Below are 121,896 nucleotides of genomic sequence, written 5' to 3' on the forward strand. Positions count from 1 at the left end.
AGGCTTGGATAGCCTCAAACTCATGGCCCTCTTACTTTAACCTCCCAAATGCCAAGATTACAGGTGTGTACCCCCTACACCTGGCCTTTACACCTGCTCTTGTCTTCCATCTTTTCTGTGTCAACATGCTGTCATGGGACCTGATTCATGTGAAGTTGTCATGTCATGACACTTTGCTATCCTATGAACCTCAGTTTTTAATTTTGGCTCGGTCTCTCCCAAACTCGATGACCTTGGCCCAGGCATCTAAAGTAAGTAAGGGAGACACCTGGGGCTAGCCCGGCAGCCACCAGCCACCAGCCAGCCAGACATGGAGTAGAACATACAGAAGGAAAGATGGGTTAAAAGCCAGGAGGCGAAACATAGATGAAGAGAAACAGGTTGAGTTATGAGAGTTAGCAACAAAAGAGCCTAAGCTGAGGCTGAGCACTCTGTGCCATGATTGGGGAGCTGGTTGGTGGCCCAAAGAAAGCCAGCTAGAGCAAGTAGCTACTGAAACTTCTGCCAACACCAGAGTGAACTAGCATCCCTTTTATCAGAGCTGCATATCCGGTTACCAGGAGGAAACTGAGCTTCCAGTTCTCTACCTCTTCCGGTACCAGGGTGGAAAGAGACCCTACATACACCCTACATTGCATCTGCCATTCCAGAAATATCCTTTCTCAGACTGCACCCTCATTACCTCATTACTTCATGATAACATAGGCTCAGCTGGAAACTAAGGATAGGGCAACCGACTGAGATAAATGCATTCCATCTGTCTCCAAGGCACAAGGAGCCCCAGAGAATTCACATAGCTGACCCAGTACATACACTTAGAGATGACAGAGCTGTGGCCAGGCTTCTGTGTCTGTGACTGGCAAGGACATACAACCACAGTGTACATTTTATTGCCAACAGATTACCATTCGGGTTTCTTGCTACGTATTTTCTAAAGTAGAGCAGCCAGGACATTTGTTTGTTTTTCTTGGAAAATAACCACAGTAAGAACCATCAAGGGCAGAGCTCTTACTTTGAGTGTGGCCCTTGCTTTATGTTCTGGATGTCCACAGGCATCCCTCCAAGAGCCACCCAAGAAACCTGCTGTGTGTGGCCTGGAATAGAGCCAAGCAGAAATGTGTTCTTCTCGCCCTGAGTTCCTTGGCAGGTGGCCAGTCCACATCTCATGCTTACTGTAGTTTCTGCTGGCTTGGTCATGTGAAGGGATGGGTGACTAAAGAACACGAAGCCATGATTCATAGGAGGGAGAGGAAATAAAACAGCTCACACACCAGCAGAGTGATACACTGTAGCCACCCTCAGCACTGACCTCTGTTATGGAGAGGTAGTGTGCCTGCCAGCCTTTTCCTCTCTGGAGGGAGAAGTCCTCTGTCTGCCTTTGACCAGGCATGTCTCTGAGAATATAGGGCTTACCAGCAGAAGGCTCTCTGGGGCAAAGAGAGAAAGGTGCTTCTGGGTAAGTCATATGCCAGGGCACAAAGCTTGCTATGAAGACCTTGAGTTGCCCTTTGACCCCTGACTGCTCTGGTAGTTTTGTACCTTGGCTGAGAGCTTTGGGTAGGTTTGAACCGTACATCGATCACCACGCACATCGCTGTGTGACCTTAACCAGTGACTACACTTACTCCAAAGGTTCCTGTGAGGAAGGATGCAGAGATTTAACACATGTCCTAATCATCACAGGCCCAATTATATTAGACCCGGCGCCATTGTAAGCTAGTGGTATTCTTACGAGAACCGCAGCTACAGTTACCTGGAAACTGGGGTCGCCATCTCTCCATATACCAATTCAAGGACTGCATCACTGCCATTCTTGAAATATGCTTGCACCCCTACTGACCTCCGTCACGGGAACAGCAAGCTCATCTAGTGCTAGGCTGGCGGGCACATGGGCTGGGACACATACTTCATGGCAGCGCGATGAATCTTAGGGAGCGTACTTGCTCAGACCAAAGCTGAGCCGTTGGGACAAAGAAATCTGAAACTGTCGCGGTCTACAACAGATGGAAGTTTGCAGTTCAGGATTACTACCAGCAGGAGGTATGGAGCGGCCTCAGGAGGGGACTCTCAGGCTTCAGACAATTTCTCCAGCAATTGGTTCTTCCCAGTTAAAAGTACCACTCGTGAGGCCAGGAGAGATGGCTCAGCGGTTAAAAGCACTGGCTGCTCTTCCAGAGGACCCAGGTTCAATTCCCAGCACCCACATGGCAGCTCAAGACTATCTGTAACTCTAGTTCCAGGGCTTCTGACACCCTCACACAGACATACACACAGTCAAAATAGCAATGTTAAATAAATAGAAACAAGCAAATTATTAAAAATGTGCCTGACTATAGGGGAAAAGGAAAAAAAGTGTCATGTGCCAGATGCTTTGTCATGCCTGGAAAATGTGGCTCACTTGCATGATCCCTGAACTTTAGGTAATGTTTCCTTTTTATTCATTCATTTTTTATTACACTTATTTATCTACTCTGTGTAGGGATGTGGGAGTGTGCCCAACACAGCATGCCTGTGGAGGGTCAGAGGAAAACTTGTGAGGATCAGTTCTCACCTTCCATCTTACAGGTCCTGGGGATCGAACTCAGGTTGATCAGTGTAGGCAGCAAACATGTTTACCCACTGTGCTGTCGCACTGGCCCCAAGAAAACGTTTTTTCAACATAACCTGAGCTCTGATCCATATAGAGGCTGCTGCAGTAGTCCAAGTCTCATTGCTAACATGAGCTATGTGAGGCAACTAAATTCTAAGAGGTGAGCTTAACTCTGGGTGTGCAGGTCCGAAGGCTGGAAGCTCAGGCCTCACAGAGGAAGCTGGTGGTGCTGAGCCTGTCCTGTGAGGGCTGGGATAGTAGGAAACACTCTGGGTATCAGTGCAGGGTTTAGGTAGATGGGACTCCCACAGTCCCCTTCAATAGAGTTTCCCATGAGTTTCCAGTAGGCCTGATTTCCTAAAGGTACACACACAGCACCTTTCCTAACTACTGTCTGGTAATGAAGACATCACACATTCAGCATGTCCCCCTTAAGCCCTAACAAAATAAGTAAATGCATTCAAGAAATCAAAGTGTCTGTTTTTGTTTGTTTGTTTTTGCTTTTGTTTTGTGGTGACTAGATCAATATTTTTTGAGTGAAGAGGAGGCTGTTTCTACCCTGAAGTGTAATTAGACATCTATCTGCAGCAGTCTTCTGTGTTGATTAGCATGGATAATAAATATTCATGAGGTAGAAGGTGGTAACGAAGAAAACGTCAATAATTGTTGATTGTTATCAGCCATAAGCAGGGCTGGCAGAATGGATTTATTATTCCCGAGAAATGGCATAAATGTTGATCACACACACACACACACACACACACACACACACACACACACACACACAGTGATGTGCACAGGAGACAAAGCATAGACTACACACATAGAATGAGTCTTTATTTCGCCATCTGTTCTTGAATATTTTTTTTTTATTTAAAAAATCTCTGACACATTTGTGATGGAGGAAGTTGGCAACCACGTTGCATTCATTCTGCAGGAGGCGTGGAGGCCACAGCGTTCTACCAGCAGCTGCATGGTGCAGAGGTGGGACCTCCCTCTCTGCCCCTGGTGCTCCTGTCACCGCACAATGTGACTCATTATCACCCTGTTCAGGTTGGAGGTATCTTTGGAGACCCATTGTCCCAGGAACAAATAGAACAATACAATATCTCCATTGTGTTAGACAAATGAGGGAATATGTACCACTTAGCACCTAACACTTCTTAGTGCATTTGTTGGGATAAAGGCTATGTGGCCACAAAACATGTTTTTTCCAAAGGTCGGTGGCTTAAGACTGATACCTTTGCTCTTTCCAAACAAGCCAGGCCTTCCATGCTGGCAGGGTGGTTCTCATATGCATGCTCCCTCAAGGATCTGGTTTCCTCTCCCTTTTGGAATTGGTGTGTTAACGATGGAGGTGGTGTGTTAGTGATAGAGTTGGTGTGTTATCGATGTGTGTGCGGTTTATGGAAGTATTTAAAGGATGCTGTATTCCCCTCCACAGAGGACCTCGTGTGGTCAATGTACTAGGACAACATTCTTACTCTTCTTTGCCAAATCATAAACTTGTCAAACTTAAGAAGCATCCTAAAAATGTTTGCATGAAATTCATTATTGGATGTCTATTAGAAAGGACAACACACTTTGCAAGGGATGCCAGCTTGTTCATGTCCCTGAACGTGGAGCATTTGTCTCCTAGAAATTTTCTAAGAATATCAACCTGGGTTTCATAGACTGACACAGTTTCATCAAGAGCTTCCAACTCCTCCTTTGGACAAAAAAGTCTTGCTGGCTGAGGTTCTCCACACATTGCCCGGGAGTCAGAGGAAGTAGAAAAGAACAATAGACGATCACCGTGTCACGTGACTCTGTCTTTCTACTTCCTCTACCTCTTGTATAGGCCTTCTTGGATGAGCAAGCAAATGTCTTTCCATTGACGCCGTGAACTTTACCTTTGAGAAGGTAGCTTTTTCTTGGTTCATAGAGTGAAATAGCCCCTTTCTACATAATCAAAGCTGAGCCAAGAGCTTGCAGGAAGAGGAAGAGCAATTTCCTTTGGAAAAAAAAGAGGAAGATGTGGTGTGCTGGTGATTGGTAAGAACATAGTCACCCAGCAATGCCAAACTGCAAGGAATGCTGTGGAATGTAGTTTCTGGCTGCCGGTCTTATTCCTAAGCAATATTTTATTCTAGGAGAGAAAGCAAGAAAAGAATTTAGTTCTTCACTGTGGTATGGATCTTAAGTGTTCCAATGAAATCCCTTTTTTGTTTTCTGCCGCTTTTTTTTTTTTTTTTTTTTTTTTTTTACCAGAGATGCTATTTGTATTTTAAAAGTTTTCCTAAGCACACCTAAGCACAGTGGGACATTTCATACAGACCAACATCCTCCCCCTCCTCCCAGTCACTCCCTGGCACTTCCCCTCTCCCCTAGACCCACCCCTCAGAAAAGAGTAGCCCTCCTAGTGACATCAACCAAGCACAGCATGATCTGCTGCAATAAGACCAGGCATATACCCTTACATCAAGGCTGGATGAGGCCACCCAGCAGGAAGAAAGGGACCTCACCAGCAGGCAGACGGGTCAGAGAGCATCCCACTGCCACTGTTGGGAATCTCACAAGAACACCAAGCTACTCAGCCATAACGTATATGCAGACCCTTGCAGGCCTCCTGATCTCTGCAAGCCCCTATGAGTCCCAGCCAGTTGATTCTGTGGATCATGTTCCTGTGGTATCCCTGACCCCTCTGGTTCCTCTCATCCTTCCTCCCGCTCCTCCCCAGGTTCCACCTAATGTTTGGCTGTGGAACTCTGCATCTGCTCCCATCAGTTGCTGGGTGAAGTCTCACAGAACAACATTTTTGTTTTCCTTATCTTACATATCGATCCCAGTTCCCTCTCCCTCCTTCCCTCCCTCCCTCCCATGCCCCCACCACCACCCTCCCATCACCCCCCTCCAGGATGCTTTCCAGAAGGAGCCATCAAAATCTGTCAAGTCATTTGGAGTAGGGACTAGGCCCTCCTTCCTGTCTCTAGGTTAAGGCAGTTATCCCTCCATGGGGAATGGGCTCCCAAAGTCCTTTTGTGCACCAGGGATACATCCTGATTCCACTGTCAGAGGTCCCTTAGACTGCCAAGGCCTTCTAACTGAGACCCATGTTCAGGGGTTCTGAGTCAGTCCCATGCTGGTTTCCCAGCTATCAGTCTGGGGGCCGTTAGCTCCTCCTTGTTCAGATCAGCTGTCTCTATGTGTTTCTGTAGCTTGGTCTTTTCCTTCCTCTCTGCATCTGGATTCCAGTGTTTAGTTGTGGGTGTCTGTTTCCAACAGGTACTAGATGAGGGCTCCATGATGGTGGATAAGTTAGCCATCAATCTCATTATCAGGGGAGGGCATTTATGGTAGCCTTTCCACTGTTGCTCAAATTGTTGGAGTTATGATTTATGCATAGCACTTATGCTGGATTTTCACCCTTAGCCTCCACAATGTGCCATGCTTCCATGCAGTCTCCAACCTGCATACAAGTGGTCAGAAGATAGAGATCAAGGCTCTGTGATCAGATTACCATGGGTTCAAATCCTGGCTCTGTCATTTGCTAAGAGGTTCAGCTTTGAGCCAGTTTCTAAGTCCTCTGAGCCTCAGGTTCCTCATCTTGGAGAGCAATGCTTACTCCCCAGTAGGAAGGACATTAAGGAAGGTGACATGCCTGAAATGTGCAACCCCAGAACCTGGCATAGGTCTTCATTTCTATCACAGTCAGCTCTTGAGTGTGTTTTATTTTCATGTAGAGCCCTAATCTAATTCTTGACACAGTGTGAGATTAAAAAAAAAAAAATGACAACTCCTTGTGGATAGATAAAGGGATACACAGAATGGGTTGAAGCAGGGTGTTCAGTTCTGAGAGAGCAGATGTCTCTTTGTCCACATGGTCTCTGGGGACATGCACCCACTTCACAAGGCCAGGAAGAATTCTCACGCCTTTGCCTGGGCCGTCCTTGGGACCGACATTAGCCGTCCAGTTCTCTCCACGCGATTTGCTCAGAATTGAGCTAGGACCATCTGACTGCTTGGAATGCACCTCCACCGTTTTATGATGCACCTGCCAGAAGCAGTTGAGTGTTTCCCAGCCATCATGAGCAACACTGTTTAAGGCTTAGGGTATCATCCAGCCCCTAATGGACATCTTGACTATCTTCTGAGAGAGGCTTTCAAAGCTCCACTAAGGAAGAGAAAGAGCCCTGGTACCATGGCTGGAATCCTATATCCAGGCATAACTGAAGTTACCTCCGAACCTGCACTTCCTGCCTATGTGATCCTATTTCTTTTTTCTTTCTGAATGAAGCAACTTGAGCTAAACTTCTCTCACCTGCAATAAAAAGGAACATTTCATTGTTCCATACACAAATATAACTGTAAAGCAATATGACTGAATGTCTGATGAATAGTAGTGGTACTTTGCACAGTGGACAAATCTTATAGAGACTGTGGTAGTTGGAATGTGATTAGCCTCCCTAATCTCATTGGGAGTTGAACTATTACAAGATGTAGCCTTGTTGGAGGAGTGGGTGTGGCCTTGTAGGAGGAAATGTGTCACTCTGGGGACAGGCTTTGAGCTTTCCTATGCTCAGGATACTTCACCGTGGCAGTCAACTTCCTGTGGCCTGCACAATGTAGGACTCTCAGCTACTTCTCCAGCAACATCTCTGCCGGCAGGCCACCATGCTCCCTGCCATGATGATAACGGACTGAACTCTGAAACTGTAAGCAAGCCCCCTCAAGTAAATGTTTTCCTTATAAGAGTTGCGGTGGTCATGGTGCCTCTTCAAACAATAGAAACCCTAAGACAGAGACCTAGCCCTGTATTAAGTGACTTGTCTGGACCGGTGCATTTATGCCTTAGAGTTGATGAGGTAGCTGTGCTGCCGTTCCTTGCAAAATGACAAACTTCAGAATCAAGGTTCAGTTGCTCATTCCCAAGGGGGCCATGGACCACGCAAATAGCTTACCTGAAGGGTTTCGAGCCACACTAACATTGTCTACTGAAGTCTGGACTCTATTCTAAATGAATGACAATCAAAGGCAGTTAATCTAAGAAAATAAATATCAGCCTATATAATCCTTCTAGTGTCTGGCTAGAAGGGCTTTCCTGTTCCTGATGGCTTACTTACCTTTTATGACCCTCTGTGACATTTGGCTGCTCACAGATCAAATATCCAATTCAAGGACAAAGGCACGGGAGCTCCGAGAAAGAATGTGAGGCAGCGTCTGAAGGTGATCCTAAAAGGCAAATTTCGAGGCTGGCTTGTGCAGTCGTGCTCTAGGGCGTGGCATTTTGGAACACACAGTACAGCATGCTATCTTTGAAAACGTCAATTAGATTGTGTCTGTACAAAACTAATATTTGTTCTCTTAAGTGTGTGTATGTAACAACGGGGACACTTGCATTAAGGAATCTGGTAACTTCATCAGGTGCTTGGAAGGAGTCCCAGCTCCTCAGATGAGCCTTGTGAAAACCATCTTAATAACGTCAGAAGCATAAGGTCAAGGCTGAGAAGGAAGCCGTCCATGAAGGTGGCCTGCGTGTGGGTGGACACTTTGAGGAAGTGACAGTTTCAGAAGAAACTGTTGCGGGGATGATGCCAACCCCAAACACTCCCAAAGACCAAATTTGGAGGAGCCATCTCTGGCTCAGGAGTTTGTGATGACACTGCTTTCCTGGATTTTATGGGAACCATTTAAAAGCAATGTGTACCCACTACTTTCCCAACAATTTGACAGCACTTTGGCAATATTTCACTTTGCTTTGTATGGGTATGTGTGTGTATGCGTTTTTATTTTGCTGAAGCATTTGGAGACAAGTTTTCAGATGCTGAGACATTTTGTCCCTAGCTAGTTTTGCTAAAAAGAGGAAATTCTCCAACACAACACGAGAATATCAGTATCATGCTCAAGACACATGACAGTTCTCTAACACCATCTAATACCCAGTTGGTGTTAGTTACCTTCCTCATTACTAGGGCAAAACACTTGACAAGAGCAACTTAAGGAAGGTTGGGTTTATTTTGGCACATGGTTCCAGTGTATAGTCCTTCTCAGTGGGCGCATCAAGGTGGCAAGAGCCTGGAGCAGCCCACAGGCAAGAAGGAAAGCAGGAATGAATGTCTGTGCTCTGATAGTTGTCTCTTTCCATTCAGTCTAGAACTTCAGCCATGTAACAGTTGTGGCCATGTTTAAGGTACTTATTTCCGCCTCAATCGAGAGACTGGTGTGTTTCCATGGTGATTTTAAATCCCATCAAGTCAACAGTTAAGATCCACTACCGTGGCAGCCCATACTCAAATTTCCTTAGAAAGTTTCCTAAAATAATTTCATAGGCATTTATTTATTTTTTTCTTTCCTTATATATTAAAGATAAAATAAACTAGGATCCAACTAAGCTACCATATTTGGTTATGCATCGTTATTTATTTATTTATTTTTCTTTTTTTCTCTGTAGCTTTGGAGACTGCCCTGGAACTCTCTTTGTAGATCAGGCTGGCCTCGAACTCACAGAGATCAACCTGCCTTTCCTCCCAAGTTCTGGGATTAAAGGCATGTGCCACCACCACTGGCATGCATCGGTATTTTTAAAAGCCATATAATCTGTTTGAAGAGACCATGCCAGCTTTGACTTACCTGCTTGCTCTCCCAGTCAATTTCTCTTCTCCTGCAAGTTAATTCTGGAGATTTGAAACAAAACAAAACAAAAACAAAAGCAAAAAAAGGATAAGTTTCTTTGGTAAGAACATTTCACTGGTGACTCTGTCTCCTTTATATTGTGTCTTATCAGGAGTCACATAAGATCAGTGTGTCCCACTGTGACTAACTCTGAATGTGATCAGTAGATTAAGGTAGTAACTACCAGAACTTTCCGTCAAAATTGTATTTATAGGTCTGCTGGGATGGCTCAGGCCTAAAGGCACTTGCCTGGCATGCCTGGTGACTTCAGTTTGATTCCCAGAACCCAAGCAAGAGTGAACAGAGGGAATGGATTCTACATACTTGTCCTCTGACCACACACATGACCCGACATGAGTGCCCTATGCTATCATTCACACCGGGACACTCAATAATAATAATAATGATGATAATAAAGTAAATGTGATAAAAAGAAATGCTACCCCCCCCCCTTGCAATGAGAAAGCTCTGGAGAATATCCCACCAAACACATGTTGCTGTCTTTGGTGATCTCTCTGGTTAGCCCTTAAGGACACTGCCCTCATGTAGCTCCTTTGCTCAGAAATAAGTCAAGACGCTTTGCTGGGCTCTCCTAAAGTGCTGTCAACTCTTTCTTAGAGTCTACGCTTACAGTGTTCATGGGTGAGTCTTTCAAAAGAACAGCTGGCTCTTACTCAGTGCTGATAGAGAAGTTCTGCAAACATGTGTAAACATTTCCTGTCGGGCACAGCTGGCCGGGTTAGGCCATGCTCTGCAAACCGCCTTTGCACTGCCTTAGCGCCAGTGCCCGAGTTTTCAGAACGACACAGGCCTTCGCTGTTTACCTGATACAGGGGCTTTCACCCAGATTGAACATTAGAACCGTACAGGAAGCTTTCAAATTCGTCCCAGTCCCCCCTGCCCCATACCATGAGGATCAGTAGTTAGGAGGGTGAGTTCTAGCAGCATTCTTGGTGAGTTCTAGAAGCATTCTTGGTGATTCAGCTGGGCAAGTAGCTATTCCAGAAAAGAAAAGCCACAAAGCACCAGGGGACTTAGCTAAGTGCCCTGCATGGTGGCTGCAGGATTTCTCCTCACGTGAGAATAGCCACACCCTCCAGCCTTGGAAAGCCATTATTTTGTCTATCATGATGTGATGGTTAATACTGATTGTTAGCTTGACAGTATCTAGGATCACCTAGGAGGAGGCTTCAGTGAGGAAGTTTCTAGGCTGACTTAACTGATGTGGGATAAGCCACCTTAAAAGTGGGCGATATTGTTCCATGGCCTGGGATTCTAGGTCGAGCAGAAAGGAGGAGGTAAGCTGAGAACCAGCATCCATCTCTGCTTCCTGGCTGAAATGTGACCAGCTACCCGATTCATTCCTTCCTTGCCACGAGGAACTACACCTTTAGAGGTCCTCCCTCCCTTACATTCTTCTTGTTGGGTGTTCGGTCACAGTGAGAAAAAGTAATTAATCACTAAACACATTTTCCTTCTGCTGCAATATACACACAATAGTAAGTTTATGCCAATTGTTCTTATAACCGATAGATTTACTGGTTTTTGCAAGAATGAGCTCCAGCTCTCTATGCTTGTCAGAGGCTCTCACCCAGGCTACTGGAGCCAGCTATCCTGTGCTAAGAAAAAGTCCACCAGATGCAGGTTGAGGGCCTGGCTCAACACTCACTATCTATTCTGATATCAGTGGTATATTGGTCTTTCTTCCCGAGCATATGTGGAAGGTTACTTAGAGGGGTGTAGGAACCATCTGGAAAGCCTTTACCCAGCATGGATAAGGGCTTTCCAGTATCCACACACATGCAGCCCCTTTTCTGGCCTACAGACTCTGGTCCCTTCCCAGCCCATAAGTAGTTAAGGCAGATTTGTGTACAACAACAGGTGTAGTGAGCAGCTCTATACTCAGGTGAGGGTCTCCTGACCATCCTCATCCCTCCATGAGGGGTGTAAATAGTCAATAAGCCCAGTTAGGATGGTCCTTTTGTAAGAGAACACAGCTGAATTACCCCCCCACCCCCAGACGGTGGAGTCCTCTGCTTTTCCCAGAGGACTGTCACTCATAACACTCTGCAGATGACAATGGGTGGGTGGGGCAACTGAGCACCCCAGAATTGCCAAATGGCAGGTGTGGATGACTGTTTTCTACCTTCCACTTGGCCACAAGTAATTCACAGAAAACTAAAGTCTAGCTCATGACTACCAAGATCATGACTGCCACACCAGCTCAATGGCTTTTCCCTCCATAAATGTCTTAGTGGGTGTTCTATTGCTGAGGCACCATGACAACAGCAACTCATAAAATAAAGCGTTTAATTGGGGCTTGTTTACACTCAGAGGTTTAGTCCATTATCGCCGTGAAGCATGGTGGTACCCAAGCAGACGTGATGTTGGAGAGGTAGCTGTGAGTTCTACATCCAGACGGGCAGACAGAAGAGAGAGACAGACACTGGGGCTGGTTTGAGCATGTGAAACCCCAAAGTCCACCCGTAGTGACACACTTCCTCCACTGAGGCCACACCTATTCCAACAAGGCCACGAATCTCCTAATCCCCATCAAGTAATGTCAGTCCCTAATGACCAAGTGTTCAAATCTATGAGCCTATGGGGGCCATTCCTATTAAAAACACCACATTCCACTTCCTGGCCCCCAATCTGAATGCAAAAATGAATTCAGTCCAGCTTCAAAGATCTTTATAGTCTATCTCAGTCTCAACAAGTTTAAAAGTCCAAAGTGTCTTCTGAGACTCGTGACGGTTTCTTCGCTGTAATCCCCTGTAAAATCCAAATCAAAGAGCAGATTACATACTTCCAACATACAGTAGCATGGGGTATACATCACTATTCCAAAAGGGAACATAGTGAGGAAATACTGAACCAAAGCAAGATCTAAAATCAGCAAGACAAACTCCAAACTCTGCATCTCCCTGTCTGAGGTCAAAGCATTTCTCAGATCTCTAACTTCTTTGAGCTTTGTTGACTGCAACACACTTCTCTTTCTTGGGTTGGTTCCACACTCTGTTAGCAGCTCTCCTTGGCAAGTGTTCTGTTGTGGAGTATTACTTTAATTAGACAAAGATGTATTACATTTGTTTATGTTGCAGACTATTACTTTAACTATGTAAAGGTGTGTTACATTTGTTTCTGCTGCATTTGTTTAATGATCTAAAGGTGTGTTACATTTGTTTATGTTGCAGAACATTACTATGTAAAGGTGTGTTACATTTGTTTCTGCTGCATTTTTTTAATGATGTAAAGATGTGTTACATTTGTTTCATTCTGCAAAGACGTGTGGCTGTTTCACTTCCTCTGCCGAAGGACCCGATTGGTCCAATAAAAAGCTAAATTGACCAATAGCTAGGCAACAGAGGGATAGGCAGGGCTGGCAAGCAGAGAAAACAAGTAGAAAGGGGAATCTAGGCTCGGAGAATGAGGGAAACCAAGAGGGAGACAGCTGGGTCCAGCCAGCCAGGCAGCTAGCTACCAGCCAACCAGATATGAAATAATACATACAGAGCAAAGATGGGTAAAAAGCCCCAAGGCTAAACATAGATGAAGGGAAACAGGTTAAGTTATGAAAGTTAGCAAGAAATGAGCCTAAGCTAAGGCCAACTATACATAATTAATAATAAGTCTCTGCGTCATGATTTGGGAACTGGTTGGTGCCCCAAAAGAAAGCCTGTTATGGAATTCTGCGAGTTTGGCATCACCAACATCTTGGGGTCTTCAATGAAATCCAAGTTTCACTTTCATAGCACTACGTAATGGCTCTTTGAGACTCTATGCAGGGACATCCCTGACACATGCCTGGAAATCACTCTGGAGATCAGGCTGGCCTCAAAGTCAGAGATCTGCCTGCCTCCGTCTCCCAGACCCATGGCTGGGGTTAAAGGTGTGCCCCACCACACCCAATCCTAAACTTTTCTTTCACAAGTTGGAAGCTTAACTGGTGGGATCTGGCCCTGAGGTCGCCATTCCCTTTATTCCATTTATTTTCAGTCTTTTCTTTAACCTTTTTTTTATCTCCTTGAGCACTGGACTTGGCTCCATTATATGTCTCAGTGCCCTTTTCCTTTTTTAAACTGTACATTTTGTATTTTTCCTTGCTTACCTTGTTCTTTTTTATTATAGATCTGCATGAGTCTGGCCACAAATAACCACACAGCACCATCGATATTAGGCTGTTTTGTAATCTCTGCCAACACCATTAATCCAAACTCTTCAATTTAGCCCCAGGTAGGCTTTTGTGGACAAGTTCACAAAGCAGCCACATTCTTTGCCAAAACAACAAAAGAATGGTCCCTAGGTCACATACTAATATTCTTCTCTGAAACTTCTTGAGCTGGGTCCCCAAAGTCCAAATCACGCTCGCAACACTGTGATGTGCAATGTCCTTCTGTATGCTGTAAATATGAGTTGCTTTTATTGGATGATAAATAAAGCTAACTTGGCCAGTGGCCATGCAGAATAGAGCCAGGCAGGAAACCAAAACAAAGATATGGAGAGAAAGAAGGGGGAGTCGGAGAGACACCATGTAGAGGATGCCAGGACATTCCTGGTAAGCCACGTTACTGGAGGCACACCGATTAGTAAAAATGGGTTAATTTAATTCTAAGAGCTAGTCTTAGTAATATGCCTGAGCCATTGGTCAAACAATTATAATTAATGTTAAGCCTTTGAGTAGTTATTTGGTAAGCAGCTGTGGGACTGGCAGGTGGAATGAGAAACCTCTGGCTATACCACTGTCTTCCATACTCCCACTAGGATGGCCCATTATGTCCTGCTTAAACTCACCAACCACTTTTCTAGCACAAAGTCCCAAAGTGTTCCCTATTTCTCCAAACAAAAGCATGGTCAGGCCTGTCACAGCAATACCCCAGGCCCTGCTACCCATTTCTATCTGAGTCAATGTTCTATTGCTGTGAAGAGACACAAGGACCACAGCAACTCTTATAAAAGAAAAGCGTCTGATTGAGGGTGCTTACGTTCAGAGGGTTAGCCCATTATCATCACACCATGGTGGCGTGCAGGCAGACACAGGGCTGGAGAGGTAGCTGAGAGTTCTACATCTGGATCAGCAAGCAGCAGGGAGAGAGAGAGACAGAGAGAGAGAGAGAGACTGGGCCTGGCTTGAACATTTGAAACCTCAAAGCCCTCCTGCAGTGACACACTTCCTCCAACAAGGCCACCCCTCTTAATCCCTGCCAACTAGTACCAGTCCCTAATGACCAGGCATTCAGATCTATTAACCTGTGGGGGCTGTTCTTATTCAAACCACCACCACCACAAACAACATTTCTTCCCAAGTCCCTTTCCTTCATGCAGGCAGCAACTGTAGCTTTCTTGATGACATAAAGCATATGTTTATCCTGTATTTTGGGTATGATGTCACTGCTCATGCAGGGTGGCCACATAAGCCTTTTATGTCATCCCTGGAAGATAAGATAGTATAGGTAACAAACTAGAAATCGGTTGTCTTCTCAATGGTTCGAAAATTAATTCAGGCCATCAAAAGACAAAAGCTCTGAAGGCAAACCTCTAATCCATTTCAAAAACTCCCAACATTCGTAAAGCATGTGCGATATGTCTGGCATATGTAGGAAGGGTTGGATGTTGTTATTGTAGGTCTCTAAACACTTGGAATTAAAATCAACTGCACAATTTATACAAACCTGTGCTGCTAGGGACAGCTGTGGAGAAAGGGGGAAGAGTGGGAACTATACTGTTTGAGATGTCTCCATGATCTAGCAGCAGGAAAGACAATACACACTCATTCATTTCCACAATTAATCTTCACAGACAGCCTCATGACGGCAGTGTTCTCATAGCCACTGGGCCAAGGGGTTCAGAAAGTCATGCAAGACAATGGATTAGTGAGCAACAGGGGGCTCATCTCACTCCTGCAATTCACCCTTCTCTTGAGGATTCATGCTCTCTTCTGAGATTTATAAGGTAAAATATTTTCTGGTACATAAAATCCTTAGCCATTCACAAAAGGGTATTGGATGCAGTTAAGCTGGGTGACTGCTGGTATCCCTAAACAGTGTGTTGCAACCACTTTGGAATCTCATATCAGTTATTATGACTCATAACAGTAGCAAAATTACAGTTATGAAGTAGCGGTGAGAGTAATTTTATGGTTGGGGGTGGGGGTCATTACAACATGAGGTACTGTATTGAAGGGTCACAACATTAGGAAGGTTGAGAACCACTGCCCTAAAGACAACTATACTGTTGATTTTTTTTTAGGTGATTGTTAATCACCTGGGAGTGGAGTAAAATATGCTATTATTGTAAAATATAATAGATTGCGTGGGGAGTAGAAGTACAAGGAAATGATCAATATAGTGTGTGGCAACTACTGCAGTGGCCATATGGTCAGAGCAGAGGTAACTCACAGAGAAAGAGGCCCTGCTTGCAAGAGGATTGGAGCAGAGTGGTAGAATATAGGTAGACACTGACTAGAAGGTGAACGGGAGTTGCTAGGCAGACAGTGCTGGTGGAAGTCGCAGTGTGTGCAAAGGCAGCAAGGTTTTAGTTCGGAATTGTCAGCTCATGAGCTTTGAAAATGAGTGGCAGAAAATGAATCTACAAAGGAAGACCAAATGCCAGAAATCTAAAAGATGCTTACCTCTTAGTTTTTTAGGATAAAAATAATAATTCTGCAGCAATGTGATACCACCAGATAAGGGATGACATGTAAGGGCAACCCAAACTCATTAATATTTTAAATATTCATGCCTGGCAAAACAAGAGATGACCTTCATGTCCAGCAGCAGAGGACTGACTAGGTGTGTTTTGTGGCAATACGGGGGAGAAACTAGGCAACCATTGATCAGTCTACGTAGTTAGTAAACCTGCTCAGAGGTACAAGCCCAGGCTCACGATGATGAGGCAAAAGGGAGTCAAGAAGAAGAGAGAAATGTGGTGTGCTGTGGTGCTAAGCAGGTCTGCAGGCTGCAGAGAGGCCAAGTGAGAACTCAGAAGGGTGAGTAGCCCTGTGTCAACTCCAAGGCGTTTATGGGAGAGGGAGAAGGGCAAAACTTACCTGCTGTGGAATAATCCTCCTGTCCACATGAATAAGTATTACTCTCATTGGTTAATAAAGAACCTGACTGGCCAATAGCAGGACAGAATAAGTTTAAGTGGGAGAGCCAAACTGAGAATTCTGGGAAGGGGAAGGGCGGTGACGAGTCATAAGCAGATGTAGAGAGAAGCAAGATGGGCATGCTGTACCGAGAAAAGGTATGAAGCCATGTAGCAAAGTCTAGATAAGAAATATGGGTTAATTTAAATGTAAGACTTAGCTAGTAACAAGCCTGAGCTATTGGCCGAGAATTTGTTAAGTTTCCATGTGATTATTTGGGAGCAGCTGCCGGCACAGGAAAACTCTGCCTACACTTACCCACTCCACTCACCTGCCTCTTGTCTCTCATTGGTAGAGAGTCAGACCCCTTCACAGGAAGCTGGGAACCTATGACTTGTCCTGTGTTGTTCAAATCCAGGCTCTGATGTGGAGTGGGTGGATCAGTGCCGAGAAGCACTGGATAAGAGACAAAGATGGAGTAAGGCGGATGTTGACAACCATAAACACGACCACAGCAAGCTCAGTCTTTGTCCTGGCAAAAGTTCCAATCCAATGGAGAAGACTGACAATCACACAAACGCCATGGCAGCCATACAGGCTAAGGAACGTTGTGAGATAATTTGTTACACTGTGTAAAGATACGTCATCGTGATTGGTTTAATGAAAAGGTAAATGGCCAATAGCTAGGCAGGAGGCATAGGAGGGACTTCCGGACAGAGAGCTCTGGGGAAGAAGAAAGGGGGAGTCGCCAGCCAGAAACAGAGGAGGCAGGACATGAAGGAGGAGAGGGAAAAGCCATGTAGCAGCATGTAGACTAATAGAAATGGGTTACTTTAAGTTATAAGAGCTAGTGGGACAGGCCCAAGCTATAGGCCGAGCTTTCATAATTAATAATATGCCTCTGTGTCATCACAGTCTGGGGCTGATAAAAGGAACTCTAACCAAGTCAGATCAAGACCACAGTTAGTGCTAAGGAAGTTTTTTTTTTTTTTTTTTTTTTTTTTTTTTTCCAGTAAAACCCCTTGTACTGGTCAAGCTTTTCATCAACTTGACACAAGCTAGGGCCATCCAGGAACAGTGAACCTCAATTGAGAAAATGCTTCCATCAGATTTGGCCTGTAGGAAAGTCTATGAGGTGTTTTCTTGATTACTGATCGATGTGGGTGGGTTTAGATCCCACCTTGGCATCTCTTAATGGCAGGCTGTGATCATGACATGTGATCATGCAAGCCAAATAAACCTTTTCTCCCCCAGGTTGACTTTAGTCATGATCTCTGTCTAACACAGCCATAGAAACAGCCCCGGGTGGCAGGCCTCTGCTTCTCATTATTCAAACACTGAGGCTGAGTGTGAACAAGGCCCACAAAGCTTTACTACAAGCTACAGACAGTCAGTTCTTTAAGGGCACATACCAGGCTGTCTTTGTCACAATTATTCAACTCTGCTGTTGACAAACAATGGCCTCCAAAGACAAACAGAAACAAATAAGCATAGTGGTGTTCCCAGGAAACACTATTGGCCATTTTGGGATTCTCTCTCTCTCTTTCTCTCTCTATCTCTCTCTTTCTCTCAGAAGTCCTAGTAGAACCTTGCATTTTTAACACATTTATGTGTTGCAAAATCTTCTTTCTTCTTTCCTTCCTTCTTTTCTTCCTTCCTTCCTTCCTTTCTTTCTTTCATTTTTTGTTGATACTTTTCCATCCATTGGAAATGTAAAACCTATTCTTGGGCACTCTGGCAGTGGACCTTATCTGCCCTGAAGCTACAGACCCTCTCATCCATAGTTAAGTGTGACTCTCATGTTAAACGTCCGTCTGTCTTTGTGTAGAAGCCACACACCCCTCCAACCAGTAGCTGACTCCAGGATGAAGCTGCCATGGCTGCAGGCTCTGCAGCTGGTTGCTTGGTTTTTAGTTTATTTGCCTTTGAGGTTTTCTGCCCATTTCTATTGTACTTATTCTGCTGCATTGGGTGTGGTGTGGAATGGGCTCCTGGCTTGCAGGGGAGGTCACCAAAGGAGGCTTCGTTTCTCTGCGACTGCGGGCTAATCCGTTTCTGGATGGCAGAAGCCCTTTCGAAAGCTTTGCAATTTGCACGCATGGTGTGCCATATGGAATATTCTGTGATCCCCAGAGCTTCTGTCATTACCATCTGGCTGCGACTTCCTGTGTAGTTTCTTTGGCAGTGGGGGAGCCGACTATCAGAAAGGCTCCTACAAAAAAAGCAAGTTTTGTAAAGCCTAATTCAAAACGTTAGCCTCCCAAGTTGGATGTAAACATGTTTAAAACAAATTAATAATGACCTGTACTTAAGTTGAAAACTGCAAGAGTGTAATGCAGTTCAGCTTTGGAGTAACCCAGGTGCTTCCAATGCTATGAAGCACTGATCAGAAAAGTCTTTACCATCTTCCGCTTTAAGGACTGTCATGTTCCAGGATCATGCCCTTCTGCCGATGCTAGGCTTGTATTCTCAAATACTGCCAAATGCTCCCAACACCCAAGGTGGCCCCTACGTTTGCTCATTTTGTATGTGTGTCCTGTCCTGTTATGCGATGCATCTGTCATTAGATGAATTTCTATGGCATTGGCCCGAAAGGCTGGCAAGTCTATGTCACATTTCCATGCAGTTGCGATGAAAAGATTTTGACTCCAAGACATGAGCTTTGTTATGTTCTCTCTGTGGTCAACTTCAGATGGCTACGAGACAGGCATTTATATTACAACAATGAATGAGACACTCAGAAGAAGGCGTTTTTAGATCTTCAGACAAATGCATATTATAATAGCCCAGGATCCCCAGGTAAGAATAAAGGGCCTTGGTCTCTGAGTAAGAAGGGCTCCATTTAAATCTTAGCTCTTCGTAAACAATAAAGGAGAAAAACACATTGGTTGCCATCTCAGGCCTACTTCATCTCCGCAAGTCAGGGACAACAACCCTGCCTGATCCTTCAAGAAAAGTGTTGGGACCAAGCAAGATGACAGAAATACAACAATTCATGGGTGAAAATTTACATACAGATCTAGCGTTTGCTCATCCATACATACATTTGTGTCTCCCCTCCCCCCCAACACCCCAGTTAAAACAGTGGGGGGAAAATAGGTCTACAAAACAAAGAGATTATTGCAACAGACAAACGAATGAGCTGCTCATAAAGGGAGGTTGCATCTGGTGGGTGTAAGAACCTGGCTGAAGTCAAGTTAAACATGTAGATTCTTGTGTCTCTCCCGGACATTTTGTTGTTCTGTTGGAACAGGTGTGGGATGGATATTTAGCAAACATCAGGAGATTCTGATGTGGGTAGCCGCTGGGATAGACTTTGAGAACACCATCTTCTGGTTTAGTGGGAGAAGACAGAAAAGAAACAAATAACTTCTCACTAATTTTAGTTTCCCAGTTTGTTACAGTGGGGCTCTTTGTTACAGTGGGCACATTGTAAGGGTGTGGGAAACCGGGGAAGAGATGAAGTCAAGGTGGTATAATGTGGCACCAGGGTGGGTGATCCTTCCCAGATGTCCTGTTCTTGTCATTAGTGTAGCTCGTTTTGGATCTCTGTGGGAGCGGACGTCTTTGTTATTCGGAAGCAAGTAATGTCTTATTCAAGGCATACACTTGTTTCTTTCTCTTGGAAACAAGATGTGGAGATAGATGCCAGAGAGTTGGAAAGTTGGTTCCTCGAGCTTGCCGGGTTTCCAATTCACGGTTGACCATCCCTGAGTTGTCCAAGGTGGCAACTCAGTACTACCTATGTTAGCATTTTCCCAAGAAGACAGAGATAAGAAAAGGCTAATGGAGAACCAGGTGTCTTTGAAGGTGGCTTCCTAAAAGTTGCCCAGCCTGGGGCTAGAGAGATGGCTCAGCAGTTAAGAACTTTGGCTGCTTTTTCAGAGGCCTAGGGTATGGCTCTTAGTACCCTTATCAAACTGTCTAGTTCCAGGGGACGTGACCCCTCTTCTGCGGGCACTTGTACACATGAAGTCCATAAACAAAGACATACATACACACAGGCCCACACACATCCATACAAAATTAAAATAATGAAATCTTTTTTACAAAGTTGCCTTGCCTCCATTGGCTACAAAGAGATGCAGAAATAGCTTTGCTATTCTTTCAATCATCACATGCCAAGATCAAAATCAGTATTTCAATTAGTAAGGAATACAGAAGAATGGATGGATACAGAGGCAGGCAGCCATCAGTTCTGCTGCAGCTGGGATCTGGGGTTGGATGCCTGTTGCACTGGGCCTGGGTTGCCAGTCACAATGATAACAGATACTGCCTACAGGTAAGACACAGCATGAACTAACACAACAGAGAAAAACCTTCATGGGGCTGAAGACAGAAGATCACAGCTCAGGAACTGCCAAGTCAGATCTCTTAAGTTTGTAGTGTCTAAGTTATCTCCTAAGGTCCTTTCCCATCACACAGTGTGTCTCTAAGAGGCAGAGGGTTGGCTTTTTTTTTTTTTTTTTTTTTAATGTGGTCCAAGTTACAGATTTGAGAGCATCCCTGGGACCTGTGGCTGAGAGCTCAATTGCCAAAGGCTTTTGTTTACACTTCCTTGAGATGGAGCTGGTTTCTGGCAGCTGCCTGCCTCTGGGGCTTTTGACTCATCCACTGATGCCCAAGAATTGATAGCAAACTTCTGTATGAGTTTCTCATGTAAATTGTTTTAGGGAGAGAAAAAAAAAAAAAACCCTACCCAGGGTGTGTTAAGGATTAATGAAAGGGTTTGAATTATTTAAACCAGGTTCATGTACGTACAACTTTAATTTAAAATTTCCTATTAGCAGGCTATATGAATAATTTAAATTTCCCGTTTCATGTGAGTTAAGTCACTCCCACCCAGTTTTTAATAAAACATTCAAGCTGTGAATACCTCAGCTTCTGCCTTCAAGTCTTCTTGATTAATATAGCTCATTAACCCTAGACGTCCTGTCTCCCAAGACATATCATTTCTCTTGGGAGTGTTGTCTTCTCTTCCTTCTTCTCCCGCCCAGTTCTTCTTCCTTTGTGTGTGCATTCATAGTGTGTGTGTTGTATGTGCATGTGTAGGCAGGAGGCCAGCCACCCGTGTCTTCCTTAGTCACGTTCCTCTTTATTTTTTATTTCTTTTATTTTTTTATTTTTTTGAGACAGGACCTCTCAGTTAATTGTGAACCTACTAGTTTGATCACACTGGCCGGCCGGTGCATTTTCAGGAACCCTTATGTCTCTAATTCTGCAATGCTTGGATTATAGGCACATGGTGCCATGCAAAGTTTTTTTGTTTTGTTTTTTAATACAACACTGGGAGACTGAACTCCGGCCCTCATACTTGCATGGTAAGCATCTTACTGACTAAGTTGTCTCCCTAGCTCTCATTTCTTCTTTACATTAAATTCAAACATCTCCTTCCCCAGTGCCAGGCGTTTGTATACAAGAGGTGTGGCCGCAGGAGGGTGAGGAACTAGATGATCCACTGGTTGGCCACAGTTACTCTTTTCTGTGACTGTCATCCTTAGCTATGGATCAGCTCCCATAGCTCCTCACTCCAGGGCCATTAATAACACATCCCTCCCCAAACTGCTCAGAGAACAGAGGTCATCAGAAGCAAAGCCCTGGGCTGGGGAGATGCTTGGCCATTAAGAGAGTGTGTGTGTGTGTGTGTGTGTGTGTGTGTGTGTGTGTGTGTGTGTGTGTATGTGTACTCACCTGAGATCCCAGCACCAGGGAGGAAGAGTCAGAGTCCTGGGCTCATAGGCCAGCCAACCTGTCCTATTTGGTGAGTCCCAAGTCAGTGAGAATCGTACACATGTGAATACACATATACACAAGCACACACACACACACACACACACACACACACAGAGTGGATAACCCTGAGAAACAACACTCAAGGTTACTCTGTAGCATCTGCATAGGCAGTCAAATGTGCACACACACTCACCCTCATAGCACCCTTACACACACACACACACACACACACACACATGTTCCTGTGTCCACACCTCTTCTACGCCGCGTGTTCTCGCTTCTCTCCTGTTACAAGGAACGATTGTGTATTGGATTGGGAGGGGTCCCCTCAATGACAGTCTGTTAAAGGTCGACTCTCCATCGTGGTACCCTGAGGAAATTGTGCCACCCTTGAGAGGTGGACTCTGTGGGGTGGGGCCTTTGGGAGGTAGGCTTTCAGAGAGGATTGTGGGACTCCGGTTTCCTGCTCTCTGCCTCTTTTCCTGTTCCCAATTGAAGAGCTTTGCTCTGCCATGTCCATCCATCTGCCTCTCCACCCCCAAATCCCCAGGCATGTGCTCACTCCTCTCAGGACCAACAGAAACAGAACCAACCCAGCACAGGAAAACCTCTAAGACCTTTTCTTTACTTCTTTCCTTCCTTCCTTTCTTTTTTGATTTAATAAACTGTGGCTCATTTATGAAGTCACCATATCTTGTCATGATAGATTCAGGCTTATCTATTTGGATGCTATTCACTTTCTTTTTTTTTTTTTAATTTATTATTTTACATGTGGATCCCAGTTCCCTCTCCCTCCCTCCCTCCCTTTTACCCTCTCTGCCCCCTCACATGCACCCTGACCACCCTCCCCTCCCATCCCCCCACCCCAATTCCGTATGTAGGGCAATGTCATCCAGGTGGGGTCATGTAGGTTTGTCAAAGACCTTTTCTCTTCATTAGTTGATGATCACAAATATGTGTTGTAAGTCCTGGGAAACTGACTGACGCGGCTGCCCATGCCAGCCCGAGCCCCCGTGTAGTCCTCCCCACCCTTTCTGGCTTACTGAAGGACTTGGTTCTAGAAATTCTTTCTTTCTCCTCAACTGCCAAGCTTTCCTCCCAAACCATGAACCCTGTCCGAGTGTAGGCAGGTTGCCTAGCTAACATCCCAAACGCTTTCTTAATCAACTCCGCTTCCCCTCCAAGCCCGACCATCCCCTTCCATCTCTTCAAAGCCACTCCTCAGAAGAGTTCTAATATTTAAAGTGTCTGACTCCCAAGCCTTAGCCCCACCATTTCACTACATCTGCCTTCTTGGCCTCTGGGGGTAGCAAGACTATTTTCTCATAGCATCCCACAGCTTTCCAAAGCTAAGCTACCCCACCTGACCTCCTGTAGGGCCTGGGGCAAGCTGGCAAAGAGTTTATCTAGCTATGTCTTTCCTCTGCATTCTCTTCCCTGCAGATTCATTCACACACCCAACCCTACTGCTTTATTTTTAGTTTTAGTCTGGTTGTTTGCTGCTGTTGTGTTTGTCTTTCATGGTGCTAGGGATGAAACTGGGAGCTTTGCATATGTTGGATGAGTGCTCTGTCATTGAGCTGAACACTACACATGAGAGATCAAAGAGAAGAGGCCCCTGGCCTTGTGGGCTGGGGGTTCAGCCCACTGGCGCTCAGCCCTGTTGCCTTTGGGACTGTGGTGGGGCATAATGTCAGAGCAGGGAGCAAGGAGGTGGGGGAGGGTAGAGAGACAGAAAGAGAAAGTGGGGGAGAGAGACACACAGAGAAAGCACCCGATACCTCCTTCAAGAGTAAATGACAATGACTTGACTTATTTCCTCCTACTGGGGTCACCTCTGAAAGATTTGGCCATCTCCCAGGAGTGTCACAGACTACCGGCCAGCCCTTCAATACCCGACCCTTCAAGCACACTCAAGAGACAACTACAGGAACCCTGTCATTATCCCTGCGACTGTGCTTCCCAGATTCACATTCTGTGTTTGCCTTGCTTGCCCACTGAGCTGCTCTACAGACAGGCATGTGTAGCTTTTTCTATTCTCAACTCTATCTTCTGTGCTTAGAGTAATGCCTGGAACATACTAGATGCCTACTAAGCGTATGTTAAACCCTTCACCAGTTAAAAGCTTCTGGAAATGTCCATGTGTATAGCTTACCCTTTAATCTAGATTTAATAAGTTAAAGTGCATTTGGTTACCACCAGACTTTAAAGGATTGGGAGTGTTTGCCATGTCCATGTGGAGGGCAAATCTGTGCATTATTTTAATTGCGAGCTTAGTTTCTACTAGGTAGTTAACACGATTGTCTCTTTTAATCCTCCCCAAACGCATTACAGAGGATAGTATTCATCTTTTACAGGAGAGGACAGAAGCTTGAGGAAAATCATGTAAATTGCCCAAGGTGTTTATCTGGAAGGTGATAATCTGGTAGGCTGTCTTTTTGGACAGGCGGCTTCACTGGGTGGAAACTCCGGCATTCCACATGCTATTTGTGTTAATCATTGCCGAGTAGATCTGCTCAGAAACCAGCCAGGCAGCCACATTCTCACTAGTTCCCATGTATATATATGATCCTAAGAGTCTCGGGGAACTAGAAATTGGGTGTTTGGGGTGTTATATGATCCTAAGAGTCTCGGGGGACTAGAAATAGAGTTGCTCTATTCCGCTGATGACTAAGCCTCATTTGCTTTCTGTTGCCATGATAAACACCACAACCAAAAACAACTTGGAGGAGAAATGGTTTGTTTGTCTTACCTGTCCATCACTGAGGGAACTCAGGGCAGGAGCTCGAAACAGGAGACAGGAGCAACAGAGAAAGGCTGCTTAATGGCTTATACTCTATGGCTGGCTCGGTTTTCTTTCTTATGCAACCCAGGACCACCTACCTGTTCAGGCACAGCACTGCCCACACTAGGCTGGATGCTCTCATATCAAGCATCGTTGAGAAAATGCTCTGCCATTGTGCCCAGGACACAATCTGATTGGAACAATGCTCAACTGAGTTTCTCAAGTGATTCCAGTTGCTATCGGGTTGACAAAAACTTACCAGCACAGCTGCTATGCATACAACCCTCCCCCCCCCCCCCCCCGCCTGGGCTTCATGTGGAATGCTCATGGGTGAGAGATGCATCAGGGTGCTTTGCCTTTAAAATGTCTTCTTGTTTAAATTACACTCACTAATGAGAACACAGCTGAAATACAACCCTGGATGTTAAGTCGAAGGAAAACTCTTTTCCCTCTGCACCATGCCACTAACACTGAGAAAAATCTCTGCTGCTACTGTGTTCCACTGATTTGCTTCGCCTTGGGTGTGTGTCTCCTTCTCAAAGGGAGACTAGAAAATGGTGAGCAGGGACTGTAGCACCCAACTCTGTCTCCCACAGCACTGACAGCCAAGCGGACTGGTGTTTAAACAGTGGGTTGTGGGTTCTCCTGTGGCCTTCATGCACCTATCGTTCACTCAGAACATGACTGCCAAGGACTGATCATAAGCCAGGCCCTGACCTAGATATAGGCAGGAAAGACCGGGCTACTTTCCAAAGAGAGCCTGGAGGCAGACACTGAGAATCAAACAAGCCAGCAGTGCTCTGCAGGGACTTCAAAGGCAGACAGCAAGCACAATCAAGCACCTCCTTCGCGTTGGGCATTCAAGGCCAGTCAACTTGGAAGAGCACTACTTGGGTGCCTGAGGATGAGGAGGGAGCAAGTTCTTCAAGGATGCACCTCAGAGGTCCAGATGGAGGAGGCAGAAAGTGCAGAAATGGAGGAGAGGCAGCCTCAACAGCTCAATAAATAAGAAGGGACTGATAGAATTAAAACTGGAAAGCCAGCCCGAGGCAGGTTCAGTGCTAGTGTTTGGCCACCTTCTGTAAGGACTTAGGTTTCGTTCCAGTAAGTGCTCATGAGTACACGAAAGCACGTGTGTGTGCTCACACGCACGGACTCATGCACACACACATGCACGCACACATGCGCGTGTGCACACACATGCACATATTTTTTTAAAGATAGCTATGGTACTCAGGCTGTTCTAGATCTCACAGCCCTCCTGTTTTAGCTACCCCAGCACTGAGATTACAGGCATGTTTAACCATGCCTGGCATTTTAAAAAGAGGTTCTTTCCAGCTGCATGATATTGTAGAACTTGATACTAAGCTGCTTATACAATGGCTAGTGTATCTATTGACAAGCCAAGATCCTATCTGTAACCACAGTACACAGGACCCAGCAGATCCTTGATGTGGCCCCTTGCCCCAAATGTCATTCCATACAATCCCTCCAGATTTCACTGAAGGGGGTGGTGAGAACTGTTGAAGTTAATATGAATTTCCTTTACTGTACCAGAAAATTCACCAGATAATTAGTGTGAGATTCATTGAACTTTTTTAAAGTCTTTTCATCATAGTTTAAAAGGCATTGAAATATAAAATGGGAAGCAGCCCAGCTACACAGTCACTTAAAGGCCAAGACGCTAATGGAAAATACAAACACGTGTTAAAACAAACAAACAAACAAACAAACAAAAACTGGCCTGTAGGGAGGGGAGGATGGCTTGGGTAAGTGTTACAGGGCCCTCTCTGCTGTGTTCTATTCTGGGATCAGCAAGCAGGCCCAGGCAAATCCAGACTGTATCAGACTGTACTGTTCGATACTGATCCTGGGGATGCCTTTTTCCCACGGCTGGGCTGCTGGAGCAAAGTATTAAATCTGCTGGGTGAATAGTAAGAGTTCATCTCTCCTTTCTTAGGGGCTGGGAAGTTCAAGGCCACCATGGTAGCAAGTGTGGTATTAGAGACTTGGTCCTAGCTGTGTCCTCACTTGTAGGAAGAGGTGAACAAGATCCCCAGACCTCTCCATAAGGACACTTACCTCACCCTCATGACCTGCTCATTTCCCTCAAAATGACATTACATTAGAATTAGGATTTCAGCATAAGAAACGTTGAGGAGATGGAAACCTGTGGTCTATGGCACAGTGGCTAGTAGAAGCTGAGTTGTGTTTCAAATTAGACTTTGCTTTTTTGAGTTGAAGAGAACCTTAGAGCCCAGAGCAAATAAATGATGCAGTTGGTCAACATAGAATTCTATTCAAAATTTTGTTTGCCGTATTATAGATTCTTAGCTCAGCGAGAGAATGCTAGCTCAACATGCTCGAGGCCCTGGATCACATGCACTTTTTGTCATCCGTAAGTTATGGATATAAATGCTAGAACTGGAGGGAAAGGAAATAATCCCCACCATTGTCTCAAGTTAATGTCTGGAATATTCTAGGAAGACATTATGGTAAGAAAGCAAAATTTCAGTGGAAGGGGCATACTCATAATAACTGCAGGGTACTACCTAGCGACTGATAAGTTAAACCTTTCTTTAAGTTCTTATTTATTTGTTGATACAGAGGCTCACTCTGCAGCTCTGGCTGGCTTAGAACTACTTATATAAATCAGGCTGGTTCTGCCTCCTAATTGCTAGGATTAAATGTGTCGCCACCCTGGCCAAATTCTCTCTATTTTTTTAAGTGCAGTACTTTAGGAATCAATAATTTATGATTCATGTCTTACAGATTTATAATGGTATAGAAAATGAAAGGGAATCTCCGAATTAGAAGATATTGGATGATTGTTTGTTTGTTTGTTTGTTTCTCGTGTCACCTAAGAGAGTGGCTTCCCATCTGGGACTTAATCTCTAAGGTGAACGAAATCTTGATACTTAATTGAATGACGTCATTGGCAAAGCTATGAGAGTGCCAGAATCCAACTGAGGGCTATTTTAATGTCTATGAGTCACCTGGACGTAGATGGGAATAAATAAATTAGAGCCATAGAATAAGGGCTTTTTATCTTTTCAGAAGATGTTATGATATTTAAAGCTAGAAAGATAAAAATATTTAAAAGAGATCAATGCGAGGGGGTTTGCTTTTTCAGAAAAAGAAAATGTTTTAATTGTGTGTGTGTGTGTGTGTATGTGTGTGTGCGTGTGCTCGCTCATGCGTGTATGCACTTATGTGTTAATTCTCTCCTACCATCTGGATCCCACAGGTCAAACTCAGGTGAGCAGGCTTAAGGAGTCTTTACTCTCTGAGTCATCTGACCAGTCCATGGTTTTCTTTTGGACATAGGTATGAGAATTGGGTGATATATTAAACCCAGTCCAACCACATAACATGTGACAATTCCCCTGGCCTCTGTGCCCTGCAACCTCCCCCAACTTGAAGCAGCAGAGTCACTGGTTCAGAAACTTCAAACAGCATCAGAATGAGTGAAAAGAAATAAAGGAAAAAAAGAAAGAAAGAAAGAAAGAAAGAAAGAAAGGATAATGTCTGTCGTATCTGGGTCACCACCAACCGAGTCTACAGATCAGTCAAGCAAATACAGGGCAACTTCAAATCGTACCTAAAAAGGGAACCACTCTGTCTGTCCCTCCAAGCTATAAACAGCAGAAACATCTCTTAGTGATCAGTATCTCCCATCTCCGGGAAGACTTTGAATGAAGGAGAGGATGCCCAGAAGAATAGAGTGCTTTGCCCGTGGCTAATAACACACTGTATATAACACACTACCACAGACAAGGGGAGTTGGAAAGGGAGAGGTTTCCTTGGGACTACAGTGCTGGTCTAGAGGTCACATCTGATGACACCCATTGTCCTGGAAGATACCCGAAGCAGCACAGGACATTGTAACTGTGTCCCAGTCTGTCTTTGGTGTCTTATAAAGCTGCCTGTATGCAGTTTTGAAGCCCTCACCCTAGTGACCCTATGCCATCTACATCACCCACTGAAGGTCTCAATTCTAAAGATCACAGATAGCATTTCCATCCTCTCAATGCATCATGGGGGGTGGTTCAATTCGCATTATTATTTCAATATGGAAGAGTCAATGTGTATTTGGGAGGCAGACACATAACCCTGGCTCTTGATCTGCCATAGAGTCCTACAAACAATCTAAGGCCCAGTTTCCCCATCTCTGCGATGCTGTCTACCTGACGGTCCCGTTAGAGATGGAACAACACCATTCTGGAACAAACGCTTTAAAAACACATTGTCGTACTGCTTGTACCTCCCTCACACGTGAGGCTGAGGCGGCTAAGCAGTGTAATCAGCTAGGGCTGCTGACTGGAGTGCCAGCCTCTCACTGCCCCTTGGGCTCCCTCAGTGCGAGGCAAGCCCGAGGGAGTGAAATTTTTTTACTGGAAGAGAGCTCATGGCTATTAGCTAATGTCAAAAGCTACCCTGACACTTTAAAATACAGCCCAAATTCTTGGCATGCCTTCTATCAAATAAGAAGCTTCACACAGTCTTCCTGGAAGACTCCAAAAGTTTGTAATTGCACATGAATGAAAAGCTTGGGGGAGGAGTGATAGAATGAAAGGTCAGAATTACTGGAGATGGCCTGTCTACGCACAGAAGACTTCAAGGTTTGGGTTCTGAGTCCCTAATAGTGCTTGACTCATAATGACTCTAGGGTAGCTCTGTTCTAAATCTCCCTGCCCCTCCCATCCTGTAGCTTCTGCCTCTTAGGCAGTCTCGGGCCAGGAATGCCATTGGCGAGCTCCATTCCTATCCTGTCTGGTTTTCAGGCTTCCTGATCCACACAAGAGCTCTCTTGGCCACCTCTCTAATTCCCTTTTGTCTTCAGCCCAGACTTGTCTGTTTTCTTCTGAGTCAATGATGATAGGAAGGTAGGGAACACAGGAAACTACAGAGATGTGTGTGAAAATGTAGGGTGTTGATGGGGGGAAGGGTAGCATTCTCAATAAAGTTAGCACTAAGTAAAACTGTGTTATTTGTCCCTTAAAGCATAAAATTTCCTAAAGACACTGAAAAAATTTTAAAAGTACTATCGTGTGCATATTCAAATGTGTTTATGTAGTGAGAATTCCCCAAGATCCCTGCAGCTGGTTTGATTCCGAAGTATTAACACCTGGGTTTGATCTGCCTTTTGTGTCCTGTACCTTCTGTTTTAAGTATGCAAATCTTACCTGAGATTTTCCTGAAGGTTCAAATGCTATGCAAAACTTGGTTGTGGGAGGACTCAGGAAGCTGAGATGTCCTGTGACTGGGAACTGCTTTGGCATTTGTTTTTTTGGGGAGCTTCAGATAAGAGGTTTTTTTGTTTGTTTGTTTGTTTGTTTGTTTTTTGTTTTTGTTTTTGTTTTTGTTTTTTTTGCTAAAGATGTAAATTGTAGAAGCAAAAAAGCCTATTGCAAAGCTACAGTCAGTTTGCCAGAGGCCGACTCCCCTGTGACTGCCAAAGGCTAAAATTCATCCTTGAGTGAACCAGTTTCTTCTATGGACGAGTAAAGCCAACACTGGACACAACAAAGAAAATGTGTGTGGGGTCTTGTTGGCCTTGAGCACACGATCCTGCAGCCTCAGCCTCCCAAGTGCATCATTTACTTTTCTTCTTTCTGGAAGGCGTAGCTAGTTTGCAGCACTAACCCTTTACTCCTTAAATGGCTTCCGTTTTTGTAGATTATTAAAAGAAACAATAGCTTCCAGCGATGTACATCTTTCCCTCTCTGACTACTGAACTACCCCACCTTCTGACTCGGGTAGAGGATAGTGAGAATGTCTCCAAAAACATCCATGGGCATTTGGCACCTACCACTGCCTCCCCATCCTGACTTCCTTCAGCATTCACGGTTCCTTTAAAAGGGGGATGGAGAGATAGTTCAGCTCTCACAGAGGACCTGGGTTTGATTCCCAGCACACACGTGGCCCTTCACATCAATCATTGACTCCAGTTCCAGAGGATCCGATGCCCTCTCCTGGGCTCCAAGGGCACCAGACCTGCACGTGGTACAAACATACATGCAGGCAAAATGCTCGTCACGTAAAATAAAACAGAAACACTCGTTTTTAAAAGATGATTATTTTTAGGAAGATGGGAGAGGAGGGCTGTTGCAGATTTCAGATCAGTCAGGGCTACACGGTGAGACCCATGTCTGAATTTAATTTCCTCTGAGAGGTGAGGGTTGCTTGTCTGAAACAATTGGAGGACAGAGGGTGAATATGCAAACCAGTGATGTTGTATCCCAGGGCCTTTCATGTCACTCACTGAGTGACAGGGAGCCTAGAATCAGTAGAAACATTTACCCTATATAGGGATTTGTTTTATTTTTATTTATTTATTTTCTTTTTCTTTTTTTTTTTTTTTGCATTCTCTTAGCATGCATCTGTTTTACCTCCCAGCTTGCTAAGCACCTGACTTTTGAGTTCTCGTTTTTTTTTTTTTTTTCTTTAATTTTTGTGGGAGTTACAATGGAACTCTCCCCAATCCTATAGTCTCCTGTAGTCTTTAGGGCTCTCTCCACCCCCATTTCTGGAAGCCACACAGTAAATCACAATGGTGCGGTTTGAGCACATCTCCCTGAAACGGAGAGTTACCGAATGGGAAGGGTGTCCTCGAGGGCCGCAGCTGTTCAGCTAAGTGATGGAGTTTGTTCTGCTAGGGGACTGCTCAGGCTGAAGGCAAGCCCTTGCATCGCTGGGAGACTTGGGGGGAAATTGTGTTTGTTGTGGTTCAAAACAGAGAGCAGAGAGAGGGAGCATGCGGAGCTAACAGAGTTACTAGAAGAGTGTGCCAAGCTTGCCTGGCAAGTTGCGTGAAACGGTATAGAAAGTCCCCATATACTCTAGCCTGCACCCATTTTCCCATTACTAACCCTGAACATGTGTACATCTGCCACAAGTAACGAGTTGTTTTCCTAATCCCATTTAATGTCTTTTTTTTTTTTTTTTTTCTGTTCGGGGAGGGCACCACAGTAGGTTTAGCTGTCTCTCTCCTTAGGGTCCTTGCTTGTGACTGCTTCTCTGTATTTCTGTGTATTTATTGTTGCTGTTGTGTCTATGTGTAATTGGGTTGGGATGGGCATGTGGAGTTGAGAGGTGAACTTTGCAGAGCCTGTTCCCCAAACCTGTAAACACCAGTGTGAGTTCTTGAGTGTTTGTTTCACGCCGTGAATTATAGGTCATTCCTTATTCCTTTCCTTGTTTTGTTACCCCAGTTCGCTCCATCGTCGACTCTTAGAAGAACGTTTGTTTGGTTGGTTCTCGTGTCTGCCTGACATCTCAACTGTGAGTGCGTGAGTGACAGCTTTCTTAATCTCTGGTGCTACTAAATATCCGACTCAGTCCTGGAGTTAGTCAGTGCTTCCCAATTCTGTTACTGGGAAGCGTATCAAAAGCCCAGCTCTGGTGTGATGTACTTCATGCTGTCTGGATGCCTGCGTTTCTATGTTCCCTTAGCCGACAGAGCACAGCCATGCAGCTATGTCTACTAACCTACCCGGCAGTAATCTGTATCTCACTGTGCTATGAAAAGTCCGCTTTAGTTCGTGCTGGAACTGAATTGCTGTTTGGGCAGCGTTGAGAGGTAACTAGGCCCTCGTGGGAGGAATTGTTACTCTTATGAAATGGCAATTTGGGCCCCCTCTCCCTACTCACTCTGCCCCTCCACTACGTAATGGTACAGCTAGGAGTCCTCTGCTGGATGGAAAACCTCCGCATTGGACTTCAAAGCCTCTGCAACTGTGAGCCAGTCCTCTGCCGGTTATAAAGCAGCAGCCACGGATGCTCTGTTATGGGAGCACAGAACAAACAAGACACTACCTGCGCAAAATGGAACAGAAATAAAAACCTGTTCTCTTGAACTCTAATCCACTCCCACGTGGACATTCCTATTCTCTTCTGCTGGATTATCTACACCTCCTGTCTATCAGTGAGGAGCCAGGCATTGTCAGACTGTTCGTCCTCAGTATGTACTAGAATTTCAGGCCAGGTGGGAAATGTCCTGTGCCATGTATAATACTGTGTTTGTGTGCAGTTTCCTCTGTGGTTAGTCTCAAGACTCTCCTCATAGAGTGCTTGGCTCAGCAAACCATCCTTATCCTGAAGGAAAATGGTTTTATTATTTACAACATAGATACCAGCACTTACTTTACTTCATACCAAGGACTCTTACCAAAATGATGTTTTTAGGCGTTGGTGAGATGGCCCAGTGGATAAAGACCCTTACTCCATGAGCTTGGGGACCTGAGTTCAATCCCACGGATAGACAGAAAAAACGAAAGGAGAGAGTTGACGCTGCAAGTTGTCATCTGATCTCTACATACAAGTCGTGGCACGTGGCACGTGGACCCCTACGCACGCAGGCTAATAATAATGACGATAACATTATATGTTTCAGGACCACATATATCCAGGTTGGCTCTCTGTGCTTTCCACTGCGTTGAGTCTTGACAAATGCACAGTGCCCTGTGTCCACCGTGATGGTATGAACTGGATAGCTGCACTGACCTAACAACGACACCTTCCCCTTCACAAGTTCAGTTCTCCACTCCCAACCCGTGGTGCATGCTGCTCTTCTGTTTTATGTTTGATCAGGCCTTTTCTTCTTAGACATATAGGCCTAGCTCTGCTGGCCCAAAGCGTACTAATATACCACCGTTAGTCTTGAACTGGGGCTATTCTCTTACCTTATTCCCAAAACGCCTCGATGCCAGGCTCCCAACTGCTGTTCATGGCAGGCTTCTTTCTCCCTTTTCTAGAAGATACAGGAAGCATGTTGAAATGTGAATATGGCTGAGAAAAGGAACAGTGACACTTTTGGGGAACAGAGATTATATCACCCATGATCCCATTTAGGTTATGAAACCAGAATGGAACTCACCTCCTATTCTTGGAGCATCATTTTATGCCACATTGATTTAAAAAAAAAAACACAAACTTTTTTTTTTTTTTAACATTTTCTTTGTGCTAGATACAAAGTGGACAATGAAGAAGGTGTCCTTTAAAAAAGATGTGTTTATTTGTTCGTTTATTATTTTGTGTGTATGTGTGCACCCCTGTGTGAGTTTATGTGCGGTGCATGAATGCAGGAGCCCCCAAGCGCCAGAAGAATGTGTTGGATCCCCTGAAGTTACAGGTGGTTGTGAGCCACTGTGTGAGTGCTGGATGCCAAACCCGAGTCTTCTGCAAGGGCAGTAAGCACTGTTCTAAACTACTGAGACACTACTCCAACCCCAAGACAGCCCTTTTAGAGCACATCTTTTATTAGAACATACATTTTATTCTGTAAGCAGAGAAAAATGAAAAAAAAAATTAAAAAAAGTCTGTCTCAGCTCAGCTGAAGGTTTGCGACTTATTTTCTGCTTAAAACCATGAAGCTATCTTAGAATGATAATTATAAATGAAGAATTCATAGGGGTCTAAATGTTTGCTGCGGTGAGGCCTATCTTCCTAAGAAGCACCTTTGACCTCAGATGTAGCCTGATACCCCATCCTTTCTAGCCCTTTCCCTCTAGACAAATCAATTGCCCTGAGGTCAAGTCATTATGGGCTAGAATACTTGTGTTTTCCACAGGGTTCTTGTTCCCAGCCCAGCATGGGCATGCACTCTCTGAGATCTCAGATTCGGGATTGCTTACAGATCCGTCTACACTGCGCTCTCTTTCCTGTGTTGCCTGAAGGGCTGTGGATAAAGTGTAAGAGCAAAACCTAACTAACCCAGTCTCCTTTAGGGTTAACAAAGGCCTTTGCCCGGAGTCAGCAGAAGGCCATTCCCCAGAAGGGTTTCCCTGTTCTTTCTCTTCAAGTTTCCATACCCAACCTGGCCTCTGGGACCCCTGGGGCAAGTACAGTTCATTCACTGCTCTAATTAAGGAAGCTGGAGTTTCACCACAAAAAGGAAACTTGTAACATTTCTTAACAACCGGCTTCCCACTGCCGGAAGCTAGAAGTTAGAGAATGTCTTTAGTGTTTTCTGTTGATGGATAGAGACCCAAGGGTGAGGCCTTGTTTACAGACCCCTTCTTACTCAACTCGGCAGTTTCTGGTCCTTATTAAGAATTGCCTGAGCTCCTCAGAGATCAGCACAGTGGGACTGGGTCATGGGGACTTTATCCATTTCCTCATTGGCTGACCCTGCCCTTAGGGTAAGAGGCAACGCTCTTACTCCTACAAATTAGGCAGACACACGGGGGTGGGGGGTGACCCTTCTTGAGGATTCAGATTGCATGCATGTGGTTCTATTTCCAGTTGTCCCCTCATTTGCAGGCTTTAATGTCAAAACACGACCACCCTCTCCCCTCCTCTGTCTCAGATTCCTTGTTGCTAAGCAGGGATAATTCCACCACCCTTTCAAAACCCTTAGAACATAAATACAGTAAGTGCTGAAAATATTTATAATTAAAGGCTTGGGGGGTGTGGCTCAGTGGTAGAGACTTGCTTAGCTTGCACATAGCCTTGAGTTCAACTCCTACCAACACACACACACACACACACACACACACACACACACACACACTCACATGGCGGGGGAGAAATCTTAGTAAGTTGTTATAATTATTAGTTGTTAAGTAGTATTTAGTGTGTCCTCGTTACAGCCCCTTTCTATTCACTATATAATTCAGTGTTGACACAACTCTACAAGGTAGAAAGAAGCCACTATTACTAGCAATGTAAGTATGGGGCGGTAAGTTGGAGCAGTTTAGCAGCTTGCCTAAAGATTCCAGAATTAACAGAATCGGGAGGGGATTTTATTTTATTTTGGTTGGTTGGTCGGGGTTTGAAACAGGGTCTGCGGGCGACTTTAAATCCTTGTCCTCAGCTATTATTCTCTGAGTAGACGTTGTGCAAAAGTGACTGCTCTTTGGTACCGGCACTCTGTCCGAAAGTGTCCTTGGGAGGCTGGCAAGGGACACTCGCATAACTGTCACCTAAGTTAAGAGTAGTCTTTTGGGACCCACCACTGGTTTTTATGAAGCACTCTGAACTGAAAGAACACCAAATATGAAAAATGAATGTGTATTCGGAGTCGTAGAAGCACAGACTTTCCCCACTATGTTCTATGAGTCAGGGACAGAAGCGATTTTTTTTTTTTTTTTTAAACTTAAGTGTGAATGATATGTGTGTGTCACATATGTGCATACCAGGCTTTTCCTTTAGGGACACTAACCAGCTCCCAAGTCACGACAAGGAGACCTATTATTAGTTTTGAATGCTTGGCCTAGCTTAGGCACCTTTCTGGCTAGCTCTCTTAACTTAAATTTGTTTCCTGTTTCTCTTTATCTTCCTTTTGCCTCAGGGTTCATTACCTTTCTTCTGTGTGTCTAACTTTCACTGCTAATCTAAGTCTGTCCGCCTGGTGTTTGCCTGGCTTCTTGCCCCAGGCAATGTCCTTTGCTCTCTCTCTCTCTCTCTCTCTCTCTCTCTCTCTCTCTCTCTCTCTCTCTCTCTCTCTCCTCCTCCTCCTCCTCCTGCTCTAGTCTTTCCTTCCCTTTTCCCAGCCTAGATTTCTCTTTCTATCCTCTCTGCCTGCCAGCTCCACCCATCCCTTCTCCAGCCTTGCTATTGGCTGTTCAGCTCTTTATTAGACCGATCAGGTAGGTGCCTTAGGCAGGCGAGGGGGGACAGATGCAACACATCTTTACATAGTTAAACACACATGCTTTCATTGTGAAAGGAATGCAACACAAACAAACACAACACGCCTTGACATAGTTAAAATAATAGCTCCTGTTTTTGGTTTTTGTTTATCTTTCTTTTTATTTATCTTTGTGTCTTTCACATCATGCATCTCATCCCCATTCATTTCCCCATCCCTTCATATCTGCCCTCTGTCCTTGCAACCTTGTTCTCCAATAAAATAAAATGTGTGTGTGTGAGAGAGAGAGAGACAGAGACAGAGAGACAGAGAGAGAGAATCTTCATGGAAGCTGTAGAGTGACATAATGAGTAAACCTTTTATTCATGTATCCTTATGCACCAATGTTCGTTTCAAAGAATCGTTGGGTTATTTCTGCTACACTTTTGATGCTGGGCCCCCACTGGACTCCTCTTAGATATCCTGTTGTTGCACAGTATTGAGGAGACCCTGCAGCTTCGGGTCTGCAGGAACGGACCCTTCACCTGCTCCAGCAGATCACAGATGGAATGGATGCTGGGGTGGGCCAGCTCATAACCCTGGTTCTGGGCCTGGGTAGTTTCAGGGTTGGTTGGTCCGTTCCCCCCCACCCCCCACCCCTGCTTACATACCCTCAGGGTCAACTCTCCTACACCTTCAGCTCTACTGTGTTGCCCAGGTGAGGAGCAGGACCCACTTTCCTGAGTGCCGCAGCTGGTGAGGGGAAGATTCAGCCCCCTGTCAGTCAAAGGCAGTGAGAAGTAAGGGGTAAGGGCAGGCAGCATGTCTCCACCACCCACAGTGGTGCATGACAGATGAGTAGTAGGGGCAGCTCTTCCATGCTCGCATCTGTGTTGGTCCTGTAGTAGAAGGTTCAGAGTCAGCGTCTAGCAGTGTTGCCCCAAAGCCCACATTCTTAAGCTACTACAGCTCTTTGGTACCATAGGAATCACACATGTAGATATGGAAAGCTTTGGAGATGAAAACTGTGTCCAAAACACATCCCAGAGGCCAGTCTGTACAGAATGGAGTGTGTGTGTGTGTGTGTGTGTGTGTGTGTGTGTGTTCAGCCTGACTAGGGGATAAAGAAGAAAATAGAAGTTGATTAGGAACTCAAATCGTGTGTTTCCACCAGTGTGAAACACTTCAGAAGTTTTCTTATTGGGGTTTGGTATATTTCTCATAGATAAGAACATCCACTATGAATATTTATATTAATTCAATTAATTAAATGACTATAATGTTGGAGACAACCAATAGGTAATTTTTGATTTTTTTTTCATTTAAACTTGAAACAAGCTTGTTTTACACATCAATCCCAGTTCCCTCACCCTCCCCTCCTCCCCTGTCCTCCTCCCATCCCCCATCACATCCCCTTTCTGCTCCTTATGGAGGGTGAGGCCTTCCATGGGGGATCTTCAAAGTCTGACCTATCATTTGGAGCAGGGCCCAGGCCCTCCCCCATCCAATGGGTAATTTAAAGTATTCTTACAGAAGGAAAGGGATAAACAATCAATCAAAAAAAAAATGTACTGTGGGTGTTTCTGTGTGGAGATGTTATAGTATGAGTTTTTACTGTCTCATCCTCATTTTAATTATTTTATGTTTTTCTAACCCCCCCCCAAAAAAGCATTACTTTTACAGTCACAAAAATCATGGTTATCCAGGACATTTGACCTTACTTAAGCATTTCCACGTTTTGTTTTCTTTGCAACCTATTGTAAGGATCTCTAGTTACATCAAAATAAATATTTTGCCTCACTGACACAGCAATTTTCCCTGGGAGAACTTGGACATCATCTATTTAGACCTCTTTAGAACCCTTGGGGATATTCTTGTCCTCCACTAGGAGCTGTCCCATTTGGAAAACTGGGAAGTGCCTCCAGGGATTGGCAACCTTTCATTCAGGAGTAAGCAGAGTCTAAGTTCTGAGAGGAGTCCTCAAGTTCGAGGTGAATAAGCAGATATCTAGACACTGAAACGCAAACGCAAAGAGTTGTTTAAAAATATTTTTCTGGAATCTAGTCCATGACTATCTATTGGAAAAGTTTCGGTTTTATTGTGGTTAGCACAGTACAATCAAAGGTCCCCATTGTACCTAGATTGAGTATATTAATAAATCAATATTTGTAGCAGAGATGTATCATAATTTGAAAAGTTTCCTAATGATTTTAGCATTTGAAAAATAGATACAAATGTTGTTTCCATTTCTTTTGTAACAAGAAAGCTGAAGAATATTCATCTGACTCCCCAGCCATAATACTTTTGGCTTTGTGGCAATTACATTATTTGCTACTTCCCAAGTCCCCGGGAAGCTGTTTTTAAGCTGAACGAAATGAGTTATGTCAGAATTTACAATGGAAAATGAGTATGTAAATGAGTAATATTCTTTTCCACTTACTATTTGAAAACGAACATCCAAACAGATCCATCTGATTCTGAATAGGATTCTAGCAGATATTAAATGACCGAAGCTGTTATTCGTTTATTTAGAAGGAATTCTTTGCCTGTCCAGACAATGGGGGTGGGGTATATACACTGAAGCTGACGGGACTTAGTTTTGTGCACAGCCTCAAACAATGCACGTATTTTTTTCTGGGCGCACAGTTTATTCTTATGAGTAACATTGAGGAGCCTCAACCAGGCACCAAATTGTAGGAAACAGCTGAGGGCAACTGTGACTCAGGGACTCGTGTATTTTGAGCAGAGAACATCCAGTAGCTCAGCATTTTCCCCCCATTATTGATTACATTCTCAGTGCTCCCAAGGGTCTCTCATCAATAATTGATGATGGAGAGGAATGTATTGGCTTAAAGATAATCTCATCAACCAATTTACAATATAGCTATAAATATAAGACCCAGAAACTCCTATAGCAGTAGAGGTGGTACCAAAGCTACTAAGATACTATGAAAGAGTATCTTAGAATGGGGGTTCAAAGGTAAAATGAATTCTCCACACCTGGCAGGTATTGAGACACACCACAGTACCTTACTCAAATCATGAACAGAGTGACACAGCTCCTCCTCAGGCAGGGTGAAGCCAACCCAGGGTTTGGCACCTCCTCTTTCTATTCCCGAGTCGTGTTTGGGATGTCAGCGTTGGGTGGGTGCTGGGATGAATGCATTCTGCCCCATTTTAGAACCCCCCGATACTCAAGTACGCAGTCCACATACTGAGGCTGGCATCCAAATGTGTTTCTGAGATTCTAGCTGCAAGGCGCAGACTCGGAAAGAGTCCATCATCTCAAATGAGGATGTCTCATTTGAGCTCAAGTCTATCTAGCCAGGGACTAGAGCCTTTAATATGAGGCTTTCTTTGAGACATTATGCTCGAGAAATGGAATGCCGTCCAACTTTTCTGTGCTGGAGGGGACAAATGACAAGAACAGTTTGTCTTGGAAATAGACCATCACTCTAAGAGGTTATTCAAACAACCGTTGCCAGTACGTTGCTTTGGTTTCAGACAGATCTGATGGGAAGGTTTTCTCTACACAGGCATCATCTTTGAGAAAGGCTCAACCAAGGGCACATTACTCCCAAGGGACCTGGCCAGTTGGTCCACTGAGCTGAGTGGCAGATACCTAGGTTTGTTCCTCTTTATGTAAGGAGTAAGGTTTTTTTCGCCCGCCGCCTGGTCTTGTCCCGCCGGCACACCAGCCCCTATTAACACACTGAGACTCTGTATTTGATATAATGTTGTTGGCCAGGTACTTGCTTCTTATCGGCTAGCTCTGTCGTAAGTATTAACCCATATTTGCTAATCTATGTATTTCCACGTGGTCTCCTCTTACCCTTGGAGAGCCGGCTGACGTCCAGCTCTCTCCAGACTCTCCATCTTGACCCCTCCTTATCACTTCCTCCAACCCTCCTTGTCTCCTAGTCCCTCCTACCTTCCTTTCCTATTGGCCAACAGTGCTTTATTCATTAACCAGTATGAGAAACATACTTACAGAATGGCGTCTCCCATCATCTTTACCCTAGTTTTTGTGTGTTTTTCCTTCCTTTCTTCTCTCCTTCCTAATTCTTTGATTGGTGGATGGTGGCGGTGGTGCTGCTGGTGTGTGTGTGTGTGTGTGTGTGTGTGTGTGTGTGTGTGAGGAGCATGTATGCATGTGCACAAGAGGTCCAATGATAACATTGCCTGTTGCCTCATAGCAGGTACCCAGTCTCTGTCCCTCTTGCTTCCTTTTTTGAGACAGGGTCTTTCATTGGCCTAGAGCTCTCCAAGAGGACTAGGCTGGCCGGCCGGTGGGCTCCAGGGATATGTCTGATTCTATTTCAGTACTAGATTTGAAAGATCCATTTATTTATTTTGTATACAGTGTTCTGCGTGCATGTACACCTGCAGGCCAGAAGAGGCACCAAATCTCATTAGGGATGGCTGTGAGCTACCATGTGGTTCCTGGGAATTGAATTCAGGACCTCTGGAAGAGCAGCCAGTGCTCTTAACCACCAGGCCATCTCTCCATCCCCCAGTGCTGTTTGTTTACTTGTTGTTTTACATGGGCTATGGGCATCAAACTCAGGCCCTTGTGCTTGCAAGGCAAACACTTTACTAATATGTAACCTCTTTAGCCCTTGCCTATACCATTTTTTACAGTGTGGTGTTTGAGTTCCAAGGCAAGTGTATCATTTTTGGCGTGTAGCCCCGGGACTTACATAGTATTGCTTCTACCCTATTGCCTTAGTCAAAATAGTCACAAAGACTCTCCCAGTGAGTCCTCCCGGTGAAGGGCATGAACTGTGCCTTTGGAAGGAGCAGTGGCAACATGCTGAATGAACTCACCAGTGGGAAGTGTCATCATAGGCATTGCTGGAAAAGACAAGGTGTTGGGCTTCCCTTCCACACAAGTAACGACATCTTATAGTTAGGAAACTTAAAAAAAAAAAAAAAAAAAAAACTTTAATTAAGTCACTTTACCAATCTTTTCCTTCATGGTTAATTCTGTCTGAGATCGTATTAGATTTATATTGTGATCCTAGCGCAGACCATTATCCTATAAGGCAGCTGCTATTTGCATATGAACCTCAGCTTTTGTAGAGAGACTAGAAACAGAGAAGTAATACACTTGGTCCAGGCCTAATTGTCAAGGCCAGCGTCTTGACCAGGATTCTCATGGCATCCTAGCACTTGGCATGTCTTTCCATGGCCACCAAACTGTCATCTGTGGGCCCCCTGAAGGCTCATTACCCCTCCGGAAGCTACTTTGCCTGTTAGTAAGTTCTGTCTACTCCTCCAGAACCAATATTGATGGAAACAGACTCGGGTTATATGTGGATCGTCTTCTGGGAAGGCGTAAGGAAGAGGCAGCTTTTAGTTGGCAACGACTGCCCTTAAGTCTGAACTCACAGGGATCGTGCTGTGTTTTATACTTTTGTTGTCTCATTTGGTTTTTGTTTTGTTTTGTTTTTCATCTCAGCACAGAAACACAGGTTTTAGAGGGAGTAAATACATATTTACAACTTAAGTGGTCCTCAAAGTGGGTTCTTCTGGCTTGGTTGTCAAATATAAGTAGCTATGTTTTAAGCATAACAATTAACAAGACTCTAAGGAAAGAGTAGAAAACCACCCGTTCCCGACTTGACCAGGTTGATGTGAGGATAAAATGAGCTAATGGACAGGAGTCAGTGCCAAGAGCAGTGGATGAATGGTCTCTCTCTCTCTCTCTCTCTCTCTCTCTCTCTCTCTCTCTCTCTCTCTCTCTCTCTCTCTCTCTTTCCCTCAATAAAAACAGCAAGGCCTGGCCAACAGACCACATGGGGAGACATTCACTCACCAGAGCATAGTTCACGAAACTTCTGTGGCACAAATAATGTCGTTATACAACACACCTACATTTTAAACTAAATTGCCTTCCCGGGCACTAGGAAGCCTGCCAGCCTTCTGGAGTCACCCTCCCCTCACAGGAACTACCAGGTAATTGGCATCATGTGATTAGTTAGTGGGTAGACGAGGCAGCTTAGCTTCTGCTACTTCTTCTTGCAGAGTTTCTGTTGAAATGACAAAGGGGAAGGCAGTATGATGGGGTTGTCATTTTTTTTTTAATCGTTATTTGGGCTTTTATTATATTATTTATTTATATAATTAAAAAAACTTTTATTGATTCCAATCTCCACTTTTCCCCTGCCCTGAGCCCTTGCAACCTCCCCGCCCACCCCACCCCCCTCAGGCAACTCAGGACAAAATTTAAAAGGAAAACCAGAAATTAAAGTACACACAATAAAAACCAAAAACAAAAAGGAGGAGAATCTTGCGGAAGCTGTAGTGTGTCCTGATGAATCACACAGTTTACCCTTTAGCCCATTCATCTTAACTTGCAAGTGTTCATTGCCGTGAGTCATTGGTTTCTACTACACCAACCCATAATGGGCTCTCACTGGGGGCCTCTTGCGTATCCTGATGTTGTCCTGTGTCATGGGGATCCTGCTGTTTTGAATCCTTAGTTTTGTCCCCTTCACACGCTCCAGTAGTTCATAGATGAGTTGGGGTGGGCCAGCCCAGAGCCCTGGTTCTGGACAGGTCAACCTGCCGGCTGTCCCTCACCTCCCTTACCTCACTACCCAGGAGACTCTCCTGCACTGCCCCAGCTAGCTCACCCAATGAGCCTACAAGGAGTGGGACCGGTTCTGCCGCCCTCAGGTCCTCAGATGGAGGTGAGGTCACCCACCAGGGCCAGCTCTACTGTTTTGCCTGGGTGAGGTACAGAGCCCTTCCTCCCTATAGCTGTAGGGCAGTATCTGGGAGAGTTCTCCTGCTCTCCTGCCCTCGGGGCTTGGCTCACCTATGTCCCCAACAACTGGGTCTGCTGCCCAGGTGACCTGTGATGGTGGGAGGTGGGAGCTTCTTTTCCAAGTTGGGGAGGGGAGGAACTATCCCCTGAGGGGTGAGGCCAGCTCTCCAGCTGCGGTATCCAGTCAGAGGCAGGACCAGCCTCAAGGTGCATTGCACAGTTGTTGCTTTTCTTCTCTTCCTGTGTCCAGGTCTAGAAACGCTGTGTGTATGTGTGTGTGTGTGTGTGTGTGTGTGTGTGTGTGTGTGTGTGTGTGTGTGTTTGGAGGGGGAGCCATGTGTGTCCTCAGCTGGCTCAGGCCTGGAAAATGCTATGCGCCCCCCCCCCCCGTAGGGGCATTTACTTAATTTTTGAGATACGGTCTTTCTACATAGCCCCCAGACATCTTGGAACTTACTATTGGTTTTTGAAAAAGGGTTTCCCTGCATAGGTCAGCCTGACTCCAATCTTGAGGGAGCTTCCCAGTGCTGGGGTTCTAAGCATGCTCTACAATGCCCATTGTAAACTTAGGTGACTGCCTTTTCAACTACAGAACAGTTGTCCACAATACTTACAGCATACTGCAAGGCAGAATGTTTGGTTTTTATTATCTATTTAATCATTTTTAATTACGTCTATGTGTGTGGGTTAGATGCATGTTAGTTCTGGTGCCCAGAGAGGCCAGAGGCATCAGATAATCTTTTGCTGCTGTTACAGGTAGGTGTGAAGTTGTGAGCTGGCCCTATATGGGTGCTGGGATTTGAACTTGCAGGAATAGTATGGGCTCTTCAGTCCCAAATAGTTAATTTTGGACTTCTTGCTTTATTTTAAGTGACAATATAGTAGCATTTTGTACAAGTTCAGTAATTGCTGAATGGCAAAAATAAAAAAGATCCCAACATTAGAGGAAATTGCAAACTCTAGTCATGGGAAAACTGAAAAGCAGCTATTTTTTTTTTTTTTTTTTTTCTGAGCCATCTCTCTAGCCCCTAAAAAGTGGCAAATATTTATCAAGGGCTCTTCGGTAACTATCTGAGTATTGAACGGGACTTTGTGGGGCTCATTGGTAAAGCACTTGTCTAACAGGTGAAAGCCCTGGGTTCCATCTCTATTCAGTTCCCATAGCAGCTCAGTGTGGTAACCGCTTTCCCTACTCCGTTCATTCTTTTTAAAATATTAAAAAATAAAAACTGAGGAGGAGGGAGAGGAGGGGGGGCATACTGTTCAGCTTCTCCTAATCATTGCTGCCATATTCACAGAGCAGATAGAGCAGATCCCTGGGGATTTTGCTTGCACTGTTTTTCTTTGATGTCCTCCCCAGGGAGCCATGATGAGTACTGCTTTGTTTCTCGATAAGCCCACCCTGCCACTGTCACTAAAGCTAGCAGTTTCCAAAAGATTCCATTTTGCCATTTTAAGCAGGTAGTCTACTGTAACTTTATATGATGCCATTTGAAAACAAAAGCAAACTCTTGCTTCTGCAATAACATTGACGTGGAAAGCAATTAATCACTTACCAGTTGGAAGGATGCACAGAAAATGATTATGCACATCAAAACCAAGAAAGCCACTTTGGACTCCCAAGAGTCCAAGTTACTTGCTGACATAGGAGTTTTGGTTTCCTCCTCCTCCTTTTTTTTTTTTTTTTTTTTTTTTTTTAAAGATCTATTTATTTTCATTTTATGTGTATGAGTGTTTTGCCTGAATGCATGTCTGTGCATTATGTACACTCCTGATGCTTGCAGAGGCTGGAAGAGGATGTCAGATCCCCTGGAATTTGAGTGACAGGCAGTTGTGAGCTGCCACACGGGTGCTGGGAATCAAACCAAGTCCTCTGCCAGAGCAGCAAGTGCTCTGAGTCATCTAGTCTCTGAAGGTCAGATGACTTTTAACTTAAAATCAGCGAACTGACATCTACACTAAGTCTTGAACTGTATTTTATGGTTAGGCTACAAGAGAATACAAACATACAGCAGAAAGAATGAAAACATACGCCTGTACAATTAACTTCTATACAAATGTGCATGGTAACGTTATCTATAGTAACTAGAAAACTAACCAACGCAGATATCCATCAACTGAAGGATAGATATAACAGGACACACCTGTACATAGTGGTATTATTCAGTAATAAGAAACGAGGTACTGATGAATTATTGAACGTTAAAAGTGAAGGAAGACACAGAAGCATAAGGCTGTATCCTTATTTATATCCAGATGTGTGATATAAATGGCCAGAGTTGGCAAATGGGTAGCAACAGAAAGCAGATCAGTGATTGGCAGGAATTGGGTGGTGAATGAAGGGAAGGATGATAATGGGAGGCACAGTTTCTTTCTGGATGATTAAAATGTTCTGGAATTAGATTATAGTGATACACAGATTTATGGCTGTACTAAAAACTACTGAATTGTGTTCCTCAAAAGCATGAATGTTCTGGGTGGAAAATATAACTAAAAGAAAAACTGGTCTGTGTAGAAATAGAGCTACTCAGACTAAGCCAGTCACAGAGAAGCAGTTATTGGCGATGGCCAGTGGCAGTAATTAGAAGAAGATATGAGGATGCTTTGGGGTGTTGTTCATGTTCTGAGTGTCTTGATCTAAGTGTTGGCTACATGAGCTTTTGAGTCTATCTATCTATCTATCTATCTATCTATCTATCTATCTATCTACTATCATCTATCATCTGTGTCTGTCTATCCAGTTACAGGTTGAATTGTGTCCCCACTAAGTTATGTTGAAGACCTAACTTCAAGTACCTCAGAATGTGATCTTATTTGGACATAGATTCATTACAGACTTAGCTAGCTAACATGAGGTCATGTTGGAGTAGTGTAGTCATTTAGCACCGTATGATCTGCTGTCCTTATAAGGAGAAAAGAAACTGACCAAGTCAAAGGATGCCTGGGGATACCAGAGGCTAGAAGAGACGAGGACCTCTCCTAAAGACTTCAGAGTGAGGATCACTCTCTAGCTCTGTGAGATAATGGATGCCTGGTGTAAAGCTAAAAAATGGTGCCATTTTGTTACAGACGCTCTAAGACATTGATTCAGACTTTTAACATTGGGAAATGGGGGACTCTAATAACACTGGGTGTTTTAAAAATGGAAGTTACTTTGGGAATTCAGTAGACACACCAAGAATTTTGAAGTTTGCCACGGAAAAGGCCTGAATTTGTTTGGGGAGATGGTAGTCAGAAAGGTGGGCACTGAAGTTTCTTGGTGAAGCCTTAGAAGGAAATGATGCACAGTGTTTTGGGGTACTGGAGGAAAATCAATTCTTGCAAAGTGGCAGGAAACTGGGAAGTTGGTTACTGCACTGGGTGGAAAGCATACTGTATGAAAGAGGAAATCTCCAGGTAAAGAATGGAAAGTGCCTTCGGTCTGGTCTTCTTTGCTCTTGATAGGAAAGTGAGTAACAAAAGTGACAAATTAAGGAATGAAATGTTAAGGGGGAAAAAAAAAAAAAACCAAAAACCAACTTTATGTTCAGGAAAATTTTCAGACTGTCTGGATATTGTGTTGTGAGAGCAGAAAGCTATGTGGTTTGTAAACTGTTTGCTGAAAAGATTAAGGTATGACTCAGAGCCAATCAACCTTCTCAGCAGAAGCCAGACCAGAAATGTGGTCATTCAGGAAAGCCATGTGGGAGGCTCTGGTGGCTCGGATTCCACAGAGTGACAAGGATTCCAAGAATACATTTCCAGCAGAATGCTCCTGGCATGGACTGCAAAGGACAGACAGAAGGGTATGAAGGAAGGACTCCTGGGCAGGAACCATGGCTGCACGAGCCTGGCTGACAGCTCTGCCACAGGGTAAAAGGGAAGGATCATTTGCCCCAGGGGTCAGTGAGGGTGGGGCATGGATTGACAGGAGTCTGTTCTCAGGCCTTGGAGGGTGAGGATGTGAGGATGGGGTGGGGTATTCAGATTTGCCCCTGATTCATTCCATCTCAAACTGCTTTAAGAAATGGGCATAACCACATATACTTTCTTAAAAGTCTTCAAGTTCCCTCATTGTACTGTCCAAAAAGGCAGCCACAAACCAACCTTACTTAGCTTTACCTACGTATAAGCTAAACGAAATTTGACATTACATTTCTCATTCTCACTGGCCTTATTTCAGATGTCCAGTGGCTGTGTGTGTGTGAGTGTGTGTGTGTATGTGTGTGTGTGTGTGTGTGTGTGTGTGTCTAGTGGCTATGTATCAGTGTCAACCAGATGTTTCTATACTCACCCAAGGATGGTCAGTAAGAACACTAAGCTATAACCCCAGCACTATCCCATTTTGTTTTTTAAGGTTTCCTATTGAGACAGAGCCTTGAATCCACTCCTCTTGCCTCAGGCACTACTGGAACCAGTAAGGTGAACACTTCTTGAGGGTTAGGTAGGGGAAGGATCTAAAGAGGATGAATTAAACAATGAGGCAGTTGAAAATTTTATTGGTTTGGTGGTATTGCCCATCTCATGACAGAGGCAACCCCTGCCGGTTGGAGCATCCACATTAAACTGCTTGAATGTGTTACAGACCAGAATAGGGACTTTTGTTACTGATCTGTGGCCTGCCAATGTACCCTAGGATCATTTGATGAAATGTAAAATTGTTACTTTAAGTCTCTTTTATTGAGACAACGTTTGAGGCAGTTCACGTTTGGCATCTGAAACAACTGCCTGTTTGAACCGTGGCTTAGTTGGTAGAGTACTCGCTTAGCACGCACAAGGCATGGTTGACACATGGCTATAATTCCAGCACCCAGGAGGTAACCGCCTAGAGAGTTCAGAGTGATACAGATACAGCTTTGGATACATGTCTCCAAAGTATTTTTTAATTAAAAAAAAAAAAAAGTCAAACAGTCACCCAATATTTTCTGCCACTTAGCTGCCAACTGCTTTGGAAAGGTCTAGAACAGATTTTCCCCAATGGCACTTCAGTCTGTCCCCTCTTGGCCATGACAAAACTGCTTTTGATTTTCGACAGCCCTCGGGACTACAAGAGACAGAACAGAAAACAAATGGCATTGCCTTCAGATGTTGGTTCGTTAGGAACGTAGCAGCTAATCTTTTCATTAAGTTTCTGGCTCAGAGAGCTTGCCAAGGTTCACCAGGAAGAAAGCATCACTAGCTTGTTTTTGTTTTTGTTTTTTTTTTTTCTTACTAATTTTTAAGTCATCACACCACAGCGATGACTTTCATTATGGCATTTTCATTCATGCGTGTTAGGATATTTCTCTAATTCACCATTGTTCTATTTCCTCACTTCTTGGCATAATGATCTTGGCTAAGAGTGTCATCTAAATTCACATGGGTATCACAAGACTGCTGAATTTATTCACATCACAAAGAAAGCCATGCTGGGAAACGCATTTATTTTGAATATGAGACACAGGCAACACCAGGGATTGTGTTCATTGCCAACAATATTGAGCCAGATGTAATCAGGGTCAATATTTTTTAACCACTTTTTTTTTCTTCAGTAACTAAGCTGATATGGCACATGGATGGACTTATTTTTGATCCCTGGCAGGGAGAAGATTTGGACAGTACACTGAATCTTTTCATTTGAGAGTTTTTTGTTTGTTGTTTTTTTGGACATTGCTGCTATATTGGTGATGACTGGACCTCTTAAAGGTAGTGGATGCTTTTCCAGGACCCATGAATCTCCTGGTATCGCTAGCTCCTGAGCCTCACATGAATGTGGCTCAAAGGACATCACTTTGCATCCATGATGGCAGCCAGAGATGACTTTAATTAAGCACGACACCTGAGCTCTTAGCTTCAAGACATCTGCAGCCTTAGCATCTCTCCAGCAGCCCACCAGGGGTTACAGGTGGAGCTGAGTTACCCTGCTGTACCCTGTTGCTGCTGGGGCAAGTTGTCACCAAGTCCCCAGCTCACACAGCCCCAACGTATACTGCCTCCCAGTTGTATAGGACAGGAGCATGAAATGAGCATCACTGCACTGGAATCAACACGTGTGGGCTTACGCTTATTTCTGGAGGCTCGAGGATAAACTGGGTCTGTGTCCTTTCCAGTCTGCAGAGGCCTCCTACATCCACTGGGCATGACTCCTTGCTTCATCTTCAAAGTCAGCGGCACTGTCTCTCCCTGTCTTTCTTCCACATAATCCTCCTGGCTGCATTTTCTCCTTCAAGCACCTCTCTAATCACATTGACCCAACCCAGGTAATCTGGGATGTGCTCCTCGTTTTGAGTTTACCGGAAGCTTTAATTCTTTTCCACCATGCCAGCACCCATATTCACAGGTTCCAGGGAGCAGGTCAGGGACAATTTTGGATGTTCCTCTACCACGCCAAGTCAGACGCTCTCTTCCTGCAGAAGCATCTTCACCATGAAGTGCATTCCATAGCTTTATTGGAGTGATAATTATGATGATGATGATAACAACGACGATGATGATGTTCTTTAAGTATGGAAGAAGTCAGATCTCATCACCAGTGTGCCAGAAGCACGGTTTGTTCCTCAGGAGATAGAAGGTACAGGAAGCCCTGGGGTCCACAGACTGTGGGAGGGTGCAGGAGCTGGTGGAAATGGATATTCTTACTCTTTAGGCAGGTAGAAGAGAGCCGTGTTGATGGGAGATGTCATTCTGTAAATATGTTTTTCATACTGGTTAATGAATAAAGCACTGTTGGCCAATAGGAAAGCAAGATAGGCGGGACTAGAAGACCAGGAGGATTCGAGGAAGTAGTAAGGAGGAGTCAGCATGGAGAGCAGACTCTCCAGTAAGATGAGATCACGTGGAAATACTTAGATGAATAGAAATGGGTTAATAATTAAGACAGAGCTAGCCGATAAGAAACTAGTACCTGGCTAACAGAATTATACCTAATACAGCATCTCAGTGTGATATTTAGGGCTGGCATGGTGGTGGGACCAGGAGGGCTGGCAGAAAAAAACCTTACTCATGACAATATGGCCCCGCAACGTGGCTAATAAGAACTTCCACTTAAAATTCAACAAAAGCTTAAAAAAGGGTTTTAGAAACAAAAGAACAGAGACAAGCAAGGCTTCTGGAAAACCTTACTCATAACACTGTGTCTCCTGGTATGAGACAGATGTATGTCGGGCATGGAATGAGGCTAGATGTGTTTCCAAAGACCATTATCAAGCATCCATTCTGCTTCTAACTCCTTCTAATGTCACTGAGCTCTGGTAAGAGTAATGCAGAGTAATGCAGGCAGACTCCCTAGCTCTTTTTCCTTCACAGCCCCGTGAAAGCAACAGACATCAAACCCAACATGGATGGACAGTAGGGTGAGCAACAAGGAGCAGAAGGGCCTGGCGGGGGGGGGGGGGGAGAGAGAGGCCAGGTTCCTGAGGTGCAGACTCTGAGATGAGTCCTCACCGGTGCATGTGGTGGGAAAGGCTAGGGCTGCGTAGAGGAAGATGGGGAATGGGATGCAGGTGTGACGGAGGCCTCAGCCTTTCCCGTAAGGCAGCTCTGGAGCTGAGTGACTATTCCCAAATTGTCTATCCTTGGAAATGGGTGCTCCCTGCTCTACCAGTCCCCAAAATTAGCAGCTACAACCTAAGAAATTTAAAAAAAAAAAAAGAAAAAGAAAAGAAAAGAAAGGAAACATGGAGGTTTATTGTAGATATTTGAGAGAGCACAGCCAGGGGCAGAGACTTCTGGGAAAGTTCAGAGTGTACATGACCCTGAGCTGGGCTGTGTGGGGGGGGGGAGGGAGGAGAGAAAGGGGGAGAGAGAGGAACCAGGTGCATCAGACAGGAGACCCCAAAATACAGAGGGAGCGGGTGGCCAAAATGCTTGGATTATATAGGGATAAGGAACCCAGGCCCTGGGTTGAACAAACCAGAGTAGGGGGCAGGGCATGCCAGCCAAGAGTCCCCAGTAACAGGTATGGACAGAGGGATGCAGGGAGAACCTGGTGACCGGGTATGATTTGATGTGTTAAATGGGGACCCCACCACTTGGTCCAGGGTTGGAACCAAACAGCCATGAGCAGAGCGACTCTTTTTATTTTATTTTATTTTATTTTACTTTATTTTTGGTGTTTTTGAGACAGGGTTTTTCTGTAGCTTTGGAGCCTGTCCTGGAACTAGCTCTCTAGACCAGGCTGGCCTCGAACTCACAGAGATCCACCTGCCTCTGCCTCTCGAGTGCCGGGATTAAACGCGCCCGTCACCACTGCCCGCTACACAGCAATTCTTATAAAGGAAAACATTTAAGTGGGTGCTGGCTCACAATTCAGAGGTTTAGTCCATTATCGTCATGGCAGGAAGCACGCAGATGCTTCAGGCAAGCAGATGTGGTGCCCAAGAGGTAGCTGAGTGCTCCACATCTGGATCCACAGGCAGCAGGAAGAGGCTGAGACGCACTGGGCTTAGGCTGAGTATCTGAGACCTTAAAACCTACCCTCAGCGACACATTTCCTCCAACAAAGCCACACTCCTGCTCCAACAAGACCACACACACCTCTCAGTAGCGCCACTCCCTGTGAGTCTAAGGGGGCGGGGGGGGGGGAGGGCGCATTTTCTTTCAAACCACCATGCCCATAAAACTCACATAGTTATAGTCTCGCTTGGCTTATTGTTGTGAGGGACCTGACTCCCAGCTGCTTTTGTGTAATTCTGCCTCCACTGCAGGTGGCTTTGGGGGCTTGGAGAGGGCTTTACATGCTTAGGGTGGGGAAGAGGAGGGGGAGGGGTTATGTGGGAGCCAATATCCGTGGTGGTTAAGACCTGCCAGCGTGGCTGCTTTGGGGCCATCCATGTTCCCATTTGTAACCTCTCAACCGTGGTCTGTAAACAAGTCTAATACACTCATTGGTCCCATAGGATGGACTTTGGTGGAATCATACATAGGTTTGTTATCTGGACCTTAGGAGGGAGTAGACATTCACATCTCTCCAAAGGAAGGGATTTTTTTCATAACACCTACACAAACATTGTCAGATGCTAATCTTCATAACTTCTTTATTCTGTGTCTGTCTCTGTCTATCTCTGTCTCTCTCTTTCCCTCTCTCTCTCCCTCTCTCCTGTGCATGGTCCTTGCAAGGAAACCCCTTAGCTCTCAAAGGGTCCCCCATACTCTCTTTTTGATGTCATAACTTGGAGGTAGGACTTGGGTAGATGTGATGGTCCATATGGTGAGATCTCCTCGTCTGTCCGTAAGTGAACAGAGTTTGTTGCAATGGCTCCCCAGTGGTTAGCCAAGCAGGCAGACTTGTCGATACTGAGGAGGGGACAAGAGGAATTCATGTTACTACCCTGGGCCTTGGCATCAGAATGGCTCATATGGGATTCTCAGCAGCCCAGCGAAATTGGCAGCTCTCGTCCTCTGCTCTCTTCAACCTTCCAACTCGTCACCCTGATGTCACATCTCATGAATTGCCAGACATTTCAAATCCTCTCTGGCTTCTGAAGCCAAGTCCTTCTGTTGTCTGACTAAGTTAACCTGAAACTTGTCATCTGGATCCCTTAGCTTTCAAAGGTGTCGGAAAAGCCTCCCCGAGTATCAGATTTCTTATAGGAACACTCCTCTACTTCTATCCATCTCCTAAACTGCTTCTATCCATCTCCTAAACTGCTTTTTACCTCCTGTCGAGTCTGGGCACAGAACATCACACAGCTGCTCAGATTGGCCCATGAAACACTAACGGGCTGCAGCCCAGATGTCTGCTCAGCAATGCACCTTGGGCAGAACTCTCAATGCCCGCAGTAGCTGTTAAAATTCTTTATGGCCCTCAATAGTCAGCAAAAACAAACACCCCTTCTTGAAGGCATAGGTATAATGATTTCACTAGACTCAAGATAAATGATAAATGGGTGTTTATTGGGGGAAACACACAGAAAAATATAAAGAACCGAGGGGACACTTCTCTGTCCTTCCTATCAGATCGATCAGCTTACCCAAGAGAAAAAGATGGATCAAAAAGAAGCCTCCATTCCCTCTTTCTGCTTTGGTCTGCCTGAATCCACGACCAAAGGAGTGTGGCCACCATTACAGGTTGACCAGCAAGACCACTACACCTTCTTCCAGCTAGTTTAACAGAATGCTATTGCTCAACCTGGGTAGATCTGCCCTGGTGCTTAGCAGACAGGGATTTCTGGGGTCCTAGAGGAAAGTGTGGGGCTCAAGTTGTTACCCCTTCACCTCTGCCTGTAACTCTACAGTGTCAGCAGCATGCACTCTGTGCTATCTCTAGTCATCTGTAGCTACCTCTGCCCTTCTGCCCACAGCAAAATGAGGCTTCATAGGGCAGCAGAGGTAAAACCAAGGATGGTCAGAGTGTGGTTGACATAGAACCCAGTCATGCATATGTGCACACTATTTACCCTAAATAGTCTGCTGTCTAATTTCCCTCGCTAGGATTAACAGCTGTATTTAAAGCCCCTGGAAGGTGGCTTCATGTTCTTCTGAATTAAGAAAAACTAGCTCCCAGTCTGTCTGTAAAGGTCATAGTCACGTTTAGCTGGGTTTGGGTGGGAAAGAACCATGGGCACCTTGGCTGGAGACCTTGAGACTGAGGTCTGTTCATACCTGTGAGCTTCCCCTTCCTACTGTCCTGTCTTTACTCTTTAAAGAGCCAGTGTTTACATTTCTGTAGGTGGTAATCTAAAGGAGGTGTGTCCAAGATAGCACCTTGTACCTAGTAGAGTCTGTCCTCTGAAATGTCTAGTCATAAATCTTTTCCCCGGCCATAAGTTTTACCCTGTAATTCTGTTTTGATGATCACCAGAGCAATGCTATGTTTCCTGAGTATGAGGCAGCCAATGGTCTGAGCCATTGACCTGCAACACTTTGGAGACTATATGCCCACAAAGAACACCTTGATGTGATTCAGGCAAAATGGACAGAGGTTAAGGACACCAAAGCCAATTCATGTGCCCCCTGGCTTCTATGGAGCTTGTTGGCAAAAGGAGGGTTGCCTTATCTAACGTCTCCTGATTCACAATGGGTGGGTGGGGGGCGGACAACAACAAAAGTCCAAAAAACCAGAAAACCCAAAAACCTAATTCAACACCAGGAATTATTCTTATGTCAAATCTGTTTTTAGGGATACAGTCATTTATTATAATAGGTGACAATTTGTGAGACGCTTGAAACTCTCCATTCTCTTTTAATCAGCTGTCACGTTCAGCTCTGACGCATCTTTTCCTTCTCATCTTGAGTTTGCATAACTGTGCGTCCAGCACATGCACATTCTTAGGCTGTCCGTCACTCTTATACTTTCCTCTCTTCATCAATTCCTGTCCCGTGCTTCTTTCAAATGTCAGCTCATGCTACACTTTCTCCATGCACCTTTCTGAGTGTCCGGAGGCAGATCAGCTATACTTCTTGGAATTTCTCCACTTCACTGATCCTCAATGTGAAGAAATTTTATCTCCCATTCCTACCGCAGGAACATCTGGCCACATTGGAGACATTTTTTGGGTATTGAAATTGGTCTGGAAGCTGCTGGTGTTTATTTCACAGAGGTAGTGACATGTCTTTCAGATACTAGCTGTGTCCCTCCCTGTGCCGAGAACCCTACAGTCTAGCCAGTCTCTAGCAGACTATCATTTGACTGCCCATCAGACGGTAGAATCATCTATATTCTGGGGGTGGTAGCCCATAGAGATCATCCTGTCGCCCCTCCAATTGTACAGGCCACTCATCCAAGAAGAGCTGTTTGACTCAGGGTGAGTCATTGTGAGTGACTAGGAGCTAGACAGATCTCTAACAGGCAGACAGTCAGGGAAAGGGGCCACAGACAACACAGGCTTTTTCTTCCAAGGGTGGGACCGCCCTTTTAGATGACCACTCTGGGATGGCCAGATTATGTTCAAAGCCTGTCCTGAAGGCATTTACCTGAAGTTGTGGGCCTGCCAGCTTCCCTTTCTTTGTCTAAGCTGTCCAAACCAAAATTAGGGGAGGGGGACCCATCTCAGGATATCAGAAACACTTAAAACCCCAGCCCTCTGGGTGTGTGTGTGTGTGTGTGTGTGTGTGTGTGTGTGTGTGTGTGTTACTTGTTGTGGGCTGCTATGCCGAAGATTCTTCCTGCCCTTTGATTCTTTAATCAACAGAGGAAACGAACCCAATGAAGAAAGTCATCCTATCCAGGCTCCCTCTTGTGACCCTGGGGTCCTTGACCTTCTCCATTTCGCCATCTGGTTGTCCAGCTAAGTTAGAAACCTCTATACGCAATGCTAGGATCTTTTATTAACTTGCAGAAATCCTGTACCTTAGTCTCCCACTCTTGGCACATGCAATGCATATTTATTGTTAGGTCCAAAGACCTAAATTTTTAAAAATACAGCTTTACTCCCTTTCGGTTCTAGTTGTTAAAAAAAAAAAAAAATTGTAAAGTTCTTTCCTAGATATAACTGCTCGTAAGGATGAACGACTACATATAAGTAAACACAGAATTCTAGTGAGTATGTTCAGTGTTAATTAGAGTAAACACCAGTCACCAGAGACTCTGCAATTACATGATGGTGATGAAAATGACCATTTAGCAGTGAGGAGGAAAACAGGAAGGGTTTATACTAAGGACAATGATTACCCAAACTCTCACAGAGAAACTAAGATAAAACAAAACACTGGAAAGGACAGCGCATTGTGTGAGATTTACAGATTCACTTCATGCACTCCTCTGATATATATGACCCATTCCCACAATTAAACCAATTCTTTTTGGGGAAAAAAAAAGCTGTAAGCAATTGTGCTGGGTAGTTTGTGTGTCATCTTACAAAGCTATAGTCACGGGAGACAGGAGAAAATGCCTCCTTAAGATTGTGCTGCAGGAAAGCCTATGAGGCATTTTCTTAAACCGTGATGGGTGGGGGAGGGCCCAGCCCTGGGCTGGCTGTCTTAGGTCCTACAAGAAAGCAGGCTGAGCAAGCCATGAGGAGCACCCCTCAGTGATCTTTGCCTCATCAGCCCCTGCCTCCATGTTCCTGCCCTGTTTGAGTTCCTGTCTGGACTTCCTTGGATGATGAACATATGGAAACACCCAATGAGCCCTTTCCTCCTCAAACTGCTTTGGGTCGTGGTGTCTTCACCACAGCAATGATGGGTGATCTCAAAGCAGCCACACTAAATACTCATTCATCATGGGCATTGGCTTTCCATAGCTCACAGATGGAACCTCCACTTCTGCTCTTCCTCAACCTATATAGTCTAGTCTCTCTCCAAAGGCCAAGGGCAAGTAGGACAGAATTTCATACATCTGCTTTACATGGCGGCCTCCAGTTCATACATGTTTTCTGCAAGCAACATAAGCTTTTTCTTCATTACTAGGGAAAAATAGTAGCGACATATTGTCTTTTCTTTCCAAGGGTTAAATAAGACAAGTCTTCACTCTAAAAAAAAAAAAAAAAATTGTAAAGAAGCTGCTTAGCAGAAATACAAATTCCTCCAGGATCAGCAGTTCTTGAAATCAAAATGTGCTCTAGAGGTTTTGCTTCCTGTTGACAATTGCAAAGTTTATCAGTTCTGTCACTTTAAACTAGCTAGTCACATAATCGCATGAAATTGAGCTCTGACCATCCAGAGTGAGGCACAGGACCTTTTGTTTAGGAACAAAATCTCCGCATGGCACCCACCGGTGTGCTTGTCTGATTTGGTGTGGCTACACACCCTTTTGCAGAGGCAAATCTCTTTTTCCTTGCCAAAATACTTGGGATTACATGCATTTTTTTTTTCACCCCTGGGATCCCAAACACATTTCTAACAGTTAGCTCTGTATTTTCAATGTGCATTGGGTCTAGCAAATAACCTGGCTGGTTTGGCCATGCTGATAATTTATAGTTTAATTTCTAAGTGGGAATTCCCTCCTTTAATAGTTAGATATACACACGAATGTTTGTCCTCTTGCTACTTTTTTAGGGTGACTATTGCCCTGATGTAACCACCATAACCAAAACAACTTGGGGTTTTATCACTCTGAAGCGACACCGTGACCACAGTAACCCTCATTATATTGGGGACGGCTTACAGTTCAGAGGCTTAGCCTATTGTCATCATCATGGTGAGGAACATGGTAGCAGGCAGGCAGACATGGTACTGAGGGGCACCTGATCCTCAAGCAGCAGGAAGAGACAGGGAGCCACGGGCCTGGCTTGAGCTTCTAAAACCTCAAAGCCCACCACACTGACACACTTCCTCCAACAAAGGCCACACCTACTCCAGTAAAGCCCAACAGTGCCATTCCCTAGCATTCAAAGAATGAGTCTGTGGGGGTCATTCCTGTTTAAATGACCACAGGGAATCCAGAATTTGTTAGACTTTGGCATCCACACTGCTGCTGGTCATTGGAGGAAGTCAGGCCAGGAACTCAATTAGGGCAGAAACCTGCAGGCAGGAGCTGATGGACCTGCTATTCATGGCTCACTCGATCTGCTTTTTTATAGAACCCAGGACCATCAGTCCCTCACCCACAGGGGGCTGGGCCCTTCCCCATCAATCACGAATTAAGAAAAATGCCTACAGCTAGATCTTATGGAGGCATTTCCTTCCTTCCTTCCTTCCTTCCTTCCTTCCTTCCTTCTTTCCTTTCTTTCTTCCTCTTCTTTTAAATAATTTATTTAACTTTATTTTATGTGCATTTGTGTGAAGGCATCAAGACCCCCTGGAACTGAAGTTTCAGACAGCTATGAGCTGCCATGTGGGTGCTGGGAATTGAACCCAGTTCCTCTGGAAGAGCAGCCGGTGCTCTTAACTGCTGAGCCATCTCTCCAGCTCACCCCCCCTTTTTTTTTTTAACATCTTAAGTTCTTTTATTTATTTTTCTTAAACAAAAAAGCGGGGATAAAAATATAATTACGTTACTCCAAAGATGCAACAAAATAAAAAATAAATCAAGAGGATATGATTTTTTTTAATGTTCGGGTGATCCAGGATGACTCTTTAAATCATGCCATTTATAACTTATTACAGTTCTAAACAAAAGTCACCACAGGGAAGGGAACAGAGCGAGGCCCGGGGGTACAACACTCAACACTGTCACACAATGCCTGTCAAAGTGTGGCACCTCTGCGTGCCAGGGAAACTGAAGCCACCTTCAGGCAGGCAAGGAGAGTCAGTAGAGGGTCTGGGAGCAAGCTGGGAAGCTTTGTCCTGTGTGAGAGGGGTTCAGTCGCTCAGAGCATTTTCTCAATGATGTTCTTAGATGACTCTAGCTGACAAAAAACTACTTAGCACAATGTCTTTCCTATTCATTCATCTCAAGATTTCCCTTTGACATACAAGTAGAGAAGGCTTTCTTCTAAGTCGGTCACACTACAGGATGAGCCACGAACTGGGCACAGGGCCCACGGTGCCTGCCTTTAGCTCCAAAGGGCAGGGCGGGCAACCTTCAGCCTCAGCCACTGTCCCTGGTAATTCTGGCACCAGTGCTGTTTGTTATAGACAAGTAGAACACCTGGAGGATGCTAGAGAGGAGAAATAACCCTCCCGAGACACTCAGAGGCCATCAGTCAGCCAGCTTACAAAGGAGGATGAAGACCCAGTTGGCATTCAGCCCTTTGCTGTTGTTCTGGACTTGCTTAACTTAATCTGCCACTGACTAGGCCTTAAGGACCTTGCTGAAAAGTCTCCAAGGATTAGTTAAGATGTAGTTATTCAGAAAAAGGCCCATTGTCCTTTAAAAACTACTTATGACCTCTTAGAGCACGCTGTCCTTGAGCTGAGGTTACTGTGGTGAGCAAACACTGGACTTAATCACAATAAGCAAGGTGGCTTAAACGTCGTGGGTTCACTTCCTGGCCCGTGAAATGGGGATAATACTAGCTTTACAGAGCTGACATGAGGATATAATAGACCTAAGAAGTGACTGGATAACTTGAAGAGCTCATCCAGGGAAGTGTTTGCAAGATTCAATGTAGGCATATGATTAAAACGAAATGCAGTCCAACTCAAGCAAGTTATGTGTGGAGAAATGTTCCTCAACAGGAGTATTTTAGCAGCAACGGTGGGAACAATTGGAAGTCTCATCCTTCCCTCTTAATTTTCAAATAACCAAACATGACTGTGAAGGCAGCACTCCTCCCTAGCCCACTAAACCCAGGTTAACTAACTGGCTAGAGACTCTAATAGGGAAGAAAAAACATCGCGCCATTGCACTGCCGGCTGCTTGGGGTCCATCATGGCTGGGCCAATTTCAGTCTTTCCCTTCCCACATCTAGTCCCAGGATCCAGGAGAAGGAGCAGCCCGCCCCCAGCCCGAGGCTCCCGCGCTGTCCCGCCACCTTGCTGGGCAGGGTTTCCAAAGGAAGCCCGCCTAACCAGAGGAGGCGGGGCGGGGCGGGGCAGCGGAGGGCGGGGCTCGGGGGCGTGGCCCCGGCTTACCCGCGGGGCTGACGCGGTCTAAGGGTTCGGCGGGGAAGGAGGAGGGGCAGGGAGAGGCGCTGGGGGCGTGGCGGGGGCGGGGCCATGCGCGTGAAGGTGGGTCCAGGCCTCCTGGGATCCGGGCGCGCCGGGTCGAGGCGGGGCTTCCGCGTGGTGGGCGGGGCCTCGGCGGGTCCGGGCTGGACGGGCTGGGGCCAGAGGAGGCTCGAGCTCCCCAGCTCGATCTGCGGGGCAGGGCTGCCTGCAGCTTCTCCATCCTCCTGCACCGGGACACGGCGGCCGGGGAGAGGAGGGCGCAGGGACGCGGCGATGGCTCCGTGGGGACTCCCGGGGTCCGCTGTGCTCTCTGCCGCCGTGTTCGTGGGAGGCACCGTGAGTTCGCCGCTGGTGGCCCCGGGTGAGTGAGTGCGTGCGTGGTCCGGGCGGGGGCCCCGGCTGCTGAGTCGGATGTGCACGCGGAAGGGAGCGAGCGAGGGGCACGGACCCCGCAGCCCCGCCGCGCCCTGGCGAGTTGCGCGCGCCCTGCGCGGCCACCGGATCCGGGCTCTGGACATCTGGGTGTCCCGGGGTGGCCCGGGCTGGGTGCGGCGCTCGGCGCGGCTCGGGTCCCTCCCCACCCTTAACCGTGCTCCCGCCTTTCCTTCCCTCCCCTTCCCTGCCTCTTCTGAGCACCGCGGCACCCCAGCCCCGGACGCTGGGGCGCCTTCTCCCCAGCCGCGTGCCCTGGGGATGGGGTGGGGACGGCGGAGGACCCCTTTCTACCGCCCTGATCGCAAAGGCCTCTCTTGGCAAAGATCTTGATACTCGGGACCGGGTGCTGATCTACCGCTGCTTTTCTCGCTCTCCTATGTTTTTCTTTTCTTTTCTTTTTCATTATGTGAAAGCCTTGAAAGTTCCAGTCTTTGCAGGTGGTTATGGATTCTTGCAGTAACTCAGTAATTTCGCACTCCTTCCTATATGCCCTGGATAAATTAGGTCGGGAAAGAGGAAAGGCACAAATGTAGAGTACAGTGTTTTTTCTTTGTATCAGATCCTGTCATCACAAAAGAAATCCTCCGAGGTCAGGGTGGAAGCCACAAGCGCTAAGCTAAGCGTCTTCCTCAACCAGGAGCTGTCAGTGGGGGAGTGTTTCTAACCGAAATCTCTTCTTTTACTAAAGGAAGCCCTGTTAAGACACACGCATGGGAGCCCCAGTCGTTGTTTACCCCTCTTAATTACGACCTCATTGCAGTAGTTAAGAAAAAAAATAGATTAAGCCTTCCTGGCCATTTGGGGTTACCACAGGCTGATTTTTACGTCAGCAGGCTCTGCCAAGCTGCCTTCAGGGGTGGCTCCTCTTCAGGCCCAAATAATAAGCAGCTGGAAGGCTTCCAACAGCGACTGTCTCCTTTATAAAATACATGCACCGCTTTTCTTTAGTCCTGAACATTCCGGTCACTTAGAGCTTTGAAACTGGCTTATCACTGATCATTTGGCCTTTACTTTTTCATTGGAATCGGAACGTGCTAGGAAGGGGACCGGATAGATATGTGTCTCTTGAGTATTGATTAGCAGATTCACATTTCCTTAGCCATCCACCTGGGGGAAAGGGAAGCTAGTGACAAGTTGGATTGGATGGGGGATTTTTGTGTGCATCCTGTGTTTCTTTGCTGGGACTTGTAAATACGGAATAGGTTCAAATTAGATTGGAAGCTGCAGATAGTATCCAGCTGTAATCACTTGTTGCAGAGTTTGAAGAAAAAAAAAAAAAGCTGAACCTGGGAGTCAGTTTGTTACAATTTAGTACAATTTAGTACTGGCTTGTAATCAGCCTTCATTAATCAGGAGATACCCTTGGCTGGGTTGCTGAACAACATCTGGGTGTCAGGCCTGCAATGTGACTTGAAGAAGGTCTTACCTAACTGTGCTTTCTGGCGAAAGCTAATGCTTGAGGAGAGAGAACAACATGGAAAGGTTGCAGGTTCAAACTTGATAGCAGGCTTTGAGGCCTGTGTTAAGAGACGAGACCAAACAGCTGGCATCTGTTCTCTTTGGACTCAAAGCTGAGCAGTAGGAAGAAAGAGAAGGGAACTCATACAGACAGCCTGCCGTGTGCTTTTGTTGGGCACTGCATGTGTATTTTGAAACTATTCCTCATAACCCAAGTTGTATTTTATTCTCAGTAGAGCAACCGAAGCCTGTCATCACATAGGTACTGTGTCAGTAAGCATTGGATAATACATTGTGTGTGTGTGTGTGTGTGTGTGTGTGTGTGTGTGTGTGTGTGATAACACAGCCTGCTTGATTTTAAACTCATTTTCTTCCCGTTGCCCTCCGCTGCTTCACAGATAATTTAGAGCATAAGTCACCCTCAGGAACATGAGTTGGATTGTAAGATAGTTTTAAGAAAGCCAAACATCATAGCATGAGCATGGGCAGCTAGCTGTGCAGTGGAGAAAGGACAGATACTGTCACAGTGGGTGGCGACAGTCTCTCTCACTTCCTTTTTTGTAAACTGCCTAAAAAGTAGCATTAGAAACAGCTCTACGAGCACCAGAGATGCTCTTCCATGTCTTGCCTTATTTATGCACCTAAGTTCTGGTTACTCAGCCTCTGGGCTTACTGGTTTCTCACTGTTCCTATCAGACAGCAGGCACAGCCCTTGAGTGAGAGGTGAGTAAAACAGTTCCAGGGCTGGTGCTGTGAGAGGTGCATGGGCCCCGGGCTCTGTGGGCATCCGTCCAGCCTCGCTCGGATTCCTCATTTAGATGCTGAAGATATGTTTGATTAAGTTCTGGGTTTTCCTTTGGCTGGGTAGCTAAAAGCTGCTTAGCTGAATATCCACCTGAGACACAGACATTGGATTGGGTGCAGTGTTGGGGGGTGGGGGGTGGAGGAATACTGTTTGGAGCTTGGGATTTCATGCTTACTCCAAATTTCAAGAGGAAATGAAAAATGTTACAAGTGGCTGCTGTAGGGGGATATGGCATCTCCCATCAGGCTGCCCTTTCTTTTTCTTCTCTGTCTGTTCCCTAGCCCTTCAGCAAAGAATTCAGCAGGCAGGCTTTGGGAGGATTTGAATGTGAGAAGCCACAGTCTAGGTGATTCAGATAGAAGAGTTTCAGTTTTATTTCTTTAAAGACTTAGTTTGGCTTTGATGCTGAAGTCTTATTACATGTTTGTGCCATTTTAATTACATTATTTTAAAATGACACACATTAACACATGACATTATTTTTTTAAAAATCTGATGTAAGTTGCAAGGACTAAAATTGAAACTTGGCATCAGGTCCTGTGGCTCCTGGGCTTTGGATGGAGCTCAGTGTTGGAGTGCCTGCCTGCCATGTACTGGAGTCCCGGGTTCAATCCCTAGCCCTACAGAAAGACACACACACACACACACACACAGAGAGAGAAACAGAAATGAAAATAAAAATATAATCTAAATTGTTATTAGTTAAAACTTAAAACTACTGTCCTTAGTGTTGGTTGTCCATTAATTTTTTGCATTTGTGATTTAGGAGCTGGTAAAAATTTTGAAGTTTCATTTTTTTTTTAAATTTATGTGTAATTGTCATCAATACAATTTTGGTCTTTACTCCAGCAATTATAATACATATCATTCATATGTTACAACTTACTTAGATTTAATACTGTACAGTCTTTATGTAACTGTCATACACAACAAGGAATTGGTAAAGTTTTTTGGAGATGCTAAGCCAAGATAGTAAAAAATCCTGGTGTAAGAAGGCTGGGCATGATGCCACACTCCTTTAATCCTGGCTCTCTGGAGGCAGAGGCAGGCTGATGTTTGAATCTGACGCAGGCCTACTCTACACGAAGAATTTCAGTACAGCCAGGTCTATGTCGTGAGGCCTTAACAAACAAGCAAACAAGAAGAAGATCTGGTGTAGGACTGAAGGACTAAAACTGAAAGTTGGCTTTACCACACTGTGGCTTCTTTACTGTTTTTGGAAGGGGGATTCAGTGTTTATTATTGCCTGCATGATGGCAGGTGGGGGGCTTTGTACTCAGGTCATTTAATCCTTGTAATTCCACAAGAGTGGTTTTATTCCCATGTTTATGGCTGGAAAAATGGAGAATCTGAGGAAGTGGTTAAGTCACTCCGTGTTACTGGCCTTTGCCAATGTTGTCATATCCGTTCAGTTCCTAAGTGCATCCTAAGCCTTCCTCTCTCTCCTAAGCCTTCCTCTCTCTCCCTCTTTGAAAGAAGATTCTTTTCATCCTGAAGTGTTTATGGAGAGTCCATGGTGACTCCCTCTGCAGTGTCCTAGGGGGTTTTGAAAAGGCCCTCCCACAGTTTGTGCGGGGGGGGGGGGAATGTGGGGATGGGGGGTGTGGGGGATAGGGTGGGGATGAGGGAGTGGGGGTAGGGGGTGGGGGGAGTGGGGGAATGGGGGGAGTTGGGGGGGAGAATTGCCCTGATCTCCTTCCTACCTGGAGGCACTTGCCTTAGCATTCCATTCTTGTCTTGTGCTTCTTGACTTTGGGTAGGACCCTAATGCCCTGCAGTTAATTAGCTCGGTCCCCTTTACCTTTGTTACATTCGGTCTCCTTTTCTGATACCCTGGAAAGATGTGTTGCAGTGTCCCGTCCTGCAGCTTTACCGTGTTTTACCTCACCGTGCCTCCTTCGGGAGGCTGTAGTTAATGGCCATTGTTTTTTAAAATTATTTAAAACTGTGTTGTTTCAGCGAACACCTTTGTCCACAAGGTTTGGTCTGATAGTCGATTGCTTACATAGAAAATGAGTTCTCGGGAAAGTGGCTTGCCGATCAATGATGTTCAACGTTGTTAGGCCATTGATAACTGCACTGTTGGTCTGAGGTTGTGGTTTGTACTTTTAAAGCAGTGGTCTAAGGCACTCATCTCTCGCTGTTAGTATTTCTTTTCCCCTGAAAGTAAAAAAGCACATGCTTGCTGATTTGTTAGGCGAGTATTGGCATTTACTTAATTTGTTATAATCATTGGCTTTTAAAAGATTGGCTATTTTTTTTTTTAATATTCTTTATCAGGTTGTCCTGTCTCTGTGCCCCCCTCCCCAAGTATCAGAGGCATTTGTATACATTGCTGTAATCTTTTCTGGAGTGTTTTCAAATGCAAAATGCTTTGAAAACTGAGGACTTTTGATGTACTCTGGTGGTGGTGGTAACACACAGCCCCAGCGTGAGATGTTCACGTCTATGTTTGATCTCACATAGGTTGAATAGCCATATGCTTTGCTGCAGTAATCTGACACATTTGATTTCTGAGTGTACATTGAATGCACTCTTCTACCTTTCTGGAATCACACATCTGCCTCTAGGTTTTCAGTTAAAGGACTTAAGGTCCTGCGTTTGCTTTTCCTGACTCGTCTGTTCATGCTTTCTCCCATCTATTGGAAGCCAAGTATAAGTATCCCATGCAAATATCTAAAAACATCCCATGGAGAAACAGCAGGAATCCTGCAGAGTGGCTGAAGGCTCAGTGGTGGTAAAGATTGGTGACTGCTGTTATAGATGGTCCAAGTTTTAAATCCTAGCACCCACGTAGTCCTCCATGGGCACCAGGCAGGAACATATCATGTGCACGTACATACAAGGAGGTGAAATACTCCAAGTAAAATTAATGTCCGTCTTAAAATCTTACAGAGATCTGATAAATGACAAATAGCCAGCGGAAGAGTTTTAAAAACAGCCAAATGGCCATGAATGATCCCCCCTCTGATGCACAGCCCTTCGGGAGAGGAGCCTCGATATTCTAGACATTCTAGAATGGACTCTAATAAAGACACCTGGATGCAGCTGGGTTTTTGTCTGTTGGGTAGCTTTATGAGTGAGTGCTGTTTGTAATGGAACCTTGATGGGTAAGTCGAGAGGCTAGGCTGGCTTTCTTCTCTGTGTTTCTCTGCCAGTTAGTGACACAGCTCTCTTTGTAAGAGAAGAAATTGAATCCATCAAGGGGCATCTTGGGCCGTGGTGGATAGGTACCCCAGGCAATTTGTGTTCTTGGGGCCAGTCATCTTATCGTGAGGCTCAGTTTCCATTTCCACTTGTAATACCCCCGGACCTCCTTGTCTTTCCTCTGGCTCTGTCCTGGGATCCCAGAAGGAGAGAATTCCCAGCCTGGGTTCTCCTATTTCCTGTGCCAGCCGCCAGCCCTCCGAGGAGCCACTTGTAAGCATCCTCCCTCACTTGGTTTGCAAACTCCTGGTTGTAGCAACGTTCCAATCAGTTGTACAGAGAAGTGCCTGTTGTACAGAAAAGATGAATCTTTAAGCCACCTTCCTTACCTGTATTATGGAAAAAATATGGCCAAGCTACTACATGTGGTTATTATCACAGTTATTTGAGACAAAGCGTGCTATGCTAAAAGGATTTGCTGTTATTTGTTCATAGCAGTGTTTGCTGTGCAGGTATGCTAAAAGGATTTGCTCTAATTATTTGTTCACAGTGAGACACTGACATTTCATATCGAAAGGATGAAACAAAGTTCTTAGGCACTCCAAAGCTGGTCTTATGCCTGTGACCCCAGCACTAGGAGGCTGAGACGGGATTATTGTTAGTTCAAGGCTAGCCTGAGTTGCACAGTAAGTTCCAAGTTAACCTGGGCTACAGTATGAAATTTTGTTTAAGCAAAACAACAATCAAAACAAATCCAACCCAACACCTTAAACCCTCCAGAATTGTCATTTCTGGTTCTTTGCAGTTCCCCAGCATCCATCGTCCTCTGGAGCTGAGTCGGAGCTCTGGGTTCTGGTGCTAATGGTAGTAGGGTTAGGGGAGGAGAAATAGTAGACAGTGGGCTTGACTGGGGGTTCTCTTGGGAGGAAGAGGCAAAGCCATTAGCAGCCACATTAATACAAGGAAGGGAAGAGAAGGAGGCCAAGAAACCATTCATTACCTTTGTAAAGATAGACCGTGGCACTTTCTTTTGGAAGAACTTTGGGGAATTGACTCATCAATCTAGTCAGCCAATCTAGTTGTAGGCACAAAAATGTGTCTGCATTACCTTAGGAATTGATGGAATAATCATGTTATATGCTTTGGCTATTAAGGGTCTAATTGGTTACTGGGCTTCTCTTCACTTCCAGGGCTGTTTGGATGAAATGAAATCCACGGCAGGAAAGCAGAGTCTGTATTTAGTACTAGGGGAGGCAGGGTCCCTGGTGATGTCTTCAGAGTTTATTTAGTGGAGGGGAAACTGAGCTGGAGCACCACTATTTGAGCTCCTTTGCTCCCTCTGGGACCCTCCTGTCCTGTTGGAGTGTCCTTGCATTGAAGTGGACCCAGAAGGCATCTCTCTGTGTGCTGTTGGCAGGTTTCCTCTGCCCGCCCCTGGGGCTCACACACTCAACAGCCTGCTTCCCCAACTCTTCGATGTGGGATGAACCCTACCTCAGCAGAGTGATGACTGGCTGTTATAGGGGTGACTGTTGTTCTTAGTCAAATGCATTTAGAGATGCTCATCTTGTTATTATTAACCCCTTTGCTGCACATATGGGGAAACTGAGCCCAGGAAGACTCTGTGGCCTGCAGGGGTCAGGGACATTTCATTCCTAGGAGCCCACAGGGTGATTCATGTGTGGGTCTTGTTCACTGCTGGAGGCCCGGGTTGGAAGTGAGACCCGGAATACAATAGGTATTTAAAATGTGAATGAAGAAAAAAGGCTGAAACTGGAATCCAGAATCTCTTTAAGAAAAAAGAGAGTGTACGTGTATATCTGTGTGAATGTTTGGTGTGTGTGTGTTCATATGTGCACACATATGAGTGCACATATATGCACATGTATGTACAGGCCAGAGGAAGGTGTTAAATCCCCTGGACCAGGAGTCACAGGCAGTTGTGAGCTGGCTAATATAGGTGCTGGGAACTGAGCTCAGGTTCAGTTAAGACAGCTCTCTGGCCTTCCTTTCTCTTGTGTTAGTTGGGAAGTTATTCTTCCTAACATTCACACTCAGATCTTAGCCATGAGTCCCTCTGCCCCTCTCTAGATTGATTAGGGGCTCTGTAGTCTACCAGCCTCTGGATTCTGTTTCTTTCCAAAACTAGTCATGGAGAGAGGATGCCAGTCACGAGGAAACAGACAGGGTGTGGGGGTTGGGTGGGGACTGAGACATAGAGAAGTGAATGTTTTTAGCTTAAAGATCTATAAGTTGCAAATATATTCACGACTCTCTTTTGAAAGTCAGGATCAATTGTATTCTGATATCACAATACATGGAGCATTTAAAGCCATTTATTTCATGAGCAGCTTGGCCTGTTTTCTATTGCTATAACAAAATGCTTGAGACCGGGTAGTTTATAAAGAGCAGAAGTGCTCACGGGGTTTGGCCGGCTGAGAAGTCAGGGAGTGTGTTGCTGACGCCTGCTTGGCATCTGGAGTGGATCTCCAAGTTGAATCACAACACCACAGAGGACATCATGTTGCAAGACAGAGTATACATGCCAGTGTGAGTCTCTTTTCTCAGCTTATAAAGCTGCCAGTGTCACGGTGGAAATTCATCTCATTACCTCATCTAACCCAGTTACCTCTCAAAGGCCCCGCCTCAGTGCACCACAAACATGAATTTCGGGAATTAAATCTCCACACAGCCAAAAACCATAGCAATAGGTTCTCTTGATTGAGTTCATCATTCACCAGATATTAACAAAGCACCTTACAGCGCACAAGGCACAGAGGTAAAGTGGAGGGAACTGGGTCTGGGTTCACTGCCCCATGGAGCTGATTAGCAGCTCTGTAAGGAAGAGAGACACTGGGACTGGGGGCTGGATGCGTGGAGAATCGAGAATCCAGGCCAGGTTGGGTCAGGCTTTGTGGAGCAAGGTTTAAATTTCCATTGCAGCACAGCCGGAGGCGGTAGCTGGGTGAAAGGAGTCAGTGGTTGCCAAAGAGGTAGGTGTGTGCATGTGCGAGTGTGTGCATGTGTGTGTGTGTGAGCGTGTGCATGTGTGTATGTGTGTGTGCGAACACGTGTGCATGTGTGTGTACGCACGAGTGTGTGTGCGCTGTGCGAGTGCATGTGCACGAGTGTGTGCACGTGTGTGTGCACGCTGTGTGTGCGAATATGTGCGTGTGTGAGTGTGTGTGCGAGAGTGTGTGTGTGTGAGAGAGAGATGGTTTGGATATGGTTTGAGTGTTGTTCCCTGGGGGCTTATGTGTTCACATTTCTTTCACATTGTAAGGTGAATTTAGGAGGGTGGAAACTTACTGGGTGCCATGTTTAGAAGTGATTAGCTTTAGAAAAAGCCATTAGTGTGGCATCCTCATGGTTGAAGCCTCAGAGTTTCATACAAGAAGAGAAGAGAGGCTTGGGATGTTGAGGGAGTTTGCTTTTCTGTCCTGTTTCCTGGTGATGTTGGCCACGTGAGCTGGGGAGTCCTGGGGAGGGGAGATGGCGGCTTAGCTGCATTCATTTGAGCTCCCACCCATCGTCCCTAACCCTAACCCTAACCCTAACCCTAACCCTAACCCTAACCCTAACCCTAACCCTAACCCTAACCCTAACCCTAACCCTAACCCTAACCCTCCGGCTGTCCTATCCTGCCTTGTGTCCATGCTTCCAGCTGAGGTCAAGGGTAAAGCTTCCGGGAACCCTTGCCGGTGGCTTCTCTCAGCGTGTATTCCTGTGTTGATGACCCGAACGCAGGTCAGGTGTGCTGTGTCTCTCACGGCGATGCCCTCAGTCGTGTGCACTTGTTCCCACTGTGTGCCAGAGCTCTGTGTAGCGGCCAAGTGTGCGAGACGATGTGTTAAATATTTGATTGCTTGGTCAGGTTTAACTTTGGCAGTCACTGTGCGGACCAGGTCACCGTTGTCCGTTTTGTGGCAGGAAGGGAAGTGAGACTTACAGGGAGTAACCGGGACAGAAGCAAGATTTCTTGCTCGTCACAGAAGAGGGGAAGCCAAGGCTGGGTGGATGTTCATGGGCCCCGTATGTTCTTTGTATGATGTGAAGTGACACACGTGCTCTCTGACATCAACAGTTGGAGGAAAGTTTTATATTCCACTTGTCTTTTTTATTCTTGTTCCGTCTACTTAAAGAGCACACCAGGGCATCTCAGCAAGTGAATGCAGAGTTAGTCACGAGTAGACAATTAACCTAGGATGTCTTCAGATATTGTGTTTCCTCCCTCCCTCCCTCCCTCCCTCCATGAGACAGGGTCTCACCGTGTAGCTCATGCTGGCCTTGAACTCCTTCTGTAGTCTACGTGGGCTTTGTACTATCCTGAGGTGGGGAAGATGGCTCGCATGTTAAGAGTGTTTGCTGCTTTTGAAGGGGACCCAGGCTTGGTCCCCAGCACCCACATTGTGGCTCACAGCTGTCTCTAACTTCAGGCCCAGGGAATCTCCTGGCTTCCACAGGATTAGGCATGCAAATGATGCATGGGTGCCACACCCATACATGTAAAATTTAGAGTAAAAAAAAAAAATGTGTATTTGTAGTTCTTCAGGTTCATGAGCGTTGGAGTTGTGGGCGTCTGTTATTATTTGAAGGCTGTAATGCAACGAACAGGTGGTTAGAATTAGAAATGTCTTTCTGTCGGGGTGTGGTAGTGTTCACCTTTAATCTCAGCACTCAGGAGACAAAGGCAGGTGGTTCTAGGCAAGCCCCATCTACATAGTGAGCTCTGGGCCAGCCAGAGACACCCCTCCTCCCATAAAAGCTATGTTTTCTAAAGTTATAGCACAGTGGAGATATGAGGGGAGAAAAATTGGGTTTAATTCACCAAAGAACACCAATAAGATAATCTTTGTTAGCCAGCAGGTTAAGTTAGAACCTGTGTGTTACATGCCACGCAGGGCCACGCAGCCCTTTCAGTGCTGGTCAGTTGCCAAGGCACCTCCTGTTTGCACACACACAGACATAACATGGCTTTCTGAGATTTCTCTAAGGAGTGGAAGTTTGAAGCCTTCCCCGGGCTTGTCACACAGTGTAAGGTGGGGGAGGGGACACCCATTTCCCACTATTCTCAAGGCCCTCCGGAGCTGGAAGTTCCTGGCACAGTCCTGTTGTATTAGCCGCGTTATAGGAAGCGACAGCTGTGCCTTCCTGGCATTGGCAAGGTGGCAGGTGACTGGCCACAGACATGGCTTTGTTTCCCTTTGCAAGTATGTAGTCTCTGCTAGCACGGCCTGAATGTTTGTCACTGCTTGCTCTCCTAGATCTTTCTACCTTCTTGCCTCCGCTAACGGCAAAATACAGAACAGCCACCAGGACACCATCCAAGGCCTTGAGCCATGCTCAAGCATGAAAATTGAGCAGGAAAATTGGGCTTTTCAGGGGAGACACATTTCACACCTGTATTTGCCAAGTGGGTGTCTGATGACAGTTGTTGCAGCTAAACTTTGTTAATTAAAAACACGGGATACTGCTGGGTAGTTTGTATACTTTGGGCCAGGGAACAACTAATTCAGTTTCTGTCCCGTGAAACTTAACAATGGACGAGAGTACTGATAAGCCATGAATGGGAGTCTTGTGACTCCCATGGAAAAAGGAGTTTGGCGTAATCAGAATCACAGTTAAGTATTTATTGTGTGGGATCGCAGGAGAAGACAAGGACGGGAAGGACTCCATTTAAGTGATCCACAAAGGGAGCTAGAGTGAACCACACATGCCAACCCCGTGGAACAGCCTGGGGGAAGCTTCGCACAGGGGCTGGGAAGGGAAGTTACCGCAGTCCATGTATAGCAGAGCTTCTCAGTGACTGCTGTGTGATGGGAACCTGCACTGGGGAGGCTAAGGTGAGGCCCCTGAGCTCTTGAAGCAGGCAGGGGAAGGGGAGGCCAGGCTGGCGAGCGGAGGATGGAGGGCCGGAGGAGCCCTGGGCTTTGCAGTGTGATGCAAGAGCCCCAGATATTGATATGAATAGGACCTGAGTATGTATGTGGCAGGTGCCGTACTGCCATGGGGTAGCTGGGCTGCTTTTCCCGTCGTCCGTATCTTTGTAAGGGTGCAGGTAGGGAGGAGAGCACAGGGAGTCCAAGTGCAAAATAATGCTTGTTTGTTTTATATACATCTTGGAGCCAAGTAAACGATGCCATTCATTCTTTGTAAGTGGCCCTAGCGTAACAAATAATGCACTGGGTTCTATGTGAAGTGTGGGTGGGGAGAACCTTTCACTTTAAGGAATGCAGGGTACGAGAATCATGAAGCTAGTGTGGCGGGTGGAGCCCAGAAGCAGTCATGGTGCCCACTTGTCTCTGGTTGGCCACTCCTTGGGAGTCAATCTGAATCAGCTGGCACACAGGGTCACTATCTGTTAAAATTTTGTTTTTGGGAGCCCGTTGTATTCCTCGGCCCTGCTGCTCTTCAGATGCACATTGTTTACTTCTCCTCCTGGGCTGGGGTGCTGCCACCTGTAGGGCAGTGTCTATAAATAAAACACAAGCCAGCATGGGGTGAATTAAGGCCCTAGTGTGGCCAAGGGTTCCATCTCTGTCTCTTCCTGCAGGCTCTTTCTCTGCCCCTCAGTGCTTTGTAATGCCGATGGATGGACTAGGAGAATGGGCAGTGTGAGGGTTGGTCTTGCACACATTTTGTGTCTGGGTGGCTGTGTCAACAGTCCTGACATAGATAGTAGATTCCTTCTGGTGTGGATGGGTGAGGACTTGAGGAGGGAGGGACAACTGTCTTGTTGAGTAGAGCGATAGAAGAATTGGTCTTCTTCTTGCGAGGCCCATGCTGAGACAGTGCTGTACCCGGAAATCTTGTTGAGTGGAGGTCTAGACCTTGGTTATTGTAATGGGTCGGTACCTCCCATTTCTGGTGCAGACATCTTTTTAAAAAACCCTGAATTTACTCACCTATGAAGGGGAGTGTAGATGTGTGAACCTCTCTCATCTCTAAAGAGCCCCTTTGACCACACTTGAGATTTCACTCGTGAGTGGAGTGTGGGTGGGGCCCTACATAGCTTCACCTTGAAGCTGGTGATGAGACAGAGCAGCCATGTGGTGGAGGGGCCAGAACTTTCCATCCTTACTTTGATCCCATGTGGTGGAGGGGCCAGAACTTTCCATCCTTACTTTGATTCCATGTGGTGGAGGGGCCAGAACTTTCCATCCTTACCTTGATCCCATGTGGTAGAAGGGCCAGAACTTTCCATCCTTACCTCGATCACTGGTTCTGTGGACATCAGTCAACGATTGAGTCCGCCAGTCTGCCTAAAAGCTCTGTACCAGGCAGGCCAGAAAGGGGTCTTCTAGGGTGACCTTGGGGAGGTGCTGGCAGGGTGCCCCTGGAGAGGGTGTGGAAGCTGCCTTCCCTCTGCCCTCTGCATCCCTTCCAGTTGGGTGTCCGCATCTTTGTAATAAAGCTGCTGTGATAGGAGACTGCTTTCTGAGTTCTGTAAGCCACTCCAGTCAGTTATTGAGACTGAGGGGGACACGGTGGAAGCCCTCAAATATGTAACCAGACAGAAGTGAAGTTAGCCAAGAGACTTCTTGGAGCCTGGCCTCTGAAGTGGGGACCATCCAGCAGGGATAGCTCTCAGCCAGTGGGTCAGCGCTGACTCTAGGCTGTTAGGGGCAGAATTCAATTGAACCCTCGGACACCCAGTGAGCGTTAGAATACTGAGATAGCCAGATACCATTGGGAAGCCGTATGCCTCAGCATTTAAACATGCCTGGGATCATCTTTGTAATTACTCTTGTATTCTACTTAGAGATAGGTTCAAAGGCATTTGCAAAATAATAGGAAAGGGAAAGTTATCAGGGCCATTGCTGTGCTGTTCATATATGCTTGCAACATGCTTCGCCATACACAAATGTGCAAGCAAGGCACACCGTTTGGTTTTCTTTGACCAGTGATTTCTGTGATGTGGGTCAGAGGTCTCATGGCATTGCCTCTACTTCCAACCTATGCACATATCTGGGATGTCACTGTGGATGGCAGCTTTGGGTAGTCCCCTTAGGGAGGGATTCTAGTCCTATATTCTGGTTTACCTCTGCAGAATAAGTGCTACTGTCAGGTCGGACCGTGTGAAAATAAATGCCAGTAGTCAACTCTTGCTACCTATGGTTCTAACAGTTTCGTGTTTGACCCAATAGCAATAAAGGCCCCTTACTGACTTCCCTGTCTGTAGTGAAAAGTCCAACTCTTCTGCTTATCACTAGCATATTTTTAGAAAATGTGAAGAAATATGTTAATGCTCTACTAATCAAAAGTGAATATGTAACAAGTAGATTTGAGAAAGTGTTGTCTAGGCATAAGTCACTCCTTTTTATACTTAGAATTTTTGTTGTGTTTGTGTGTGTGTGTGTGTGTGTGTTCTTCTGAATGTGCATACATTTGGGGAGTTCACTTGTCATAGCACAGGTGTGGCATCAGAGGGCAGCCTCCAGAGTCCATTCTCTACTTGTCTACTTAAGGCTCTCCTTAACTCTCTGTGTCCGTCGCATTACCCATTGCAGCAAGAACTGTGGATAATTCCATCCTGTGGGGCTGTGCTGAACGCCAGAGGAGACAGCAGACCACCAGGGTACACTGCCTACTGCCTCTTTCTAGATAGATGTGCAACCTGGGGATAAATATTTGACCTCTCTGCAGTATAGTGTTTGTGCCTGTTCAGTGGGACTTAGAGTGGTACCTACCCCACTGGGTCATGGTCGAGGTTAAATGTGTTACTATCTCTATTAACACATTGGTATGGTAACGGAACCAATAAATACCAATATGTGATGACTATAGTATTTTTTATGTATAGATTTTCGAAGATTTTAATTTTTAAGAAATTAAAAAAAAAATTGGCTTTGTAGCCCAGGCAGCTCTTGAACTCTTTGGCTTTTTTATTTTGTTTTATTTTTATTTATTTATTTTTATATTTTGGTTTGAGACAGGGTTTCTCTGAATTGTTTTGGAGGCTGTCCTGGCACTCACCCTGTAGATCAGGCTGTCCTGGAACTCACAGAGATCCATCTGCCGCCCCAGTGCTGGGATTAAAGGTGTGTGCTCTTGAACTCTTAATTCTCCTGCCTCACTCAGCTTCTATGTTCCGATATTAACGTTCTGTGCCAGGTTTTCAGAGTTCCGTGTGGGAGGGCATCATGCTGATGACTTCCATACTTAATCCCCCCACCCCCATCGGGGGTTTCCCTGATTGCCTGTGCTTCATCTTTCCAGCAATCTTTTCCCTGTTTGATTTTTGTTCTCCCTGTTCGTACCTCTTCCCTTGGCTCTTCTCCCCAGGGGATTTCATTCCCCTCAGGTGACTTCAGTGGCCTCAGACCCTTGAGGTTTCCTGGCTTGTTCCCCTTCGCCTTCCAGTTCCCAGGTTCTCAGAAGCCAGATCCACGTGCCTGGCGTGTGGGAACTGCCGGCTGACTGAACCTGTGACTAATCGGAATGCCCTCTGTTTAGGGCTTTTGTAGTTTTTTTTTTTTTTTTTTTTTTTTTGTTTAATCATTTTCCGCTTCCTGTTCCTGGAAGGAAGAGGAGCTTGGCTGTGTGTGACTGATGTGAGAGCGTGTGGGAGCCTGCCAGCTGTGGCTCGGCCTTGCGTGGGAGCCTGCCTTACTGTGTCTTTCTTTGCCTTGAGTGGAGCCTGCCTGCTGCAGCTCTGTGTGAGCACTGTGTGAGCACATGTGAGGGCCTGGGTTGTGTGGCCCTGACTGGCCACCATGGCTCATGGCTCTGTATTGCTAATTGTGAATGTCCTCAGCTTGCCATGTGCCATGGACATGCCCATAGCTTCTGTTCCCTCCCATTAAGGGCTCCCTGTTCTCTGAACCTCTCATGGAACAATGCCCCATCTAGTCAGGCTCCTGGGGTTCATTGTCCTTCTGTGTGTCTGGCTTTTGTATGCCTGTAACTGCTGCTACTTGTCACCAACACTGAGCACACACTGGGATAGAGCCAAAAATTAATCTCACATCATTTCAACTTTTGTCCACGTTTTATGGATGGGCAAACTTCGGCTTGCCCTGGGGTCTCATAGCTTGGAGGCAATTTGAACAGAAAGTAAACAAGAAATATTTCCTTTCTGCTTTGCCTCCTTGCCCTGCTGGCTTCAAATCTGTCTTGCCTGCAGTGATCCTGGGGTCAAGTCTCTACCCAATCATTCCCCAGAGGAGCCCTTGACTCCAATGCTTTATTCTTTATCGTTTCCCTTTCTAAGGTGGCTACAATAGCACCTTTTGTCTGGTCATCTGTTAGCTGGCTAAGTGGTAGAGCACTTACCTAGCACATCCAAGTCCCTGGGTTTGTTGCCCACTACTACCGAGCAAAGCAAACACACAAACACCAGCCAGGCAAAGGAGCAAAAGACCCCACAAAAAACAGTAACTTTAGTCCAGGAAGATGTTTCCAGCTATAAAGTGCTCACTATCTAAGCATGAGGAGCCGAGTTTGGATCCCTAGCACCCACCTGTGTAAACAGCCAGGTGCTGCGTAAACAGCCAGTCCCTGTGTGTGTGTGTGTGTGTGTGTGTGTGTGTGTGTGTATGAGTGTATGAGTGTGAGAAAGTTGAGATAGGAGGACCTTTGGGAGGCTGCAGGCCAGCCATTGTAGCCTATCAGTGAGCTTCCATTCAGTGAGAGATCCTGTCTCAAAAAACAAGGTGGAGAGCAATTGGAGAAGACACCTGATACTGATCTCTGGCTCCCATAGATATGCAGACACGCAGACACACACACACACACACACACACACACACACACACACACACACTCTCTCTCTCTCTCTCTCTCTCTCTCTCTCTCTCTTTCTCTCAATGCTAACATCCACCTCAGAGTTGTGGGCATTAAAGAAAATTAACAGTGGAAGAAAAAACACTGAAGTTGTCATTGAAGTTGGGTTGCTTTTAGCAGTTGGTGGCAAAAGTGTCTGAGCACCCCAGAGGCACGGAGGATGGAAACCACAGCTCCTAGAACTTCCTGGGGAGGAGAACCTCCCTGTCCCCACTGAGGGGAGCTGGGCCAGCTCCTTTGGGAAGCTTTGCTCTGCCCAGGACCCTCATTTCCCCACGTAGTTAGTTAGTCCCTGCTCTGTTCTGTGCTTGGCTGGGATGTTGTACACAGAAGCCAGGTATCCAGCTCCCCAAGCTCTGTCCCCCATGTCAGCTCCCCTCTGTCCCTCTCAGGGGAGTCACTGATTTGTTTAGGAATACCCAGTGCTCCCCTCCTAAGGAAGTGGGCCGTTGGGACCTGTCTCCTGCTTCCTGTTAGATTGTTTTCTTCCGGCTTGCACTACTTGGCCTACTTACTGCAGCTTAAGTACTTTCCAGCCTAGTCTTGCCTGGCTTCTTGAGAGGGATACGGACAGATCTATTAGGATCACAGCCTTCTGAAGAGTGGGCAGTGGCCATTGGTGAGGTTACATAAGCTTGGATTTAGTGTCCCTGTAGGGACTTGGTGAGTTGCAGGGAGCTGGTGTCCTGTGACCATCTCACATTGAGGGCCAACTCACAAAGCTGGCTGTGGAGTGTCCTGCTATTTGTAGCCTCGTCCTTGCAGACTGGAACTCTCTGTTGGTGTAGATGAGGTCCCAGAGCATCCTTTGTGTGGCTGTCTTTCAGGAAAGACCACTGGGCCAGTGTGCACAGCTTCAGGGTGACGCAACCTGCTTACTTACACATCTTTGGGAACCATTGGCATTGGGCAGATAGGACCTAACTGTACCAGACCCAAATAAGGTCGGAACAAAAGTACCTGTCAAGTTAGAGTGGGCATGGATGTGCTCCGTGGGTGATCTGGGAGGAGCCCTTCTCAAGGACTAGCTCTGCTGTCACCACCTGTATGTGGCTGGGGTTCAGGGCGTCCTCATTGCATCCCAGAAGCTGTGACTGGGCCCCTGCCCTCCACATGGCACTCACACGTGTCAGACTTAAGTCCAGGGGTTCTTTTGATTTCTGTGCCCAGTTTGTGTTTGGTACCTTTGGCCAGTGTCTCCGTGGGGTGTGCTGGTGTGGGAAGGAGACAAAATGTCTGACCTTGGATGTTTGTGCTGGACCTGTCTTTGATTCACTACCACCGTGGTGCATGGAAGGCTGTGATTTACCTACCGAATGAGGATATGGGGAGTCACTCTGGCTAATTCCTTTCTGCCGTGGCGTCCAGATCTACTTTGCAATGTGCAAGTGTATTGAACAGCACCGTGTTAATTGGGCAAGAACATTCATTTCTCATCTACTGTGTTTCCAGCTAATGCGTATGAGCGTGTTTTTACTTCTTTTCATCTTTCCTTTTTGTCTTCCTTCCCAAATGGTTTTAAATGCCATGCCATTACCATGGAGTGTACAAGCTGTGTCTGTGGCAGCCTTTGCATAAAATCCAATGCAGTAGTCTATGACTAATGTGGACACATAATTGGGGATGGGACATGAATCATAGGTGAAACCAGCCGCTCTGTTCGCTCTGCCTTTGCAGGGTTGTGAAGAAGTGAGTTAGAGTTGTGCTTCTGAATGACCTTTTGCTTTTCATAGTTAATATTTCAGGTTTTTATGATGCTGAGATTTTTTTTTTTTAAGGAATGCTGTCAGTACAGTACCATCTCCTCATAGCTAACGTCTCCTTAAGGGGATTTTTACACTGAGGGAAGATACATGTATATGTAGATAATACACAGTGAGGTCGGTCGTCTGGTGGGAAGCACCTCTCAGCCACCTGGAGGGGTGCTGGGCTGGCATGCACTGACTTAGGCAACGGGTCAGATGATAAAAGGTGTAGCCCACCTGTTTGTTTTTATGGGTTTATTTTTATGTGTATAGTAGTGTTTTGCCCACATGTATGCATGTGTCCTATGTGTGTTCAGTGCTCATGGAAGGCAGAAGAGGGCATTGGGTCTCCTGGAACTGGAGTTTCAGATGGTTGTGAGAGCTATCATGATGTTGTTGGGTCTTCTGAAAGAGCAGCAAGTATTCTTAACCACTGCGGCACCTCTACAGTGCAAACCATGCTTTTTTTTTTTTTTTTTTTTTTTTTCTTTAAAAGCATGTGTTGGAAATAAACTCAGAGACTACCTCTCCTGTGCATGTGTGTAATTCACAACTTGAAATGCTCAGTTGGATTTACTGTAAAAGTCTCTATACGTGTTCTCCAGCCTCCCAGCCCTTCCCTAGAAGACAGACAGGGCCTCCAAGAACTAAAGCTGTAAAAATCCTCCTGTGCACAGCATTGAAAACAGCTAAAGGCGGATGGGCCAGCGGATGGGCAGGCGGATGGACAGGCGGGTGGGCAGACATGGGGACAGGAACAAGAAGAAAGAGATGCTGTCCCTAGCATCTGTTATTCTGGCATTATCCTTTGTGTGACTTCACTGATATGCCTTGTCTCTTGGGGTGCCTCTGGGACTCCTCAGCTTCCTCTGCCTTTGAGACATGGTTGATGGCTTCCTGACTCGTGTGCCAGAGTGGAAGTGTGGTAAGCTGACCATGCCTCATTTTGGGTGAGGCCTGGTGTGAGCCGATTCTCTCCTGTCATGAATGCTAGCCATTGTGTGAGGTAGGCTGGAAGATGCCCTAGGAGTCCAGGACTTAAGCACATGACCTCTCCAGAGACCTCCTGGGATCCTGGAGTTAGTTCCTTCCTAAGGGGTAGCTAGGGGTAGGGCCAGCCGCAGTTGTCTGCAGTCAGCCTTTCTGTCCCCTTAAGGGACTTGCTTGGTCAGGGAGTTCTGTGGCACTAAGATATGACCTCCAGTGTTAGAGAATGCTGCTCGGGACTTTCTTAGACTCTAGAGTCACACCCCCAACCTTAGTATAAATTGAAACCAGGGATGGCAAATATTTAGATTAGGGTTTTTTTCTTTTACTTTTTTTTTATATTGACGTCACCTGAGTTTCGGTCCTTTGATCTGGAAGTGATCTGGGGTGATTCTGCTTTGTTCCCAGCTTCCCTCCTGTAGAGAGTGTTTGTTCCTCTTTTGTTTGGCCAGGTTCAGTTTTTCTACATAGGTCTACTATTAAGTTTTCATCCTTTCTGGGTCTGCCCATCCCGACCCCTGCGGTACTCCCAGAAGGAAACCCAGGCCGCAGAGAGGCTGGGCTCAAAGTGCGGCATCTGAGTAACTAGGTTGAAAACTGGTGTGCATTTCCCCATGATTGCCTTAGTAGGGCTAGTTTTCCAGGGGTTCAGGTCCTGACAGTGCTGGTTCCCGTGTGGTTTGCTGAGCAGTCCGTCTATGCTTCCATCCCATTCCAAAGCCGTCTGGGCTGCCAGGGCAGACTGGGTGCTCTCAGAGGTTTTGACACAAGGGGGCGCTGTATGCAGTCGGGTGGGAGGACTCTGCAGGCAGGCAGGTAGGTGCCACACAGCAGAGGGCGGGGCTCTAGCACTCACTTATCTGTGGAGGACCCCACCCACAACGTTTAAGCACACTGATGTCTGGACTCACGTTGTTCCCCGTGCCCACACGGGTTTACTTGTTCTCTCCATTCATTTTACATTCTGCCCATTTGTAAATGCCTTGACTCTGAGTGAAGGCTACTGCATCTCAGCGCTGGCCCTGACTGAGAGCAGGACACAGTCGTACAGACACACAGAAATGTTTGGGGGACGGTTTCTGCAGAATTTGTGCCAAGTTCCTGTTATATATAGGTAATCGATTTTGACTGTACTTCAACTATAGCCTCATGAAAGCGGGTGGGGTCCTACTTGTTCACACTTTCCCCTGCTGTAGGGGTGACCCCCAACCCCTGGATGGAGCCCCATGCCGAATGTGGGGTCATGAAAACTATGGCAATGGTAAAGAGAATGTACCAAAAGTGAATTAAAAGCAGAGTGTACAGTGAGCCCGAGAAGTCTCTGGGAGAGCTTGTCCGTGTTGGACTCTGTGGGTTCACTGCAGCCCTGGTTTGGCCCTCCCCTCCAAACACTCTGCCTGATACACGCCAATGTCCGAGGCAGTACTGATGAATGCTGCTGCCCAGGACCGCTGGCTCTCATGGAAACCGTTACGTTATGGATCGCTGCGCTTTTACTCTACACACAGCATGACATGTTCTGCTGGGCAGAAACAGCGGTGTAATCATGGGAGGGACTTTAGTCTTTCTCAGCGTGTAAATATTATATGAGTGTATCTGTGGATGGCAGCATTAGAATTCTTTGTTTTGAAAACTGCTATTTGAGTCACTGACTTGAGTTTCAAGGAAAAAAAAAATCAAGTGATTTTTGCCTTGAAATTGGTACAGAATTTCCAATATGCTTCAGCCATTTGGTACTACGTATTCACGCAAATCAGAATTACCAGAAATGATGACTACAAAAAGTCTAAGTAGCTAATAAAGTCTGAGAAGTGTTGAAGATGTTCTTCGTAGTTTCAGATGATATTCAGCCAAGATTTAATTCTTTATGCAAAAATAAACGAGGAAATACATCTCATTACTGTGCAGTCTTGCCTTCTTTTCACTAAATGGAAAGGTATGTTTACAAGAATTGTTCTGAGATGAGTTTCCTTATGATTTATTATAAAGTGTTCGACTTGTGTATCCTTTTGTATTTATCTACATACCTAGGGTTGCTGGTAAAAGGGGGGTTGCAAGTGGGAACACTTTAAGAAGCCGCGTACTGCCTGGTAAATCTTGGAGCGAGCTGATAAATTCCAGAACTACTGAGGCTTGCGAGGGACAGAATGGATCGTTACAATCGTGGTTCTGATTCGGAGTTTCGGGACTTGAGGTGTTGGGTGTTTGTTTTTGTTTTGTTTTTTTTGAGACAGCCCTGGCTATCCTGGAACTTGCTTTGTAGATCAGGTGAGCTATCTTGTTCATCGTCAGAGAGCTGGCTGTTGGCAAAGGTGCATGAAGTAAAGCCTCTTGAAAGGGAAATAAGTGGATAGCCATCTCAGTCAGTTTTCTGGACTTCATATATTCAGTTCTTGGACTCTGGTTGCAACGTTAGCTGATAGAATGTGTGTTTGGGAGGGGTTGCCTTCCCATCCTCTGGTGATGGCTGTGCGGGAAGCCCGAATTTCTGGATGCACAGCACACCTTGCTGGACACTTGGGAGCTGCTTATGGGAGCCTCTGGTATGCTTGCTTCCCCATTGCCTTGACTGGCCAAGGCTGTGTTGGAACCGCTTCCAGGGGTTACTTGCCTGGAGGCTCTGGCTTCTGCTATCTCTTCCCTGTTATCTTTGAAACCCCTCTTGCTATGCTTATGGCCTCTGGGAATGCCACTTCTGTCCCATTCTGTCTCAGCTTCCCCGGCCAAGGCACAGTGAACCCTTAGATTCCTGTGAACTGACTAAAGCTGGCCAGGCCTAGGGTGGGAAAAACAAAAACCCAAACAGTACTGATATAATCTGGTCTTTGTTGGGCAGTATTTGTGGAAGGGATCATCTTCGAAGTCAGGGCTGAGAAGGGCCTGTGTGACTTCTCCAGGTTCTCGAGGTGAGGTGGTAGCTTATTCTTGGAGACACAGCAAGTCTGTGAGGTGCCCAGACTATGGGTTGGGTAGGGTGGGCCATGGTTTGGGAGTTGGGAGGATGGAGATGGGAGACGGAGCTGCAGACCTCCATTTGGGAAACTGCTTTGGCGCTGACAGAATGGGTGACAGTTTTCAAAACACAACCCTACTTCTAGCTGTGCTAATCGGAACTCAAGCTTTGGAAGTTTGAGAGCCGTTACTCTAAACCAAAGTGGTGAGAGAGAGAGAGCAGAAAAATGGCTAAGACGGTGAAATATTGTTAAAATTATTAAGACTTAAGCATGTTGGCATCGGCTGGAACTCTCTGAGCTCTTTATTGATGCTGGCTCTGAGGGTAACAGGGAGCCTGAAGGAACAGGTAGGATCTGAACTAGTTCAATCTGGGCACTGCCACTTCTTCTGTAGAGTCGGTCGGAGCTTAGTACGATGTTGGCTCAGGATTGCCCGTCAGTGAAGCGGTCTCCGCTGTAAGTAGGAACAGTGGTGAAATGGCCAGGCTTTCTGTAACCCTGGAGCCCTTTCACGCCCAACTATTCCCTCCCTTGGCTCAGCTTCACTCCTTTTGTTGCTTGTCATCCTCCTCCTGGGCCTTGCAGCCTGTACTGTGTGCCTTTGGTGGGTCAGCATACATGGAAAAAGACACACATCCCTTGCCCCAGCACACGTGCTGTGCCCTTTTGCACGCTTTTCGCCGGCTGCTCCCATTCCTTAGCGCCTCTACTGAGCCTGCGCTCTAAGTCCCTCTGCTCCGCCGCTGTTCCTAACACAAGCTGCTGCTTCTTATGCAACAGAGGATGTCAGCCACCTGTTTCCTTGGCTCCTTCCACCTACCTCAGAATCCCTCGGGAAGAAATAGCTCTTCCTGTTTGAGCGTTTGATGGTTTTCTCTGTGCGGTAATCTCAAGTCCAACACTCCACATTTCTTCCCCTTTCCTTTACTATACTAAGAAATGCTGTTGTGGTTTAAGTACGACCTTGGTGCTCCTGTGTTGGGGAAGGTGGTGTTGGAGTGGAGCTCTTGTGAGGGGACGGAAGGCCAACCTGTGCGATTTCTGGCTGCCATGAGACCCGTTAGTCATGGTAGACTAATGTGGCCACAGCGCAGGGCTGCCTTGGGGCTCAATCTCCTGCACTTGAGCCCCACCCTTCTGCATCCCACCAGAGTCACAGGGAACTTGCACCGCCATGGCGAGCTCTTGGACTTGCTGCCTCCAGGACCTTGAGCCAAAAGTAAACATTTTTTTTTTTTTTTTTTTTTTCCCTCTACAGAAACCCAACTTCTAGGTTCTGTGTGTGGAAAGGTCCGACACTTGGGTTTCTTCTACTGAAAAAGGAAAGCCTCCAGAGAAACGTTTCTTCCCTTTGCCCACAGTAGGACTGGCTTCTTCTGTACTTACTCACTTTGGGGACTGCCTCCTGCTGTACTTACTCACTGTGGGAAATGCATGCTTTCTGTCCCAATCCCTCTCACCCAGGGACCCTGCTGTCCATCTTACTGTAGTCCCTCAGCCCTGCTGTCCACGGCCACCAAAGACCTCCCATGCTTTGCTGTTTCTTCTTTTGTCTTATTTTTCCTTCATTGCTTTTAGTTTGGGTTTTCTTTCGTTTTCACAGAAGAGTTTCTCTGTGTAGCCGTGGCTGTTCTAGAACTTGCTCTGTAGACCCAGGCTGGCCTGGAATTCAGAGAATCCACCTGCCTTTGGGTTCTGAGTGCTGGGATTAAAGACATGCACCACTATGTGTGAGTTTGTTTTAGGAGATAACAGAAATGTTTACTTCAAGAAACTACCAAGAAATAGGGAGTAAAATCCTGCAAGAGAGAAGTTGGGAAGATTTCACGCCAATTCCCAAATTAGAAACTAAAGGTTTCTCATGTGTTCAGGGAAATTTGTGTGATACGATCTGTGGTCCCCAAAGATCTCTTCTTAACCATTTTATAGCCACCCCCCATAAGGATGCTTAACATGCGTTCTTCCTCTTGACAAATGAGTTGCACGGTGTAGTTTTGTCAGACTTGTCTTGCATAATTGGGACTTTATACCCTCTGTACAGCAACCATTCATGTCCCCTCCCCCAACCCTGCCCGCTTTCTCTTTCTAGGTCTCTGACCGCAGCAGTCCCTGCTTAGCCACGGGTTTGCTCTTTGTGGTTTTAGTTACCCACGATCAGCCGTGATCAGAAGTATTAAATGGAAAATTACAGAAATGAAACTTCGGTACCCATTCGATTGTGCACTCTCTTCTTAGTGCCATGGAACCCTGAGCCATCCTGCTCCTCCCTGCTCTTACCAGCTTGGGGCATGAATCATTCCTTTGTCCAGGGTTCTTTGCTGCTCGCTGCCAACCTGCTAGCAGTCATCCCAGTCATCAGACTGACTGTTCGTAGGTGACCTTCATTTAGTGCAATGTCTCCAGAGTGCCAGAAGGACACTGGCAATGTTGGTATGCTAAAGAGAAGCCACAAAAGGGCTTCTTTTTATGTGAAAAGTTGACAGTAAAGTAAGGAAAGATTAGGGGCAGTGTCTCTGTGAAGGAACACCGTGACCAAGGTAACTCTTATTTTAAAAAAAGCGTGTAACTGGGGGCTTGCTTACATTTTCAGAGGTGTAGTCCATTATCCATCATGGCAGAGACCATGGATGGCACCATGCATGACTCTGGAACAGTTAGCCGAGAGTCTTACATCCAGATCTACAGACGGGGAGACAGACTGGGCCAGGCATGGGCTTTGAAAGTGTCAGAGCTCACCCAGAGACACTTTCTCCCAACAAAACCACACCTCCTAACCTTTCTAAGTCTTTCAAAGGTTCCACTCTCTGGCGACCAAGCGTCCAGATATATGAGCTTCTGGAGGCTGGGGGGGGGGCACTGTTATCTGAACCTCACAGGGAGTATTCATGCAACTTTTGTCCTCAGCCTTCAAGTCGTACTGTATCAACACAGGTGGGTGCATACAGGAAGGAGCAGAGTAGATAGGGCTGGGCACTCCTGGCTGTCCCCGGCATCGTGAATTCCCGAAGATAAGTGGGGACGGTATATTTGGGACGTTTCATGTAAATGATGTCATGTGATAGGTGTCCTTCTATGACTGACTTAGTGTGACGTCCTTGAGGCTCATCTAGGTTATTGTACATTTATTTCCCTTCTGAGTGGTAGCTCATTGTGTGTTTATGTGTGCTACATATGTGTTTATACGTGGCCCTTGTCCATCAAGAAGTGTTTACGTTACTTTTGTAAATACTGCTTCAGCGACCATGGAAAGCACAGGTAGGGCCTCAAAGTCCTTACTTAATTCTTTTGGATATAAACAGAGTTGTAAGTTTTTTTTTTTTTAATCGAATGACAGTTTTAATTTTAATAATTTTGGAGGAAACTCTGTAGTTTTTTTTTTTTTTTTTTTTTTTTTTTTTTTTGCATTTTCATTTTTCTCCTGCTTTAGTGTCTCTTGCAGCACTGGAGACACCGAGTGTACCAGAAAGCACTTCCACTGGCTCTTAGCATGGGTCCATGCTTTCCTTTGCTTACACTCCTCATGGAGCAGACTCAGTGACTCAGTATCGCCACCCTCCTACAGCTTCTAGGTCTGTGTTTTTCTTAGCCCATTTTATGGCAGTATAGCTATACGATGGGCGAGGTAATTTGTGAGCCATACGCATTTGTTTGGCTGAAGGAACTGAAGAGTGTGATGTTGGCACCTGGTGAGGGCCTTCATGCTGCTGCTTGATGTAGTGGTAGCAGCGAGAGAGCATGCTCGGGGTGTTGGGGGAGGCTGGAGGTCACACTCACCCTCTCATCAGGAACCCTGACAACTAAGGAACACCTGGATAACTAACCTACTCTGGGATTACTAACTCATGATAACTAACCCACTCCTGGATAACTAATCTCCTGTGGGATAACTAACGCATGACAACCAGAGCCCATTCCCAGGATAAGGTTGTATTCATGTATGAGACTATCTTGTGGTCTAATCCTTCTCTCAAGCATCTTCTCCTCCTCCTCTTCCTCCTCCTCCTTTTTTGTTTTTGTTTGTTTATGTTTTTGTTTTTTTGACAGAAGGTTTCTCTGTATTGATTTGGAGGCTGTCCTGGAACTAGCTCTGTAGACCAGTCTGGCCTCGAACTCACAGAAATCCGCCTGCCTCTGCCTCCCGAGTTCTGGGACTGAAGGCAGTCACCACCAACGCCCGGCCGAAGTACCTACTTCTTAATATTGTTATAATGACAATTACACTTCAGGGTGAGATTCAGGCCAATAGCACTGTTCAGAAATCAGCGTATGAAGCCGAGAGGTGCCATAACCAGACTCCCATGTATGACACCTAACAGAATCACCTTTCCCAGAAAGTCCCCAGTCTTGGGTGCTGTCTATATCTTGTATCATGTCCTTCTATCACCTTAGGGCCCAAGACCTTCCAGAAACTACATGTAAGATTTGAAGTTAGAATCATCTATCGGAGATTTATTTTATTATTATTATTATTATTATTATTATTTTAACAGTTACCAGTTTGAAAGGACTTCTCAGAAGCGATGAGTGGTAGGTTCTGAAAGAGAAAAATTAAAGTGGAAGGGAAATGAAAAATGAAAAACAGTATATAGGTTCCTTCCCCCAAAATTCATATTTTAGGAAGTTATAGTAAAATGTGGAGAATAAAAATTTAATCTCATTGCTCTACCAGAATCATTCAATCTTTTGGTCACTATACATTTTTATACTTAAACATATATTTTAATTTTACTAACTAGATTATATTGCAACTAAGACATTGACCCCCAACTTTGGGCATTCAGCATTGGAGAGTTTGAGTTTTTCTCTCCTCAGAACTTTTATGAGTGCTTTAAAATGTGCACACTATTCCATCAGATATATAATGAGTGACTTTGACCTTATTGTCAAACATGTAGGTGTTGCTATTGTCTGATCTAGATCAGTAATACTCTAACTCAAAAATGTCCTATTCATAAATCTGACATAATTCAGCTGAAGGCATTAGAAAGTTTTTTTTAAAAAATAACATCTTAAAACTTATTTTTTTTTTGAAAATTTCAAACACTAGTTCAGTGTATTTCTGATCATACCCATCCTCTGCTACCTCTCCAGACAATTCATTTATTAGTTAATTGAAAGAAAGATAACCCTATACCAATTCAATACTTTCAGCATTGTTCAGTCTTCTTTACTGTTAATTAATAGTTACCGTGCTATCTAAAAGCTTTTCTTCATAGAATTGTTCAGGTAGGTTACAGGCATTCTCCAGCCAATACTTTTTTTTTTTTTTTTTGGTTAGTGCTTCCTTGTAAAATCTGAAATGTTGATGAGCAAACAGAACTTTCCACAGCGATGGGAATGTTCATTATCTGAGCTGCCCAGGAGGACAGCAAACAGCCAGCCACATGACTGGTCACACCTGAGATGCTGCTAATACAACCCAGGAGCAGAGATTTTAAGTGCGTTTGCCTTAAATTCAACATTTCAGTACTTCATGTGGCCACTTTTCAGGCACTGCAGGTCAGTGATGCCCACTAAACTTCTTCGATAGGCTTGCCTTCTGGGTGCTTTACGAGTTAGTGTAGTTAATCTTCTCGGTGACTTCATGGGATAGCGTTTCTTGCTGTTGCTACATAACAAATTACCTAACGCTTAGTGTCCTAAAACACGCATTGATTGGCGCAAGGAGCTACAGTCTGGGTAGTGTTCATGTGGACAGCTCATCTTTGCTCTGTGCAGCATCTCAGCGTCCTGTGGCTACAGAGTCTACTGCCAAGGCAGCTTGTTTACTAGGGCAAGTCAATGCCTGCTGATGCTCCCTCTACGCAGACAGGTTCGGCTTCTGTATAGCACGTGGCTGAGAGCCAAGGACAAATGCCTAAAGATATAGGAAGCAGGATGTCAGTTCTTTAAGGGTTGGGGTCTAGACACCCCCAACTCACAATAAATTCAGCATCAGAGGTAAGAATTTTAAGGAGAGGAGTTTGTGGCTGCACATGCCAGTGAGGGTGGCATCCTAAAAATGGGGCTGTGTTTTAAAATCGGGGGTGCAATCAATACTTCCGCTTGTTTTGAGACAGGGTCTCTTTGGCCTTAGCCTTAAACCCTTCTGTGTCAGTCTAGGATAACAGGTGTGTGCCACCATGCCCCAGATCAGCTACAGTCGCTCTGACTGCATTATGGGTGAGGAAACCAAGCATTGAACATTTACATTTTGCTCACTGAAGATGAGGAGATTTCTCCTCCTATGTGGTGGCTGAGCCGTTGCATCTTCCAGACAGCCTGGGCTTTTAACTTCAGTTCCATATCTCTAGAATTGCGTGGCTCGCAAATTTAGATTCATGTCATCTGCAGATTTTTCCATTGTACAGTCATTGCGATTGAGTGAGTGATTCTTGTTTGCAAATCACAAGTCTCTGTACATACAGCGAGGGTTTACCAGAAGTCAAGTGGGCACTGAAGACACGTTCTCAGCCACCTGATTCAGCATTCGGAGATGCCGTGTGACACCGGTTCTGATTCCCACTGCTCTCTTCCCTGCTTCCCAACTGCTAGTGGATCTTCCCCTTCTGAGTGAAACTGGCAGTGGCTCTGAGGAGTGCTCTTCTGTTTTCAGATGTTAGTGTGACATGAAATGGGAGGGGGTAGAGAGGGAGGGAGGGAGGGACAGGAGGTGGGAGGACACAAACAAACAGGCAGCCAACTAACCAGGCTTACTCAGAACTTGAAGAAGTTAAATAAATGTTTTTGGCCTTGAACATAACTATGCACATATAGGTACACGTGTACATTTTGTACAGAGAGCCGCATTGCTTAGTGATGGGAATACATTGTAAATATACTTCATCAGACAACAGGGCACTTACATACATTGAGATGGTGTAGTCTATTGTCGTGTACATGATATAATCTATTGACCCCCCCCCCCGGCTGTAAACCTATGCAACATATTATCCTACTGAATCCTTTAGACAGTGTTATTTGTGTGTCTAACTATAAGACGAACAGTTAAGAAGGAAGGGAATTTAAAAATTTTATTATCATCTGTGAGGTCTCTACTATATGTGCAATGCATTGTTATGAGAAGTCAGGTGCAGTGTGTGTGTGTGTGTGTGTGTGAGAGTGAGTGTGTGTGAGTATGTGTGAATGTGAGTGTGTGTGAGAGAGTGTGTGTGAGTGTGAGTGTGTGTGAATGTGAGTGTGTGTGAATGTGTGTGAGTGTGTGTGTGAGTATGTGAATGTGTGTGTGTGTGTGAGTATGTGAATGTGTGTGTGAGTGTGTGTGTGAGTATGTGAATGTGTGTGTGAGTGTGTGTGAGTGTGTGTGTGTGTGTGTGTGAGAGAGAGAGAGGATGTATGTGTGAATGAGAAATAAGAAAAAGTATGCTATCTCAGATTCTAGACATGGCCTGATAAAGTAATGAATGTAACCATTTATTTACAAACTGAAGAAACCACCAATTTCCTTTACTGCTCATAGATAGTGGCTATTTCCATGTGAGAAAGAAGCAGCCCTTTGTTTCATGGGCTCCGGTTTGCAAAATTATGCTTTATTTTGGTACTGTTGCCTGCAGCTATGGCCTGTGCCCACTTCATATCAGCAGTGAATACAGCCACACGACACTCGTCCTTTCTTGCCATTCTTGAGAATGCTATCCTTCTGATTTGGGTTTCCTTCGCAGGGCAGGTGGCACTTGTGTAGGAAGTTTCATTTTAATCACATTAGAATCCGAGCTGAGACCTTGTCTGAGACAAAGGCTTAGTTTTCATCTACTTTGTGAACACCTGACCTCCTCCTTTCATTTGCTACTTATTTTTCTGTGGCATTATTCAGCCAGAGTATCACGGACAGAGGCAAAGCTCCACTCTGCTACTGGTGGCATCCTGAATTCCCTTAATCGTTTAGGCATCTCAACTCAGGTAAAATTATCTTGGCTTTAACACAGAAAAGAATTTCTGGACCAGCCAGAAGACCTTTTAAACAGACTTTAAAACAGGAGAGGTGCTCAGAGGAAAATAACACAGGGGAGTACGGGTGTGGGCTTCTAATGGTCTCATTTTGTCTTTACAAGAGACACAGACTGTCTGGGTGGGTTTTGAAACTATTATCTTCAGAGGGTTGCACGGTTGCACAGGAGGTTCCTTGGGGAGGAGTGGTATGAACAGGCTTACAGTTACTAAGGTAAAACTAGATCATTGGGTACTGGAAGGTAAGAGGGCTCACATTGTAGAGTTCACAGCCTTGTTTGAGAACCCCAGAAAATAGGGGAATGAGGAGTAGGGTCATATCCCCCAGGCCCCTAAGTCTGGTTATTTCAAAATTCTTTGTTATTTCAAAATAAAATTAGTCATCTGTCTATCCATCCATCCACCTATCCATCTATCCACCTCCTACCCCCATCCATCCACCCACCCACTCACCCATCATCCATCTACCACCACCACCCACCCACCCATCCATCCTTCCATCCATCCATTCATCCATCCATCCTCCCACCCACCCATCCACTTATCATCCATCTATTTATCCTTCTTACCACCTGCTCATCCATCCACCCATCCATCCATTGTTCATCTGTCCATCTATCCATCATCCATCCGTCCATCTATCCATCCATACACCCAACCATCCATCCATCTATCCATCCATTGTCCATCTATATGTCATTCCGTCCGTCTATCCATCCATTCATCCATCCATCGTCCATCTGTCCATCCGTCCATCTGTCCATCCATCCATCTATCCATCCATGCACCCAACCATTCATCCATCCATTCATCCATTGTCTATCCATCTGTCATTCATTCCATCCGTCCGTCCGTCTGTCCATCCATCCATCCATCCATCCATCCATCCATCCATCCGTATGTCGGCAGCCTACCTAGCGATGGTTAGTTGTGCTGTAGTTCTTGCGTCTCCTCTGGGGAGAGGCTTCAGTCAGCCTCTGGAGTGAAGGGGCTCCTCTCCTCTCTATGAGTTTCACCTGTCTATCCCACAGGTTTTCTCTGCAGTCTGTTTCTTCTTTCCTAGCTACTTGTCATGATGGTGTGCCCAGGCTTTCTCTGTCTATCTTTCTAGAGGCCACATCATGGCTCTTAAACCGTCTTCGTTTTCAGGCTGCCTCTGGGATAAGTCCATGGGAGAGATCTAAAAGCAATCATCTCTTTTCCAAACCGTACCTTCGCCCCAGCTGTCTTTTTCTGTGGACAGGTCACTTTAGTGCTGTTGTGTCTTCAGTGAACATGAATTCCTTCCACGTGACCTCATCTGGATGCTTGCCCTGATGCTACCTTACCAGCTCCCAGATGGGAACGGGCTGGCGTCCTCACCCCTCTTCCTCATCCCCCCCTGCTCTCCACACGGCGGGCACACAGCACGTGTTATTTAGATCAATGAACCAACAAATGCACAGGCTTCCATTTTTACGTTTGCCAGAAATCTGAGGCCATCCCTGGTTTACCCCCCTCTTCTTTATGCTCTGACCAGCTCAGTTCACTAAATCTTTCTAGAACATAAGCCACACGAGCTCAAGATGGTTGTCTGCCTTGGTGTGTGATGCGCTTGCATCCCTGGAAGTGCTTGGCAGGAGGGTAAGCACTTGCTACTCTCATAGCTGCAGAAATCCTCGTGTGTGTTTGACCCGCAGTGATTGGTTTCATCTTTGTTGCAAGGTATCGTTGGGATCTCCTTTCACAAGAAGCAGAGACATTTGATTGTTAGATCTTTGCTCCTTGTCAGAGTGCTGCTAAAAGGTGGTGTGGGCATTCACCTCTTGTCTCTGAGTCCTCAAATACAACTGCTAAGTACTATGCTGTAATACCCCCTTAACACTTGCATGCGTATTCTGTGTGGGGCGCTCTACTAAAATCCTGTGCCTTCGACCTCCTCTGTTACAGAGATCTCATAGTCAAGGAGCTGGTTTTGGACTGTTTCAGCTCTAGCCTGGGGACTTACCCCGTGTCATGTGCATCAGGACCCCCAGACCTGTGTGTATAGCTTACAGCTAAAGCACACACCATTTAATGGAAATGTTTCCTGGGGGGGGGTCATCACAAGCATCTAACATTGCTGTGTATATCCCTCTCTGTAGACAACACTGGCAGCCGCACATTGCACTCCCGAGCAGAGACGACTCCATCGTCACCCACCAACAGCGCTGGGAATGGACACCCGGAATATATCGCCTATGTGCTTGTCCCTGTGTTCTTCATCATGGGTCTCCTTGGTGTCCTCATCTGCCACTTGCTTAAGAAGAAAGGCTATCGGTGTACGACAGAGGCCGAACAGGAGGTTGAAGAGGAAAAGGTGGAAAAGATAGGTAAATAACCTTCGCTATTTTTATTTTTAAATGGGTTGAGGAGCAGGTACTGAGCAAAAAAAAAAAAAAAAAAAAAAAAAAAAAAAATCACCAAAACAAATAAATAAAATCTTGATATAAACTCACATTTTAAAATGAGGAAACTGCGTGTTTCCCACAGCAATCAGAGTTTGAACGCTTGCCTGCATTTACTGAATACTTGCTGAGTATTTCCTTCAGAGCCTGGTAGCCCTGGGCTTGTTATTCTTGCTGTGGATATTTATTTCTAATTTTATTGACATTTACTTTAATGAGGCTAATCTCCACCTTGAAGGGTTATTGTGAAATTTCGAGACAGGGTGTTTTGGTGATTGGTGCTTACAGCCACTCATAAACCTTAATCCTTGCTGCTGCCTATTGAGTAAGATCCTAATGGGAGTGGTAGGAATGTGAAATCAGTCTTATCAGGTTTGCAGCGCTGGTGTGAAGGGGGGGGGGGGGTCCTAGCTAAACTTCTGCGGCCGGACTTAATCTTATGAAGTGAATGGATGTAGTTGTAGCACAGTAGAGGTCCGGCAAGAACAGGTGTTTCCGTGTGAACGTCAGGGTGGCTCACCTTTTCCTCCGTGCATGCCTTGATAAGTTGTGTTGGGATAAACCCCACAAATCCCTCCTCTCTGATACTCCTTTCCAGTCATGGCTTCGGGAGGTTTCTGTTGGGTTTGGGTTGGAGGGTGTGCAAATAATGGGGGACAGACCACCAAAGTCTATGAAACCAGAAGCAAATTTTATTCCCCCCCCCCCCCCCCAAAAAAAAAAAAAAAAAAAAAAAAGAAATCACAGGGCACAAAAAGCTTATCAGTTAACTGGGACCACAGCCGGAAGTTTGGGCTTCTAAAACTGTGGCAATGTGGGGCAGGTTAGGGCCCTCTTTTTGTAGTAAGCATTAGGGTGGACAAAGGAATTTTTATAATTTTGAGGTTAAGCTTGGAAACATTTGTATTCTATAATTCCCACTAACAAGGTTTCAGTTGAGTGTTTGTGTTAGCCTGCTGCTGGTCTTTGCATCTCTGTATTTTCCTGACATTGATGGTTTTCTATAGCAAGGAAGGATACTGAACAACGCAAAGCCAAAAGTCACGTAGGGGCATTTGGTTGAAGGTTTATGGGATGGGGGTCTCACACAAACTTTTATTAAAAGTTAACTCTGGTCCATGGTGGTTGTTAAGTGGCAGGCAATGGGTGGGTGGGTGGGTGGTGCTGGTTATTGTGAAAAATCTACCCTCCAGCTGCAGAGAGCCATTGTAAAAAGCTAGCCTTTAGTGCCAGCCATCAAGCAAGGAAAACCATTGTTGAAAAGCTAATCCCTAGTTACTGACAGGGCTGGTGACTGTCAGCTCCCATTTCTTTTAGGCTACAAATTCACATTTCAATATTTCTGTATTCCTATTTCTGGATCCTCCATGTCTATATCCCTGCTCCCAGACCCTTCAGTTTCCCGATGGCCCAAGGACTAGCAGATCGCCATCTCCCATCCAATTCAGCCCCTCTATGGAGTCTTCACAGAGAGGTCACCAGTGGAGCATTCCGCAGGGCCTCCTGGGGGAAGATTTCTCAGTCCTTGCCATCCTGCTGGACTGTTGATTTTTCCACCCCCACTGACCTTTGAGGCTGAGGAACACACACGGGTGAGCATGATGAGTCACAGGCAGCAAATGCTAGACCCAGCCCAGAGTGTTTGTCAACAGAGCAGAACTGACGGAGGTTGGCTCAGTCATGGTCTCCAGTTTGGTTGCCCACACATCCCTGGGCCGTGGGAGAGAAGCTTCTCTTGGGGTTCAGGGAACATTCATGCAGGTACATGGATGTGTCATCGCCCTACTCGGTGCATCTTCCCCAGTAGGATGCTGTATCTCAGTCCTGTCTCTTTACTTCTTGCCCTGCTAAATAAATTATACAGATCAGTTAGTTTCCAAGTGGAGGTTTGTTCTCCTCCTGCCCACTGTCACATGTTCTACTGACTGGTACTGCGTTCTCAAAGTAAACTGAATTTGTAAACAAGTAACTAGCGCCCAGATTTAGATACCTTGTTTAAAAGGAAATGAGCCTCTTTGTAAACATGGATGAGTGAGCACTTACTAATTCAGCTGGAAGCATAAGTCGGTAGACCAGCTTTAGATAGCAAGTCTGCAATTAGGTGAAACCCAAGGAAAATGGCATTTCTTTTAACTAGCCTTCTTCTTGTTTCCCCTGAGGGTTTAAGGTAATAAGGAGAGATGGGAGGAATGGGGACAGATACAAATGCGTTACTCTGTTGCCAGACAAAGCCGGTGGATATTTGATCTTGGGAGATTGATGGACAGCCCTGAGCCTTTTTTTTTTTTCAATTTTTAAATGTGTGTTCTCCCAAGGAACTCAACACTGTGACAATGGGAAGGTGGGGACTGAAGACCCAAAGCCAGGATCTTAGCACTGCGTGAGGGCACTTGAACTTTCTGGACGCTGTTCCGTGAGGCCTTGGGCTCTAAGATGAATGTGTACTTGACTTGTTGCTGGTGACATTTATGACACTGCCCTGTTGTCCCTTTCCACTTTTAGAGCTGAACGACAGTATAAATGAGAACAGTGACACCGTCGGGCAGATTGTACACTACATCATGAAGAATGAAGGTAGGAGTATTGTGCATGCTTCGGGGCCTTTCAGCCTCATGGAAAATCTAGAGCTCTGTAATACCCCAGCTTTTAGCATTGTCCCTCTGCCAGGGCTTGGTGACTTCAGCGTTGCAGAGGGCCGGCTGGTCAAACCCCGCCTCACCACACCGGCTAGGCCGTGTGTCACAAGACTTTAATGACTTTATAGAGTCTCCGTGTCCTCCTGGAGTGAGAGTCATACGTGCTCATACAAGTTCCACAGCACTGTGTGGAATAGCGCAGGACGTCATATGTATTCACATCTTTCCTATTGCTCGTTTTTCACACTCTATAAAACATAAGGCTTACTGTTTTAGGGCTCAGTGGGTAAATGATTATTTCACATGAGATGTGAATTTGATTCCCCAGCCCCCAGGTAAGAACTGGGGAGCGGCAGTGAGTTCCTGTAGCACCAGTGCTGGCCAGATGGATACAGCAGGGTTCTGGAGTGCCCTGACCGGCTGGGTTAGCCACTTGGTGAGCTCCAGGTTCCGTGAGAGACCCTGTCTCCAAGTAAGAGGACAGTGACTGGGGAAGACCCATATTGACTTCTGGCCTCAATGTGTGCATACACTCTCCCACATACCACACACTTGTGCACATACATACACACGCTCATGCATGTGAGCATGCACATACATGCACGCACACACACATGCGCACACATGCACACATGTACTCAAACATGCATACACATGCACACACACCCATACACATGCACACACATACACACGCATACACACACATATGCACGTGCACACAAGCATGCATACATACACACATGCACACACATACACATATGCACACATGCACACATGCATGCATACACATGCATACACATGCACACACATGCACACACACATACAGACACGCACACACACATAACACGCATGCATGCACACACACAAACACACACACATGCATGCACACACACACACACACACACACACACACACACACACACACACACTTTTACTAGTTTAACCATTTGGAAATGGAGAACTCAGGAGCATCCGTGTCCATTTGGATTGCTACACAGTCGTCAGCACTATTTCAGACCTTCCTAATTATCCCACAATGAAACATGTATGTTTCTCTCCCTGTTCCTTCCTCCCCAAACTGCTTGCAAACGCTGCTTTGTTTTCTGCCTCTATCGCTTGTGTCTTCTAGGAAGAGCTTAAGCATTAGGACTTAAGTTTTCTTATTCCCCCCATTGTTTTTTTAAGATAAGGTCTCATATAGTTCAGGATGGCTTTGAACTTAGTATATAGCTATAGGATGGTCTTGAACCCATGGCCATCCCTCCCCTACCCCCTAAATCCTGGGGTTATAGACATAATGCCAGTATGCTCAGATTTATGAAATGTATTTTAAGTCAACTTTTAAAGCGAAGAGTTCAGTTGTTATTAAACAAGTTAGGGTCACTGTTCTGAATGCTGGGGTTTATCTTGGTACATTAATGTTTTCTGTTGCTATAACTGAGTACCACAGCTTGATATTTTATAAAGAACAGAAGTTAATTAGCTCACTGTTCTAGAGACTAGCAAATCTAAGCATGAGGCCAGCGTCACTGCCTTCTGACCTGGGGACAGGATGAGCGCAGAGCAATCACGCCAAAAAAGAGCTTATGACAAAGCCACTCCCTCAGTGATCCATGAATCCAAGAACTCTTGAGTAGATAGTTTATTCATTAGGGCAGAGCCGTCCTGATCCTGTTACCCTGAGGCTCCACCTCCAAATGCCATCATTATGATTTTGGGGCTAATATTCCCAGCACATGAATGAATTTTAGGCCACACCCCAACCAGAGCAGATTCTTTGCTCTTAGTGATTTTTAAGGCATGTGACATTCCTTGCTCCCTTGCTGACAGCTACGGTGTGTCCTTCCATCAGGGAGTACCACCTTTCTGCAGTCAGTCCTTCCCTCCCGACTACTCATTCCGTAAGAGCGCCCACCTGGTCCAGCCTAGTTTTCACCGGTTTTCCAGCTGTGCTTTATGTCTTTGGCTTAGTACTTTCTGTGGCTTCTCACCTGTTTCTCAACACACCCATGTGAAGTTAGGATACTCGGTTTATGGGTGAAGAAAAGAGGGTTCCCAGGATTTAGGTTTGAGTGGTTAGTGCCTTCTGCCTAGTCCCAACTATAGTGTCTCTTCCAGCCGTGCAATGCTGTTTCTCTTTTTCAGTCTTGATCGTGTACAAAAAAATCAACAAGTTCATAGAATGTTTTTAAAGTTTTTATCAGAGTAAGAACAAAAAGACAAGAATATTTGGATTTGGGTCTGTCTCCCGGGGCTTCCCATCAGGGCATAGGATTTGGCAATACTTAATTTGAGCACATGAGTTTATTATGATTTAGTAGTTTTTTTCATGTTGACTTTGAGGCTAAAATTCTCAGCTGTATGAAACAAGCTTGTCTTCTATTGTTAGCCCGACTTCAAACTTTATTTCAATTTAGACTTCATTGTTATTTTCCAAAACTGACACTCTTTTTTAATAAATTATAACCATACTCTAAACCTTTCTTAAGAAATTAAAAAGGAATAAAATGAAGCTCACTCATTCCATTAATTTTTTTTTCATGATTATTTGCCTCTATAGCACATAGTTTTAAGTGAAGCAAAGCTGGGATTTATTAAGATTTCAATATAGATAGAAGCCAGAGAAGGGGATGAAAATGAGGCTGAAGGTGGACACGCTTAGAAGCCAGAGTCCCAAGGTAGCAGTCTTGCTTACGGTTTAGGCGTGAGCCTTTAGTTAGAATTCTCCCAGGATTTGGAGTCATAGGTGGTTGTGAGCCAATCACCATGGGTATTGGGATTCAAGCTTGAGTTCTCTGCAAGAATATTGTGTTTGCACTTAACCACTGAGTCATATCTCCAAACTGTACTGTGCTTCCAATATAGGGTGTGCAGAGTTTCCCACAAAGATGTCCTACTTTACATGCCAATTCTGTTCCTCTAACTTACATGCTAAGAATCTAAGAATCTCCACAGTCCCCTCCTCAGGTTTGTCAGCTTGTTAGGATGGCTCACAGAACTTGGGAAAATGCTGTTAATTTTAGCTATTTGTTAAAAGTATGTTAACACAGGAACAATGGGAAGGAAGAGAGACATGGGGCCAGGTATTGGGGTTGCAAGGTGCAGTCCTCTAATCACAGCCTTTCTGACTACCAGCCCCACAATGACTTACCACATTACTGTAGACTCAGGTATGATCGAGTATCTCATTATGAATAACAAAAGACACTCCTATTTGACTCATGAAATTTCACTCAGGAAATTCTCAGGGTTTTAAGAACTCTTCGACACACCCACACACTGGAATAACCCTAGAGCTATCTCTTAACTTATTCCCTACAGAGCCAAGCTGAGCAGTGTGGATAGTGTTTTGTGTGTTTTATAGAAGTTTGGAGAGCATTAAGGACTTAAAAAATAATCTGACATTTTACTCAAAATGCACCCATCATTTGTAGGGAACTGTTTTCTCAGGTAGCTTTAAACAACTCTCTTTTGAACGCTTGTCATTGTAAATTCTATTACAGCAGCATCGGCATCATTCCTTTTGTTGTTATTTTTTCCCTCTCATGTCGAGTTTGGTTAAGTGATGGCAAAGTACAAACTGGCCATTTACCGTGTATTTTGTATAAGCCATGTATGAGACTATGTACCTTTATTAGATCAGCTTGTTATTTATAAGGAAACTTACAAGGCCAGCTCTTTTCAAGGGGAAAGTGATTGCTGTAGCTCTCACCACTGGAGGATGGAAGTCCAAGATCAGGCAGCCTCATTGATTTGACGACTCTGTGAGGGGCTACCTGGCTGGCTCACATCCTAGTGGGTTGGCATCTTGTTGGAAGTATGGAGTAAAGGAAGAGAATGCACAGAAACCAGGAAGCCAGAGAGAGAGAGAGAGAGAGAGAGAGAGAGAGAGAGAGAGAGAGAGAGAGAGCGCCTTCCTCCTTGTGCAGGGAGACTGGGACTCAAGTGCAGGGACTTGTCCATGCTAAGCACACACTCTGCCACTAAGTTATGCCCCCATTTTTATACCAACCCCTTCTTGGAAACTGAGGGAGAGAGGATGCTTCAAGAGCTTCTGAGGGCAGTGCCCCTGTAACCTGATTTTGCCTTCCCTGGAAGCACCACCTCCCACGTGGCCAGTTTGCTGCCATCAGGTGGTGAACTTGAGAGAGAATAGCATCAAAGGGTTCGTTGCCAAGGGCAGCAATGATAGCAGGTATAGAAGCTGTTCCCGGGACCAAGCTCTCAACACAGGAGTCTTTGGGGGATGAACCACATCCAAACCAAAGGAACATTATTTTCCTGAATCCTCGTTAGCCGACAAAAGGGAGGACGACAGGTGTCACAGGACTATCAAGTGTGCTTTGCAGATTCAGTGTGTCTTTTTGTTGTATGGGTGGAGATAGTATGGCTCTAATTAATTTTAGCGCCTTTTTTTTTCTTTTTCCTTTTTCTTTTTTTAATAACAGAGCTTTTGGTTTCACACCAAAACTTGTATTTGGCAGTGCTTTTAGACACCCTCGCAGTTGTGAAGGGCGAAAAATGTAATTTTTTAAGGAAAGGGGTGACGCGTGTAAGAATTTCTTCAAAACACCCCCATCTCCATGGATTCCTAAAAGTTTCAGTGAGGTGATGTGCTTCCCAAGGTAGTGAGAACTGGAGACCAGCGCATATAGAGAAATAGAACAAACCAAAATGAGAGGTTTACTCTCTTATATATAAGGCATCAGATAACGCCATAGGTCACAAGCGGATATAAATCTTTAGTGTTGTATTTTCATGAGAGGATTGGTAGGGGGGGAAATAACCTGGGTTCAGCAGAAAGGAAGTCATTTGAATCTTTGCCTCTCAACACTTCCCAGCCTCAGAGCTTGAATTAGAGTTAATTGTACTCTTCGGGGGATGCCATTTGAGTGTGACATGCTACATGGTACCATTGGCTCTGTGTGGTAAATAGTAATTTTCTTTTTATTCTCTCTTCTCTGGAGAATTTATTGTGGTAAGTCATGAGAACTGTGCTTTAAAATGCAAATGGAAAAGGTTAGGAGCTGGTAATAGCTTTTGTCCCTGGCAATTAAATAGCTAAAGACACTTGGCATTCATAGCAGCTTTGGCTGAGCGTTCTGTAAGGAGTAGGGCGTGGGCGTGGGTCAAGTCTAAAAGCTTAGGTTCCGTTTGCGTTTGTTGACAACACACACACTTGGGATTTTAAAGGATGAACAATGTAAGTCTAAATCAAGTCCTCCTGTGTCACATAAGTTTGAATGATTTGACCTGAATTAGAGCCTTTTGTAGTCCATGGGGAGAGCAAAGTCAGATGACCTCCTCAACCTTCAAACATCTTCACCAGGGCACTGGGATTGCCTGTGAAGTGAAGGAAGGCCTCAGGTGTTTCATTGACAGCTTTTCTAGCATGCTGACTATGATTACTCGCTTACCTCATTTAATTCTTTTTCTCTTCAGCGAATGCAGATATTTTGAAGGCCATGGTAGCGGACAACAGCATTGGTGATGTTGAAAGGTGAGCGTCTCTCTTACTACAGATGGAGACAGTTTTCATTTATTCAGATCAATGCCGCTGGTATTCTGCTCAGCTCGGGCTGGCCTCTAGCCTTGGGTGCTATTGACATTTGAGGTCAGACAAGTCTTTGCTGAGAGTAATAGCTAGATTGTTGAACAGATTCCTTCATCTGTTCCCTGGGTGACAGAGCACTCTCCTTCAAAGGGTGACAACTTAAATGTTTCCACACACTGTCAGTATTCCTTGGGGGACCATCGCCCTGTGACTGGAGCTCACAGGAATGGCGCCCGGAACCACTTAGGTGTGGAGGGAGAGAGCCAGGGATTGGAAAATAAAGAAGACAGAAAGCTGGGACCAGGAGCTCTAGTGCGAGCTGATGGCTGATGCCAAGCAAGTTTATTAAGAAGTATGACATCTTACATGCAGTTTTCATGGGGAAAATGGGGATATAGTCAGTGGAAAGCTGTCATACAGTGGGGTGACGTCAGCAGGAAGCAACCCAAGGGGGACACAGGACGTCTCCAGTGCTCTGCAGATTGAGCATACAGCGGCCATGGACTGATATCTACAGCCCCACAAGGAGCCATACTCCTTCTCCATACACCGGGGTCTCAGAGAGAGAGAGAGAGAGAGAGAGAGAGAGAGAGAGCCTTGATCAGCCTGGCTCCCAACCACCCTGGTTAAGAACTCTGTGTTCAACAGTCGTACTGGAGAGAGTGAGGTGAGTGGCTGTGAGGTCCAGAGCTGTAGAGCGGTTGTGTCCTCTAGTGTGTAAACTGAGCCTGCTGAGCTGAGCTCCAGATCCGTTGTCTACAAACCACTGTGCCAATTCCACTGGATTATTCCTGGGAATATAGAGCACTTCAGGCCCTGAAAGGCCTTTATGAACAACAATAGCTAAAAGATGATGTGGTCTGTTTAGGGTACCTGCTTTTGAATTACTGACTATAGATTATGGTTGTTGACTACCAGATTCCGTTGTAATTAGCCATACATCGCATACATCTAGACAGTTCTCCGTTTTGCTAATCATGGGGCGTTGACTGGGTACAGGGTACAGTGTGGTATAGAGCAGGGCAGTGACAGATCTTCGCTCTAAAGGGATTCAGCCGGAGGGGCAGGGAGATGGGTGTGTGAGGCCTTATGCAGAGGTACAGGCTGGAGTTTGGGGGAGGTTCTGGGGGCCAGAAGAAAGAAGTGCCACCTGTGCCTGGTGTTGCAAGCAGGTGCTGGTGTAGACAGGTCTTGTAGATAGTCCACCGTGGATGTGCACATGCTTGGGAAATTCTGGAGATGCATCTGGAGATGCTGTGGTGTAGGACATAGAGACCCATATTTCCTGCCTCTGACAGTTGGTGTTTGGTACATATTAATTAGCTCCGAGGAGCCTGGACTCAGTTGACTTGGGGCCTGCTATTGGACTGGTATTTGTTGGGTGAACTCAGTTAAATGAGCTCAGTTTTCAAATACATGTTGTTATGCTAACATTGTCCTTCCAGGGAGGTCCTACCCTGTGTTTGCATTTGGACATCCGCAAGGGCATTGCTAAAGAGTACTTGGGGACTTGTAGTTGTCTAGACTGCTTTGGCTGCCCTCAGTTGGAATTGTGGTGGCCTGGATGGCATTTGAAGTGGGTTAGTCTACTGGCTTGTGTGTGGCTTTGGAGCTGTTGCTGTACATTGCAGGCATTAGGTACTGGTCTTAGGTGTGGCACAAGGTAATTCCTGGTCAGTCTGGCCCTATCCTGTTTGGATCCCTCCTTTTCTAGCATAGGGTTAGTTCCTTCTGAAAGTAACTGATGTCCTACATCTGTAGTTCTCCTTTGCCTGTCTTAGCTAGCCTGGCCAAGGTTACCCAGGTGGTCACCTTTGTCCTTGTAGCAGTGTCTGTAGCTGAATGTGAGGACCCGGCAGGTTGACTTTGTAGGATGTCAAAACCACTTAGGTGCTGTTTATTGTACTAGCAAGATACACTACAGACATTTGGCTTCTTTGAGCCCCATTGTCCTCGTTTCTATGAGGAGGAAATTAATGCATACTCCATAAAGGTCTACGAGGATTTATTAAATTAACACGTAAGACATTCTTAGGGGACAATTGGCTACTCTTCTTGTTGTCAACTACATCAGCATCTATTTTGAGCACCACTTTCTATATCTTGACCTAAAAGCTTTCCCTTTGATGTGATAGACAGCTTAGATGTTGTTATGTTTTGCCGATCTCAAATCTTCTGATAATTGTGAGTTCTTTTCCCCCAATGGCACGTTCGGGGCATCTTGCTTTGGTGTTCCAGGCTGTGGGTGAGAAGTCTGTGATTGCATGGGAAGGAGGATGGGAGTTTTTGGAAAAGAATGTCATGTTGTGAAGTGAAATTGTGTATCACCCTTGGAAGCAGTGGCTTGCTGCCCCCCCCCCCCCAATTGTTCATTGTTCGGAATGAACGGTTGTTGCTGCCTGAGAGCTGAGTGCTGTTGCCCAAGGCCAGTTCAAAAAATTCATCAGTGCAATTGAAAGGTTTGTTTGCTTAAACCTTCCTGCATCTTAGGGTGCAGCTGCCTTCACTGGGATTTCTTCTGAGTAGCCGTTTTTACCTTTTTTCTTTCTCTCTTTTTCTAACCCTCCTTCAGCCCTGTGACCCCTAGCACCCCAGGGAGCCCACCTGTGAGTCCTGGACCCTTGTCACCGGGGGGCACCCCGGGGAAGCATGTCTGCGGCCACCACCTGCACACAGTGGGAGGTGTTGTTGAACAGGATGTGTGCCAACGCTGTAGGCACAAGCGATGGCACTTCATAAGACCCACCAACAAGTCCAAAGAGAGCCGGCCACGGCGTCAGGGGGAGGTCACCGTCCTCTCTGTCGGCAGGTAAGGTGTCCTGATGCTGCTTGTGTGGTTTATGCTTAGCTTTTCGTTTGAGCGTAAGTTCTCATGAACCTGGCTTCTTAGATGTGCCCTGGTCTGACCAGACAGCTATTGAGAGCTCCTATAGAACATGTATTAATTGAGGTTAGGTAATTAATTACTCTTTGTAATAGCTGGAGCCTCAACTCTGAACTGTGCCCAGAACCTGTGTTTCTGTGTCTCTTGTGAGACTCTAAAATAGGTGGTCAGGGCAGTGTGTGCCTTTTCACACAGCTGTCCAGAGCCCCAGGCTCCTTCGTCTCCAGACTCTGCAGGTTCGTAAACAGAGAGAGTTAAGGAAGGCACTGTGAAGGGGCTCTTAGTGAAACCAGCCTGAGGGTAATCTGTATCACATGACTCACATGCCACTGGCTCCAGATGATCGCTTGTCTTCACCAGAGTGCCAGGCAACCAGGAAATGTCATGCTGCCGTGTATCAAGAATAGAGAAAGACAGATTTGGACCAGAACTTTCCAGTCTCTGCCACCTAAGATCCACGCCCGGGACTGCTTTCTCGGAGGGTCACCTCTGCTACGTCAGTTCCAAAGCATCATTTCCTTGTGGCCCATGTGTGATGTCAAGATCCTACTGTTTGATTGTCGTCTTAGTGAGACTTGACCTGACTGCGCTTGCACGGGACACTTGTGTAGTTTGACAGCTTATACAGGAAGTGCATTGCCTAGGAATGTGTCACACTGGAAAAGGTCACCCATGCAGGAGTCAGGCAAGGTCAGTGCTGAGTTTAAATTAAGGACAGATCTCTAGGGAAGCGTTGCCTGGACACGTGGCATCTACCCTGATCAGGACCCGGCATCACTACTTACAGGCTATTATGTCACCGTGCCTCAGTTTCCCCTGCACGAAGTGAGAAGGCACACCCACCTCTCAGGGCTTCTGTCAGAAGTAAAAATGACGACTCAGGTCAAGGTTTTAGACAGGGACACTGGCAGTTTTTGGAATTATTTTTGTAATTTTAATTTGGTTGAGTCTTAGTCCTCTGTTACAGTAACCACAGGACTGAGGGCTGTTTGCCACTCACAGGAGAGCTGTGCAGCTCATGACCAGACTTAGTAACAGTCCACATCAGGAGTAGGAGTCATGGGCATTGATGAATGCAGGATAGGAAAGCCTGAGGCAGTTTGAACAAAACATATTCTGTTTTCTCTTTGAAAACGTGCTGAAAATTCTCAGCTCAGGTCCACTCTGCATTTTCCAGGGCTCAGAATCCACCCCTCTCTTAGCGGTTGGATGTGATGAAGGGTGTTTAATCATTACAGGCTGGTTTTCAGAGTGTTTGCTTAAGACTCTTGCAGTTTGACAGGACGGAGTCTCTACTTCCCAGACGCCTTTGGACAAAGGAGGAAATTTATATTTTAGATCATTTAAAGGAGATTAGGACCGTAACTATATAAATGTTGTTACTGAAGATGGATTTGATGATGCTGTTCCAGAAGAGCAGACAGTAGACTGCCTTAATGTTTCTCCATGACATTCTCTTCTGTAGCTTGAGTGAAAATTAACATAAATTTAGCTTTGAAAAGCAGAAACAGAGTAGCCAGGCCACCACTGGGCTCCTCTGACTGGCAGGTGTGTATTTGCTCGCTGTGGTTATGCCGTGACCGACCACCTTGGTTATGTCTGTCTGCGTTGCAAGCCGCTTTTCCTGTCCGCCAGAGTTCTATGGTTAATGCCCATGCCACCGTTGGAAACCACAGCTCTCGGACTTGCGTGTTTTCTAATGTGCTTTCCATGCTCTGTGAGTGAACTGTCAGATGGTTGCGCAGGGGTCCGCGGGGGCATGCAGCCCTCTTGTCCCGCAGCTGCTCCTGTTGCTCTTCCTCCTCCAGGAAGTCCCTGCTGACAGGAAAAGCAAAGCCCGTCACACCTCCACTTTACCTCCTCAGGTTTAGGGTTACCAAAGTGGAGCACAAGTCCAACCAGAAGGAGCGGAGAAGCTTGATGTCTGTTGGCGGGACCGAGAGCATCAACGGGGATGTGCCTGTGACGCCTGTGAAGAGAGACCGGAGTGGCACAGAGTAGCCGGTGAGCTGTGGGTTTGGGGACATTGGAGCTAGAGTGTTGCTGAGTAGGGAGGAGAGGTACAGAGAGCTTTCCTTGGGTCTGTGGTCACATAGGAATGATACTTGGGAGGGGACTAAGAAGGCTTCCCTGAAACCGATAGGACTGAGGGGCGCCGGGCACTCAGCATTGCTTGTCTGGGCGCATTTGAAGAGGCTTGGAGCATTACAGAGTTGTGGAGAGCGACGGGGAGACCTCAGGGCAAGAGGCCCGCAATACCACTCACTGCAGCGCCTTTGCATTGGAAACAGGCTAAACCCCAGACTTTTAGAATGTACAACAAATAAATAAGCTTTTAAAGCTGGTTTAAATGGGAAAACAAAGGAAACAAAAATCAGGTTGGAATGGTACTACAGGACCGTCTCAGCACGTAGGAGGCCGAGGCAGGAGGATTGAGACTGGCCAGTGAGACTCCGTGTCAAAACAAACAAAAGGTGTAGAGCAAAGGGTATGCGATCTTTTGTGTGTGTGTGTGTGTGTGTGTGTGTGTGTGTATGTGTGTGAAAACGACTGGGACAAGTGTTTTGAATTGGTGTACTCCCTCATTGATTGTATCACAGAGAATCCGAGCCATTACAATATTGCTCTCATTACTCAGTGATAACATTACTCTGAGGACCCCCCCCCCACCCTCCCAACTGTTCTTTCCACCAGCTGTTCCGAAGCACTCAGAACTCAAGGTGACTGCTTCTCGCTTTAAAACGAGCCCTTTCCCCTGTAATGACTTCCTTGTTGGCTTAGCTTTCATCTGATTTCCCGCCTCTCTGGCTTGAGCAGCATTTCTTGTCTCTATGCTTGTTATGTTCAAAAAAAAAAGGGGCAAGGCCTGAACTTCAGACTGGAAGGGTTGGTGCATTTAAAGGAAGTAAGGGCGGATGAGGTCAGGCATGAACTCAGCTGGCAGAGCTTAGCCAGAGTCCAGGAACTGGCTGACAGGTTCAAATCTCTGTTTACCACTCTAGCACTGAGGCTTGGCCATGCATGGCAGCCTTCTATGTCTCAATGGCAGCTGCTTTGGGGTGACCCTGAGAATTCTCTGAAGTAGCCGTGAAGCCCGGGGCCTTGGTATTCTGGACATGCTGGACAGAGCTGCTCTCCTGAGGCTGAATGGAGGGCATAAAGGGCATTTTGGTTGAAGCTCCTCTCATATAGTGTGCAGGTTCAAAGGCTGAAGATATTCTGGAAGCCATCTGGAGGAGCTGTGTTCCTTAACTCTCCAAGGAGCAGAGGTACTGGCTCCTATTTAAAACTAGTTCGTGTAGGCTTATGTTGGGAGATATCTGGCCCTAAACAGAGACTTTCTCTGTTGTTTTTTTGTTTTTGTTTTTGTTTTGGTTCTTGTTTCTTTGTTTTGCTGCTGCTGTTCTGGACACAGAGTCTCTTAACTATAATTCTTGCTGGCCTGGAACTTACCATGTAGCCTGGGCTGCACTTGACCTCACAATAGTCCCTTTGCAGCACCCTGCTGGGATTGTTGGTGAGAGGTACCTTACCTGGCAATGGGACTTTATTATTTTTGTTTTTTTTTTTTTTTTTTTTTTTTTTTTTTTTTGAGACAGGGTTTCTCTTTGTATGTTTGTAGAGTAGGCTGGCTTTGAACTCACAAAAATCCACCTGTCTCTGCCTCCTGAGTGCTTGGATCAAAGGCAAAGGCGTGTGCCGCCACCACCTAGCCGGGACTTTCCTTAAAGAGGAGAAGCAAGGAAAAAAAAAATTGGCTTCTCAGCTGAAAGTAAACTAAGTAAAGGGTAATGAATGGCTAGTAACAGGACCTGAAGTTAACTTGGTAGTCTAGATTTCTGGACCATCATCCCACATGAGGAAACTGGTACATGGGTGGATAGGTTATGTATCAATAGTCATGTCACTGGAGGGAAGAGCCAAGGTCTCTTGACTGTAAGATAGAATGATGGGCTAGATCAGTCAGCCTAGGGTGCTCCTGAGGAGGAAGTCTAGACCCTAGGCCCTGGCTGGGGGATGTTACTATAGATCATCCTAGAACTTCATCTGTTAGGATAGCTTCTAGTGAGCTAGGCTACTGTCTTAGTTTGGGTTTTCATTGCTGTGAGGAGACACCATGGCCGTAGCAACTCTATAAAGAAAACATTTAATCACTTAAAGTTTCAGAGATTCAGTCCATAATCATCATCATGGGGAGCATGGCAACACCTGGGCAGATGTGGTGCTGGAGCTGACAGTGCGACATCTTATAGGCAACAGGAAGTCAACTGATAGTCACGTTGAGTGAAGCTTGAGCAAAGAGACTTCAAAAAGCCCTCTGTAGTGATATCTTGTTTATACTCTAACAAATAAAGCTTTCCTCAAGACCAGAGGGCACAGCTAGCCATTAGCTAACCATAGAGGTCTGGAGGTCTATATATACAGACAGACAGGAAGTAACATGGCTAGCTCTAGTGGCTGCTCTGTGTTTTTATTATTAAGACCAATTAGAACTTGTGCTACACCCGCCTTCACAGTGTCACACTTCCTCCAACAAGGCCACACCTCCTAATAGCGCCACTCCCTTTGGGGTCTGTTTTCTTTCATACCACCATAGCTACTTACGTGTACATTAATTCAAAGTAAACATTTAGATTTTTTTGTACTAGTCACATTTCAAACGATCAGTAGCCCACCAAGGTTGGAGTCTGTCTTGTTGGGAATTGCAGCCGTGGGACGTGCCCGTCATCCAGAAAAGCAGTGCTGAACAGAGATGCCCTTGATGTTAGACGTGGATGAATCAGAGAAACTGATTAAAGTTACTGTCTGGGAAAGGACACATCTGGTATTGGACTCTAAGATGATGAAAGCCCAGCGACAAGTATGGGGTCCTGCTCTCTGTGTGTATGTGCTTCCCCGCCCTCTCCACCCTCCAGCGGCAATTGACTGCTTAACAAGAGCCCAGTGGCAGCCAGGAGCGAACTACAAGGCCATCCCGATGCCATATTTCAGCCTAGGTACAGCCACACCAAGGTTTAGAAAGGTTAAAGGAATTAAGATTGCTGAGCTGGCTTTTGTGGCCTGAATTCTATCTGTATCACACTCAGGAAATCGATCTAATTACCTGAAGTCCTGACCACAGGTAACAGGTCTACAATTTGATACTCTCTGACATCGTCTAGGATTACATAATTGGGTCCCACCAGAAGGCTCACGCTCCATCATGAGTCCATTTGGAAACAAATAGTTCTCACTGCCCATGCCTCCTTTTTATATGAAATAGAGATAGTAATGCATTGATTCAAGGCAAGAGCCAAGAGAGTGTCTGGGATGAAGTTGGCTCTCAGTGGAGGGTGGCCATGCTCTCCAGATCGGTGAGATTCACCTGGGCCTTAAGAAGGGAACATATCCTCGGAGACTCCAGTTCACTGTAGCTAATTTTGAAATTAAAGGGAAGTTTTTATTGTGGAAGTTAAAAAGTTCAGAAGCAGAGAGAATAATAATTGAGCATGTATAATCAATCGGGCACCTCACTTTACAGATCAGGTTCTTCAGTACACAGTTTAAAATAACTTGTTTGGGATTGGTGGGGTTTAGGTGGAACCCAAGTAGCCTGACTTCAGTCGTCACAGATGGTCCAAGAAAAACAGGTCTTAGGTGTGTCCAGGCTGAATTATACAGAGTACGGACTAAGGAAAAGAAGGAAGCAATGGTCATTGGTGTTTAAAATGTTAGGTATTTGTTGACATTTTCTTACTAATTTTCCTGTGTTTCTGAGGAAGGTACGCTTGGGACTGTTAATGGGGCTTGAATTTCAACTAAGAAAACCTGGAATTTTTCATCTGGGCTGGAAATCTCTGGGTCTGGAGAGAATGATGTAAAATGTAGCAATAGCTGGGTGTGATGGTACAGGCATGCCTTATTCCCAGGACTCTGAAGGCAGAAGCAGGCAGGTCTCTGTGAGCCGGAGGGCAGCCTGCTCTACGGTGTGTTCTAGGCCTGCCAGGGCTACACAGTGAGACCCTGTCTCAGGGTAGAAGACTTAGCTCGTAAAGTAGTAAAAGATGGACCTGTGTTTGTATAGTTGAATCAAGTCTTTGAAGTTGTATTTTTCGCCCCCTCCAAGGTGTTTTGTTTAAATTGGAGTTTCCAAGTTGTTTTACTAAATTACATTAATTTACCATACATTCACTTAGGGTTTCTTCCTCCCTGTTCACCCCATCCCTACCCCCTTTCTTGTCTTTAACAGAATCTGTGCTTGGTGAGGTCAGTTTCTTATATCCACAGGTTCTGCATTCTTGGATTCATCCAGTATCCCACCGAACATCTTTCTCGGGGTCCTCTGTCTGTACTGCACGTGGACACCTGTCCCCAAACAGTGCAGAACAACAGCTGTTTTCATAGCATTTACTTGCATTTGGTATTTTAAGTAATGCAGAGGCGGTTTAGAATTCACAGGAGGAGATGTGCAGGTGGATACGCAAATGCTGTAACTGCTTATACAGAGGACCGGGCACCCACAGCCCTGGGTGTCCGTGGAGGTCATCGAGCTGACCCTTGTAGCTACTGAGGGACCATCTCGTGTTCTAGACGGAGCAGGATTTCTCTTTCCCTCTCTCCTCCCCTCTTTTAAAAAGCGACGTCTGCTTTTCCTCTCCTTCTGCTTATCCCCTCCCTGCCCCTGTGGCTTGAGCTCCTTTTTGTAGCTCATTCTGACTTACATTCTGCCTGGTTTATTTTGGCAATGCTGTCAAAATGGTTTCTTTCTTTCTTTTTTTTCCTCCCCCTCTCTCAGAAAATGTGTTTTGATTTTTTTTTTTTTAAACCCTTAGAAGAATAAGCTTTTGTTTTTCAAAGTTAAATAGATGGAATTGCTTTCGGTCTCCAGATGCCACAGCCTTGTCTTCTTTGTCACCGGTCTCTGCAGCTTGCATTCTCTGGCGTGTGTCTCCGAGACGTGTTGTCGTCCCTCCCCCCCCCCTCCCCCCCCCCCGCTCTGATTGCACCTTACCGAGGACACTGACTGACGTGGAAAGTTGTGCAACATTTCACACATTTTTAATTCTGACTGGTTTTCAACTCTCATTCCGTTTTAAAATTGGACCGAGGTGTTCTTGTTTTGAGCTTTTGCTATTGAGTTGTTGGAATTCCTTATAGATTCCACATATTGTCTACCCGAGATACACAGGCACACACACATCATATATACATATCTGTCTGCCTACCAACCTGTTTGTCTGTCATCTCTCTCGAGACTCAGAAAATATTTTCCCCATCCTGTTAAGTCCTGTCTTCATTTCTGTTGTTTACCTTGACTGGGGGGAAGCTTAAGTGTTGCGTTTGTCTGCTGCTTCGTTGAGTGTGATTCTTGGGGTCCCTGTCTAGACTGTGTTATGGAGGTTTGTTCCTATGTTTTCCTTCTAGTAGTTTTACAGTAGAAGTTCAAAATTAAAGCAAGTTGATTATTAGGAGTTTCTATTTTTATTGATTAAATTTGTTCTCTGAGAACATTACATGTGTAAAATACATTCTGAGTACTCTTACCCCAGCCTCTGTCTTCCTCTCATCCTTGTAGAGACCTATTTATTTATCTATGAGGGTACTATACTTTTGCTTATTCGCTTTGGTGAATAAAAGCTAGATTTACGTTCAACTGTGCCACCTAACTACTGATGAGTATAAGCAAATTGCTTAACCCACATTCATTCTCTCTCTCTCTCTCTCTCTCTCTCTCTCTCTCTCTCTCTCTCTCTCTCTCTCTCTCTCTCTCTCTCTCCTTTTACTTTTCTGACATAGGGTCTTGCTGTGCAGCCTTGGCTGACCTGGTACTTACTATATAGCTCAAGCTGTATATTGAGTTCCCAGTGGACACCCCCCACCCTCTCGCTGCCTTGCTACCATCTAAGCACTTGCCTTGTAGGTGTGCATCACCATACTCACACAGCCTTGTCACTCTCATAGCCTAGGCTAACTTCAAACTTGCTGTGTAGCTAAGGCTAGCCCTCTCAATCTGAATCTTCTGCGTCCAGGGTCCTGGGATTACGGGCATCCCTAACCTTCTTAAAGCTCAGTTTTCTTTCTCCTCATGAGATGAGGTGGTTGTTAGGTTTAACTGGCAGGATGATGTACAGTTCTTAATCTGGTCCTTGGTGTCGTTATTGTTACTAACTATTCACTATCATCAAGTCTGCCCTGGAGTTCTCAGTGGCCTTTGTTGTTTACTAAGCTATGTCTTGAGCGTTGTGAATCCCCTCTTACTTCTTAAGAACAAAACAGCTTTGGACTCTCAGGACACCCAGATAGACAAGTCCCTCAGGAATCTGAGCCATTTTTGTCTGTGCTGAGGAGGCCTTAGAAGAAATCGCCACGCCTTGTAGGAAATCGGAACCAAGAAGAAGGAGGGGATGGGAAGGCTCTGCCCACCCAGGCTTTTTTGATTGGGTGCCTGTGCTTTCCCAAACAACCAGCCAATCACAGGTCAGCACTGCTGACCTACTGCTGACCCCCTCAGTGAGAGAGGCCAGCTTTCTTCCTCTTCTGCTTGGCTGCCAAATGCCTGGTAGAATACTTGGGGTCTTCTGATCTTATCCTCCCTGCTTGTATTCTTGGCGTTGCTTTTCTTATTTATGTCCATTTTTCATTCACTTTTTCATTCATTCATTCACTAATTACACAGAGAAAGATGATGGAGAGAAATGCCAACTCCCACCAGTAGCTTGCCCCTTTCTCCTTAGCTTCTAGAGGTTTTTTTTTTTTTTTTGTGGAAAAGACATGTATTTGTTAAATAAAGATGTTTCAGACCCTTACTTATAGGGGCATTTAATATCCACTTATCAAAGGAAACTGCTTGGATAAGGTCACCTGGTTTCGTTCCCAGAGTAAGGCTATCCGTCTCTTGTGTGGTGCCTGGCATGCTGTGTGTGGGAGCTGCGGCCCTGCTCTTACATGAGGAGGAGGGAGGCAGTGTCTGTCCAGGAGAATATGCAGGACTCCTCAGAAAGGCAAAAAGTCCAGTGAGATCTGAGATAGCAGGGTTTGGGGAAACTGTAGGAAATAGTAGCACCACCATTTTACAGATGGGGAGTCAGGCTTAGGACTTGCTTTTCTCAGATCTTAGGGTGGCAAGAAATCCACACTCTGGAGCTCTGGAGCATGTGCCCAGTGGCCGTGGGCTGTGAGGGAACGTTGCTCTCTCCTTGAAAAGGAAAAAAAAAACAAAACCAGAATCATGGCTACGGCCTCATGGTAGTGGGCATTTCACACCCTCTGGCTTTGATTAAGGGGTAGTCTTAGTTACTTTTCTGTAGCTGTGAAGTGACACATTGGCCAAGGCAGACTACGGAAGGGATTGTTTATTGGGGCTTACCGTTCAGAGGGTTTGAGTCCACGGCCATCATGGTGGGAGCTGGCCGGCACGCATGGTGCTGGGGCACCAGCTATGAGCTCACTTCTTGACACACAAGAGAGAGACAGACAGACAGACAGGCAGACAGTGTGAATGACATAGGCTTTGAAACCTCAAAGCCCATGTCCAGTAAGGCCACACCTCCTAAAGTTCCCCAAACAGTTTCACCTACTGGGAACCAAGCATTCACACATATGAGCCTAAGGGGGCCGTTCTCAGCTAAAACCACCACAGACGTGAGTCATCTGATGCCATTAGCTTTTAAAGCTCTGCCTGGGCAAGGTGGGCGTCTGTTTGGGAGCACCTGACTCAGTCCTCCCAGCCCAGGGATGCCAAGGTCACCAAGGTCACAGACCTTTAGACCTAAAAGGATCAGCAATTGCTCGCACAGTTCAGCTCACGCACGGAATTATCTTTCAAAAGAGGCCGTTGGGCCCTTCCACAATCAGTTGGTTCTTGTGGTTTCCTTGACCCCTCTCAGTTGGTTCTGTGAGTTTTGCTGTGATTTCCTTGACCTCTCTGGTTCCTACAATCCTTCCTCCCCCTGTTCCACAGGATTCCCCATGCTCTGCATACTGTTTGACTGAGCCTCTGCATCTGCTCCCATCAGTTGCTGGATGAAGCCTCTCTCTGATGATGGTCATGCTAGACTCCTGGTCTACAGATGCAGTCGGTTTTTAAAGCAATAAATAGTAAACAGTAAGCCGACCCCTGTATGCTTAGTAAAGTAGTCAAATAATAGAAAGAGCTAAGGGATTAGGAAAAAAAAATCTTAAAAGCTTTAAACAAAAGCCTTTCTTCCATCTTCGTCAGTAGCCCTGAATCACCTCCCCATCCTGTTCCCAGAGAGGAACTGTGGTTCTGAGTATCCTGTGTTGAGCATGTGATCCTTGGGCAGCATGTCTATCTATGTATGGAGCCCTCCTCCCTCCTTTCGCCCAGTTGAGTGCACAGATGCTCCCCGGAAGTTGGCTTCTGTGGAAGCTGATGGCTTAGGCTCTGTGGGTTGAGCCTTTCCTCTGCCCACAGGTAAATGAGAAGAAGCCAGTCTTTACCCTTCCATCTTGACGGAGCGATGGCTGTGCTTGTACATGCTGGGTGTCTTTAACCCTGTTTGTCTTTTATTATTGGAGATACATCCTTCCCGTAGTTATGGCCATCTGGGAGTTTGGGGTTATCCATATCAGCACTCTTCCTAAGCCTTTCTTCTTCAGATTGGTCCTGTTCACAGAAGATCCGGAGACACATTTACGAGTGTTCTCTGGGCCAGAGGATCTGAGAGACCAAAGGCTTTTGTTTTGTTGTTAGCTATCAAGCCATCCCCTGGATAGGCCTGTGCTAGACCCTTCCATGTAACTGACCGTGCATTGTCCCACAGAGACCCGATCTGTCCTTCCCTTTAGCTCCTTGAGGAGACATAGAAAAGAGAGGCAACAATATCTGCTCTGTTCATCGTGAACTCTGGAGCATTGGAGGCTTGGGGACTCTGAGGGGGCTGGCTAAAGACAGACCCTGGAGAGCCCAAGGGTGGCTCAGTGGAGACTGAGGTCAGAGGTGAGGGGAGACTGAGGACTGTTCAACCCTCATTCCTCCAGGTACAGAGCCACACTAGACATCTGAGGCGCTTCCTGTGGCGTAAATTCCTTCCAGAGTTTCATTTTCCCAAGGGTAGCAAATGTTAAGTGTTCAATTTGCATCACTTCAGTCACCCGGTGATGCTAAGTACGTGAGCTGGTACTGTGTGTAACCCAGTTCAGGACAGCCTGCAGACTTCCCAGAAGGACAAAAGCTCCCAAAGCCGAGGTGCTGTTAAGGCCTGACTTCTCAGGGACGTTGTTCAGAAAAGAAGGCAATAGAATTTGCACGAATACTCACTGATGTCTGTTAGGTTTTGTTTGTTTGCTTGTTTTAATTTCAATTTTGAGTGGAAAAATCTATAAGCTTTTTTAAAAAATTTCCCCCCCTCCGAACTGATCTAAATATGTAGGTACTTGTTCACTGCTGATATTTAGGAGTTAAGGTTTTAATTCTTCAAATGCCTCATCAAAATATGAGTGTTCTGTGTCATTGAAAAGTATAGTGATCAGTAACCCTGAAAAATGCCCCATTTAGGCTGGATGTGGTGGTGTATGACAGGACTTAGAAGACAGAGGCAGATGGACCTCTGTGATTTTGAGGCCAACATTGTTTATATAGTGAGTTCTAGTCCAGCCAAGGCTACACAGTGAGACCCTGTCAGAGACACAGAGATGAGGAGGGGAGGGAAGGACAGAGACAGACAGACAAACACAGAGACAGATGCACAGAGCCTAACTTTATTAACAGTAAATTTAAAAGGCTTCAGTTTGGTCTCTGTTAACAAAGGTGGATATGACCTTGTAACTCCCATGCAGTAAGCCTTCTGAGGTCCAAGGGGACGCGGAATGAATCATTAATTTGGATGAACAGAGTGGGATTAGGACTCCCAGTCAAGCTAATGGGTTTTGTCTGTTCCATTTTGTCATTTTTTTGGGAGACAGATTCTTACTCCATATTGCAGACTGGCCTTGAACTTGTAGCAATCCTCCTGCCTCTGCAGTTCTAGTGCCGGGATTATAAGTCTATGTCATTGTGTCTGGCTGTCAGCCAGATTACATGGCCACTGGTTCAGAGGGTGAAGGGAGTCGGAGGTAATCACACAGGGAGCCTCACTGATAGAGATCTCTGTGGTGGTGATCTAGAAATGGCAAAAACTTAAAGGTGGACTCTGATCAAATCATCTTAATTATAGATAGCATGAAGGGGTGTGAAGACAGTGTCGGAGGAAGCTGTTCCTTTTAACTTCCTTACTGTCCAGCCACTAGAGAGAATTTTTTTTTTTTTTTTAATTAGAAACAAGCTAAGATTTTTTTTTTTTTTTAACATGTCAATCCCAGTTCCCTCTCCCTCTCCTCCACCAACCCCCTGTCCTATCCTCTTTCTGCTCCCCAGGGAGGGTGAAGCTTTCCATGGGGAGTCTTCAAAGTCATCAAATCATTTGGAGCAGGGCCTAGGCTGAGAGAGTATCTCTCCATGGGCTCCCAGTAGAGAGAATTTTAAGGATCCATCAGTAGGGGCTGAAGTCAGTGAGCTATGCTGTATTCTTTGATATTGGTACCAGGCTGTCATCTTTACTGCTAAGATACACACACACACACACACACACACACACACACACACACACACACACACATGCTACAAACTTCAGAGAAGCTGGTGGCCTTTTCCTTTGCTTCTGGCGAGTCTTTAGTGATTGAAACCCTTTGTTCTTCCCACCAGTCTTGTTTTATGAGGGAAGTGGTTATTCTTGGGATTGTGACTTATTTTCAGTGCAGCAAAGTCTTGCTTAATCTCTTCCAGTTTGAAGATCCATTTGTCCAAATCTGTCATCACGTTTCCCCCACAGAGAGGCAGCTTCTGAAGTAGAGTATACACATGTCCTTCCTCTACCCTCCATCCACTCCTGTTTGGCTCTTTTGGCTTGGGTACCAGCCACGTAAGCTCTGGTCTCTGTTGGACAGTGTGGAAGGCACCTTTTAACATGTTTCGTTGGTTTATAGCAGTAAGGAAGTACCGGTTCAGAATGGGTTTGTTTGCTGATGAGGATCTAGTCCCTTCCAGATAGAATATGGAAAGACTTTGGTGGTGTTAAAGCATACCAGACGCAATCTTCACTTTTTAGGTTCCTTGTTTCCCCCATGGAAAGTAGGACACAGCTGGATATTTGCAAGCCGGGCCTGTTTTGTCCAACCTTTTGACATTGCATGGTGTTGCTGACACATTCGTAATTGAGAATGGTGCAACCGAGTTACCCAAAACAAGACAAAACACACGATCTAGATGTTTGAGGACGTTCATGATTTTATGTTGGACCATCCATAGCCATCCTTGGTTAGAGCTGCATGTGGCTTCTGGGCTATAGGCCAGACACATGTGTGAGTGTGCAGTGTCTTTTTCTCCCTCTAAACTGTCGTTCTGATGAGTCAGAGCTGCCTTTCAGTGAGCAAAGACCAGACTGCAAGGTTTTTGTAGAGGAACCTTCCCTACGTTGCACAGTCTCTCCCATCTCTGAACAGCAGCCTGGATTTTCCGTGTCCTTTTCCTGCACTGGACATTTTTAATCGGCTATGGGGGCAATGTTGAAGAGAGCAGGGAACTGGATGACAGCGAAGGACCTTACACCGTTCTGGCTCCTGGGCACCCTGATAAAGCACTGAGTGTCAATCAAGAGGACATTCATGTTTCAATCATGACCAGCCGAAAGAGGATCTGCAGTCCTTCCTCAATCAAATGCATCTCTGTTGTCTGCACTCAAACACTAGTTTTCATGAAATGCTTCCAAGAACCATACAACATACCTAAGGTGTGTGCCATACCTAAGGTGTCATCCCAAGCAACCCACAGTGACGTGCCCTGCTGAGGGTCCAGAGGACAGTGTGCCTTCAGCAGCACAGACTAGAATCTAGGCTCCTCACCTCTTGTTGGCCCTCCCCTGGGTCCTGAGTGCCCACCCTGGGTCAGTGGAATCTACTGTATGATTCCTTTAAGTGACAAATTCTGGTTTGGAGTGATTTTTTTTTTTTTTTTTCTTTTCTACTCTGAGATCTCACATTTGTGCCCCTGTATGTTAGTTACTAGGGATTGAATCCAGAGCCTTGCATATGCTAGGCAAATGCTTTCCCCTTGAGCCCTCTGTTTTACTTTCACTGGGTCTCCTTAAGCTACCTGGTCACTGTGTAGCCCACATTTCTCTTGAGCTTAGGACATCCTTCCCCAACCTCTAGCAAGAATGGTAAGTCTGTGCCCCCAGACCTGGTTTGTAAATAGTATAAGTTGTTGTTTGCTTGTCTTTAGAGACAGGGTTTCTTTATGTATAGGCCTGGCTGTCCTGGAGTTCCATCTGTAGACCAGGCTGGCCTGCCTCTTCCTGGGATTAAAGGGGTGCGTCACCATTGCCTGTCTATGGTGTGCTAAGCTGTTTGGAAGTTAACTCCTGTTAGTCCTTCATCTTCTGCACGCTAGCCTCTTCTCTCTTTTGCTCTGTGTTTATAGGCAAGTGTGTGGTAGGTGAGAGAATGCCTCCCTCTGTAACCTTGCAGAGGACTCTTCCACAGTGTGAATATTTCAGTATGAGATGACATCTTTAGAATTTTAGTCCTGTCCTGCCGCAATGCTTCTCAACCATCCCAATACCTCGACCTTTCAATACGGTTCCTCATGTTGTGCTGACCCCCCCAGCCATAAAATTATTTCCTTGCTACTTCATAATTGTAATTTTGCTACTGTAATGTAAATACCCGTGTTTTCTGATGGCCTTAGGTAACCCTGGGAAAGGGTTCTTTGGGTGAGTAGTCCTTAAATGTCCTTGGACTCAGTTCTAGAAGGAAGGCGTGTGTTATGGGGAAGTGGGGTGTGTTCAGCTGGGGTGAGGAGAGTTTTCCTGTGGTTTTAAATACTCAGGCGGATCACTGTGTGGTGTTTCCCCTTTGTTACAGCTTTATAATTTGTTGTTGTTGTTTTCTCTTTCAGCAGTGGCTTTCTTGAAGAGTTCTAAGAGACTCCAAACTTGCAAGATATGAAGTTGACTGGGGAATATTTTTTATATCTTTTATACAGTTTCTATCATGAAGTCACTGGGCACGTGTGGCTCAAACCCAAAAGGGAGTATTTTTTTTGCTATGCTGAACACAGAATTCAGTTTGGTTTGAAAGGAGTTTTGGGATTAAAAGTGTGATGAAAATTTTAGTTCAGTTTCCCAGCATGAAAGAGCTCATGCTTTTTTGTACTTGTAGACTGTTCCTAGCCACCCACCATGGTTCCCAGTTGCCCAGCTGTTCTGTACACAGGCAGCTCCAACCTTGGAATTGCGGTCTTGTGAACAATGGAACCGTTCACAGCCTGAGCTTATGCTGGGGTGTTCACGTCTGTTACCAAAGCTGGATTCCGTTTGGTATTGTTAGAAGATCTTCATACACACAGTGGTTTGTGACAGAAGACTTCCTGGGAAAGCTTCTTGGAAACACCTAGTGAGTGCTCACAAAGTTGATCCCCCCCCCCCCCCCAGGACATCATGGAATCAGATAGAAACCACAGGCGTTGGACCAAGAATTCCGCACTGACCCCTGCTGCCATCAGACTCCTCCCCTCCCTCTTGGGTCACTTAGAAAATACAAAGACTAGTACTGTTTTTATTTAACACAATCTAAACAGTTTTCACTTGAGTCTATTTGAGTAAAAGGGAAAATGGTTTAAGCCACTCTAGAAAAATCATTCTGACATCCAGAGGCCACAACAAAACACACCTTTCTTAAGCAAGCGAGCCCCCGCTGAGACCTTCCTCCCCTTCAGTTCATATTGTAACTGATGCTCACTCAGTGAAGGCTTCCCAGGAAGACTGCAAGTTCAAGGCCTGCAATGCATGGGCTATAGAGAGAGAGTTCAGGGATAGGCTGGGCGACTGAACCAGACCCTGTCTCAGCAAAAAAGTTAAAGGAGGGCTGAGATATAGCTCAGTGGTAGAGCATGCTCAGCCATTTTAGTGGCTCCTAGCCCTGCTGGTCTCTCTCTCTCAGCTAGTATTTGTGTCGGTGTGGGGTGGGGATGTGGCAAGCTCTATGCCCTGCTTCCCGTGGTGTGATAGCATTGAGTACTTCATCTATTTCAAAGAGAAAGGATTTGTGTTTGTTTGGCACCACAAAAAATAAAAGAACAAAGGAAAAGTTAAGTTTTTTTGTTTCGTTTTGTTTTAAATAAACGTATACCACAGGGTATTTTCTGTAGATGTACTTACTTGATTCTGTTTCTGAAAACGGACTTTTTTTTTTTTTTTTTTTTCTAAGATTCTTTGTGAGTGGTAGATGCAGTTTGACGTGATCTCACCCTGGTACTGGCGTATGTCTACAAAGCAGAGAAGCCAGTGTGGATGCCAGATCCACTGTGGTCCAGGAAGTGGGGTGTGCGTTAGTGGGAATTATGTTTGTGCAGCTAAGCCAATGTTTTGACTTAAACAAGCAAAAAGCATACATTTTGCATTAACAAAAAAGTCCTTTAAATGGTGATGGGCTAATATATAACAAATTCTTTAGCTTTAATTATTTTTTAATTTTACTCAATCTAGAGAGCACTTTCTATAGCAATAAAGACAAGAATATACAAATATATTTAAGGTTGTATTTATATACCAAGAGTACATTTTTTAAAACATTTTTAAATATTTGAGCAGTTGGGTGACTCGCTTCCAGGGATGCCAAAAAATTCAGCGTTCGATACTTTGAACACATCTGCTTTTGTGCTGGTTTACACAGTTGCTCTTCCTTAGAACGACTGGGGATCTGGGACAAGCTCACTGTCCACAACACTAATGATGGATAGCCCGGTGTGATCAGTTGCCACCTCGATGTAATAACAAAAACAAAACAAAACTGTAAAGGAAAAAATTTCACTGTTCCCAGTGTCAATGTATTTTTTAACTGTCTGGTTTGTACTTTTTATGAATTTTGTACTACCGAAGCAGAGTTAAAAAATAAAAGCGTTAAACCAGTGTGATTGAATGGGCTGCATCTGAAGTCTTGGGTTGTCGAGAGATCTTTGGTCCTCATTGGAGTTCCCCTTCCTTACCACCCCTACCCCCCAACTGTTTCTCTGTCTTAATTTGAGGGTGATTCTGGACATGGGGAGGTACATACAGTGCAGAACTTTTGTGTACCCTTCACTCTGCTACCCGCCATGTTTATCAACATCTTACATCTCATAGGAACATGATCAGGACCAAGAAAGCATCATAAGTTCAAGATTGATAAATAACTCAGGGGGCCTCCCCACTTTGCCCTAGTATTCCCCGTTGTATTGAATTACTCCATCACCATAGACTGTCCACTGCTGGCCTAGTTTGTAGTGAGTGGCTCAGCTACTGTACGGTGTCCTTTGACTCGGGACTGGGTAGCTGTCTCTCATGGATACACTGAACTTTGCATTGGGAAGGATGCTGTCTGGCTGGTGTTCCTCAGTGCTTCACGTCAGAGACCACATGGTTGACACGTGCCATTTTGTGTCGTGTCCAGCAAGTTTCATATGGTAAAGTTACTATTTTTTTTTTTTTTTTTTAACATCTGTAATGAAGAGCAGAGATACTTGGAGACTAGGGCAGTAACTTAGCTCTGCTCACATTTTCATCTGGTAGTTTTACCATGCATTGGAGTTGGCTTGCCCCGGACTCCCATCAACAGGGTACCAAGAGTTTGGTGGTACTAAAGCCACAGAAAGCTGTTTCATTTCAGGTCAGGAGGCTAGAACCTGAAGCCAAGTTTTCTCCAGAGTTAGGTCCATCGGATGCTCTGAGGAAGGTGGTTCATGCTTCCTTCCTAACTTCAAGTAGTTGCTAGAAAGTTCTTAACATTTCTCGGTTTGAGGTTGGATCATTGAAGCTCTGTGTCTTGATGTCTTCCTCTGGGTGTCTGCCCTTCCCTCCTTATAAAGCCATCTGCCCTTGGGCTGTTGCCCACTGTGACCCTTATAAGCATGCTTCTTAACTAGATTACATTTGCAAAGACCCTGCTTCCGAGTAGGGTCACACGAGTCCCACCCCAGAAATTGGGATTGCAGTAACAACATGGGTTTTTAGGTGGGGCAGGGTAGCAGAGCTCTGCTCCTAGGGAATGGTGTTGGCAATGAAAGCTCTTAAGGTTGGTGTCTTTGCCCCCTGAGATGGCTCCCACGTCTTTACCTTTCCCTACTTCCCTCCTTTCCAACCCTCGTAGTCAAAAGGGGTTACTTGGGGTGGCATATTTTGCTTTTAATCAGCCCCCCTTTTTTAATGCACGTGATGCAGATTAGAGATGCCAAGACATTGTTTAGCTTTTATGTTTGTCATTGTTGGGAATGTGGCAAACCATGGACTCCCTAGACAATTCTCTCAGTGCCCGGGTCCCAGATCATCTGTTGCTTCAGATGGGGTTATATGGCTTTGCACACTTGTGCATTCCTCTCCCAAGTCTGTCTTGCTGGCCAGCCTTGCTCTATCCAAAATTTATAGTCTAAAATGGAAGAGTTTGGTTGCTTAGAAGTGGGATCCCCACAGCTTGGAGATCTGTAGCAAATTTGGCTCTTAGTATCTACCTTGCACAAGGATGGCACTTTGCCCCCCTCTTCTGGTTGG

The 121,896-nt window shown here is 45.6% G+C and overlaps 1 protein-coding gene across 1 annotated transcript; it reads left to right on the plus strand.

Annotated features, from left to right (window-relative positions):
- The first annotated feature begins 59,778 nt into the window (after window positions 1-59,778).
- Rell1 (RELT like 1) lies at window positions 59,779-120,287 on the plus strand. Its single transcript, XM_051174016.1, has 7 exons — window positions 59,779-59,937; window positions 91,963-92,190; window positions 94,768-94,839; window positions 100,344-100,401; window positions 103,028-103,264; window positions 105,205-105,343; window positions 118,272-120,287. The coding sequence occupies exons 1-6, from the start codon at window positions 59,850-59,852 to the stop codon at window positions 105,338-105,340; spliced, it is 819 nt and encodes a 272-aa protein (XP_051029973.1). The 5' UTR covers window positions 59,779-59,849; the 3' UTR covers window positions 105,341-105,343; window positions 118,272-120,287.
- Window positions 120,288-121,896: the final 1,609 nt, after the last annotated feature.

This window comes from Phodopus roborovskii, unplaced genomic scaffold (assembly GCF_943737965.1).
Source record: "Phodopus roborovskii unplaced genomic scaffold, PHOROB, whole genome shotgun sequence".
In the NCBI taxonomy this organism is placed as follows: domain Eukaryota; kingdom Metazoa; phylum Chordata; class Mammalia; order Rodentia; family Cricetidae; genus Phodopus; species Phodopus roborovskii.

Coding starts and splice junctions, on each gene's coding strand:
- Rell1 (XM_051174016.1), top strand. CDS start 59,850: ATGGCTCCGTGGGGACTCCCGGGGTCCGCTGTGCTCTCTGCCGCCGTG. Junction 92,191..94,767: donor GGAAAAGGTGGAAAAGATAG/GTAAATAACCTT, acceptor TTCCACTTTTAG/AGCTGAACGACAGTATAAAT. Junction 100,402..103,027: donor AGCATTGGTGATGTTGAAAG/GTGAGCGTCTCT, acceptor ACCCTCCTTCAG/CCCTGTGACCCCTAGCACCC.